The sequence below is a fragment of the Rhineura floridana genome, chromosome 11 (assembly GCF_030035675.1).
Source record: "Rhineura floridana isolate rRhiFlo1 chromosome 11, rRhiFlo1.hap2, whole genome shotgun sequence".
NCBI lineage: Eukaryota > Metazoa > Chordata > Lepidosauria > Squamata > Rhineuridae > Rhineura > Rhineura floridana.
The window spans coordinates 40,484,368-40,597,313 of NC_084490.1; the positions used below are offsets into that span (position 1 = coordinate 40,484,368).

The 112,946-nt window shown below is 42.1% G+C and overlaps 2 protein-coding genes and 1 long non-coding RNA gene across 7 annotated transcripts; 2 read left to right on the top strand and 1 right to left on the bottom strand.

The window, feature by feature from the left end:
• Positions 1–381: 381 nt before the first annotated feature.
• DDX42 (DEAD-box helicase 42) lies at positions 382–47,656 on the bottom strand. 3 transcript variants are annotated; one of them, XM_061588290.1, is made up of 19 exons: positions 47,621–47,656; positions 36,780–36,836; positions 23,914–24,150; positions 21,555–21,705; positions 20,750–20,811; positions 20,211–20,247; positions 16,787–16,936; positions 16,284–16,388; positions 15,082–15,201; positions 13,880–14,056; positions 12,172–12,300; positions 11,415–11,514; positions 10,057–10,104; positions 8,485–8,582; positions 8,013–8,289; positions 6,211–6,437; positions 4,234–4,344; positions 3,973–4,071; positions 382–3,050 (listed from the first exon to the last, which is right to left on the bottom strand). In XM_061588290.1, exons 3-19 carry the CDS (start codon positions 24,132–24,134, stop codon positions 2,313–2,315), a joined length of 2,850 nt encoding a protein of 949 aa, XP_061444274.1. In that variant the 5' UTR covers positions 24,135–24,150; positions 36,780–36,836; positions 47,621–47,656; the 3' UTR covers positions 382–2,312. The 3 variants fall into 3 exon arrangements, with proteins under 3 accessions (XP_061444274.1, XP_061444273.1, XP_061444275.1); XM_061588289.1 differs by lacking the exon at positions 47,621–47,656 and adding an exon at positions 37,023–37,197; XM_061588291.1 differs by lacking the exons at positions 20,211–20,247; positions 21,555–21,705; positions 23,914–24,150; positions 36,780–36,836; positions 47,621–47,656.
• Positions 47,657–48,274: 618 nt separating this feature from the next.
• CCDC47 (coiled-coil domain containing 47) lies at positions 48,275–87,482 on the top strand. 2 transcript variants are annotated; one of them, XM_061589543.1, is made up of 13 exons: positions 48,275–48,381; positions 54,229–54,491; positions 55,989–56,096; positions 57,577–57,751; positions 59,391–59,512; positions 62,452–62,517; positions 63,601–63,702; positions 64,783–64,893; positions 70,075–70,160; positions 70,938–70,996; positions 72,477–72,586; positions 73,705–73,872; positions 85,200–87,482. In XM_061589543.1, exons 2-13 carry the CDS (start codon positions 54,234–54,236, stop codon positions 85,278–85,280), a joined length of 1,446 nt encoding a protein of 481 aa, XP_061445527.1. In that variant the 5' UTR covers positions 48,275–48,381; positions 54,229–54,233; the 3' UTR covers positions 85,281–87,482. The 2 variants fall into 2 exon arrangements, with proteins under 2 accessions (XP_061445527.1, XP_061445526.1); XM_061589542.1 differs by lacking the exon at positions 48,275–48,381 and adding an exon at positions 48,388–48,595.
• A 9,899-nt stretch (positions 87,483–97,381) lies between these two features.
• Positions 97,382–112,370, top strand: LOC133367015 (uncharacterized). Of its 2 annotated transcripts, none has more exons than XR_009758498.1 (3): positions 97,382–97,660; positions 109,893–110,109; positions 112,080–112,370. It is a non-coding gene; the product is annotated as an uncharacterized LOC133367015 (long non-coding RNA). The 2 variants fall into 2 exon arrangements; XR_009758497.1 differs by having other exon boundaries at positions 112,083–112,369.
• Positions 112,371–112,946: the final 576 nt, after the last annotated feature.

Here is a 112,946-nt window from a genome sequence, read left to right on the forward strand (position 1 = left end):
ATACCTGTCCAAGGGAATTATGGAATCACTTTCTCATTACGGATGAAACTACACATTACCAGCCAACTTACATTTTGAAACACACAGCTGTTGTGTTGCCACTACAAAATGATGCTGGGAGAGGTAATTTGCAGGGGAAAAGCAACTGGTAGGAAGAGGTGTGCTTAACCTTGCAATGTAACTGACTTGAGCAAATTTGGCAAGTAGTATGTTGCAGAAGGTAGCAAAAAAAACCCCACCCTCTCAGGTTTCCTAGCCAATCTGATGTGAGAAAAAAAAAACCCTTCCTGACCCCAGTTAGAGCAATCGGATCACAAATCCCATTTATGAGTAAAAGAAAAAGGCCAAAATAAACAGGCACATCCCAAGCAATTCTCCTTGTAATAAAACATTTACTAGAAGAGAAAGCAGAAAGTAAAGGGAACGGCATGTTACAGAATCCTGACAGTTTCAGATATTTCTTCATAAAAATGATAAGCAAGAACTGAGATATTTCCAGCAAACGAGTTTTTTCTACCACTCTGGCAAAAAGGGAGGGAGGGAAAGAATCTGAGTAAAGAACCCAAGAACACGCTGTTAAAAAAACAAAAACAAAACAATTTTTACATTTGCTTCTTTCCATATGTGGCACAACAGTCATTTTGGAAAAAGGAGCACATTGTTTCACATAAGTCCAACTTTAACATAGCTGTATATACACTTCTTCAACAGCTAGTCCCAAACTTACAAGGTTTGAAATCTTCCTGGTTCAGCCCCCAAATCACAATAACCTGATGCTATATATGAAAGATCTCCCTCCCCCCGAAACCTGTTTTACCCTGGGGGATGGGTGGGAAACAGCTTCTGGAATATTCACAAAGCAATCTGCACAAGTTCACACCCAAATGGACACTGTTGAAAGAATCTATTTTCACTGTACTTGCTTCATAGTCCTGTGGATGGACTATCCCTGTGGCTCCATCTTTTCTATCCTCTTCAGGCTTAATGTAGCTTCTATTGCCCATACACACGTTCAGAGACCAACATGAGTAGAAAATGGATCATCCTTGGAGACGGAGAAGCTTTGATCTCAGCAGCCTGAGATTCTGCTAGTCTCTATCAAGCAGTTTTCCCACAGCATTCCAAGTCTTTGCTCCCTCAAGCAAGTATTCAGAACACAGAAGATGGCAGGTTGTGTAAAAATGTAGATTTGAGTGAGAAAGGTTACCATTCTGTCCCCATAAGTGTGTGTGTATCATACTATTCTTTGCTCCAGCAAAACTCATTATATCTGGCTTAAGTATGGAGGAGAAAGTGGCAAATCTGCAGGCTGTACCACTAACATATTTACAACCATCTCCCTCCTACTCCTAGGAATAGAATGTCAAGCTCTCTCTACTAGCTATTAGCATGCTGAAACTACCAAGTCAGTAGGAGGGATGAAGTGATTTAACCTTTGGCCTGTCCTCTCTGCCTTAACTGTGGACAACTGACAAAAAAAAGAGAGGAAAGGATGAAGAAGGAATCAAGCCTGAGAATCTGCTCACAAATCCCAAAGTAAGGATTTAAGCTACTCAGCCCTGATGAATCAGATGAAAAGAGATTAGCTGAAGAAATGATGTGTCATAATGAAACATTATGCTTTCCATGCAAGGCCTGAGATTCTGTGTAGATGGGCAAGTTCAACTGTGAGCTCTCTCTCCACTTCTGGGTCAGAGCCCATCATTCCTCCCACATCTGTCACTTGCAATAGCCAGCTGCACCCTAGTCCAGACTACCAGGTTTTCATACGATACTCTGCATGTCTTATTTACTGCTGGATACATGCAAAAACATATAATCAGGAACTTGGAAATCAGATGGCACAGATGGTCACTATAACTAGTAAATAAAGGTGCAAAAGCATAGTGACAATGGGGATGAAGAGAGGGATACTTGATAGGACTGATGGGGCAAGCAGGTAACCTATTGGGCTAGTTTACAAGTCCACATTGATTTGAACAAAACAAACCTTCAAAGCCTCTTTCTCGAAACATTCCGTTAAAAAAGAAACTCACTCAAAGATGAATTGTTGTTGCTAAATGGGAAATCAGTCTTTTGAAGTCCCTCAAGGTGGATGGATGTCTAAAAGTCAGAGCATAGAGAAGTTCCAAGAAAGGGAATGCTTTCCTTTTGATCAAAGCACAACATTGACGTGCCATTAAAGTGAAGCTATCTGCAGATACAACAGCCAAGGCTTGGTTGGGATTGTTGCTGTTCACTGTTAAGCTTCTGAGTAGCCACACTGGTAGAGAGACCCTCTTTAGAGTGACAGAGAGGGAGACCTTGGGCTCTTAGCTGTCCCATCGACTCTTCTTGCGTTTTGGAGGTTCGGGAATGGCAAAGCCATCTGTCTTGCTGGTGTCCCTGCTGTTGCCATCTGTCTTGCTGGTGTCCCTGCCGTTGCCATCTGTCTTGCCGTTGCCATCTGTCTTGCCGTTGCCATCTGTCTTGCCGTTGCCATCTTTCCTGCTCTCTGTGTTCTTATTCTCGCTGTTTCTGCTTTCGCTGCTGTTCCGGCTGTCCCCATTGTTCCGGCTGTCCCCATGGCGGCTACTGCTGCTCCCACCACCAGAATGTCGGCTTTCACTGTGACGATGGCTGTCCCCGTGGCGGTTTTCACCATGGCGATAGCCTTCCCCATGGCGCTGGCCCTCACTATGGCGACCACTCCCATCCCCATGGCGCTGGCCATCACTGTGGCGACTGCTGCCCCGACTGTCGCTGTACCTTTCTCTGCCTCCACTGCCACCTTCTCTGTTGCTGGTATTCACACTGTTGTACCCCTGAATTCCAGTACCTGGGAAGTTGGAGACGCTGTTTAAGTTTCCACCACTTGTGAAGCCTGGAATACCCTTTGCTACACCTGGTGTGCCCATGGGACTGTCGGGTCTCGCTGAATTCTGCTGTGCTGAATTACTTGGCACGGAGTTCAAGCTGCCAGCACTTGTCCACCCGCTGGCACCTGCTGAAGAGCTGCCTGTCTTCTGGTTGCTAAAGCTGGCAGCAACAAAATGGCTCTTATATTGGGACTACAAGAGAAAAAAAAAGAAAAACTATAGCCAATACAAGGATCCCCAAGCAACATGTGCCTCTTTTTTTGCCTCTCTTCTCAGTTATATCAGACATGATCCAGTGACTGAAGACTGGGTGGGATGGGCTTTTGGGTAGTGGCTGTACCTTATTACTTAGAGATTTCCTTCCATTCAGGGAGAACCCAGTTGCATTTTTGATGTGGAAAGGGAATTTCTAGGTCAGAATGGTAATGCCATAATGAGTTTCTAATGCTTAGACTTTGATTGTAATGTATAGCTTGGCTTAGTTGCTGGAACCATCAGGCTGATTTTACTGAACTAATCTTTGCCTTTAGGTATCTCTGGCACTATACATTCCCTCTTTGCCCATTCATTTGTATGGCAGAGGATTGCTTTGCAATGCCCAAAGGAGCAATTTGTGGCTAAATGTTGCCCAATAAAAAACTTGCATGCTGCATAATTTGTGCTAGGCACAAGGGAAATGCAGTTTGCTTGCTGCGTAACTGTCATTCTGAGAGCAGAGCTACTGCCACCCAACAGCTTCTTTTCCTTCTGAGTTGGTTTAATGAGTTTATGGTGGGCTACCAAAAATGGAGGGGGGGGGGAAGTGGGCTGGGAGGAAGATGCATCACCTCCCCAAGTTCTTCTCTCTAGTTACAGTCATGATAATGTGGATGTGAGCTGGCCTACAAAGAAGCTCAACTTAACTGGGGAGGGGAAAAGAAAAGGGGTGGGCCTTCCAGCTATCAAAATCTAGCTTGAGGATCATTCTCCAGATATGATATAATCCGGAACAAATATGTACAGCTGAGTTTCAGACACAATGGCCACCCTTGGCTAGTGGTGGAAAAGTGGCAGCAGCATAAATGTCCAGTAGAAAGGGGAGAGAATCAGTAGCAGGGCAGTTTGTCATACCAACCTGGAATGCTGCCTTCATTGCAGACAATCTGTCTCCCATTGCTCCTGAGGATGGCTTATATGCCTCATAGTTGATCATTATACTGTTACTCCCACGGTCCTGTGACACAAAGATGCTGGCAGTTAGCACTGCTAAACTCAGGCTACAGCCCTATACATACTTACCAGAAACTAGGTCTAATTGAAATAAATGGAGCTTATTTCTGAGTAGACATGTATAGGATTGTTAGTATATATTAGTATTCTGAATCTCAATGCTTACCACACTCTCTGATCCTAGGCCAGGGCGCTCACGGTACCCCAAGCCACCGCCACCAATATTTAACTTCTTGCCCTTCCCTCCCTTGAAACGTGATTTCCGGAACCAAGCATTCTGGTTTGAGAGATTGAGAGATTGAGAGAGAGAGAGAGAGAGAGAGAGAGAGAGAGAGAGAGAGAGAGAGAGAGAGAGAGAGAGAGAGAGAGAGAGAGAGAGAGAGAGAGGATAGTAATATTAATAAGAGATGTAGGTTTGCAATATATGAACAACTGTTTATAGCTTGGTTCAGCTATTTTAGACAACAGAATTCTTGCCATAAGTGTAGAAACAATGCCAAAAATAAAGTGTACAAGCAGGTGAGAACAGAGGAGCCACCATAATTCTGCACTATTCTTGCCAAATAAAGCAGCGGGCAGGGGGACAGGACCCAGAGGAAGCCATTTTAACGATATATTCCCAGAGACAAAATATCACATCTGTACAAAAACTAGCTCCTCATTTTAAGTTACTTCTTTGCAAATGCTTCCAAGTTTGACTTGTCAGAATCAGACCAAAAGCTTTGTCCCAAACAGCTAATAATTTATACAGCTCTATCAACCAGCAAAGTGCTCTACTGTGCACCACATAATTCAGATAAATAGTTCTTAATGATCCATTACAGATGGGAAAATTTGACTGCATGAGAGAAATTTGTCCATGGCAGCGGTAAAACCTGAACCCAAATTTCTTAGGTTTCAATATAAACTTTTGTCTACTGGACAGTACTGGCTAATGTCCAGATATTCTTTACTAGACTCCTCCCTACCTCAAACAGTGAAAATACAGTGAAGTTTAAAGTTAAAAACCTCCATTAAAAGGTGTATATTTATTTATTTAATTTGTATCCCGCCCTTCCTCCCAGCAGGAGCCCACGGTGGCAAACAAAGCACTAAAACACTTTTAAAACATTATAAAAACAGACCTTATAATACATTAAAACAAAACAGCATTAAAAACATTTTTAAAAAAAACAACTTTAAAAAAGGGTTAAAAACATTTTTAAAAACATATTAAACAATTCTGACACAGATGCAGACTGGGATAGGTCTCAACTTAAAAGGCTTGTTGAAAGAGGAAAGTCTTCCTCTATATGTGCGTGTGTTTATTTATTTATTTATTATTAGATTTATATCCTACTTTTCCTCCCAGTAGGAGCCCAGGGCAGCAAACAAAAGCACTTAAAACACTTTAAAACATCATAAAAACAGACTTTAAAATATATTTAAACATCTTTAAAAACATTAAAAACAGCTTAAAAACATATTTAAAAAAGAAAAAGTTTAAAAACAATACTAACACAGACGCAGACTGGGATAAGGTCTCAACTTAGAAGGCTTGTTGAAAGAGGTCTTCAGTAGGCACCAACAAGATAACAGAGATGGCACCTGTCTAATACTGAAGGGGAGGAAATTCCACAGGGTAGGTGCAGCCACACTAAACCATTTCCTATGTTGTGCGGAATGGACCTCCTGATAAGATGGTATCTGCAGGAGGCCCTTACCTGCAGAATGCAGTGATCGACTGGGTATATAAGGGGTAAGACGGTTTTTCAGGTATCCTGGTCCCAAGCTCTATAGGGCTTTGTACACCAAAACTAGAACCTTGGACTTAGTCCAGTAGCTAATAGGTAGCCAGTGCAATTCTTTCAGCAGCAATACTCTGCCCCAGTGAGCAGTCTCGCCGCTGTATTTTGCACCAGCTGCAGCTTCCGGACCAAGCTCAAGGGTAGCCCCATACAGCGCATTACAGTAATCCAGCCTGGAGGTTGACAGTGCATGGACAACAGTGGTCAGGATGTCCCAGTCCAGAAACGGCCACAGCTGTCTTACTAGCTGAAGTGTTCTATGTTATGGAATTTGAGGTGGCTCATAATTACACACGGACACATATGTTTCAAGCTGAGGAAAGATAACAGGGCTTCTTTGAGTTTGCTAAAGTTACCTGCATGGCCAAGTCTAAGAGTTCTTTTGAAACATGCTGATTGGCCCCTTCCAAATTCCGAACAAGATCTCCAGCAAAGTTGCTATCCTTATGAGTCAGCAGGGTGTAGGCCACACCCTTCTCTCCTGCTCTCCCAGTACGACCAATTCGGTGGGTGTGGGTGTCAATATCGCGGGCCACATCATAGTTGATCACAGTCTTAATGGAAGGAATATCCAGACCACGAGCTGGGCACAGAACATGATGAATCATGTGTCAGGGTTTAAGACAGTTTCACAGCAATTCTCATATACTATAAATGCATGTCCATACAAAGCATTCTGCTGATATCACCTCTTCTCAACCCAGATTACATTTACTCTACTCAAAATTCTTTTCCACTCCATCACCTTCAATTCTGGGAAGACATCAGTTTGCTTTCCACTATAATCATGTTATCCAGCCACTTGGCCTGTGCTTTGACTGTATTTTGATGCCAAAAAGACAAATGTATTCTTCCTGGGTTGGAAATAACCTTGGTTGAACTGAACTCTAATTATGCTAAGAAGAATTTTAGCTTCTTCTAAAGGGGAAATATTCAATGAGGATTTAGAATGAAATCAGTGAGATAATAAAGGACAAGGAAGCAAATAGAAGCAAAGGAATTACAAACTGGAGGATGGGTGGATTCAAATGTGACAACTTTTAGCAGTTTCATACATGCTGAATTGTTATGATCTCAACCAAAGAAGCCTAGAAAATACAGTTGTGAGGGACTGACAACCAATTTTCTAACTAATTTTCGCTTCTGAAGATCCTTGGAGAGGGGCACAATGATAGAATGTAACCAGCTTTAAATCAATTTAAGTTAGGGTTGAAACATTTAATCAATTGTTTAATCAATTTTTTAAAAAGACTAAAAAAGGTGCATCCAATAAGTCAGGCCACAATTTAAAAAAAGTAATGACTTGGCTTTCAAAGAACCATAAACAGAAAGAGACAATAACAGTGCTGTAAAATCTTGTGCAAGCCAGTGAAAAATGTCTCAGTGCCATGCCACAATATATTGAGGGTTGTGTTACAATATAAGAAATATGCTGAATTAAGGAAGATATAGGTTATAGTATTAACTCTAGTGGTTTACTAAAAGATGTTGAGAAAGAGCTTGTGCAAACAAAAGAATGTGTCTGGATTTTGAGTCATTTTCCCAAGTGGGAAACGTTAAGAACATAAGAAGAGCCTGCTGGATCAGGCCAATGGCCCTTCTAGTCCACCATCCTGTTCTCACAGTGGCTAATCAGATACCTATGAGAAGCCTGAAAGCAGCCCTTTTGTGGGCAGAAAAGTATTTCCACTAGCAGAAGGGAACCTTTGGAGACAAGCCATTATTTTCAATACAAGTACTTAGAAGAACTTTTGGTGGCAATTTCCCCATCTGTCTTTCACATAAGAAGAAATGCCTCTTCTAACATGATGCATGCTGTGTCGTGTGCAAAGAAAGTATGCTTTTTGCTTCAGAACGATTGCTTTTACTTGTATGAGATTGATTTTTTAAAAAAATTGACTAAAACTCATACAGCTAATCAACTAAGATTTCTTTAATTGGGTGACAGCCTATTTTCAATATGCAGCACAGGTAAGCCATGTCTATCCAGCAAGAGGAGTACAACATTCTCTGTACCACAACAGATATAAATTTAATAAATAAATAATAAATATAAAGAACATCGGGAAGAAAAAAAAGAGTAGCATGTGAGAGGAACAGGAGGTCAAGAATATGGTTCAGGAAATGGCTCCCAGATCTTTTGCACTGGAATCCTTACCTGCCACATCAGTAGCAACCAGAACTGGGAAAGTCCCCTTCTTGAAATCTGAGATGACCTTGTTCCTTTCACTCTGGTCCATGTCACCGTGTAGCAGCCCCAGGCTGTGCCCCTCTTGTTTAAGGTTGTTGGCCAGTTCCTCTGCATTTGCCTTCTTGGTAACAAACAGGAGGACACTTCCCGAAGAGGTGAATTCCACTAGGCGACTGGTCAGCCAGTTCCACTTATTGGGGCCAGAGGAGAAGATCTCCACAATTTGAGTGATATCTTCATTTGCCTATTGTCAGGGGAGTCACAGTAGTAGTAAACAAGAGGCAAAATGAAAACATCAGAACAAGAGCAGAGACAGGGAAGAAGCACAGAGAATCCTTATGTCATGCACACACATGATTTCCCTCTCTGCTCAAGTCCTGGTCAAAAAAAAAAAAAGAAAAAAAAAGAAATGTTTTTCAGAAGATAATATTAATATTACCTCTCCGATGTCTCCCTGCACCACTCGAATAGGATCAATCAGAATGTCTCTGGCCAGTTTCTCGATCTTCTTCCGGAAAGTTGCACTGAACAGTAGAGCTGTTAAGCCAGGAACACAGTGCTTAATTTATATTTATTTATTTATTTCCCGCTCTTCCTCCCAGCAGGAGCCCAGGGCAGCAAATAAAAGCACTAAAAACACTACAAAACATCATAAAAACAGACTTTAAAATACATTAAAACAAAACATCTTAAAAAATATATTTTAAAAAAACTTTTCAAATCTTTTTTTTCTTTAAAAAGGTTAAAAACATTTTAAAAAAAGGTTTAAAAACATATTAAAAAGCAATTCCAACACAGACGCAGACTGGAATAAGGTCTCAACTTAAAAGGCTTGTTGAAAGAGGAAGGTCTTCACTAGGTGCTGAAAAGATAACAGAAATGGCACCTGTCTAATATTTAAGGGGAGGGAATTCCACATGGTAGGTGCAGCTACACTAAAGGTCCGTTTCCTATGTTGTGCAGAACGGACCTCCTGATTAGATGGTATCTGCAGGAGGCCCTCACCTGCAGAGCACAGTGATCAACTGGGTAATAAGGGATAAGATGGTCTTTCAGGTATCCTGGTCCCAAGCTGTATAGGGCTTTGTACACCAAAATTAGAACCTTGAACTTGGCCCGGTAGCAAATGGGCAGCCAGTGCAATTCTTTCAGCAGCGGGGTTACATGTTGGTGATACCCTGCCCCGGTGAGCAGTTTCGCTGCCGCATTTTGCACCAGCTGCAACTTCCGGACCAACCTCAAGGGCAGCCCCACATAGAGCATATTACAGTAATCCAGCCATACAATAAGTCACCCCATCCCCCAGCTATGCCCAGAATGTAGATATACTGGAATCAAAGACATTCTCCTCTCAAATCAGCACGCAGTTACAGAAAAATAGTTTTAATTTCTTGCATGTTATACCGTCTCAGTGTCTAAGTAAGGCATCAGAAACATCATGCAGCATCGCTCTACCAGCAATCCTTTGTTCAAATTAAGCAACAACAACACAGATGATATTTTCTGATCAAGCTATGAGACTGACCAAATGGAGATGTTAACTTACCCCACTTGCCATGCACCCTTATTTATGATATTGTGCATACAACAGTACCATAAGAACACACTGTGGCGAGGAGTGGGGCCAAAACTGCCATCGTAAACAGCAGAGAGGTATGTGGCGGCAACAGTGGGGGAAAGAAACAAAGAGGCAATGGCTTATCAAGCCTGAAAACTACCTATATATGAATAAGGTTTTAGAACACAGCAAAGTATGGGAAAGGTGAAAAATGTGAAGGGGAGGTGAGGAGGAAAGATAGGGGGTTGTTCTTGTTTAACCTGAACAAAACGTTTGCAAAGGCATTTAATATAGCACTTAACTTCTTTCAGGTGTAAATTTAGGCAACGGAAATAATTTCTGGGATTCAAATTAAACCCCGCAGAAAATGCTAACTGCATCTTTCTAAGGATAAACACTTGCTCATACAATACATATTTCTAGGTATTTCATATTCAAGAAGCCCACACTCACTCTGCCTTTCAGGACGTACATGGCTGGCAATCGATCGGACTTGATATTCTGGATGAAGAGAAAACAGGGTCAGTGAAAGTCCAGTTTTTGTATGCTGAAAAGCAGCTGCATTGAGATTTATAAACATCCAGCCGCATGAATAGTGTATGACAAATAGTTAAAATGAAATGTTTTGGATCTCTATATTCTAGGACAATTCTTATTTCATAAAATGCAGAAGCACAAGCTCAATTTCAGAAGGTCTTGAATGAGATGTTGATACATTTCAACATGAGGCTCAGGGTGCATTTTTTAAAAAGCACGCTAATTTAAATTAATTAATGAAAGAGCAAATATTTATCTGAATTTGTTTTTCAACAATGTTTATTTTTATAGCCATTCTGGTTCTGGTTTATTATTGTAATAAAAACATTCTATATTCCAGGAAAAAAGAAGAAGAAAGAATATGGCCTTTGCCATCTTAATGGGAGGTTTTGGAAATAAGCAAATATTTTTATATTTAAATAAAACTTTCACAAGCCACTGATTATTCCACTTCAAAAATAAGGAATCAGTGAATAACCTCTGTGAATACATACACACGTATGTGCCATTGTGTCTTAAGACACTCTTGGCATAACCAAGAGATGGAAAGGATAACTTGTCCAGGAGTGCCCAGCTTGCCCTTCATATAGATGATGTGGCTGCAGAACCAGGCGCTCCATGCCACTTCCACTATGAGCCATGCTCCACCTCATGCGATGGGCACTGAGCAAATTAAAGAGCTAAACACTAAAAAAAACCCAACCACTCTCTCTGGCCACAAAATGCTTGCTTAAACAAAAGGGTATTTTGGAAGATATTTCTGCCTGAGCTTTGACAGACTTCTGAAGAAAGGAAAGTTCCAAAGGCTGGGAGCGGTCACTGAAACCCATCCTTGTATGGGCTTTCATAGTGCCATCTGGAGCACACCATCACCACTAAGAATTCATTCTCAGCTAACCACAGAGATCATGACAAGACACATAACACAGCTTGATACCAATGTTGAACAGTTATAACAGGCTTTTTTATTTTTACTTCCCAAACTTGTACTATTCTTCACTGGGTCAAGCCACTTTTTTTTCTATTTGTCATATTCCCTCATGTAAAAGCCTTCAGTTTGCTCTGCCACCCTCATTTATTATCCAAAATATCCTGTACTTTTCTGTAACATTGTTGCTGCCAAGCACATAGCATAAGAAAGGTATCTGTCTTTACATTCTTTCACTAATGGATTTCCACAGCACACAGCTATCCTAGAGGATGTTGAGATGCTGGGGAACATGGACCACATCTGTGACATGTCCACACCGTCTCCAGTATTACTGGGTACATACCAAAACCCATGTCAAACATTCTGTCGGCTTCATCAAACACAAGGTAAGTGACCCTCTGAAGGTTGGTTGCTTTCTTCTTCACATGATCAATCAAGCGGCCCTGATTGGAAATATTTAACACCAGCAAGCTTGTCAGAAATGCCAGTATCAGTATCATTCAAACTATGTCACAGTAATTTCTTGGTCACAGAGATTAAACATGGAAAAATTTAAGTGGGCTCTACTGCTCCTACTTTCCTTGTTATTGATTGTGCTCCTTTTTGAGGAACAGGATCCTTTTCTGAGAGTTCCATGATGGCCAATACTAGCTGGCCAAAAGAGTCAAGGAAACATCTGAAAGTAGTCTTTGAGGGAAGACTCCCAGCCAGAGTCCAGTGAGAGGAAACTGGTTGCGTCAACATCTGACAAACCCCTCAGAAGCTGCCAATTGCCAAAGCTCCAAGGTCCCCATCCTCATTTTCCTTCTTCTTGCCCTTTGGAATTCTATTCCAGTTTAGACTGGAATTCTGAATCCAGTAAGAGAAAAAATGAGGAAAGGTCAAGTGAGTCACAAACCTGAGGGGGGAAAAATCACAGGACATTCCCTTCTCTTTCTAAAAAAAAGAAAAATTGATCCCATATCCCTTATGGCAGCCTTCTGCAACCTGGGAATGTTTTAGAATACAACTTCCATCAGTCTCACCCAGCAATATCTGGAGGGCACCAGGGTGGGGGAAGCTACCTTATGGCAACACAAGCACCCTGATGAAATACTCACTGGAGTGCAGACGATGATTTCTGCCCCTTCCTGCAGAGCCTTGGCCTGCTCCCACATGCTTCCTCCACCATACACTGCTACAGAGCGTAGGTTGTAGGCCTTCCCAAAGCGCTTGCATTCTGCATGGATCTAAAGGCACAGCAGTTCACAGAACATTGATAACGCAGTAATGAAAAAATCAGAAGGAAGATTCCATTATGTCAAGCAAACAGCAAAATCTATACACTTTGTAGCTCATACAAATAATCTCTGTATACACATGCCGTTGTCTCTTGGACATTCTTGGCATTTACACTGAGTCAATTTCTTCATATTTGTTAATTTAATTCTTTTTTTCAGTGACTGAATTCTCTTCTACATCCACCCATCTATCTTTGTACCTGCTGCTCACTTCTAGATTTGATCAGACTGGCCTCACATCTCTCTCCTTTTCTTTATCTTCTCTCTCTCTTCTGCTGGTCACCTTTTCCATCTATTGCAAATTAGTTTGCTAAAATAATCACTCCACATCACAGAAAAGGCAGAATTTCACATTTCTGGTGATTAAATGTTCAGGGAAGATTTCTAACATTCCTGTTTTTATTAGGAGGGCACTGTACCAAGGCATCTATAGGACATATTATTGTGATTGGAGGTAGAGCCACCCACCATCAGATAGCGAAAAGGAAAAAAGTAACATTCCACTTTGCAGTGGAACCCGTTAATGACAAAACAAAGGAAGCAGAGACAAAGAGCATTCTGACTGTTCCCACACCCACTTGCAGCAGAAATATGAAGTCCTGACTAGTTACAACCAGGTGCCTTTAAAATATTGACCTTAACACCCAGAGGTCAGTAAAAGTGGTGAATAGAGTTCCTCCTTTTTTATGCATCTGAGTCACCTTTATAAGAGCCTCAGAAGTCCTCTTTCAACACATATAGGCTCCAAAATGGGTCCCTGGGACTTAGAAAGGCAAGGTATTTGAAGTCCTGCACCGCTGTATCTCATCACAACTTATCTCAAACCAAGAGTGCCTTCATTAGTTTGGCAAGCTGGAATGCCATGCTCTCACAGACAGAAATCTTTTTTGTGATTGCACCATACTTCTGAGGCTTCCTTTTCCCTGGAGACTTACCAAATAACTTTCAGAAGCTTTCTACCTGAGCTGCTGTTTGGTGACCAAAGTACACAAGATGGATTTTGTCAGAAAAATGCATTTTTCTTTACCAAATCACCATTTTCAAATACTAAATTTTAACTGGCTATTTTTATGTTAAAAAGGTAAAGGTGTCCCCGCACTTATAGTGTGAGTCGTTTCTGACTCTTAGGGTGACGTCTTGTGACGTTTACTAGGCAGACCGTATATATGGGGTGGGATTGCCAGTTCCATCCCCGGCCTTTCTTTACCGCCCAGCATATGCCGGGTACTCATTTTACCGACCACGGATGGATGGAAGGCTGAGTGGACCTCAACCCCTTTTACCGGAGATTCGACTTCCTCCTTCTGTTGGAATTGAACTCTGGCTGTGAGCAGAGCTTCGGCTGCGTTACCGCCACTTACCACTCTGCGCCACATATTAATACTCTCCTCAAGCATCAGAGTACAAATCCTAATTAAAAGAGTAAATAGGACCACACACAGAATAACCTTCTCAGACAAATTGTCTGTGCCAGGCCAGAGTTTCCTTTTTCCCTTTTCCTTCCATGAAGCTCCAAACATGTATCTACCTGCTGGCACAGCTCTCTGGTTGGACACACAATCACTGCGATGGGACCATCCCCTGGCTCCAGCTCCTTCTGATCCATGATATGAATCAACATGGGCCAAATGAAGGCTGCAGTTTTCCCACTGCCTGTCTTTGCAATACCAATCATATCTCTGCCACTCAGCGCCACTGGAACACCCTGAAGGAAAGAAGTCCACCCACATGTTTTAAACCCAACAGTTCTCCAAGACAGAGCAAGTGACTCTCAGCTCAGGGTACAATTTTGAATATAATAAAAAGTGGGGTTGTTGTGGACTTCAGCAGTTGTACAAAATGTTTGAAAAGCTTTTTTAGCACACCTGAACCATTTCATACTCCACTTACTCCTCAACAATTATAGGGTCAGTTACCCTGTGGTGTTTTATCTCCTCTCCAGTTTTCAAAGTTTGCGTTGAACTTACTAAGCTATTAAGGATCCAATTTATCCCTATTGAAATGAACAAATACCTAAGGTAACTGGGGTCTGTTCTATCCCCAGCTTCACCTCAAAATAGGGTAGGGAAAATAATTTAGCATTTTGCCTGTAGCATAAATTATATTTTTGTATTACACCACTTCAAAGAGCACTTGAACAGATTTTACTGTTGTTGTTGTAAAGATGATTTTGGTACTTTCAATGTGAAAAACCACCACCACCTCCTCCTCCCATTACAAAGTACTGCAGGGATTTCCTAAACCACAGGAGTAAATTTTACCTTAGGAGGTAAATTTTGCTCCAAGCTGGCTTTATCTTGACACTGAAGTTAACATTATGAAGCAAACTTGCAATACTGAATTCTTATGTGTAATTTGTTTGGGAGTGGAGATCCCTACAGACTACTGAAGTACATTGTACTCCTTCCATTATTATGAGCCCAGTATTTCACCTAGGTATGTTAAATTTCTGTTTTGCTTTCTCTTGTTTTCTCCAAACATTTTGTACTGTGAAAATTTTGCTGCAGCTGGGATTTTTACATATGAGAATGCAAATCAGTTTTAATGGCTAGTTATTACTGCTTTACTTTTAAACCATTAGCTTGCTAATCAATTTAAATTGTCAACTGACTGTAAACAATCAATTTACAGACTGTTAACATTATGACATCTGCCCCTGCTAAACATACAAAAGAAAGAACACCGTTTATACTTGGTGGGATTTCTGCCACACTGATATGCAGGACTTACCTGGCATTGGATAGGGGTGGGTTGAGTGTATTCTGATTTCCTAATCTGATGTGTAAGTTGCTCATCAAAACCAAGATGAGCAAAACTGCTTCCTGGCCTTGGAGGAGCAGCACCAGAGACCTAGGAAAAGAGATATCAATTAAATACCATGACTAACATTTCAGAAGAAATTACACATTTTGAGAGAAATTATTTAATTCACATGCTGATGTAGAGCTGTATGAAAGGGCAGTCCATCCAGTTCCTATCCTTGATATGCTTTATGCGCTACATACACCCTATATGATTATACCGCCCACCCCTACTGATTATAACTTTCCTTGTGTTGAACTGAATGTCCTATTCAAAGTTCAGTGGTGGCAGATGCACTTAAAAAGCATGATGAAGGGAATGTCATCAGAAGCCCATATTCATGTAAGTGCTTGAAGCACATACCTCTGATACCAGAGATACACCAGTGAGTTTCTGTGAATGGACCAACGGCGCAGGAAGCCTCTCCGTATGTATTATGTTTCTTCACATGCAAGTCAGATGTTAAATGGAACAAGTGGCCAGCATACTGAGAAGTGTCTCCATCAGAGATAGTGGCCAGTGAGCAAGGAGAATCCCAAGGAGGGGACTGAGAGCCTCAAAGAGCACCAGAAGTCCTCTCATCTACCAGTCCTCAACAGGATAGGCTGAAGGGAGAAGTGTCCTCCCAGCTAATAAGTACTGTAACATGGCAGTTTGAAAGTGACCAACTGCCAAAGCCTGGTAACAGTTTATATTTGCTAACCACCACGCCTTTCCCCTTTGCCTGCAAGTTTTCTATGGTATGTCTCTTTACTTGATCAAAAGTTTCTGGTGCAACAGCTAAGAACTTCTTAACAGGAAAAAATGGCTCTTGGAAGCTTGACTTCTTTAACTCAGATTATATTTATTAAATTACACACTTGGCTTGCAACAACACTAAACTCTGCTTCTACAAACTATGAGGAAAAGGGAAGTAGTAGAGAAAAAAGTCAGAAAACTAGTTGCTTTCACTTCTCATAATATTCAATAGGGGTTACATAAAAAGATATCCCTTTAGGCCTCTCTATGTGTTACACACAAACCATTCCCCTTAAAGAGACAACAAACAGTTTCAACAGTTTCCTTCTCTGTCAAGACCCACTGTTTGAATAAGAACTAGCCTCCAAAGGAGGACTCTGTTTCCATCTTACCCGGAGATTTAGCTTGTGGCGTAGCTCCACCACTTGTTGTGGAGTGAGGCTAGTGATTTCTTCATGCTCATCATAGAAGTTTTTCTCAAACGGTGGGTATTCAATCTGCAGGCCAATTACTCACAGTTAGTCAGGGATACCACCTTATCAATTAAAAACTGGCTGCTGTCTCTGTCTAAGCTAGTGTGATGTCATGGAACATTCATGAATATTCTTGTTCAGTCAATAGTTGTCAGCATGGCCTTTGACAAATGTGCAACTTCTGTGACTCAATCAAAGCAGCACATTGGCAGGGAGGGGGAGAGAGGACTTTGACGTAAAAATCCTGTATATTTGTTTGGGCTTCTAGCTTCCAGTTTTGGAGGCTCAATGCAATGGACTAAAACAGCACTGGAGTACATATGATGAACGTGTCTTCCTTCGACCTTGTATTCAGTGTGCTATTATTAACTTTCAGCTGAACTTAGCACTGATGGTATATTACCAATGAAAAATCGCCTCACCTCTGAATGATCAATAGGAGGAAGAGGGTCAATGATTTTTTTGGATGGTGCTATTGGATTGCCATCGCTATCATACTCCAAGTTATCTTCCTCCTCTTCTGGAACCACACCAGCATTGGGGTTTTCTGCCATGTAACGGAAGTAAGCTTCCTGCAGCAAAACAGAAAAGTGCAACTGCATACAAGTGCCAAAGGGGATGAAATGCTATTGCTTTAAATTTATTACTAGCCACATTTAGATGGTCACTTACTTTAATGCCTACCTACAAAGGACAAATAGTCTCGTCTATTTTAATAGTGCTTTTTCTATCACTGTAATTGGTGAAACCGTAATAAAAAAATGGAAAACTGGTTGTTATATCTGGCTTTTCCAGCAAATTGCGAAGTTCAGAATACAACAGTCAGCATGCAACAGTCAGAAGAACTGAGCCAGCTACTCCAAAATGTTTTCACCTATGCTGAAATGACTGACCTTCAGTGCTTAATTTCTAAAATAGGGTGCTGGGGCTTAAACTTGCCTGGACATTGCAATCATCTCCCTCTATACATTTCCTCTTAACCCCAGATGTGTATGCAGGAATGACTGTGGTTACTCAGAAGTGAGAGAAAAGTGTTCTGCACATGCTCATATTTTCTCCTCTTTGTTTTTATTTCACATTTAATCCTGCTGGCCTTAAGGCAGGCTTGTAAACAGCTTCTTAGTCAGAAGTCTGTGGCAAGTTAAGAGTTGTCTCCAGGGAACCAAACAGGGAAAAATCTTACATATGCAAGAATGTAGGCTTTTCTTTTACATTGTCAATGTGCTATAAGAGACTAACAAATGTGGCCAGGCAGAATGACTAGTAACTTCGGTGGACTGCAGTTGTACTTTCTCCTACCAAAGGTTGCCATTCTCCACCCCCCTCCAGCTGAAGAGATTATTATGAAAGAGTTGTGTCTGTTTTAAGAGATGTTTTCATTAACGGGGAGTATGAATAAGATGCAAGATGAAATCTGCTAGCAAATAACATCCAGAGTGCTGAAGCTTAAAGTCCCAATGATCTTTCAGCTCTAAAATAATTCTGCCTGGGTGAAGAAATCTGGTTAATTCAACAATGTGTATATTTCTACTTCAGTTTATAGTGATTTACTTTATCTACTTGGTCTTCTGTCTAGAAGAAAGATATGATTAATGTTGCATATATCTACTTCCTTGAACATCTCACAAAGAATCATCTCAAAGAAAGTTCTAACAATTATGTACTCCCTTACAAGACATGATAGCCTTTTTGAAACCATTTGATGTATTACTCTAATAGAGAATACCCAATATTCTCAACTTTGAAGATTCAGAAAATTAGACAAAACCTTTCCTTCTTTTTAAAAGTCAAAATCACATTCAAGAGAAAGTCTCTCAAAAAAGGCACCATCAAGAGCTTTCCCCCCCAATATGTAAATTTAACTGGTTAAAAAACCACACTTAAGTACTAACACAGTATTACTACATTTTTATCTTGCTCTTCCTCCAAGGATCTCAGAGAAGTATACATGGATTCCACCCCCTCCATTTTATAAAAATGTGATGGATAGGTCACAGTTGATTGGAAAATTAAAAAAGGCCTAAATAAATTACATCAGGTTGGGCGGGGGAATAGCCAAGGACACTCTGAGAGCTTCATGACTAAACTGAGATGTGAACCCAGATCTCTCCATTCTCATTCCAACATTCTATCCACTAACCACACTGACTCTTAGTGTAATGGTTTTGCTTCCTTGTGCAATATTAGAACAGTAGGACTGTCTGAGAATCTAGCCAAGAAGAAGGGTATTAATTTGGTAGGTACATGATATTCTGCAACAATAGGGTTGGGGGAGAGTAGACAAAACAGAAAGAAAGAAAAGCAAAGAAAGGCAGGAGGTCATGACTTCACTGACAAATGAACAATATTTCTATTTGCAGAGATTTCTGCTGCACTGTAAATTTAAGCAAGCCCTCTCTCCCCCATCCAGTGGGACACATTCAGGGCTACATAATTTCCCAGCTATATCTCATGCATATTCTTCATGTTAAGAAGCATATTACATCCTCCTCAAAGTTAATATAAATACCTGTGAAAGCAACAGCACAGTGCACTGAATTTCCTCACTGATGAGATCTCAAAATAGCAGTTTCAATGTTACTTTAAGTCATGAAAAATGTTCCTCTAACTACATGGCTCTACAGCTGAGTAATATTTTTCTTCTCAATTAAAACTGAAGGTATGCTTCAGTCTTACACAAGGCTTCTTTTTCAAGTGTGCTAGTGTAAAAATTGCTTACCTTAAGAAGAGTCCACCTCTTGTGCATTTTTGTATGCTCTGACTGCGTGGAGGTAAGTTCAGAGCAGAGACTCATGCAGAGATGCAATAGGCAGCCTCCACTGGGGTAATGGTGATGAGTTGGTAATTATGTGTCACTGTACCATGATGTTAAAATCTGAGTGGTTAACTTGTGGTCCTTCAGATACTTGTCAAATACAGCTCCCACTAGCCCCATGCATTGGGCCCAATGGTCAGGGATGATGGGAGTTGCAGTCCAGCAACAACTGCAGGACCACAGGTTAGTCACCCTGGGTTAAGTGCTCCAATCATGCTTGATGCAGAAACAGGCAGAATTACTCGCTATGGAGGCTGATTAGGAGGTGGCAAAATCAGGGCAGTAACTCATGCAGAAATAGAATGGGCAGATGCTCTGAGCGCTCAGGACATATTGCTATCTTTCATGGCACATTAGACATTCTTTCAGAGCACACTAGTGTGCTCCAGCACATAGTTCAGGAATTACTGGTCTGAAAGTTCCAGAATTTGAACAACAGGTATGATTTTACACAACCACAGTACAGCTATTTGTCTTCGCTGGTGTTAAGCAATATGAGATTCAAAGAATCACAAGTAGAAGCCTCTCTGATGTGACAAGTTTAAAAAATATGCAAGCAGCATATTGTGAACTGAACAATGACTTCTGCTTATACTTTTTCAGCTGTTGTTCATATAGTCCGTAGCAGTACCTTTCAACCTTTTTAGACCAGGACCCACCTTTATACCAAAACCTGTAGAGGCCCCACTTTTCATTTTTTTTGGTATTATGCCTGTCTTTCTGCTTCTTTCTCCCTTTTTTTCGTATCACTCCATGTCCCCTTTCCAGACTTCCGCTTTTTATCTTTTAATTTTTCAAAGCCTAAAGAAATCATTGGTTGTGCTCCTTAGGTTGGCCCATAACCCAGTTTTGGATCCCAACTCATTAGTTTGACTAATGGCCCAATGTACTTAGAAAGAACAAACTCCACTCCCCCCAGTCTTCTCAGCAAACAAAAATGGTTCTGGTTTCTTTCAAAGGGTATCAGAAGTGTGTGTTTGCACTCATTGATTACTGTTTTTAATAGATAAAAAGTTGCGTAGAAAACTCACTTGATCATCTTCCTCTTCAATATCATCGCGAATACCCCTGGAAAAATAAGCAGAGAAACAAAACTTCCCTGCAAATGTTCCACATACCCAGCTCCATACATTCAGTCTGATTAGTGTCAATATAACTCAACGCTGACAACATTCAGCAGCAACAAAACAACAACAGCAAACATCTTATAACAATTCCAACCCACCAGGACTGGCCAAATTATGAAGAGTAACCTTGATTGAATTCATTTCAGATCTACCAAGTGTGACAGAAGAGCTGTTCGTAGAACTTTATAGCTGAACACGATGAAGGAGGTGAGTTTAGCTCCCCGCTCCAAGGAAAAGTCTTCTATACACCAGTCCCTTAGAAATCTACCCTCATAAATTCAGAGCAATACCTTTAGGGAGGTTCAGGAAGAGTTAAAGGTCTTAGCATGCCAAAATCTTCAAATATTATCCCAGCAGAAATTATGTAAGATGACCCCATGCTTCAATATTCTTGTCAGTCTCTCATTTATTTCAATGGGGCTATGATACTAGAAATAACTTACTTTGTATTTTTTCTTTCCTTGTCTTTATCTTCTAATCTCTTCATGTCTCTAGCAGCTTGATCCTAATGAGTCACAAAAGAAATGTAAATTTGCTATGCAGCACATTTCCCATAAAATTCGTATTATGCTGGAGCTCATAGTGCCATGTGCAAAAGGATACAGCAACCAGTAAATGAGGGATACCAACTGCCAGGAGGGAAAAGATATCTGACGATAGCTCTCTTCATTTTCTTAGGCATATACCCATCACATTATTTGAAAAGTTTTTCAGTGCAGACCATTATATCTCAAGCAAAAACTTAATTCAATTGTAGCAATAGTAGTTAGAACCCCTTCCCTGTTTGTTGTGAGCAGGACTTTGCCTTGTGGTTCTCAGACTGAACTGAGAGTGCATGAAGCAAGGCATTTCCTGTTGTGATGTCATCACTGCTGGATTCCTTCCTCAGAGGCACCCGCTTGGTTTCACTTCTCCACTGTTTTTGGAGGCCTTTAAAGACTTTGAAGGTCCAAAAGGTGCCAACTGCTGTTGCTACTTTGTTCTATTTTAACTGATTGTCTTTAATTTTGCTTTTATGTTTGCTTCTGGGGTAACAGCTGGATTTTATGGATTCTTGCATTGGTTTTCTATAGACTACCCCAGAAACCTTAGAAGACAGATTTAAAATGTTTTCAATTAATAAACACAACTGATAAAAATTTTGTCCCCTCTCTTCAGAGGTGCTGACTAAAGTGTAAGCTGCTCTCCTCAGTCACATTTCTGGTGCATATCAGAGCCACTCAATCTCAGCCATGCAGAAGGTCTCACCTCCACTTCTGCCATGAAAGCCTCCAATGGGTCATCTTCACTGTCCGAGTCAAGTGGTTTGGAATGGAACTGCTGCCGAGTGGGAGAGTTCTCAGCAGGAATGTATGGTAAGTCAACATTATTGGAATCTTCCTCCTCCTCCTCGAAGTACCTGATAATTCATACAGAGTAAGAGAGAAGCTGACACTGGGAAGAACCACGTCAACACACAGCCAGGCTTATAAGAAGGGAAAATGATTTGTCATTGCACTGTAAATTGTAAAATATTGATTTCAGAGCATTATATTTGACAAAATTTAGAGGACTGTTTTTTTAAAGTAGATTTTTATTTGGGGTGGGGGCCCCAGAATAAGTGACACAGTTTTCACAATAAGTGCAGAATCTATATATGGTTTTAGATCCAAGAGCAAAAAAACAAATGGTTCTTTGCAACACAGGGAATGACAACGTGCCTTGTGCTGGGAAGGACTGGGTGAGACCATACAAGGCCCCTACAATACATAAGAAAAACACACAATCCAACAGGGGTGGAATGTACAGAAATGCAAGTTGGGGAAATACAGGAGAAAGTCAAGGGCTCAAGAGTGCCAAATGATATGAAGTTACATCAGGTAATGATGATCACTATACTACCTGCAACTATGGGAAGAGGAGACATTTTTGTTTTGGTGAGCATAAAGGCTTGCTACCTGCAAAAATCAGGGGAGCTGAAGCATGGAAAGCTCCAGAAGGCCAAAATGAAAATAACAAATACAGCTGCAAAGGGAGATGGGTAAGCAGTGGTGAAAGACCTCAGGGATGTAAGCACACACTGGGTTAATGGGGAGGATGACATGTAATGGAGAGTGGACAGGAACTGGAAACTGCATCTGAGAGAGAGAGCTGCATGTACCCAGCAATTCACAAGAGAGAACAAAAACATTCTTGTGCATAAGAACACGTGTGGAACAGAGACAGACAGGTATGGAAAAACCTGTCAATTTCAGTTCTTTGTTTCTGAATCTTAAATCCAGTTCTGCACATTTTTCTTCAGAAATTTGCTATTTTAAAAAATCCTCATGAAAATTGTTCAGCTTTTTAGTGAGAATTTCTCCCAATAAACATTTTTGTATCAGTTTTGACTATATACAATTTTGCAAGCAATTTCTCCTAATATAATGCACTAATATTTATTTTTATGCACACTTTCCCATACTGTGTGCATATTTGTAAACATTATTCTGTTGGAGAACTGCATCACAAAATTCAGATATGTGCAAATTTCAAAGGACTGTGTTTCCATTCTCATACTGTTTTGGAGAGTGAGAATTTGTTAAGATTCAGCTTTAAATATGAACTGAATCAAATTTCTCACCATCTCTAGAGACAGATGAGAGAGAGAGGCTAAGCATCTGCAGCAGTGTGCTTTTTGTTAGGAAATTGGGACCTGTTCCTCCTCTACTCTTAAAATTAAGGAGTTACAGTATGTGTCACTGAACACGTGCAGAGTGTCTTTCCTTCCAAATATGAATGAGCGACTTCAGCTTGAACCCTCCCTTCACACTTACAAACAAGGAGCAGGGCAAGCAAGATGACAGCATATCTCCCAAATGGATAAGCCCCAACACCTCTATCAGACACATTTTCTCCTATCTTTCGCAACGAACTGATAAACATTTTTTTCACAACTCTCCCTCCTTTTTCCCCCTTATCACATATGCAAGGCACATACTTAGAATTAAGGAATGAGGTGTCTGAGCACATGCTCAACTTAGGAATTCTGGTTTTCAATACCAGAATTAAACCTACCACAGTTCTTCCACTCCACAAAACCCACCCTCCTGTACACTAAACTTTCCTTGCTGCTCTAGTCTCAGGCTGAGGGGTGCAGACTGGGACTACAAAGACTCTTTAGCACCAGCTGTTGAGTTCCAGGAAGAAGATGTGGCTGGGGGATGGCAGCAAAATAGACAGTTTTGCAGAAATAGCTTTGCACATGGACTGAGGCAAGGAAAAGAAACTAAACTCAATATTGAGCACCCAGAGATGAGACACAGCTTGAAATGGTCCCCTCCTCCATTAATCAGATATTCAGCGTTCCCAGAAAGGGAAGCCTTGTTTATGCCACTGAGAAGACTCCATTTCCAAAAGATCCACTGCAGGTTTTCTGGCAGCCTAATATAGATGCTGTAATGCAACCAGACTCTGGCCAGACCTGCCCTTGAGATCTTGGCTGTGAAATGGCTTATGCTATCAACTGGTGCACGTCTTTTCACATACTGTCAGGTATTATTGCCATGTTCATCTTATTAAGATCTCCACATAACACTTTGGGAAGCACATCTAATGGGTATACATGGGCAAAAAGTAGGCAGCTTACGCATTTTCCTCATCAAAGTTTGCTCGCTTTGATCCAATCTTGTAAAAAGAAGGCAGCTGAGGGGGTGGTGTCTTTCCAAACCCAGCTGAAGAACCAGGGACTCCAAAAGCACTATGGGACTGTTGAGGGAGTTTTGGCTCTTCTTTTTTCCCAGTGGATATTGAGAAGCCACCAAAACCAAAGCCCCTCTTCGTGCCGGGGCCACCTTTGTTCCAATTCATGGTGCTGGCAACCTGTCTGATGAAGATGAAATTACATACTAAGTATAAAATCTCTGCCCATTTCAAAGATAGGCAAAACAAGTCTTTATATAAACAAAACTTCATAGGCAACCAACACAGAATTAGATAGCAAAATCTGATTTAGAAAGACAAATAGTTCACAAATAGATTTTTTTTTTAAATTATGCCATTCAAAAATGTTCATCATGGCAGTTGAAAGATACTATAGTGTTTCCCAGAAGCACCTACTTTTAAAAGATGAAAATTGATAACGATTTGCAAGTATACAAATAAAACCCAAGATTACTCCAGTGCAGATATTTCATCAGACTGCCACTGTTAACGGCTTACTATCAAGTTCTGTTCAATTCATTTTTATTGTTTAATCATTACAATTCTCCAAAAAAAGATAAGATCTAAAGTCAGAGTAAATAACCATAAATACATTTAAATGTCTGTAATACAATTAATTGCGATCTGCATAATAATATCTGTATGGCTGACACCAATAAAATGTGGCAACTTTATGCATTAGATGTTTTGTTTTTAGAGATGAATCTTCTGAGAAAAATATTTTTCTTTAAAATGTCAGCAACACATTTTTCCATTAAAGCCTGGGACAATCAAAGTGTGAGCAAGAGCCTCTATTTAATTAGGCCTAGGCTTTCTATCATGAACATTTACCCCTGCTCACTTTCCAAAATGGCTAATCTTAAACCAAAAGTAAAAAAAAACTTATACAAAAAAGCTTCTCAGGACATTTTACTATCCTAAGCCAAATTCCAATCTATCTCAGGGCAGTAAAATGACCCAGAACAAATTCATGCATGCATGTTCGAAGACAGACACTTAACAGAGCAATTCAACCCTCCAATTCATTGTACTGGAGGGGGTATGAATGGGGCAGATGTGTCACCCCACCCAATCCTGTTGGTCACTGCTGTTGGGGGAATTCTACTGTTAAGCAGCATCCCAATGCATCTGCCCAAACAGCAGATGGGAGGAAACTACTGTTGGCAGCATCTCTGTCAGTGATATCCAGCAGAAACCTCCTAAATGGGGCTTTTCAGGCAAGATTGTGGTCCCTGGGTTGGCACAAGATCTGCTGGCTCTGCTAGCCTGCTGCTGTCATGTGATGGCAATAGGCCCAATCTGGGTCTCTTTGTTGTGCCAGACTGGGAGGTGGCATGGCTAACAGGTATTCTTCCCTGCCTCCCTTCTGCCTTGGCCAGCATGAGTGGCAGAACTGTGGTAGCAGCAGTGGCTATGTTGTTCTATCAGGCCCTGCCACTGACAGCCAGGGGTTTGGATTGACCCCTACGCTTGCTCCCTTGGACCAATTTTTTTATGAAAAAAAATTTTTTTACATCAATACTTGGTATTGGATGAGACAAAAACACCATCTCCATGACAAAAACCAAGAGACTTCTTGGGGTATTTTATAACTTAGGCTCTTTTTGGTTTTCAGAAAGATAACATCTACTTCATTGGATCAGTTTATTGTTTGGGGAAGGGTCATAGCTCAGTGGTAGAGCATCTGCTTTGCATACAAAAGGTCCCAGATTTGATTTCCAGCATCTCCAGTCAGGGCTAGGAGAGACTCCCTGTCTAAAATCCTGGATGGCTGCTGCCAGTCAGTTTAGACCATACTGAACTAGATGGACTAAGAATGTGACTTAGTACAGGGCAGCTTCCCATGTTCCTTTGTTATTTTTTTACCCCAAAATTTATTATTTTGGCTAGGACTAAAAAGCACCCCAAGCGCAATAATCAGTTGACTTTTTTCTTCAGGAATCAAACTATAAGCCTCAAGCTGCTGAAATCTGAGGACATTGTTTAATACTATGCATGACAATATCGTAGAAGCAGTACACAGTAGGTCTATTTTTGTATAAATTCTGCAAGGAAAAATGCAGCCCATGTAGGATTCTGTTCTACAACTGTTAAAGATATTTTTTGCTCTTTTAAGTTCTGCAATGTATGCACACATTCATGTCTAACATATATTTTTGCAGTGGAGATATGAATTGTGTTGACATATGCACTTTGTTTATTTATTTATTATTAGATTTATGTCCTGCCCTTCCTCCCAGTAGGAGCCCATATGCAGTTGTGAAAATCAGGTGTGTAAGGACTGCAGTCATACAGTCCTCCTGAAAAAGCTAAGGGGGAGGGAGAACAAAAAAGAAGACATCCTGTATTTGCAGGTATAAAAACAGGAAACAACAGCCCTATTGGGAGATGGAGAATAAAATGATGAACAGAAGCAGCAAGATACAGTAGGGCCCCGCTTCTCAGCGCTCTGCTTTTTGGTGTTCCGCTAATATGGCGCACGCAGGGCGATCAGCTGGAGGGGGGGCTGATCTCGCTGGAGGAGGGGAAAATCAGCCGTAGAGCACTCCAGCTGATCTCCTTCTCTTCTGGCATGATCAGACTCCCCCGCTCTAGCTGATTGCAACGGAGGAGGGAAAGATCAGCTGTAGTGCGCTACAGCTGATCTTTTCCTCCTCCAGAAGATCAGTGGGTTAGGTTCCAGACCCCTGTGCTACAACTGATCCGCTTTTCGGTGGTTTTCACTTTTCGGCGGGGGTCTGGAACCTAACCTGCTGTATGAGCGGGGCCCTACTGTACCTTACTTTGTAAATATGCATGATTATTGTTTGCATGGCCCCTTCAATTTACATGTGCTGCATGCTCCTTTTGCTCCTTTGTTTTTAAATTCAAAATGCCCTGTTCTTTCTCTAGAGATCAATGCAGCTACTTGGAGTAGGCTGCGACTTCAAGGACACCCAATGAATTTCTTAGCCTAGCCGGCAAGGCCAGCACCAAGCATGAACAGGCCCTCAGGCACCAACGCTCTCCCATGCAGCCGCTGTGGCCTTAAATAGGCCCAGCCACCCCACCTCCCTTGTTGTCACATCAGTGCGCTACTACTTAAGTCTGTGCTGGCTGAATTGGGAGGGTGTTGTCTGGGAAGGTGGACCTCCCACTCCACGATCTGTGCCAGCATCAAGTCGCAGACCATAATTTACAGCACATGTCAACCCCTTACCCCAGAGTGCAAATCATGCCCTACAACCCAATGCTGGGGCATATCACAGAGTTCCACAACACAGGGGCCCTTCTGAGCTGCAGGGGCTTGTGGGCCTATGCCTGACCTAGCTGCCTATTGGCGCCGGGCCTGCTGACAGGAAAACTCAGTCTGATAGATCCATGTCCACTAGTTAGCAAATTTACAGTAGGGCCCCACTTATACGGCAGGTTAGGTTCCAGACCCCCGCCGGAAAGCGAAAACCGCTGAAAAGCGGATCAACTGTAGCTCGGGGGTCTGGAACCTAACCTACTGATCGCACCAGAGGAGGAGAAAATTAGATCTTCCCCTCCTTGGGTACAATCAGCTCGAGCAGGAGTCTGATCGTGCCAGAAGAGGAGAAGATCAGCTGTAGCAGACTACAACTGATCTTCCCCTCCTCTGCGATCAGCTGGAGTGCAGGAGTCTGACCGCCCCAGAGGAGAAGATCAGCTGTAGCGCTACAGCTGATCTTCCCCTCCTCCACAGTGAACAGCTCAAGCGGGGGAGTCTGATCGCGCCAGAAGAGAAGTTCAGCTGTAGCGCTACAGCTGATCTTCCCCTACTCCGGCACGATCAGCTGGAGTGCATGGAGCTCCAGTTCCCCCTCTAGCTGATCGCCCCCCGCTGACGCCGTACTAGCGGAACGCTGAGAAGCGGGGTCCTACTGTACTTTGCTTTTGTGCTCTTGGCTTGTTTGTTTTTAAAGTGGCTGTGAACTGGCTCATTTGCACAACACACCTACTGCAATGGCCTGTGGCCTGAACTGTGTAGGCTGCTCTGTGGAGGTTTGTAGGGTGGATAACTCTTGATTGGGGTGGATTATATGTCTTCTTTGGTGCCTTGCAGACCTGTTCCTCTATAAAATTATTGTCAATTTCACCAACACACCAGTGAAGTTGTGGAAAAGAAACAATAACAACACTAAAAGTTACATCTGGAAGACCTGCATTCAACTCCCAATTCAGCCACAGGAATCAATGCATTAGGTGCTTGGCTTGAAAAGCAGACTGAGCCCATATTTACGCAACTGTAAATTCCACTGTGTTCAACGGGCTTACTCCCAAGAAAGCCTACACAACATTGCTTCCCCAAGTACATAAATAAAATAGCCTTAGCCATGTTGTAATCTCTGTCAACTGTCCTCTTGTCCTTTAAATCCAAAGTAATATATATACTGCTGTGAAGAAGGAACACTGCCTTTGCCTTTCAATCCTGCCAGTAGACTGGCATGTAAGGGGTAAGTAAAAGGTAGATTTGGACCTATTGATAAACTGCTTGATGGTTACACTAGGTTGGCAAGAGTTTTTGACTTGCAACTGTTTTACATAGTAACAACAAAAAGGATTCCCCCAAAACCAAGCTGCTAGAATCTGTGATGCAGAGTTAACTCAGCTGTAGATTTGTATTTGTATGCTAGTGTTACATTCATAACCTGTCTTTCCTTCATGCAGCTCCTATCTCTCCCACACACAAGCAAGGAAGGGTGAGAGGGCAACTGAGGGCCTAACTAGACATTATGGGGAGGGGGATGAGCCACATCTCCCTAGTGACTTCTAGGAAATTTGTGATACGACACCCTGTCCCCCCACAAAGTGCAGCCAATTGGATGAGGAGGTGTAGGGAACGCTTATCAAATTTGCAGATGATTCAAAATTGGGAGGGATAGCTAATATCCTGGAGGACACAAACAAAATTCAAAGTGATCTTGACAGGCTGGAGCATTGGCCTGAAAACAACAGAATGACATTTAAGATGGGTAAGTGCAAAGTTCTACATCTAGGAAAAAGAAACCAAGTGCACAATTATAAGATGAGGGATACTTGGCTCTGCAATGCTTCATGTGAGAAGGATCTTGGAATTGTTGTTGATCACAAGCTGAGTATGTGCCAACAGTGTGATGTGGCTGCAAAAAAGGCAAAATCAACTTTAGGCTGCATTAACAGAAGTATCACGTGGAGTACTAGTTCCTCTCTATTTGGCACTGGTGAGGTCTCATTAGGTACTGCGTCCAGTTCTGGACACGGCACTTGAAGAAGGATGTAGACAAACTGGAACAAGTTAAGAGGACGAGGATGATCAGGGGACTGGAAACAAAGGCCTGTAAGAAAAGATTGAAAGAACTGGACATGTTTAGCCTTGAGAAGAAAAGACTGAGGGGAGATATGATAGCACTCTTCAAGTACATGAAAGGTTGTCATACACAGGAGGGCCGGGATCTCTTCTTGATCATCCCAGTGTGCAGGACACAGAATAATGGGCTCAAGTTACAGGAAGCCAGATTTCAACTGAACATTCGGAAAAACTCCCTAACTGTTAGTGCAGTACTACAATTGGCAAAAGTCAAATGTACAAAATACAATGGTTAGGCTCTGTACTCATGGAAGGAACAAGATCACTTGCCCAAAATATTAAATGCCTAGAATTTCCAGAGGGGCTGGTAGTTATTGGGCAGAACAATGTTTCTCAATGAGATGGAAAATAAGGGCGCAATATGGCAAAAGCATGTCTTTTATTAATTCCTATAGGAGAATAAAATCCCCTTGGTGAATTCTGACTTTTATACAGTGTGTATCCAAAATGCAACACGAGATAGTGCTGGAAGATGAGACCCCCCAGGTCAGAAGGCACTCACCAAGCTACTGAGGAAGAACAAAGGACAGATGCTCTTGGAGGTCGCTGATTCATAGGGTCGCCATAAGTCGTAGTCGACTTGGAGGCACATAACAACAACATGCATATGGATATGGATATTGTTTATGTATTTTGCTTTGTAAATTAATTTGATATGCTTTTATTGTACCTTCTGTATTGTATTGTAAATCGCTTTGAGATCTTTTAGATAGTAAGCCGTCTATAAATGGAAATAATAATAATACAATTTAAAGTAAAAAAAATGATTTAAATTTAAAAAACCCATTTTAAAAAAAATCATTGGTTTTTATCAACCCTGCCATCAGGTTTAAAAAAAAAAAACTATCAGATTTTTAAGCACATAGGAGATTTGGCACATAAGATTTTGCAGTTCTTTTATCAGAAAGGCAAAAAAATTCCCACACCTGGCTGCAGGAACTCCTAGAGTTACTATAAAAGAGAGAAAAATATGAACTATTTTCATCAGTATTTCCCTAGCCCAATGCTATATATAAAAAAATACTTGTTCTCTCCTGATGCACATTATATCTCTCACACACATGCACATCTTTCCCCATCAAGATAAAGAACCCATGCCACAACCTTAGAGACCAACTTTTCAACATTGCTTGTAAACCCCCCTTTTATTTATACACCATTCATCAACAAATATTCCCTGAGCAGCTTACAAACCTGACAATAATAAAAGTACAATACATAAGATCAACAATGAAAGACAGCAAAATAAAAATCTTTCAATGTGACAGAGACAGCTATGAACAGCTTACAAAACAGTATCATTTCGAGACCATTCCTAGGAAGCAAAAAGGCGATTGTGGTGCGAATTCAGAATCCTGTAAATTTCCAAGGAACGCAAAATGGTGGAAGACATTCGCCCCAGTTAGACCAGGCCGGGTGGGGGAGGCGGCGACCACATACGCTGTCTATCCCTTGAAAGAATGAAGCTGCCCGGCGGTTTTTTATTTGCTTAAGAATTAGCCACAAGGCTGGGAGGACGACAAAAGCAGTCTACCCTTCAAGAAGAGGGCCAGGTGGGCTCCTATTACCCCTCTTATTAATGCCCCCCCCCTCCAATATTGACCTTAAGTTTGAGTGTACACACGGTGTGTGTGTGATATATTTACCCTTCTGTTGAAACAGGAGCAAAGGGCTGCTTCAAATAGCGTTAAGACCCCCTCCCCTCGCTCCCGTTGTGAAAAGGAATTACTCTTTCAAGGTAAATGTCTTAAGGCGGCTGTTCTCCCTCCATGAGCCCTTCAGACCCCAGCCCAGAGTACCTGAAACCAGTGTTGTTACTACGACGTTCCCGAGGCCCACCTCGCTTTCCTGCTGAGCTTAACGCTCGTGTTTTCCCTTTCCACCTCTCGTAAGGTACGCAAATTGTGTAAACCTGCGCATGGGCCTTAACCTGAAGGCGAAAGAAAGGCGGGAGAGGAAGCGAGAAGGGATGATAACTTTGTAGAACTTTGCCCTGTCGCCGTTTGGTTTCTCGGGGGAAAGAAGTTCCGCGCAATGCCCTCGCTCCGGAACTGGCGACAGGGACTGCAGATGCGAATGCAACCTCTGTGGCTTGATGTGCTTATGAACATTACTGAAAGGGGAAGGAGTGGTTGGCTTAATATAAACACGTTTCTTATGTCTTCCAGTACCATGGTTGGAACAGTTTTTCGGTTTTGGGATAGTACTCTACACATGCTCTGCTGTGTGCGATATATGTTGCACAGTTGAGTTCTGCTAATGAAAAACAAGCTGTAGCTCAACTAAGGTTGCAGCTCTATTCTATACTTTGAAGCCCTGTTAAACTGGATGGGGGTTACATTTGAGTAGGCATATATAAGATTGCACTGTAAGCTTCTTCACACACACACACCATGATAATTTTGTTTTATTTTGTGAGTGTGGACAAGTGATGGCTACTAGCTGTAATTGCTGTGTATCATCTCCATTGTGGAGGTGGTATGTTTTACAGCAGCAGCTGGAAATCACAAGTGAGGAGCGTGTCTTGCTTGTGTGCTTCCCACATAGACATCTGGTTGGCTCAGTGGTGGCTCCATGTGAATGAAGCAGTGGAATTCTCTCCGGCATTCACTGAAAGTTCAGACTAAAACCCAGAATGGATTCCACTGCCCCACTATGGAGCCACCTCCCACCACTGGGTTGGCCACTGTGAGAACAGGATGCAGGACAAGCTAGACCTTTTTCTATAAAATAAGGAAGAACCATATGCCCTCAAGAGGTCCATAGAACATAGTAAGTCTCCCTTGTTGTGCAGACAAATTCTAGACGGGTAGCCTTATCAGTCTGCTACAGAAAAAAAAAATACTCAGCTCTGTGGCACCATAAACAGATTTATTGTTATTTTGATGCAAGATGATGTGGACTGGTGCTCCCCACAGGGCTTGTTTTTAAAAAAGGCACATTTATGCTTCCAAATTACACAGAATTCTTCCAAAGGCTCAGGTATCTACCAAAACAGCAAAGACTTTGGGGCACTTTGAAGATTAACATACCGTATATTCTGGCGTATAAGACGACTTTTTAACCCTGGAAAATCTTCTCCAAAGTCGGGGGTCGTCTTATACGTCGGGGGTCGTCTTATTAGGGTTGCCATATTGCCCGGATAGCCGGGTTTTACCCGGATTCTAAGCATGCCACCCGGCGCCCGGCTAGCCCCTTAGGTGGCCCGGATTCTCAGCTTTCATTTAAAAAAAAAATTAAGTTTCTAGGTGGTGCGGTTCTCGAGATATATATAAAAACGTCAGGCACCCCCCCCCCAGTTAAATCTTTTTTTAAACTACTGTATAGCACTTCGTAGCTTTAACCCCGCCCGTTCAGGATTTCAGCCAATCAGTGAAGTGTTTGTTTGGTGGCAGTGTCTGCAAAACTTCATTGCGAGGCCAGAAAATGGTGGTTTCCCCTCCTGTTTATCTGAAAATCTCATAAATTGGGTAGGTATATACATTTCAGTTTTTCCCCCTGTTGTGTGTAGGAGTCAGATCCTGGGCAGTGTTTTGAAAACCTTCCCAATAGTTGCTTTTGGGGGTAAAAACAGTGCTAATCCCATATGTCCAGAGTAAATCCTATTGAATTCAGTAGGAATTACTTTTGAGTAGACATGATTATGAATGTGCTGAAAATCAATGGGACTTTGGAGTGAATGTAAAAAAGAATTGTGTTTGTGTTCTCTTTCTGCCCCCCCCCCCAGTCCTATTTTAAAGCAAGTAGGCAGGGCTTACTTAGGTATTGCAGTTTTTATTCTGTAGGAAACTAATACTGATTTTTAAAAAACTAATACTGATTTTTCTGCAATGACCAATTGGTTTGACAATAAACTATTATATGGGCTGTATGTATTTATACATCTGCAGTGTGTGCGTGTGTGTATGGAGTCTTTCCAACACCCCTGTGAGGTAGGGTTGGAAACCAAGGCAGCTCACAACAAGAAATAAAGCCATTTAAAATCCAATAACCATAAAAACAAGTATAAACAGTTGCAAAACAGTGTAAAGTGGCATGATTCGGAATTTTGGGTTATGTGAATGAAGTTGCTTATCACTTGAGGTTGCATTTCTGTCCCTGTTTGAGTAAGCCCCACTGAATACGCTGGGACTTGCTTCTGAATAAATAAATTTAGGATTGCACTATAAATATCTTTACAGTTTGTGTAAATAATAAATATATTTGATAGTTATGCTTATATAAATATTTCTTCATTTATCATATTTTTGGTTTTTGGTTAGGAATCCTGACTGGTTGTCAGATGCTTAGTTTTTTGCCTTATAGGAATCTTGTTGTGGTTGGTATGGTATTACATTTAGGAAAGTGTTACTGCCTTCTGTGTTTTTTTTTCCTATTTGCATTTCACTTATCTTTAACCTCACTCCATTACAGCCATAGAAGCAACAGCAGCATATGCAAGATAATTAACTCCCATTAGTGATAAGAACAAGAATTTATAATTATTATTTCAATTAAAACAAGAGGCTTATCAATACTTTGAAGAGGACCAGATATTTATTTTCTTTCTGAGCCCAGGACTGGGTCTTTCATGATGCCTGGTGTGTGTGTGTGGGGGGGGGAGTAGGAGAGTAGTCGATAAGACAGACATCCTGGCATTGATAATCGAATTAGCAAGGTATGTGTGGGGTTGTTGTACACTTCCAGGCTCAGTTTCATTTTGAGTATGGAGATGGAACCTGTGTAGATGTGGTTATCAAAGGGAGAAGAAATTTTGAGTTAAGCAAAGCTCTGCTTTTATAAAACCTAAGAAACATACTGTACTTTGAATGTCTGAGTGCCTGCACCAGTGGAATACTGGAGGAACTTGTAAAACTTGCTGCAACACTATTTAGAACTGAGCATGTGGTGTGAAAGACTCCTTTTCCTGACATTTTGGCTTGTTTTTCTCTGATTGTGTATTTTTATTGTTTTTACTATATTTGTAAGCTGTGCTGAGCTCTGTTTTTAACAGCAAAAGGGCAGGATATAAATTCTCTTAATCAATCAATAAATACTCCATAGTGTTGGAAACTAGAGTCTAGGCATTTAATGTTGCTTTAAAAAAAAAGATTTCTCACATCTTTCCCCAGTTTTTGGTGGTAATTCCTAGACACAAAAACAAAACAACTGGACAATCCAAATATTAATATTTATAAGTTTATAAGTGACAGTTTTCCTGCTAAGTACCTGCATGTCATAAGCAGGGGTAGTCTTATACGGCGAGTATATCCCAAACTCTATATTTTAACTGGAAAAGTTGGGGGTCGTCTTATACGCCCAGTCATCTTATACGCCGGAATATACAGTATTTATTATGGCATAAGCTTTCATCTGAAAGCCAGCACCCTGCTGAAGCTAAGCAGGATCAGGTCTGGTCAGTGCCAGAAAGGGAGACTGCCTGGGAAGCATATATAAGCTGTCTTGGGTTTCTATCAAGAAAAGAAAGGAGGGGTATAAATGTAATAAATAAATAAAATAGTCCACAAAAGCTTATACCATAATAAATGTGTTAATCTTTAAGGTACCACAAGACTCTTTGTTGCTTTTCCTCCAAGAGCTAACAATACTACCCCTCTGGAAATAGCAAAATAAAAAATAAAAAATGCTGCTGTAAGACTAACCTGGCAAATCTCTTCCTTTAAAAAAAACAAAAAACCCTGCATGGTTTCAGATATATCTGGAGGCCTGCAATATATGTATGTTTTCCCTCTCCTGAACACAGTTGCACTATGGCTCATTCTGTACCCCGTTTATTTTCTTCTTTTCTGATTAATACTCAGGTCAGAACAACAATTAGAAGCAAGTTTTGTCACTGGATCTATGTTACCACCCTTATCCATCATGCAAGTAAGGTTGTGTAACCACCATACATTTAAAGCACATGACATCCCCCAAATAATCCTAGAAACTGTGGTCTGTTAAGGGTGCTGGGATCTGTAACCAGATTAACCACAGGTCCCAAGATTCTTTGGGAAAGTCATGTGCTTTAAATGCACTTTAATGTATGGTGTGTAGGATGTTCTTGTCAGCTTTTCTATAGTTATACCACATGCGCATACTACAATGACAGTCATAGGCTTGTATTCTTATCTCTGATGTCCATAGCCATGTTAGGGCATCAGCATAGCACATGAATATGCAGATTTAAACATCTTTACATTGACATTTCCCATTTCTGAAGAAAAGACTTCCAGTTAGTTTTGATACCATTGTTTTCCTTTCCAGCTAGCAGGATAAAGGTGAGAGCTGCTGTTAGAAGACATAAAATCTAGAACTACTCTAGAAATGCAGAATACCTGTGATTGCTGCTCAGTATGATGCTTTCTAATACATACAACATCAGCAGGTGATGCTTTTTCTAGCTTTATTAGTGTTGGGAAGTAATTTAAAAATAAAAATAAAAATGTGCTGCTCCTGCAAATAGTTTGTAGTAGTAATCCCAATATTCTTGTGGTGTGGGGCAATATGTGTGCTCTGGTGGCTTAGAAAGAGTGGTTTATGGTAGCCCTAAAATATAATCCACTATTACTGATCTCGAGCTTAACTCAGAAGTGGAACATCTGCTTTGCATGCAGAAGGCCCTTGGTTTTATCCCTGGCATTTCCAAGTAGGACTGTGAAAGTCTCTAATCTGAAACACTGGAGAGCTATTGTTAGTCACTGAAGATCATGCTAAGCTAGATGGGCCAAGACAGATGCTAGTGTTCATATACTGCAGGGCAGGGCTGAGAGACGGTAAATTATGATACTATACCTTACTGCATAGCCTACTCTTGATATTGCAGGCTGGAGGTGGAGCTGTGGAAAGATTGTTAATGCCAACCTTGCAATACTGTGCAGTGTTATTATCCTGATGTGTTGAGGCAGAGAAAGTCGTTTAAAAAACCCTGCAATGTAGTCTAGTATTATTCCCACATAGTGGGAGGAGGGGATGGTAGCTGTGTGCCATGCAATAGTCCGCAATACAGTCTTCTACTCTTAGTCTCATATTGCAGGGGTGAGTACTGAGAGAGTGGCTTATGACATTAGCTTGTAATGTAGTCTATCATTGATGTTGCAGGTTGGAGGTGAGGCTGAGTGGTTAATGTCAACCCTGCAATATAGTGTAGTAATATCCCCATTTTGCAGGGGATACTGCAATGTTGTCCAGTGTTATTGTCATATTGTGGTGCTGTGGGACTGACGCTGAAAGAGCAGTTTGTAACAACTCTGCAGTGTAGTTTCTGTAGTCAGTGTTATGTACTTAGAAATATCCACGTTTAAACGGTAATGATAGTGATTGGATTTCAGTAAATTTGCCATTTAAAAGTATCACTGAAAGGTACTGAGCAACTACAAATTAGAGTGGTCATAAGCTGCCGAGCCTGACTGTGTCCCCCACCGCACCCCACCCCACGTTAGACTTCCAAGAATATCACCTACCTATTAACCTTTGGTCAGGGCCAATGGATGTGGCTGGAGACAGAGAGATCAGGTCGCCTAGTAAAGAAAAAAAAAGGAAAAAAATCAGGTCCAAATCAGGCTTCTAGAGCCGTGCTAGGCCTCAGCCCCGCCCCCTTCTCTTCCTTCACATCCAACGACCCTGAAGGAGGAGCGGCCTGGGATCTCTGTTAGCCGTTTTTGCTTTCTTTTCCTTCTCGGTTTTATTATTTTCTCTCTACTTACCTGCCACGTCTTCAGACACTTGGTGGGTTTTTTCTTTTTTTAAAAAAATTATTATTTGCTCCCTTCCACCCGGTTACTACGGAGGGAAAAGCCGTGGGGTGCGGCGTTAGTGGCTAAGGCGACTGTGACGTGATGTCATCACGCTCAGTAGGGGCAGCCTTTCCGCACATGAAAGGGCCTTTCGTACTCTGCCGGCGCTGCAGTGACGTTCTACAGCTGTAAACAGCTCAGCCAGTAGGCGCAGAACATAGAGATAGAAACTTGTAGAGTAACTTATGGCACCCCCCCCAATTATGTAATAATAATAATGATACGTCTGTACAGTTTCCTGTTTGATTTGGTCTCCTTTTCATACAGTAGAGATACACAAGTGCAACTTGAAAGTTAATAAAGCACAACAAAGCTACATTCAGTTGAACACTGCCTTGGCAGTGGTTTGATAAAGGTGGGAATTTAATTAGATTTGCTTTTACTGCAAGCTATGGTGTGGGGAATATTTTTTGCTAGAACTGCAAAACAGCCGGTCTAAGTAACAGTCAGATCCAGGAAATAAAAAAACACGATTTTAAATTTGCATGATTTTTATATGGGACACCCACAAAACTGCTATCAAATCACAGATCCATGGGCTGAACTGTAGAAGGGTTTTCTCTACAAATGTCCCCTTTGTGTAATTTTAAAACAAAGACCCTAAAAAGGAAGGAGGCAAGTTTTTCAGAAAAAAACTTGTAATTAAATATGCAGTAAGTTTATGAACCAGATCATAGTAATACCAAACAAGTGCAGATGGTAGCTTTTGTAAAAATGATAGCCAGTGTGGTGTAGTGGTTAAGGTGCTGGACTATGACCTGGGAGACCAGGGTTTGAATCCCCACACAGCCATGAAGCTCACTGGGTGACCTTGGGCCAGTCACTGCCTCTCAGATTTAGCGGGACACAATGGTAAACCACCTCTGAATACTGCTTACCATGAAGACCCTATTCATAGGGTCACCATAAATTGGGATCGACTTGAAGGCAGTCTATTTCCATTTTGTAAAAATCAGGTGGATTTCAAAGGATCCATTTTTTATTTCCTGAATCCAACTTTTACTGTCTTTCCAAAACAGTCACTGAGAGAAAGTGATCAGGTGTGTATGTGCGCTTTTTAATTCTCACTGCACCATTTTGAAGTCCCATTTAACAATCTGGTTATTGTACATACAGGTAGCCATGGTATATTAGATATTTTAAATACATAACAGTGGCTAAGGAAACTACATTGCAGAGTTGTTGTAAACTACCCTCGCAGCTTCAGTTCTACTGCACCAAAATATAGCAATAACACTGGACAACATTGCAGGGGTGTTGTAAACGTCTCACCTCAGACCCCTGCAAAATGGGGATACTACTATATACTGCAGGGTTGGCATTAACCACTCAGCCTCACCTCCAACCCGCAACATCAATAGTAGACTATGTTACAAGTTAATGTCATAAGCCATTCTCTCAGTACTCACCCCTGCAGTAAGAGGCTAAAGGGAGTAGACTGTATTGCAGGGCTATTGTATGACACTCTCAGCCACCATCCCCTCCCCCCAATATATGGGAACAATGCTATACTACAATGCAGGGTTTTTTAAACGACTTTCTCTGCCTCAACCCATCAGGATAATAACACTGCACTGTATTGCAAGGTTGGTATTAACAATCTTTCCACAGCTCCACCTCCAGCCTGCAATATCAAGAGTAGGCTATGCAATAAAGTATAGTATCATAATTTACCGTCTCTCAGCCCTGCCCTGCAGTATATGAACACTAGCATCTGTCTTGGCCCATCTAGCTTAGCATGGGTTCCGGCTCTGACGAAGCAGGGTGAGATTCTTTCTGCGTCTTGGACTTTTTACTCCCTTTTACTCCCTTTTAACAAATAACCTCCAACTAGTAATAATAGCTTATTATCATCATGCTCTTAACATTATAGACGCTAATCAAGCTGTTAGATGTTTACAGCTTACTGCTGGTAATGTCCTTGAAAACTCTGGAAACCGCAGAAACTATCAGCTAGATTAACAACAAACAATCTCACTGCAAACACTACTGAACGTCTTGAGCCAGATGGTGTTAACTAGGAAAGAGAGGAAAACTTTAGAATTTCCTCCCCCATTAGAGAGCCTACCTAATAAAAAAGGAAAAAAGGGAAAAAAGAGAAGACGAGATCCTCAACAGTCGGAATTGCCGTTAACATCTGGGCAGATTGAAAGCCCACTTAAAGATATCAAAGGGCAGCTGAAAATAACGAACTTTTTTTTCCCCACTAACACATCAATGTGATGAATGGGATTCTCGACAAGCTGCCTCTACCCCACTGGAGTGGTCCCTCCCTATAAAGGCTTTCCAACATAGCCTTAGGAATGATCCCCAGGAGATGGACCTGGCTACTGAATTAACATTGGCAGGTTACCAAAATCTACCTCACCTCCCATCTTCAAAAAGTCCCGACAATCAGGGGGCAGTGCAAGTCCAACAAGAAGCTTTATTGGATAATCATCTTCCTGAGTCTTCTAACTTGCTTTTTAGATCCTCCCTGGAGCAAAACACTCAAACGTTTGAGCCCCCAGTGGTGAGTCTTAATACAGAAAATTCCTTGACTGAAACAAGAAAATCTGCTCAGGTTGAAGGCGTTTATGCACACCTGTCTAGAGATGAGTCTTTATTCGGTCTGATTTCTATGCTGGCGACAGATTTGGAGCATATTAAAACCTTCCTAACTGAATGCAACCTCCTTCTATCAACTCTAGTTGCCTTACATCGCAATATTCAAACTCTGCAACCAACCTATACTCAGACTCTTCCGACAATCCCTTCAAAAACTTCTAAAACTCTCAACCAAAAGAAAAGATGTAACAAGAAAAAAAGACCTCCGATCATTCAACAAAAAAAGTCAAAAAATATAAAGTCCTCCAAGTATACCCCGAAATCCAGGATGAACTTTAAAAGACTCTTTCATTTATTGGACAATATAACAAAGGAGGGAGATAAAAAGACCAGCTCGATAAAAGGAAATAATACAAAGAAGGGAAATACCACAGTAGCCACCGATGCTGGAATATCCTCCTCTTTTCCTCGACCTACTGCCAAGGAAATTAATACAACTCACCTTATGAGCCCTATAAGAAATATTCCTTTCCAGGACCCGTGGCAGGATGTACTTGTGGGTATACATCCATCACAAAACTCACAATCCTTAGCATTAACGAATAAGTGGAATCTAATACTGAAAAGATGTAAATTGGTATTCGGAAATTTTCCAAAACCGTGGGGTCATATTTTTCCATCACATAGGAAACAACATTTTATTGACACCATAAATAAAGCTTTGGCATTCCCCTTAGTCCCAGGTCAAATACAACACGTGGAATATCTTTACTATAATAATATCAAAGCTCGTGCGGTGGTCACTTTTTGTTCCCTGGATGTAACGAAACAGGTGTGGTTACATAAGGACTCTTTGGCTAGGGCGGGTATTTTTATTTCAAGACTCTTTGAAAATTCAGCCCCTCCTATGAGTCTAGCCCCCTCCATCTCATACAGAACTGATTATCCCTCTTTTGCTAAATAACAAACCTTTGATAGAGCTAGACTCTCAAGACCACTTAAGAAGAGACCCTCCTGTAGTCCATGAACTCCTGGATCCGATGATTACTTTCAGTAATAATCCTAATCCTAAATCTGGTTTAACAATTACTAAGCCCTTTATTAATATGAACAACCCATTGTGTTGTCAGAATTCGAATAGGACCCCTTTTTTCACTTCAGAGGATGACTACATTTTAAGTCCCCCCCCTTGTGTCAGGTCCACTCATCGGCTGGAGATGAAAATTGCCATGAACCCTGGAAGCTAGATTTGCCACTGGAGGAGGAACAAGTTCTATTGCAGTCCTTCAATCTTCTGCCAGCCCCCGAAAGGAACAAAATCATTGACAGATTTCTGCAACTTATTTTGAGACTCTCTACTTCTCATGAACAATTAGTCAGAGACTTTCCTCCCGACAAAGTCAAACCCAAGAGGAGAATACTGATTCAAACTTCCCTCTTCCAAAAGTCCAGCCTGCCTACCAAATGAGGTCAATTCCTCAATTATCGATCAACCTTCCTACAGTCCCGCCGAGGACGTCTCCAACTACATCAAGCCGGAATCGTCATAGTAACCTCCGCCTTGATTCGGAAGTAATGAACTCCAACTGACAGTTGCAGCTTTTGTCATGGAATATAATGGGCTGGTTTAACAAATTTGCAGAGCACGATCCCTCTCTCTTCCTCCAGCAATTTAAGATTATATGCCTGCAGGAAACCTGGACGACATCAGATTCTCTAGTCTTTTTAAATGGTTATCGAGTTTTCACTCTTCCAGCGGCCAAAGTCAATAATAAAGGGAGAGGTAGTGGGGGTCTTTGTATTTTTGTTTCTGTTGATCTCCCGGTTGATATACAGATTCTCAATCCAAACTGTGGTCACTATATTCAAGGCATTCGATTACATGGCCCCATTTTGGGGGATCTTATTGTTATAAATGTTTATTTTCCCCCTCATATGGCCAAAAGGTTAGATTCGGGTTGTGTCTGGGATCATCTCTCGGAATACATAACATCGCTAGAACTTCGATTCCCCTCTCATAGAATTATACTATGTGGGGATTTCAATGCTAGACTGGGTTCCGGTCTTGTAGAAGGGCCTGAATCTAATCATGGTCAATTATTACTACCTGCTCAAATGGCCAGGGTCTCCCAAGATAAGGTTATTAACAAACAAGGTAGGAGACTTATTGAGCTCTCCCATAAACACCTCTTGGATTGCCTACATGGTTCAGTTATTGACCAATCAAATAGAGCATATACTTACCTCTCCTCTAGGGGAGCCAGTGTGATAGACTACACACTGGTTTCAAGTACTTTAACTAAAGAGGTATGTAGATTCAACGTCTTAGATAGAATTGATAGTGACCATTTTCCTACCTCGACGACTTTGAATTTGCGCTCCCCCCTCCCTTCTCCCGTACTCCCTGATATGGATGGTCTCCAAATTGCAGACCGTAGAATACGATGGACCCCAAACTTACAAACGGAACTAATGCAATTATTAAACGACAGTACCTTGCATTCTATATTAATTATGAGATTGATGCACTTAATGCATATCAGAATATTATCTCTTTCTTTAAACCCTTGCTGTCTCGGAAGAATTCTTCTAAGTCTGCTCGATTAAGATCTAAGAGGTGGTATGATTATGAATGCAAAGCAGCTAAGAGAGTATTAGTAAATTATGCCCGCAGATCTAGAAGGGGATCATCTGCATTCTGTCATGAACATCTAGCACATCTTCGTTCTTCACACAGATCCATGTTGAGGCAAAAAAAGGACAGGTTTGCGAGAGCTCAATGGGAACGACTCAGTCAAGTGCTACATGAGGGTAATGAACGATTATTTTGGGATTTGGTTGCTGGTGGTACGGGTGCGAACAGGTACCCTATTAACAACCAAATTTCTGCCAGGATATGGTATGAACACTTCTCTAAACTTTATGCAGCCCCATCTATAAGTTCTGTGCTTCAGCCTATTAAAGAGTTAGATTTGCCCCCCTGGCCCCTGGTTACAAAAACCCAAATTAAGTCCCTCATCTCCTCGTTAAAAAGGGGTAAGGCGCCAGGGGGTGATATTATTATTATTATTATTGTCTTTATTTATACCCCGCCATTTTTCCAAAACTGGAACTCATGGTGATATGATCCCAGCTGAACTTTTTATCAACTTTCCAGATTGGTGGGCCCCCATTCTGGCTAATCTGTTTACTCAGATTAATGAAACGGGCATTATGCCCGAGGGATGGAAACAAAGCACTGTCATCCCCATTTTTAAAAAAGGAGAGAGACAAGATCCTAATAATTATCGGCCCATTAGTTTACTTAACGTAGGTGCCAAATTATATAGCAAATTTCTCCTGCTCGAGTTAGAGGAGTGGGAAGCGGGCAACCTACTCATTCACCCAGAACAAGCGGGTTTTCGGAAAGGGCAGAGTACTATCGATCATTGCGCCACTCTACATTTTATAGCTAGGCAGTCAATAATAGGCCCCACAAAACATCTTTATGCCGCCTTTATTGATCTGGCGGCAGCTTTTGACTCTATCGACAGAGACCGTCTATGGGCCAAGCTTGCTAACACCAATATAGACAAACGTCTATTACACCTAATCAGAGAAATCTACTCTGATAATTTCCTTCGAATTAGAATGGGTAACAATTTGTCAGATCCAGTTATGGCAAATAAGGGTGTAAAGCAGGGTTGCCCTTTGGCTCCGGCTTTATTTAATCTGTATCTAAATGACATAGTTGTTGAACTGATGGGACCAAAATTTTTTCCACCTTCAATAGGTGGGAGAAAACTCTCAATCCTATTATATGCGGATGACATGATTCTCATGTCTCTTACTCCCATAGGCCTAAGGAGGCTTTTGTCCAAGCTGGACGATTTCTGTAAAAAAGAATCACTACAGATCAATTACCATAAAACAAAGACAATGGTCTTCGGGAAAAGATCTATTAAACATAGATGGGCCATAGGAGAACATCCAATAGCCCAGTGTCGCTTGTTTAAGTATTTAGGGATTTTATTCCAAGATTCTCTCTCTTGGAAAGAACATATTGCGGCCGTTAAACTTACAGCTTTAAAATCCCTTGGGATGATTCTTAGATTTTATAGAACTGAGGGGGGTCACCTGATTGCTCCCGCCCTAAAAATATTCCAGAATAAAGTTCTTTCACAGATTACATATGGGGCTGCCATTTGGGGTTGGTCGATCCCTCTTTTCTCCACATTAGAAGCGGTCCAAAATAACTTTTTAAGACGGCTCTTGAGTTTACCTCCTGGCACTCCTTCAGCATTGATGAGAGCAGAAGTGGGCTTACTCCCTGTTAGCGCCCGTATACATGAAACTCTGCTGATATACTGGTCCTCCCTAACTAACGCAACTTCTATGATACTAGTCAAGGCGTGCCATGAAATTGCTGTTAAGGATAGGTTTTGGAGCTCAAAACTTCGAGCGATTCAGCTCCATTATCATATCTCTAATCAGTCAAATTTACTACTAGATAAGTCTGAACTTCGTAAACAGATACAAAACCACTGTATATGGATGGATAACCTGACAATTTTGAATTCCAACTTTTCGTCATGGTTTGGGGTATATAAAAAAGACCACTCCATTGCAAATTATCTCTTACTCCCCCTTCCGGTCCATTTACGACATGCCTTCACATCTCTGAGATTTCAGACGATGCCAAATGCCTTTATGTTTGGCCGTTACCTTCAGATTCCGAGAGATCAGAGGAAATGTGTATGCTGCTCCCAAAAGGTGGAAGATCTCTTGCATTACATATTGGATTGCCCCATTTATGCTCAACCAAGATCCCAGTTTCTTAATCCCCTTCCCAATTTCCAAGGGCCTGACCGGGCATCCCAAACTATTTTTTATCTTTTGTCTGATATGGACTATAGGGTTACTTACAGGGTGGCTCACTTTGCCCTTGCGGCTCAAAAAATGAGGGCTAAATATATTATTGACCAAGGTTTTTAAATCTTATATAGGCTCTATCGAAGAACGTATATTTAGTTTTATTATAGTTATATTGACTAAAGCTTTTAAATCTTGTATAGGCTCTCTCACTGAATGTTTTTCTTTCCTCCTTTTAACTTTTGTTTTAATTGGTCTTACATGATTTTATACTTTGTTATTATATATGTATGTTGTGATGGCCTATGGCCTGGCAATAAATTCTTAGAACACTCTAGCTTAGCATGATCTTCAGTGACTAACAATAGCTCTCCAGGGTTTCAGATAAGAGACTTTCACAGCCAGGACCTTCTGCATCCAAAGCAGGTGTTCCACTTCTGAGTTAAGCTCGAGATCAGTAATAGTGGATTATATTTTAGGGCTACCATAAACCACTCTTTCTAAGCCACCAGAGCACACATATTGCCCCACACCACAAGAATATTGGGATTACAACTACAAACTATTTGCAGGAGCAGCACATTTTTATTTTTATTTTTAAATTACTTCCCAACACTAATAAAGCTAGAAAAAGCATCACCTGCTGATGTTGTATGTATTAGGAAGCATCATACTGAGCAGCAATCACAGGTATTCTGCATTTCTAGAGTAGTTCTAGATTTTATGTCTCCTAACAGCAGCTCTCACCTTTATCCTGCTAGCTGGAAAGGAAAACAACGGTATCAAAACTAACTGGAAGTCTTTTCTTCAGAAATGGGAAATGTCAATGTAAAGATGTTTAAATCTGCATATTCATGTGCTATGCTGATGCCCTAACATGGCTATGGACATCAGAGATAAGAATACAAGCCTATGACTGTCATTGTAGTATGCGCATGTGGTATAACTATAGAAAAGCTGACAAGAACATCCTACACACCATACATTAAAGTGCATTTAAAGCACATGGCTTTCCCAAAGAATCTTTGGACCTGTGGTTAATCTGGTTACAGATCCCAGCACCCTTATCTGGTTACAGATCCCAGCACCCTTAACAAACCACAGTTCCTAGGATTATTTGTGGGATGTCATGTGCTTTAAATGTATGGTGTCTACGCAACCTTACTTGCATGATGGATAAGGGTGACAAAACTTGCTTCTAATTGTTGTTCTCACCTGAGTATTAATCAGAAAAATAGAAAATAAACGGGGTACAGAATCAGCCATAGTGCAACTGTGATCCTCTCTGTAGTGTTTAGGGGAAAAAAGTCATAGACATATTGTAGGCCTCCAGATATATCTGAATGCATTCTTTTTTTTTTAAGGGGTAGGTTTGCCAGGTTATTAACAGTCTTATGGCAGTATTCTTTTGTGCTATTTCCAGAGGAGTAGCAGTGTTAGCTCTTGGAGCATAACCAACAACGTGTGTAATCCACCTGCTATTTATGCTGGAATGAGGGGACCTGTTCCTGAGGTCCCAATCCAGGCGAAGATTGCTTTGAGAAAAAGGTCGGTATGAGAAAATAATTACAATGGAAGTCAGTAAAGAGTGCTTACTTCCCAATAGGGTTTTTTTGTGACAGCCGGGGTTTTATTTGCGGTCCCTGCCAGGACAGAATGCCAAAGAGAATTCCACTGCTCCACTCACATGGAGCAGAAACCCCTCATCCTCGCTCAGCCGTGGTGGCACTGTGACCATACCAGCTCATCTGGGGATTCGCTGAGGAAGACCAGCCTGGTAGAAGGGGAGCTGGGGAAGCTGGCATAAGGCCCGAAACACGGGCATTTCAGCAACATGTTGGAGGAGGGGACAAGGGGGGACTTAGGCCACCTGTGCTCAGAGTGCTCCTGCAGATCCCAATCCAAGCCAAAGTTACGCTGAGAAAAAACACAATCTAAGAAAATAATTACAATGGCAGTCAATGGAGAGCAGTAACTCCTTGGAGGGGTACTGATGAGAGCCAGAGTTTATTTTCTGGTCCCTGCATGCAGCTCCCAGCTGAGCCCGTGTTCAGCTGGCCTGGAGGCTCCTGAATGGCAACTGGATGCCATGGAACTTCCTGCCGGTTGCTCTTCTGCCAGCACCCCTTCCGCTGCCTTCTAATGAGTTGGATTGCTCTGAAAGAGTTTTGTGGCACCTTAAAGACTAACACATTTATTATGACATAAACTTTTATGGACTAGAGTTCACTCATCAGATGAAAGCATATGCCATAATAAATCTGTTAAGTCTTTCAGGTGCCACAAGATTCTTTGCTGTTTTGGTAGATACCTGAGCCTTTAGAAGAGTTCTGTGTAATTTGGATGCATAAATGTGTCTTTTTAAAAAACCAAAAAACCTGTTTCACAAAAACAATAAATCTGTTAATGGTGCCACAGAGCTGAGTATTTTTTTTTCCTGTAGCAGACTGATAAGGCTACTCCTCTAGAATTTGTCTGCACAACAAGGGAGACTTACTATGTTCTATGGACTTCTTGAGGGCATATGGTCTTTCCTTATTTTATAGAAAAAGGTCTATCTTGTCCTGCATCCTGTTCTCACAGTGCCAACCCAGTGGTGGCTGATGGCTGCATAGTGGGTCAGTGGAATCCATTCTGGGTTTTAGTCTGAACTTTCAAGGAATGCCAGAGAGAATTCCACTGCTCCACTCACATGGAGCCACTACTGGGCCAACCAGATGTCTATGTGGGAAGCACACAAGCAAGGCATACTCCTTACTTGTGATTTCCAGCTGCTGCTGTAAGAGACATACCACCTCCACAATGGAGACAATACACAGCAATTACAGCTAGTGGCCATTACTTGTCCGCACTCGCAAAATAAAACAAAATTATCATGGTGTGTGTGAGTGTGTGAAGAAGCTTACAGTGCAATCTTATATATGCCTACTCAAAACCAACCTTCACCCAGTTCAACAGGGCTTCAAAGTATAAATAGAGCCAGGGCCGGATTATCCATTAGGTTTAGTAGACTGAAGCCTCGGGGCTCAGAGCTCTTGGGGGCCCCTGCATAAGCTAAAAAAAAATATCGCGGGACAATAAACCGCCCGCCATCCCTCTCCTTCACTTACCTTTCTCTCCACTGTTTTTTGCGGTTTGCCATCAATCAAGATGGCGGCCGAGGTTTCCCTAAGGGGCTGAAGCCTCTGCCGCTATCTTGGTTGATGGCAGCAATGCACGCATATAGGACGCATGCATGCCATCAACCAAGATGGCGACAGAGGCTTCAGTCCCTTAGGGAAACCTCAGCCGCCATCTTGTTTGATGGCAAACCTGAGCGAAAAAAAGCGAAAAGGTAGGGAGAAGGGCCCCCAAACAGCAATCAGCCTAAGGGCCCTGCTCAGCTTAATCCGGCCCTGAATAGAACTACAGCCTGTTTTTCATTGGCAGAAGAACTCAACCAGGCAACATACGATATATCGCACACAGTAAAGCATGTGTACAGTACTATCCCAAAACCGAAAAACTGTCCCAAGGTACTGGAAGAGATAAGACACGAGTTTATTCTAAGCTAACTATTCCTCCCCTTTCCCTAGTGAGAATAACTTTATAAAGCCACAGAGGTTGCATTTGCAGCCCCTGTCGCCGGTTCCGGAGCGAGCGACATTGCGGGGAACATCTTTCCCCCGAGAAACCAAACGGCAACGGAGCAAAGGCTTACAAAGTTCTCCTCATCCCTTCTCGCTCCCCCTCTCGCCTTTATTTGGCCTTCAGGCTGTTAAGGGTTAATTTCTTTAACAGTACAAGGCGCATGCGCAGGTTTACACAATTCGCGTACCTTACGAGGGGAGGAAGGGGAAAATACGAGCGTTAAGTTCAGCCGGAAAGCAAGGTGGGCCTCGGGAACGTCGTAGTAATAACAACGCTGGTCTCAGTTACTCTGGGCTGGGGTCTGAAGGGCTCAAAGAGGGAGAACAGCCGCCTTTAAGACATTTACCTTGAAAGACAGATAGTAATATATTTTTTCTCCACAACGGGAGCGAAGGGTTGTGGTGGGGGTCTTAACGCTATTTGAAGCAGCCCTTTGCTCCTGTTTCAACGGAATGGTAAATATATCACACACATACCGTGTGTACGCTCAAACTTAAGGTCGATATTGGAGGGGGGCGTTAGTAAGAGGGGTAATGGGAGCCCACCCTGCCCTCTTCTTGAAGGATAGACTGCTTTTGTCGTCCTCCCAGGCCTGTGGCTAGTTCTTAAGCAAATAAAAAACCGCCGGGCAGCTTCATTCCTGCAAGGGACAGACAGCGTATGTTGTCGCCGCCTCCCCCCCCCCCCTCGGCTAACTGGGGCGAATGTCTTCCACCATTTCGCGGTCCTTGGAAATTTACAGGCTTCTGAATTCGCACCATAATCGCCTTTTTCTTTCCTAGGAATGGTCTCGAAATGAAACTGTTTTGTAAGCTGTTCATAGCTGTCTCTGGTGGTTTTTTTTGCTCTCTTTTATTGTCGATCTTATGTATTGTATTTTTGTTGTCAGGTTTGTAAGCTGCCCAGGGAATATTGATGGAAGGCTATATAAATAAAAGGGGGGTTTAAAAGTAATGCTGAAAGGTTGACCTTTAAGGTTGTGGTACAAGTTCTTTATCTTGATGGGGGAAAGGTGTGCATGTATGTGAGATATATGCACATCTGGAGAGAACACATTTTTACATGTATAATATTGGGCTAGGGAAATACTGATGAAAATAGTTCATATTTTTCTCTCTTTTATAGTAACTCTAGGAGTTCCTGCAGCCAGGTGTGTGGGAATTTTTTTGCCTTTCTGATAAAAGAAATGCAAAATCCTGTGCCAAACTTCTTATGCGCTTAGAAATTTGATGTGGTTTTCTTGAAACTTCAGTTGGGGTTTTTTCTAGCTGAGGGAATGCTTAATGTAGGTTAGTTACCCACTAAAACTGTTTTAACTACCTGTCATATTCAGGTTTGGAATTAAAAAGTGATAAAAACGTCAGATTGTTTCCTTGTGGATGCTTAGAGTTTGAGTGAGGAGAGTGCTTTATAAATGTGAGGATAGAGACAAGTTGTTGGGGAGAGGTGGGGAGGTTCATTCAGTTGAACTTGAGTAAAAGGGTATAGCTCTAAATGGAACCTGGGTAGACTTTAAGCATGGGGGAATCGAGTGGTGAGTTTTTTATAACTAGAATCTAGTGGTTCATCAACTGGAATCATACGTGAAACAGTGGCTGAGATTAGCCAGTTACTCACTGCTCCCCTGGAGCTATACAACTACATATACAAGTGAGGGAGTCAGACTGGTGTAGTGACTAGAGCAGCCTTCCCCAACCTGGTGCCCTCCAGATATTTGAACTGCAACTCCTATCATCCCTAACCCCATTGCCCATGTTGCTGGGGGCTGATGAGATGGGGTCCAAAACATCTGGAGAGCATCAGGTTGGGGAAGGTGGGGCAGGGAGATCCAAATTCAGATTGCCACTTGCCCATTATGTTCACTGGTTGGCCTTGGGCCCATCTCCCTCTCTCTCAATATAACCTACTTCTTAGGGTTGTTGTGAGGATAAAATGAGTATGAGCTGCTTAAAGGAAGGGCAGATTATGAGTGTAACACTTGGTGGCCCATTGGACTAATTACGTTTTCTTCTTAACCTCTCTCACTGGGTGATCGTGAGCAAAAGAGAGAGACTGGAGTTTGACTGCATTTTTAGTTTGAAGACTGCTGTTGTTCTGCACACTTGGGGCAGTTTGGCATTCAGGGAGAGTATGCCAAAAGCAAGATAACAGCCAGTTCTCCTTCAGTCGTCCTTTATTTCCTAAGCCTGCTTGCTTATAAAATGTAGCTGATGGGGTATGCAGGGAAATGCTGTGGTTGCTACTGCTAATTTTAGATTTCATAACCTAGATTGTGTTCCTTTTAAGGAGCTACTCCTTGTAACTGTGGAATAGGGAATGGTTCGATGTTGCATATGGTAACTACAGACGAGAGGCATTGACAATGTCAGTCCCATAATATAAGCCAACAAAGGCCTGAGATCCCAGTGGTACTGTGATGTGGGATTTGCAGATGAGTGGAATTCCTTTTTTATCAATTGCTGCCTAAGGCAGCTATCTTGCTGCAGTAGCAAATGAATTCCTGGTGTCATGTAATAATTTACTAATGAGGGTGAGAATAGTTAGGTGAGTTATTAATAATGACAGTTGCTTGTACAATAGGTGTACTGTATTGTAACCTAGGCATGGCTTCTGTAAAGCGGTGTCCTAGAACTGCAGACTTATAGGATTCTTTTAGAGTGCCAGGAAGTATGTAGGCACGCATTGGCCTGGTTCACGCATAATGCTCAGCCACGGCTTACTAAACTATGGTTTATTAAACCATGGCTTAGCATTGTATGCTAGCCATGCCTAGTGGCTTATGTATGGCTTATTTACTGTCAGCAAACCACAATCTGAAGGCATAGTTGGTTGTTGGCTTACAAATCTTGATTTATCTATGGCTTGGCATTATGCTTAAACCTAGCACCCTTCCTTAACTGTGGGTTGTTTTGGCCACCCCAATCCCATACTCACAAAGCGACAAAGGCACTAGGCATGAGCAGCTGGAAAACAAAGCAAACTTTGGAGAAATAAACCATGCTTTGTCCTATCACCTATGTGTCCACTTACGGTTAACTTGTGATTTATTAACAATTATAGCTTAGCCTTATGTGTAGACCAGGCCATTCTCTGAAGGACATTTTTAACTTAGACGTTTGAAAAACATTGATAAAGTCCATTTCTCTTAAGTAAACCTTTTCTTCATGTGGGTGGGTTTATAATGAGTGCTTTTAGAAAGCTATCTGATCAGTGCAATGGCAACAAAACCAGGCAAATGTCATATTAGGGATTTTGTAAACCACTTAAAGGTCTGTACGTTCAAGTGGAATATAAATTTTGTTAAACAAATAATTAGGAAAGGGCTTGACAATAAGCCTGCAAGCATCATAATGCCAGTATATACATCTAAGAGGTTGTTCCTTTTGGTGTACCTGTGTGTAGTTTTGGTCTCTGCTTCTCAAAAAGGCTACTGTAAGCACCTTCTCTGTCAGAAGAGACTAAAATGTTGGGGCTTATAATTCATGAAAAGCAGAAAGATCTCTAAGGTGGAGGGAGTGATAGGGATTGATGTTCTAATATAAAGAATACATAAAGAGTGGTCTAGATTTCAAAATCACCCAGTGAAAATCATTATAATAATAATAAAATTTTATTTGTGAGTCGCCTATCTGGCTGAATGAACGGCCACTCTAGGCGACGTACATGTACATGATAAAATACAATAAAAACCAATGAAAACCACCAACAATAATTAATATCCCAATATTAAAAGCAACCCACCCCAGAGATCCCATAGGCCTGCCTGAACAGCCAGGTCTTCAAGGCCCGGCGGAAACCTATCAGGGAAGGGGCATGGCGAAGGTCAAAAGGAAGGGAATTCCAGAGGGTGGGGGCCACAATTGAAAATGTCCGCTCTCTGGTCCGCACCAGCCTCGCTATCTTAACTGGTGGGACCGAGAGAAGGTCTTGTGTGGCTGATCTCGTCAGGCGGCATAATTGGTGGTGCTGGTGGCGCTCCTTCAGATAAACTGGGCTGAAACCGTATAGGGCTTTGAAGGTCAATACCAACACCTTAAACAACTGGTAGCCAGTGTAGATCTACTAACACCGGAGTGATATGATCATGGCGACGGCTGTTCTTAATCAAGCGTGCCGCTGCATTCTGTATCAGTTGTAATTTCTGGACCATTTTCAAGGGTAACCCCACGTAGAGCGCATTACAGTAGTCTAAGCGAGAGGAGACCAGGGCATGTATCACCCGTGGGAGCAGATGGGCAGGAAGGTAGGGTTGCAGTCTCCTTATCAGATGTAATTGATACCAAGCTGCCCGGCTCACTGCCGAGATCCGAGCCTCCATGGACAGCTGGGAGTCAAGAATGACCCCGAGGCTGCGGACCTGGTCTTTTAGGGGCAATTTTACCCCATTGAACACCAGGTCTATGTCCCCCAGCCTGCCCCTGTCTCCCACGAGCAACACCTCGGTCTTGTCAGGATTTAGCTTCAGCCTATTCCTTCCCATCCATCCACTTACGGATTCCAGGCATTTGGAAATGGTGTCCACAGCCAACTCTGGTGAGGACTTAAACGAGAGATAGAGCTGAGTGTCATCCGCATATTGGTGACACCGCAGCCCGAATCTCCTGATGATGGCCCCCAGCGGCTTTACATAGATGTTGAATAGCATGGGGGAGAGGATAGAGCCCTGTGGCACTCCACAATTGAGAGGCCAAGGGTCTGAAACCTCATCCCCTAATGCCACCCATTGGTGCCTGTCTGAGAGATAGGAACGGAACCACCGTAAAACAGTGCCCCCTATTCCTAATCCCTCTAGGCGATCTAAAAGGATACCGTGATCAACGGTATCGAAAGCCGCTGAGAGATCCAGGAGGATGAGGAAGGTGGATTCTCCCCTATCCAGCGCCCTCCTCATATCATCCACCAGGGCGACCAAGGCTGTTTCAGTTCCATGTCCAGTCCTGAAGCCCGATTGGAATGGATCTAGATAATCTGCTTCATCCAAGTGTGTTTGTAACTGTTTGACAATTTGACAGTAAATTCAAGATGTACAGAAGAAATTGCCAAAACATTACCATCTATGTACAAGAAGAGCAGTATCAGCAGGCTTAGTGGAGTCACATGGTTTGCAGAAATGCAAAAAATCTAGGAGGGGGAATCTTAAGAGGGCACCCTCCCCAAAAAGTAATGCAACAAGAACTGAGCATACTGAGAGGACACAGAATACTGATTGACTTTTGGAGGAGAGGGGAAGGAAGGCTGGAGGATGCAGTGCTGTGGCTGGAAACGTGAACAGGAGCACTTCACACTGCAACATTTTGTTGGAGGTTGCACGTCTTAGTTGTGAAAATTAAATGGAATCACCAGGCAGTATATTTCTGAATAGTAGATGTTTGGAACAAACAAAAGGGAAGGGTTGTTAACTTCACGCTTTGATTGTGGGCTCCCAGAGTCATTTTGCTGGTCACTTTTGGGAAAAAAGGTGCAGAAGTATATGGATGCTCTCAAGGCTGCTCTTACATGATATAGGCTACAGTCCTGTACCCATTTACCTGAGAGTGTGACCCATTGAACTCAGGTATAGGATTGTACTATCAGAGGCTAAAAGGAGGGTAGCCCAAAACACTGATTGGCAGAGTGACTGGTTTCCCTAGGGTAACAGAAACAAGGAGAACAAACTCGAGCCTTGTGTCCTGTTGTACTCAGGAAGAGGCTTTGCCCCCCCCCTCGTAGTGGCCTCTTCCCTGTTTTTACACCTAAGTCATTGAGAAGTATGGTGCAATAGCACTACTGTGAAGCCTTAACAAAACCTGGGATGTGGCTTTTTGCTCTCGGAACTTCATGTCTGTCTGTGACTGTTTCTCTGACATGTGGATGTGTCCTACATTTTCTAAAGAAACATAGCATAGAAGTGTTGAAACATGACTACCAGCTATTTATGAATCTGCTACAAATCTGCAGCTACAACTGCAGACTAATACATTTTCCAAGGTCTGTCTACAGCTGACAGTGAGTTGCCAACTTCTGCACTGCTATTCTAGGAGGGCGAAAAAATGTTTTGTATTCCAAGTCTGAAGATTTTGGTGACTTTACTCTTATTTGCTTTTTCCAGCAACAATGAGAAGTGTGTACTTCTTTTTGGCTGCTCTCTTTATCCCATGGGGTCTTGTGTGGGCAAAGTTTGATGAATTTGATGATGGAGATGACATTGCGGAATATGATGATAATGACTTTGCTGAGTTTGAAGATGTGATTGATGATCCTGCTACCGAATCTCCCCAGCGAATCGTCACGACAGAAGATGATGAGGATGAGGCCACTGTTGAGCTTGAAGGTCAAGATGAAAATCTTGACTTTGAGGATGCTGATGCGCAGGTAATGCCTGATGGAGGGCCTGGTCTAGTCTTAGTCATTCTTGGTGTGAGGGAGGGTTGCTGATGGAGGAGTTACTAGTGAAGCCAGATTTTATGTATGTATTAGGTTTTATATAGTATTTAATTATTAAATTTCTATACTGCTTTTCATGAACGCTTCCAAAGTGGTGTACAAATATAAAAAGCTTAAAATGCAAAAGACCAAATAACAACAAAATCACTATAGAAAACAGTAACATTAAGCAAATGGTCAACTCCAAGGTTCCTTGGACAAGAGAAGTTTTGAATTGGCTTCTAAAAAACAGCAGAGGGGCCATATGAACTTGTTGAGGGAGGGCATCCCAAAATACTGGGGCCCTAATGGTAACATCCCTGCTGTAGATAAGCAGTGTGTACTGCACATACTTAGGGGCTGTCTGTGGCATTACATTTGACAAGCACTCTCTCATTACTTGGCGTGGCCTTTGCAGCAAGCTTTCCTATGCCTTACAAAGCAATCTTATGCATGTCTACTTGGAAGTAAGTTCTACTGAGTTCAGTTGTGTAAATGGATGTAGGCTTGCAGCCTAAAGACTGCAAATAAGCACGATCTTTCTGCATATGGATTGAATTTGTCAGGTCAGAATATCATATAGGCTGTATTAAAGCAGCACTTCCTAGCATTCAGATGTGTTCTTGGCATCTCCGTTCTATTGAAGTCTCATCCTTGTTAACTTGATTTATCCTGCACTGTACCTCAGCTCCTATGCTTGTGCCTGTCATCTCCTATTTCATCCACATGATGGAATAGGCTGTTGCTTGTGAAAGTTCATACTGAGTGAGCAGGTGAGTGAAGCAGGCAAGCGAGGTGGAGCAGGGTAGCCTAGGTGACCCATGGAGGAATAGTCAGGACAGGGCAGCTTCCCTTGGCTGGCCACCTTCCTCTTCTGCTTCCTCCCTTCTTGTGGGAGAAGATCTAAAGGGAGTGGAGGAGGCTTGGCAACCGGGAGGGGGTTGGAGAGGAGGCGGCTTGGCAACCGGGGGGGGGCAGGAAGAGAGGAGGAGGCTTGACTGTTTATGGGGAGAGGAGACAGCTTGGTGATCTGTGGTGGAAGGAGGAGAGGCAGCGGCTTGGCAATCTGTAAGAAGGAAGAGCAGGATTGGCAACTGGGGGGGGAAGAGGCTTTGCCAGGTATAAGGGGAGGGGAAGTTTGGCTAGGCCTGGGGGCAGTGGGGGGTTGGCAAAAGGGATGGGGTAGGGGATGGGGTGGGCAAGCCAAGTGAGCAGGAGTGTCAGCCCCTAGTAAACTTAAATACCAGTTTGTCAGGGACTCGATGGGCTACAACTTCGGAGCCTTATGTGAGCTGTCTGAGCTTTCCAAATAATAAATGACATAATCCAATGTAAATCCTACAGTTTAAGGCTATATCCAGTGGTAGTTCTAGCAATAAATGTAGATACACTCAGAATAGAAGCCTGCTATATTGAAACAACAGATTTTCTGTCGTCTTATTGTAGGAAGGTGATACAGAGAGTGAGCCTTATGATGATGAAGAGTTTGAAGGCTATAAGGAGAAGCCTGATGCATCTCCCGGCAAAAGTAGAGATCCTATAACCATTGTTGATGTAAGTACATGTTATAAGAGTTTTACATGTAGGCCTTAATTATAGTGCCCTAACCTAAATCAATATAATTAAGCCTCTTTGGGTTGTATCCAACTAAATAATACTTGGAATAAATCCCATTGAAATCAGCGGACTTGGGTAATGTAGATCCATAGATTTTAGTGAGTCTTGTTTGAGTATGACTTAGTTGGGGTACAACCAAAAATTGCCGCCCTGGGCTCCTATTGGGAGGAAGGGCGGGATATAAATCTAATAAATAAATAAAATAAATAATTAAAAACCTTTTCTGAACTGAGCTTTCTAGCGTTTGCTATGCCCTACCCCATTTCCACTGACAGTATACAGATTTTCCTGGTGTAAGATCCTGTGTGAAGTTAGCTGCCTATCCAAAGTGATATTGTATTATTTCAAAGAAGCTGTACTGTTGGTCAACATTCTGTCATTCTCCTCTAGTAACTGGAATCTTTTGAATATGGGTGTCATTGCAGCAACTTACTTGGCCCACGGGTAATACACAGGGTTTGTGTTGTGCACAGGGTGAATAAATGTCATTAAATTGTAGGGTTGAATGGGAGCAAAACTTTCCCATAAGGTAGGGCTGTCCCCAGCCTGCCCCTTACAGCTCAATCTACATAGTCCAAAAAGAGTATTAAGAAGTTATAATAATCTGAACCATTTCATGCATGGAATGATTCTCTGCTTCTCCATCAAGCTAGCACTTTCCTCCCTTCTCTCAAACCATTGCTTCAACCAAATCTTCCTAGAACACTTGTGACCATATTTCTTCTACAATATGTGCTGTGTATTGCCTCTCCTATGCTACTCTTGCAATATTTTGTCATCTTCATCATGCCCACATTTCTTACGTTGGGTCATTGTAGTACAGTGTGTTGTCTGTTTAGCCATGGAGAAGACCCAGGTTCAAAGCCTCTTCTTAGCTATAAAACTCATTGAGTAACCTGTGGTAAGTAAAAATAACTCTACATCAGTTATTGTTTAGAATGAGATAATGAAATTAGAGATCAAATATATTTTCCATTGTAAATTGTTTTCTGATGCTCATAAATGAAATAATAAAAATGAAATGAGAAGAAAGCACTCTGTGTGCTGAAAGATGTTATAGAAACAAGAAGTCGCCTTATCCCAAGACAAACAGTTTGTCCATCTAGCTCACTACTGTCTACCCTGACTGGCAGTGACTCTTGAGGATTTCAGACAGGAGTCTTTCCCAAGCCTTTCTAGAAATGCTGGGGATTCGACTCGTGACCTTTTGCATGTAAAGTATGTATTCTACCAGTGAGCCACAGTCCAGCACTGATTCAGTATTCCCTCTATGTCTAGAATTTAGTAACTGGTAGTTAGTAAATGAATTAACAATCATGGTGTATTATATCTTGTAACCAAAATTCATGTTGAGAAGCAGATTCCACTCCCCTGCCCCAAATGAAATAGTTTTAACACTGTCCAAATTCAACTACAGGTCCCTGCTCACCTCCAAAATAGCTGGGAGAGTTACTACATGGAAATCTTAATGGTGACGGGTCTCCTTGCTTATATCATGAACTACATAATTGGGAAGAATAAGAACAACCGTCTGGCCCAGGCCTGGTTCAATAGTCACCGGGAGCTGCTAGAAAGTAACTTTGCCCTTGTTGGTAAGTTGCTTAACACCTTGCTAAAGCCTGTTCTCTAGCTAGCTTCCTACTCCTTGCCCACATTATCAACATTACAGAAGAGGTGCTGAAGATTCATAAAGTTGGTGTGGATCAGAGTGTAGTTCAGTTAGGAAGGTAGCACTGGAGAAGGAGAGAATAAATTACAAGTACGCAAAATCAGTTAAGTTCTTCAGTTTCTTTCAAAAGTTTTCAGTTGCATAACCTGAGAGATCAAATGGGTGGGAGGTGAGGATCAGTTGGAGCTGGCATTAGAGGGGTGAAGGTTGGTGAGAGTGGGGGAAGCGAGTGAAGAGTTTAACAAGTAAACACTGATGGTGTAAACTGCACAATCTTGAGAGGCCAGAATTAAGAGAAGGCCAGGGGAGCAAGGTGGCATTGCTCTCAAGAAACCCATTGCAGTGTTGGATGTAGATCATGGAAGGAGCAAGAGACAGACCAGGGTAAATGTGGGAAGAGTATAGGGTTGAAAGAGATACGGTGATGGTCAGCTTAGAGGATCCTATTGCAGAGAGGTAAGAGACAGAGCACTTCTTACAGAAGGTAAGATCACAAGTTGGGGATCACTCCAAAAGGGAATGCCTTAGGAGGGTGTTAGGGAGTAAAAACAGAATATCATGTTGGCAAGGAGCAAAGTGGCAATGTTAGAGTAAGTGGGTCAGCTAATAATTGGGGTGGAATAGCATGGTATAGCACATCAGGTGTGGGGCAGGTAGAATCCTGGCTGCAGAAAGCAGGATTGAGCAGATGTGCTGGAAATTCAATATTGCTTGGTTAAAGAGTTCCAGCTGGGAATCGAAGGTGGCATCAGGTGAATAATTACCATGTTATCATATTATTATTACCCACCAAGCCCTTGGCCCGTTGGAGTTGGGACATAAAGATCTGGCCCAGCAGGCAAAAATGGTCCCCCACCCCCAATATAGCTTATAGGTGCAGAGAGTTCTGCAAAATCAACTTGGCAAATTGAGAGGTAGAAGGATGAGGAGGGTGTCTGGGTTATTAGAGACAGAATTTGGCCCCCAGAGCATATAGGAGGAGAGACCTGCTAGGGAGAAGGCATCGATGGTGCAAAATTAGCTGAAAACACATTTATCATTGGACATAGCCCCCTCCACCTCAAGGGCTTGATTGGTTATAATGTGGTAACTATTCTCCTTGCTACTATAAGCCAGTTTGTACACCTTGTATTGCTTCAGGAAGATGTACTTTCAGGCTTTTCAGAATCGAGGGGCGGACACATGCACACCTCTGCATGCTCAAGTAGACTTGGTGTGGTACATAGATGGTGCACTTCAGATATGATCAAATTTCAAAGATTGTGGTAGAAAGTAGGAGAGGAGGTGATCTCTTGCATATGCTGGTGCAGGTCATTTAAAGCTTTCTAGGTCATCGCCATCATGTTGAAGTGACTGAAAAGCAACAGGGAGGCAGAGCAGACCCTGGAGTATTGGTGTAATGTGTTGCAGACATCCCGCCCCCATTGGAAATCGAGCTGCAGCATTTTGCACCCCCTGAAGTCTCTGAGCTGTCAAAAGCAGCCTTTTATAAAGGTATATTGCAGTATAATCTACGTATACAGTAATAAATGCTTGTTAATTAGCATATGCTTTCTTTTAAGGGGATGATGGCACAAATAAAGAACCCACAAGTACGGGCAAGCTGAACCAAGAGAATGAACATATTTATAACCTGTGGTGCTCTGGCAGGGTGTGTTGCGAGGGCATGCTTATCCAGCTCAAGGTATGAGAGGGGGGCGTCTTGAAGTGTTGTATGCTTTATATATCTGAATGAATATATCTAAATATTTAGGCAACATGCTCTCTTCTGTATTGGAGTTCTGCCATTTTAGAAAAAGATGCTTAACCTACAAATTTTATGTCTAATTTCCTTTGGAAATGTGTGCATATATTCATTTTGGACCCCCCACTTGCCCAAAGCTTACAATAAAACATGACAAAATACATTAAACTAAACTAAAAAGAGCATCTTTATGAATGCAGCATCCAAATGAACGGATAACAAAAGTTGTTTTTAAAAATCAAAAGCCTTGGAAAATAGAGTAGGTTTTGCCTGGTGTTGGAAAAAACATCAGAGTGGGTGCCAGATGAGCCCCTCTGGGGAGGGCATTCCAAAGCATGGTGCCACTACTGAAAAGGTCTGCTCCCTAGTAGCCATCTGCCTGACTTCAGATGGCTGAGGAACCTGGAAAAGGGCCTCTGATGAGAGTCTTAAAGTGTGAACAGGTACCTTAGCCCCAAGCTGTGAATAGCTTTAAGGGTCAAGACCAGAACTTACCTGGATTAATCCTCTATTTATTAGCTCTCATCCAATCCATTACCATGCTCAAGCACTGTTTAGCACTTCAACTGCCTCCCCTGCATTAGATGAAAAAGAGAAATAGCACTGTTATCTGCATATTGATCTTGGCTGGCCTGTGACCGAAATAATAATAATAATAATAATAATAATAATAATAATAATAATAATAGACCTGGAAATTGACTTTTGAGCAAGTCAGTTACTCCAGTATAATATGTTCATAATACCCGGTCCCGTTTAGCAGTCTTCAGCCATATTCTGAACTAACTGCAGTTTCCCAATTGTCTTTAGAGGCAGCTCCATGTATAACACATGGCACTGGTCTAACCTGGAAATCACCACAGCATGGATAATTGAGGCCAACTATCTCTGATGTAGGGACACAGCTGGCAAACTGGCTTAAACTAGTACAGTATGTTTTTTAATATAACATTTTAACTATACATACTGTTGTCAGTTAAAAAATATATAAACATTGTATGAAGTAGATTGTCTCCGTGCTCATTGGTAAAAAGGCATTCTGTGCCATGAAGGAAGTCTGTACCTCTCACTGACAGATAGTGCAAGGAGCTGCAAATCTGTTCTATCATAGGGAGGGCAGCCATGTTCAAGCAGGGTAAATACCGCTCACTCAGACAGATAAACTATCTTACAACAGTAGGTCTATCTTACCTGGATTAATCCTCTATTTATTAGCTCTCATCCAATCCATTACCATGCTCAAGCACTGTTTAGCACTTCAACTGCCTCCCCTGCATTAGATGAAAAAGAGAAATGGCACTGTTATCTGCATATTGATCTTGGCTGGCCTGTGACCGAAATAAATTCATTCATTCTGCATATTGATGGCACCTCATCCCATATCTCCAAATGACTTCACGCAGTAGTTTCATATAGATGTTAAAAGGCAGGGAAGACAAGTGGAGCCCCATAGCATAAATGCCAACAAATCAAGCAGCAGCACCTTCTGGAATCAACTATCCAGGTGGTATTTCATTACCTTGATCAGGCCTAGAATTAACAAAACAAAACAAAAACATGTACAGTGGCAATAGTGTTTGCGCTTGGTTTTTTTCCTTGTGCAGAGAGCAGGAATAGGAGCAGGTAGAGGTAGATACAGAAAGTTCTGAAGCAGACTGGAACCATCAGCTCAGCCCCACCTTTTCCCAAGGAAGAAAATGGGAGTGTGTAAATGAAAGGCTCCATCCTGTTAGGTTCTCTATAGAATCACTGTTCATCTGCCTTCTTGCTCTTCCTCTACCCCCTGGCTGGCCTTTCCACTGTGAGAGGGCAGGACCTAGCAAGATGGAACTCCTCTCTTCTTGTGGAAAAAGGCAGGCTAGTGTCAAAGTCCCCAGGCAAACACTTTCATTCTGGCTCTTGCTAAGGTTGTGGAATGCCCTCCCTTTGGCCCCATCACTGTATCGTTATGTACATTTTGAGGTCAGGTCAAGACACACCATTTTTACACCATCCTTTGGGAGATGGAGGATGAAAGAACAACATCCCTTATATTGCAGTGTAGATGTTGTTTCTGACTGCTGTTGATTTAGTTTAATTATGATCTAGCAATGTTCATATATTACATGGTTTACTTGTTATGTTAAACTGTATGTAACCTGCTATGGGGCCATATGGTGAAGGGTGGGCTTATACACGAGTAACTCACCCAGTGAGTCAGAGCTGCAGCAATGGCCTCCCAGCGGAAGCGTCACTACCACTTACAAGGATGCAGCGAGGTGGTAGTGATGTCAGAGTTGTGCAGGCACACTGGCAGAAAAGCAGTATCGGCTCCGCTGGTGCACCTGTGCAGCTCAAACCTTGCCCTTCCTCCTCCCGGTAAGCAGCAGTAATACTTCTGTCAGGAGACTATTGGTGGGAGAGCTGCTCCTGGCACTATAAATGCATGTCAATAAATGTGTGGAGAGCACAAGTTATCCCAGAATGTGGTCATGAATTGCACAGTGCAGCAACTTTGCTGAAGGTAAGCATCTCTTGGGCTGGTCATGGCCTGGATTGGAGAAGTTAGCAATAACTTCAGCTTGGAAACTCTGTGTGCCACCTTAAATTCTGTAATGGAAGAAAAGCAGGATATAAATGTAATATAAAATAACTAATAAACACCAAACCCATAGATTGTAATCAGGAGCTGCAGTAGAGCTTCCTCGCACTTCTAGAGTGGGTATTCTTTATGTGATTAACACTTGTAAGGCAGGAAATGCCATTGTACTCCTTAACCAAGTTCATATCAATAAGTTCTGATAGGCTGAGGTGGTGGGCGGTCATTGTACCTTCAAGAATATGCTGTCCTCTGCTAAGTCTCAAGCAGGGTTTCACCATGGTCAAATGCTGTGTTTCAGTTTCTAAAGAGACAAGACTTGCTGAACGTTCTTGCTCGTATGATGAGGCCATCCTGTGACCAAGTGGTAAGTGTTAGTTCTGTGACTTCAGAGAGCTTTAGTTGATGAAACTGTATATGGCTAGCTTACTATACCCAGAGATGCTTATATTCAGTGCTTCCACAATCAGGTTGAGAATATATGTTGTTAATGAAAGCCCCCCCGCCCCAAGTTTCTAGCCCTTGTAGCTGTGAAGGTAGATTTCTTAATTTAGATGACTGCTGAAATCTCTGTGGTCAGAGGGAGTCTGAACAGGACTTTGGAGTAGGGATGCAGTCATAGCATGGGGCTCTATTGCTCTGCATAAAGCAGTTGCCTGTCTCCATGGCTATCAGAAGCAGGGTAAGTTAAGCAAAAATAATTTTACACACATTTTATGATTTATTCCGACTGCATAGTTCTGTTTCTTTGTATAGAGTTACCAAGAATTGCTCTTCTTGCATGCTGCAGATGAGAGTGTGTATCAGTGCCAGCCACTAATAATACTCTCTGTCATGTATTCCTAACCCAGAGTTACTCAGAGTGCTTCAAGATGCATCTTTCAATTACTGTCCAAAACAGGAATAACTACAGGCATGCAATGAGAGGTTGCCCTGCCAATTCCTTCCATTTCCCTGCCGTTGTAGGGGACTCCTACAGGACTGTTGTTCCTTTACTAGGAATGTTCTTTACAGCAGAGTTAAATGAAGCAATGCTTCGTTTGCCTGGTGGGTTAAAAAAAGACTGCATTTCAGTGCAATTCAGTTAACTCTTAATGTGGTTTGAACAAAGCAACTGTCCCTCCTAGGGTGATAAAGTATGTATTAAATTGTTCCAGCAATTGTATAACTGGCTAGAGGGGGACTAATATATGCTCACCTAGCATTGTGTTATGAAGGGGAAGTAGTCGTTTTTATGCCCCTCCAGTAATTATATTTTACTCATGATTATCCCAGGGCTCCTATCCAAGCTGATCCTTGTCTTGGCTAATGGCAGTTTGTGATGCCTGAGTCTGTTTGTGCTCTGGCAATGGCATGGAGTCCGGGCCTCCATTTGTTCTTTCCTGTTTCTCGTATTAATGTCCCTTGTTGTGCAAGCCCAGGTGTGACTAGCATTCTATCTGTTGCTCAGCAAATAAAAGTTACTATGAATGATGATGACATGGATAACTACGTGTTTGCTGTTGGGACAAGGAAAGCCTTGGTGCGGCTTCAGAAGGAAATGCAGGACCTGGTATGTACTGGAGCATTGGGAGGGAACCAAAACATGTCACTTAACTTAAAAATGCATATAACATGAAACAAAAATGGCAACATTTCCAGAATTGTCTTAACTGTACATTTCGTTAAGCCACCTGTTTTATAGCATAGTGTGTTCATAAGAACCCTAACTGTGCCCAGTCGTTGCATTCACTGAACATAACTCAGCAAGGTGGGATGGTACTGATGTACTGCCAAACCATGATTTGATGTTGCGTGAAAAAGCCGGGAAGGGCCCTCTGGCTCATGTTTTGTCCTCCCCTCATACACTGCAATTCCCTCCCTCCCTGATTGTGGCAGTCCATATTTTTGTGCCACCTGAATGGACAAACTATGGTTAGTGCTTGCTCTGCAAACCAAAAATTTGAAAACCACGGTGTGATTCTGTTTCTGCCTTAAACCAGGGAGGGAAGGAATTGCAGCGTATGTGATGAGCATATGTACCAACCTCAATCTGTCATTAGAATTCAAAAAACGCCTCTAGTGCCTATAAAATTCCTCAAGATTCAGCCCCAATGCCAGTTATAAAAAAGATATACAGTTGGATGATTTGGAGCATTTTTGTTTTTATAGTTTACCTAAATCTATAAATTTATAGTTTTATGTCTTTAACGTGCCATAACCTACCCTGAGGCAAGAGGGAGGTCATGGTGGTTCTTGTTTTTTTAAAAAACTAACTTAGATCAAAATCAAATTGTTGTGCATGTGTGTGTGTGCGCTTTCTTTCTTGGGTTCAGTAATGGGATGTTATAAGCCACTTGCCTCTATGTTGTTAGTGGTTTGAAATGTATAGTAAGCAAACGTAAAGTGCATGTAACACAAACTACTTTTTCAGAAGTAGCAATGCATGGAGGCAGCAAACATCTGACTGTGATCAGCCACACAAAAAGTCATCAGGGGCACATGGCAGTCTTTCAATTGAGCAGGGCCTCAGTTCTAGCTCTTGGAAACTTAAATCAGTTTCTAAGTTTTAATTAGGTTGAGTGGACAACTTTTAATTAAGGGGTGGTAGACAGAGCATGCTTGTAATCGTGTGGCAATTTCTTTTTAACAGAGTGAGTTCTGCAGTGATAAGCCCAAGACTGGGGTGAAGTATGGGCTCCCAGAGTCACTGGCTATTCTGTCAGAGATGGGTGAGGTCACAGAGGGAATGATGGATACCAAGGTAATGTCTAAAAAAGACAAGAGAAAACTTTTAGTTTGTAGTTTGTGTGAGCTATAACAGAGCACTCTAATGCCTAAGCCTTGCCTTCTGAGGTCCTCATCTACAATACTGTATCCTGGAATCACCCTGTTCATCTGTTCATTATGTTGTTTCAGAAGAGATACTTCCATCTTGGGCAGCTCTAAAAAATGGAGCATTGAGCACTGAGGGAAGTCACTAATGTTCCCAAGTGCAATTAGATTGATACTGTGCTTGATAATTTGAGGTTGCCATGGTGCAGTGGGCCAGAGTGGGGCACCCAGATTCCAAACACTAGTTCTTGAATAAACCATACTGGATAGTTCTGGGCAAATAGGCATCTTTCAATTAGGGATGGGTGGATCAGGATCTGCTTTCCAGTCATGTCTGTTTCTTTCACGTATGTTTGTCAGCCTGTTCCCTCCGATTTCTGCATTAACCTGTAGGTTTGTTTAAAAATCTGCACTAAAATGTTTATTTTAATGTATGCATTTCTAAACATGTTTTATGTTAAAATAGGCAATGTTATTGCATTTCGGTATTTCTTGTGAGCTGACAACTATGTTGCAAAATTCAAAGTGCAAAATCTCAAGGATAATTACATTCCAATCCACATATTGGTACTGGAGGTGTGGATAGGCAGAACAATCCAAGTCATCGGAAACTGGCAGAAGGGGTGCCGACAGAGGAGGAACTGGCAAGAAAGTCCGTGGCATCCTGTTGCCATTCAGGAGCCTCTGAGCTGGCTGAACACAGGCTCAGCCGGGAGCTGTGTGTGGGGACTGGAAAGTAAAAACCAGCTCTCATGAATATCCCTATGAGGGAGTAAGCGCTGTCCATAGACTTCCATTGTAATTATTTTTTTAGACCAACCTTTTTCTCAGTGTACCTTAGTCCTGAATCAGGACCTGCAGGAGCACTCCAAACGGGAGTTGGATGTTGTGTAAGTCTCCCCCGCCGGTCCCTCCTCTGACACGCCCCTGGAACACCCCTTTTTTGGGCCTTAGACCAGCTTCTACCAGCACCCCTTCCGCCTGGCTGGGCTTCCGCGGCGGACCCCTGGCTGAACTGGCAGGGTCTCAGCTCCACCCTGGCTGAACCAGCTCAGCTGGGGGTCCACCACATTCAACTCCCCTCAGCTCATCATAAATACAAGTTGGATTGTGTTAAGTCAGTTTGAATAGGACTTCACAGACACTGAATTCCTCAGGCATCCTTTCAGATCAGGGTGTCTCACAAGATGATTGTAGTAAAAAAGAATTGTAAATCGCTTTTACACAGTAAAATCTTCATAAGTAATTACTAATAGCTGTTTTAATTTTTTATTCTTATGTATAAAGTAACATAGTATACATTAAATATACACTTAATTTCAAACACTAACAAATTGGTGGATGATTTAAAATTAATATATCAGATAATATTCTTACACGTATATGTATATTACATATAAATTTCTTTGTATATGTGCATGTAGAGAATGTTTCTAGTTGAACAAAAATAAATATTTAGAGATCCCAACTCATTTAACTCAAGCTGATTCCTTACACTGAAATAAAACATTCTCTACGTTTATTTCCATATCTCTCCTAGTTACACAGATTTATTGCATCTTGTATTTTCTCTTTCCAATAAGCTATAAATAAGCTCAATTTTTCAATTAATTTGTTGTCCTTCTGTCTCCCTTCCTTTAGCCTTATTATATTTGTTGATTTTATAATTTGTGCTAAATCCCAGACCTTTGTTAGCCAAGTTTCTAATTTGTGGGTTGCAGCCAGAAGATGGATGGTCATTGTTTGGTGGACTTCCTAAAAACCATCTCTTTCACATGGCCAAATAATATTAAGGGATCTCTTGGTAAATCATGATCTATACTTTCTTTTATTTCTGTAAAAATTTGATTCCAATATGCTTTGATTTGGGGGCATAATCATATAATAGAAGAATGTCTTCTGCTAGGGATTGACGTTTCCATAATGTGCTGTTTGAGTTGGGATTTACTTTGTTGTTGAGTACCATCTTGTCAATAGTAGAAACTTTCAAGTCCATCCATAACACAATATTTGGCATCTTACATTCACTTCCATATTTTGTCAGGGATATTTTTTGTAAGATCCATTCCCCATCTTTCTTGATAATTTCTAACTGCTTCCAACTGCAAAATTATTTTATGTTTTTCCTAATAGTGATTTTCCTTTAATATAGATTAGATTTTCAGAATGAGTTGTCTGAGTGATCTGTATCTCCTTATGAGTAACAATATTTCTAACTTGAAGATATTGCAGAAATATAACTTGTCTTTAATCCATCTCTTTTTTACTTTGATAGTATGTTTTGATCATTTTTCCACTGTTTTCTAAGTTTGACTACTTCTCCTGTATTTGCATATTTCCTAATTGTTCCTTTTTTTCAAATTCTTTGTTATAATACAGAGCTGTAAGTAGTGAAAGACCTGGACTTCGTTTACTTTTATGTTTTTTCCATAAAGCGAAAGTTTTGTGATGCATACAATGCTATGTTGTTCCAGTGTTGTTACTGGATTTTGTACCCTTTCTTCCAAAGTTGACAGCATAGCCGCATAGTAGTAATAGTAATGGTTAATACAAGGATAAAGAGAGCCCTCCAAGTGATGTTAGCTAATACACTGACTCTGGGTTTCTTTCCTTGTGAAATAAAATTTAGCAGTAGCTTCTGCCATCTTGTATGTTGTTATCTTTAGAGGCATATTCACAAATAAAAATTGGATTTGGAGTAAGATATTCATTTTAATTACTGAAAATCCATCCATCCATTTATAGCTTTATATATCGTATTACAGCATGTCTTTTGGACATTTCAGCCTGGATGCTTCATCGACGCCTGAAACTTAATATGGCGAAGACAGAATTGTTCATCTTTCCTCTAAACCCTCTTTGCAGTATACATTTTCCGTCGCTGTTAACAACGTCCCTCTCCTGTGGAGGAAGCATGCAGTCTTGGTTTTACTTTGGACTTTTCTCTTTCTTTTGTTTCCTACATTAAGGCTGTGGAAAAGTCTTAGTTTTTTTCTCTATACTGTTGCTAGAATCAGACCTTTCTTTTGTCTTCTCTGCAAAGACGTTAGTTCATGGTTTAGTTATTTTTCGCCTTGACTATTGCAATCTTCTTTTGACTGCTATGAACTCATATCATACCCTTGGTTTCTATTCAACATTCTGCCACCAAGGTCATTTATTTGGCCCGTCATTTTGACCATGTTACTTCACTGTTGGAAGTCCCTTCACTGGCTCCCATTTTATTTCAGGATTCAGTACAAGCTTCTTGTTTTAACATTTAAAGCTTTAAACGATCTGGCTCCTCATCTCTCAGTTCTTATTTCTCATTATTATATTATGTTATTATAGCCCTGCTTGGGATCTCCGCTCCTCAAACTCTGTGCTTCTTACCTGTCCCAAGGTTGTTTGCTCCTTAGCTCTACTTCACCTGTTTTTTCTTGCTACTCTGTATTCCTGAAATTGTCTCCTGGAGCACTTGTGGACTGCTCCCTCAATTTCAGCTTTTAAGTCTTCTTTAAAAACCTTCCTTTTTTCCAAAGCATTTGGAATTTCAGCTTAGGGGTTTTTCCCTTCTATAATTTGAATACCTAGAGTATGTGTACTTAAAGTCCTCGCTTTGTCCTTTATTTGTTTCCCTCCCTTCCTTTGTTGTCCTCATTTTATTTTATTTAGGTTATATGCCTTTTTGAGCAGGAACTTGTTTTTATTGTTTGTTTCATGTACAGTGCCATACGCATCTGACAACGCTATATAAATAAATGACAAAAATAATAATAGTTTTACATTTGTCTGTTTTCTTTAAGTTGTTCTCTACTTCTTGTAGTAGCTTACTATGATTTGAACTGAGTCAGTTCTACATTGTAATTGGGCAGATACCAAGGTGTCTCACCAGGATCCATTTGTTCACTATTTCATCTTTGTTCTTTTTTGATAGGTTAAACCAAAACCATTTTGATTTATTCTTGTTGATCTTATACCCAGATATTTGGCTAAACTATTCAGATTTTTATCCATACCCCAAAATATTTTTCTGGTTTTCTGAGAATTAAAGCCACTTTGGCAGCCTAGAGAACAGCCTTCAGCTGTTCTGAACCCAAATTTAAGACTTCTTATCTCTGCATTGGAATGTATAACTTTGGCTAAGGTTTCAGTGAATATATTTAACAATAAGGATGATAGAAGACATCCCTGTCTGTTACCTCTTAAATGTTTAAAATTCTCAGTTTTAGTCTCATTCAAGGATCATAGCCACTGGGTTTGTGTATATTAATTTTATCCATTTGATAAATTCCATTTTAAAGCCCGACATAACTTCGCGTATAGTACAGCAGACTTTGAGTGGGGAGACATGGAATTTCAAACTATTCATCCATAGTACCCATAAGAGAAAACATCAGAATGTACAATTTTACTGACAGTAAGCCTGACAGTCTATCTAGCCCAGGAATGGGGAACCTGTTGTTCTTCAGCTGTTGTTGGACTTACAACTCTTATTATCCTTGACTATTGGCCTTTCTGGTTAGGGCTGATGAGAGCTGGAGTCCAACAACATCTGATGGACTACAGGCCTCCCATCCTTGATCTAGCCCAGCATACCCTGGGAGTGGTGGCTAGCTAAATATTCCAGGGCAGACTCACAAGCAGGACATAAAGTGAGATGGTCATCCCTTTTTGTTTATCACAACAATTGAATAAGTCAGACGATGGCCTGCCTCCTGAAGGTTGATGATCAATAACTTGTTCCATCTCTCCACCTTAACTTTCTTTTCCACCCTGTCTCATGTGTAGAAAGGTAACATTGATATACTTGCAAGTTTTGATATTTTACTTACTGAATTCACTGCCATTCATTGGCATCTGCTTCTGTGGTTTTTAAAAAAGAGACAGATTCATGGAGGATAAATCTAAGTGGAACCTCCAAGTCCATAGGTAGTATACCTCTGATCATGAGCTACTAAGAACAAAGGAGTATCTGACTCTCCATTTTTGTTAACAAATGTTTGACCTGATCTAGCAGGCTGATCTTGTGTTTATTGCACCATTTTGCACATAATTAATGGGGAGTATTTAGTTTATTCAATGATGTATGCAAATGATGCTCCTTCAGTATCCCATTTTTTTCTTCTAGATGATCCATTTCCTCACACATTACGCTGACAAGATTGAGTCTGTCCATTTTTCAGACCAGTTTTCCGGTCCAAAACTTATGCAAGAGTAAGTATGACATGGGCAATACTGTGGTTTTAAATTGGTGTTGCACTGAAGTTTGTGAAGGGTGAAGAGGAAGGAAGAGGAAAAAAATTGTAGATGAATTCCCTTGTTATCCAGACAGGGGTATCTATAGAATGCTGTCCCTCGATCCATGATGGCCATGAGCTGGGGATTCCAAGGTGGCTGGTCACAGAGGCAAAGTCTTTGCCTGGAGCTTAAAGATGGCACCAGGCATGCATCCCTGGGAAAAGCATTCCACAGTTGGCGGTAGCACCACTGAAAAGGTCCTTGCTTGTATTGCCACCCTCCAAACCTCCCGTGGAGGGGGCATATGAAGAAGGACCTCAAAGAAAATTGCAGGGTCTGGGTTGATTCATATGAAGACCCCTGGATACACTCATGCTTCCCTTTGAACAATAAAGGATATCTAAAATGCTTTCTCTTGAATGCCTTAACACTCTGCAGTGGAGGCAAAAGAGACTATTGCCGAATCACATTTTTCCCACCAGCTTTTCCAGTGGGGTTTATTGTGGGAAGTATAATCACAAACATCCTGCAGGAAAGTATTCCCAGGACAATCTAAACTCTTGCAGAAATTGCTGCAATAGTTTAAAATGCTCCAGATTGGGCTTTAATGCAGAATGCATGCAAACACCCCCCCAAAAAAGGAGCCCACTATGTGAGAGCTTTTGGTGGCTTTAGATACTGCTGTGGTACCATTATTTGCTGCATTTTAATATCCTCCTTCCACTGATGCTTTTTGTTGTTGTTGTCTGCTAGGGAAGGTCAGCCTTTGAAACTGCCTGAAACTAAAAAGACGCTATTGTTTACTTTTAACGGTAAGTAACACTTCTGCTTTCAAACTGCTTTTCTCGAGGATGTAAAATACTGCACTTAAGACGGTATTTCACAACCAGAGTGTAATTTGTAATGTGTTCTGGGTAGGAGTCAGTTTTGCTTTCACTAATAGTTCTTCTTGTTATAATGGGGTGCAGGGGGCTCACAATAGTGCAGTGTCCCACAATTAGTTGCATGTTTGCGCTTGCATACCAATGCTGGTGAAGCATGAAAAATAATGGGGTCCTAGAGATCTTTTGGCAGGAGGATGTATGTTAATTGCTAAATACTAGAAAAATCCAAAGTTGCTGTCAGTCAATTAATTGTGCAAGAAAATCGGATTATGACTATCCGCATTTCTAAAAGTATGGGTGAGTCAAGATAATGCAGTTAGTCCATTTAGGGCATGGTGTTTTGGAATAGCAAACAAATATCCCAGGCAAACACAAGTGTGGATTTTTTATTTTATTTATTTATTTATTACATTTATATACCGCCCCATAGCCAAAACTCTCTGGGCGGTTTACAGCAATTAAAAACATTAAAAACAAATATACAAATTTTAAAACACAAACAACAATTTAATCACACAATTTAAAAAAAACAATTTTGGTCAAAATTGTGAATGTTGTCAACTTTGTGAATGTTGTTGCTAAAATATGGTTTGTTATTTTTGTTCATCAGTCAGTGTTTTTAATGCATTTATATATCTTGTGTGGTTGTCTGTATTCTACCTGTATATTTAAAAAAGAGCAAATTCTAGCCTGCCAAACTCTTCCATGCAGATGGCATCACTTGAAGAATCATTGCATGGACTGTGATGTTAGGATCTGTCCTTTGTTGTTTTCCCATGTGTTATGGGCTTCTACATTATTATTTAGGGCTGCAATGCTTGAAAATTGGTTAGATTAATCAGTTCAAAACTTAATTAAAAGGGTCCCCTGATTAAATGGACAACAAATTTTTAAGAAACTATTTTTAATATAAGCTTACTGAAAAGTTGCTGATGTTAGCCACCATCTTTTAGGAAGCAGTCCACCTTCTCTCTCCTGTAGGGAATGCCTCATTTGAGATGGTGTCTACAGCAATATGCATGTGCACTATCTAAAACAGAGGTAGCTGACCTTTGGCCTTCTGTGTGTTGTTAGGCTCCAGCTTCCATCAGCCCCTTTCAGCATGGCCAGTGGTCAGGAATGATGGGAGCTGTAGTCCAGCAACATCTGGATGGCCACAGCGTAGCCACCCCTGATAAAAAGAAAAGTATGCTTTTTGCTTCAGGACTATTTTTTCTTATATGCAAATGTAATCAATTAATCTCTTAAGGTGCACATGATTAAAGAAATCTTATAATTTGATTAATCATTTGCCTATTTAAACTTTGTCCTAAAAGCTGAGCATTGCATGAAGACTTCCATTTAGCTGTATCTGAATCTTGTTTCTTAAATGTCCTTAATCTGAAGAAAGTGTTGCTTTGCTTTATAGTTCCTGGATCAGGCAACACCTCCCCAAAAGATATGGAAGCTCTGCTGCCTCTGATGAACATGGTTATTTATTCCATTGACAAAGCAAAAAAATTCCGTCTGAATAGAGAAGTAAGTCATGTGTTAGTCAATGTGTGGGCTTCTTATTAAAGTACATGATAAAATCTATCATAGTTCTATTCCTGTCTCCCCTTTCCTCACAGACACAATCCCCTCTGCTCTGCACAAACTTTGGCATATGTAAGAGTGTGCTCTTGGGGGACTCGCATTGTTTGTGACAGGGCATGGTGTAGGTGGAGAGGGAAGACATATATTGTAGTCATGTGGATCAGAGGTGGGGACATGAATTCCACCAGTGAGCCAGATCATGATCTCCTCCAAACTCTGTGGGCCATTTTGGCAGATGGGTGAGGCTGCCTACCTGTCAATCACCTGACACCAGGTGCAGTATTCTCCTTTGTTCATAGAGTTTTATGTAGGCAAAGGAAGTAGTGTTTGCAGCAGCTGTCAGCTGGTCTGTGGCTGCAGGCTCCATTTTGTTTGCCTGTGCAGTTTGATTTGCACAGGCAAAGGAAGCGTTTCCCTGTGGGGCTAGCTGTAAATGGCAATCAGCTGATCGGTGCTCACAGCAAGCCCTGCTTTGCCTAGGGCTTGACTCCACTAGCAAGTTCCTAGTTTCTCTTGCCAAGGAACAATCAGGAGTACACTTTAATACTTGTGATTGTTCCTTTGTAGCCACATATATGATGTTAAGTATAGGGCAGGTGAGCATGGATTGTAGATGCGGGCCACGTTACGGCCCTTGCTGGACCTAATCTGGCCTGCAGGCCAGAGGTTCCCCAGAGTTGCTTTAGATGTTGAGGGTGCAGGCTATGTTGAGCTGTAAGTTAAACTAGCATGTTAACATATCCTTGGAAGAGCACAGAGAGCCAGTTTCAGTGCTGGCAAATTGGTGTGATATTCCTGGCCTTCAGACTTTTTAGGAGGAGTAGAGCCACTATGCCCTCAAAGAGTCATTAAGGGCATCTCACATAAACATGTTAAGAGTAGTCTGGTGTAACTCTGTAATTCAGCCACTTTTGACCAGTTCAGGACTACTTTTTGCCACATGCGAGTATCCAAATGTTTTTATCTCTCGTGTTGAGCTCATTGCAACATTGCCTGATGTACTAAGTGTTTACCCATTGTAACTGTGATTTGTTTGTGTCTCTCCCTTTCTTTGGGGCAAGGGCAAACAAAAAGCAGATAAGAATAGGGCACGTGTAGAAGAGAATTTTCTGAAATTGACTCATGTGCAAAGACAAGAGGCTGCTCAGTCTCGCAGGGAGGAGAAGAAGCGAGCCGAGAAAGAGAGAATCATGAATGAGGAAGATCCAGAGAAGCAGCGTCGCTTGGAGGTAAAATACGTGTTTGAAACAAGCTCATTGTACTAGGGCATAGTGAAAATCAAGCTCTTACCAAAGGTATCAGGCTTGCTGAACCTGGCGTGCTGAAGAGCACACCAGTTTCTGAGATCTCTGGAGCAGTAAAACGAGCACTATAAGTGTTGGATGCACAGTTGCATCCATTGATGACGTGTTGCCCTTCTGTTTGGCATAGTTTATAGTTTGGTAACTGGGAGGATGCACTGATTTCTGCTTGCATTTTCATGCAGAAATAGCGGATAAGATGTATGTAAAATAGAGATTAATCCATGGAAAGTAGTCAGTAGAGACAAGCTTTTAAGTGAGAGATTCTTAGAATGCAAGTCGTGCTGTCCATGAGGCTGTGTGGAATGTGCAATAGCATCTCTAACCCCGGTCCAGAACCTGATCTGATTGTGTCAAGCCTCTGAACACAAACACTTAGTGGTTGTTATGTTTTATAGGGCAGCAATCTCTTTCTCTGGCCTTTTTAGACTCTGTTGTGGGGGGGCATATACTCATGCAGAATCCCTTTTTGTTTTGATCTGCCTGTTCCCAGGCTGAAGGTCTTTCCTGAGTGGTCTCCTTGTGTGAGCAGTGTAAAGTGGGTGTCCTGAACTCATTTGCCTCTTTTACACAAGAGGACCTGTGCTTTTGTGTGTGTGTATCGGTTCCATGTTATCCTGCTCACATGAGTAGATGTCTTGGTGTTAGCAGTCTTTTACCTTCTTGGCCACAGACATAACATCGGAACCAACTCTGAGAGGAATGAAAACATTCTAGGAATCTTGAGTTATTTACTTGGCTTGGGGAGGCCAACTGCAAATATAGATGGTTTTATTTATTACATTTCTGCCCCAGCTGTAATCTAAAGCAAGGGTGGGAAACCTTTTTGGCCTAGCAGGTCAGATCTTGATCTTCCCCCACCTCTGTGGGCCAACTTTGACAGGTGGGCAGGACCATCCACCTGTCGATCATCTGTCATTGACAGATGATGAGCAGAGGGTTCAGTCCTCTTGGCTTCAGGATTATGCTTTGCCAGCACCTTCATCACAGGGAACATGCTGCAGGGAACACCCAACAGAACTGAAATCCTGTCCATCAGTTGATACCAGCCAGTGACATCCACTGATGGACAGGTGGGTGTGGTTTGGGGAAAACAGCCTCATGATCCAACTTGGACTTCCTAGCGGGCTAAGATTGGCCAGTGATCCAGAGGTTCCCTATCCCGATCTCATTGGCGATCACTCGTGGCTGAGTAAGATTGTCTTCCAGGGTAAGGTCTTGAACAGTGGGTCCGTAAGTAACTGTGGAGGCCAATTCTGGATCCACACAGCCTCCCACAGTGAGGACATAGGTTTCCAGATAGAAGATAGTCACGAGGAGGATTTGCTTGATGTGCCTTCCGCTTAGCTCGTTTGTCCCTTTCGCCCTGTACTCGAGCTTCTTCAAAGTCCATAGCACCTTTGATAATGGCCGACCTCCAATTGGGATGCTCATAGGCCAAGGCTTCCCAGTTCTCGATGCTCATGTTACATTTTTTAAGATTCGCTTTGAGAACATCTTTAAACCTCTTTTGCTGTCCACCAATATTCCGTTTTCCATTCTTAAGTTGGGAGTAAAGTAGCTGCTTTGGAAGACGGTGATCAGGCATTCAAACAACATGGCCGGTCCAGCGAAGTTGATGTTGGAGGATCATTGTTTCAACACTGGTGGTCTTTGCTTCTTCTAATACGCTAACATTAGTCTGCCTATCTTCCCAAGTAATTTGCAGAATATTCCGGAGGCAGTGTTGGTGGAATCTTTCAAGAAATTGGGAGTGGCGTTTATAGATGGTCCATGTTTCACAGGCATACAGTAAGGTCGGTAGTACAATGGCTTTGTAAATAAGCATTTGGTCTCCCTGCGAATATCCCGATCCTCAAACACTCTACGCTTCATTCGGGAGAATGCGGCACTTGCAGAGCTCAGAGAATGCTGAATTTCAGCGTCGCTGTCAGCTTTTACAGAGAGATGGCTGCCAAGATAAGAAAAGTGATCGACATTCTCCAGCGTTGCACCATTAAGCTGGATTGATGGCGCTTCAGAGGGATTGGTTCGCACTTGCTGATGAAGCACTTTGGGTTTTTTGAGCGAGAGGCCAAGCTTTTCATATGCTTCTGCAAAGACATTTAGGATAGTTTCGAGATCTTCCTCTGAATGTGCGGAGACTACATTATCATTGACATATTGAAGTTCTATGACGGATGTTGTAATTACCTTACTTTTTGCTTTCAGCCTACTGAGATTAAAAAGCTTTCCATCTGTTTGATATGTGATTTCCACGCCAGTGGGGAGTTTCCCCTCAACAAGGTGTAGAATTGTTGATGAAAATAGCAAATAAGGTCAGAGCAATGCCACATCCCTGTTTGACACCTGATTCCACTTTGAATGGATCACTTTGAGAGCCATTGTTATCCAAAATTGTTGCCGTCATGTTGTCATGGAGGAGTCGCAAAATATTCACAAATATATCAGGGCATCCAATTTTCAGAAGGATGGTCCAGAGAGCAATTCGATTTACAGTATCAAAGGCCTTAGTCAGATTAATAAACGCCATATACAGAGGTCGGTTTTGCTCCCTGCATTTTTCTTGAAGCTGTCGTGCAGTGAAGATCGTGTCCACTGTCCCCCTGGAAGGACGGAAACCATTCTGGGATTCAGGGAGGATGTCTTCTGAGATAGGTAGGAGGCGATTTGTGAGGATCCTTGGAAGGATTTTACCTGCGGTAGCTAGAAAATAGATACCTCGGTAGTTTCCACAATCTGTTCTATCACCCTTCTTGAAAAGAGTGATAATTATGGCATCCCTAAAGTCTTCTGGGATCTCCTCCCTCATCCGATTTTTTTGATGAGCTTATGAAGTTGTTGTGTAAGTTCAGGCCCACCTTCTTTAAAGACTTCAGCAGGAATCCCATCAGGTCTACTAGCTTTGTTACTCTTCACTTGATTAATGGCTTTACTGACTTCATCCAAGTTAGAGATGAGCTTGCAGTATCCCCTAATTTGTTGTTGTGGGATTTGCGAGAAGACCTTCTCAGCCACAATAGAGTTACAATTAAGGAGGTCGTGGTAATGCTCTTTCCAACGCAGTGCAATAGACACTTGGTCCTTTAGAAGTTTGGTACCATCTATTGAACGTAAAGGATTTGTACCATAATTTGTTGGTCCATAGATGGCTTTTGTGGCATTAAAAAAGCCCCATGCATCATGAGCATCTGCAAAATGCTGGATTTCTTGAGCTTTCTTTATCCACCAGGCATTCTTAAGTTCTCTAGTTCTTCTTTGGACCTCAGCCTTTGCACTGGCATAGATTTTTTTCTTAGCAGCACAGTTAATGTCTTTTTGCCATATCTGGAAGGCTTTCCTTGTTTTGTCAATGATGTGTTCAATCTCACTATCATTCTCATCAAACCAGTCCTGATGTTTCTTAGTTTGGTATCCAATAGTTTGTTCACATGCTGCAATAATGGAAGTCTTCAGTTTAATCCAGTGTTCCTCAATGTTTTCAGGGAGTTCCGTAGGTAGATGTTTCTTGAGAGTTGTTTGAAAGCAGGCTCGCTTAATAGGATCTTGAAGGGCGTGGATGTTCATTTTACGCCTTGATTTTCTTCCTTGGAGCCTACGTTGAGGAACAATATTAATGGCCATAGCGGATCTAATTAATCGGTGATCTATCCAGCAGTCATTGGCATTCGTCATGGCCAAAGTGAGGAGTACATCACTACGATCTCTGGCACGGACAATTACGTAATCCTGGAGATGCCAGTGCTTCGACTGAGGGTGCTTCCATGATGTTTTAAATTTATTTTTCTGACGAAAGAGTGTGTTTTTAATAATAAGATTATGCTCTGCACATTTAGTCAGAAGTAGAATGCCATTCAGGTTGCTATTGCCAACTCCTTCTTTCCCAATTGTTTCTGGCCATAAATCAAAATCACGCCCAACTCTTGCATTGAAATCGCCCAGGAGGATAATTTTATCCTTGGGTATCTCTGATAAGATGATGTCCAGCTGAGTATAAAAATTTTCCTTGATGTCTTCATCAGCATCTAATGTTGGTGCATAAGCACTTAGAATAGTTGCCTGCCTGTTTTTGGCGAGTTTTAATCGGAGAGTTGAGAGTCATACATTAATGCCAGTAGGAACTTCTGACAAGAGCATCACAAGATCATTTTTAATAGCAAAGCCTACTCCATGTATTCATCATTCTTCTTCAGGCAGTCCTTTCCAGAAGAAGGTGTAACCTCCTTTTTCTTCCTTCAGTTGTCCCTCTCCTGCTCTTCGAGTTTCTTGGAGTGCTGCTATGCCGATATTAAAACGTCTCAACTCCCTCGCGATGATGGCAGTCCTGCGTTCAGGGCGTTCACTATCTGTATTGTCCAGCAATGTCCATATATTCCACATTCGAAAGTTCATTTGTCTTTTGCTACCGCTAAGTGGTGACCCCACTGGATGCAGTAATCCAGGCAGGGAGAGATTAGGCAGGCTATGTTTAGGGCACCTTTTCTAGCCCCCTCCCCATACGAGGTGAGCAGAGTGGATCCTGAATAGGACTGCTCAGTTGTGGATATAGCTGCTGAACTACTCAACTGCCTCAGTCCTTGAGCCAGAATGACTGAGTCTGTATCCACTGCCCATGTGCCGGTCCATGACTAGGATCTTCCGGATTTCACAGTCCTGCCCCCGTTGCCATTTGCCGATCGCCATGAAACTTTTGTTTTGTTTTGGTTGGAAGACACCCATGCATGAATTTGTTTTATGTGGGGAGATCAGTGCATGACTATCAACACACAATCTTGACAGAAAAAGGCTTTGATCCAATGGCATGGATACCATGATGATTGAAAGTCTTTCATCTGCTGCAGCCTTCATTTGCCTGCACAGCCATTGTAACATACACATTGTTATCCTCTGCCTGTTCTGCCGTTGATGACTTTCTTGGATCGTTCTTTGTCTGGTTCCTCTCCCTTGACCTTACCGCCATGGGTGACCCTGCTGGGAGTACATGACTCCCGACTGCATCGCTCACAGGGTTCATTGGAACACTCAAGCCCACTCACCACTGCAAGGTGACGATCCAGCGAGGGGATCCTGATCTAAAGCTGTCTGAGTGGCATCTTAGCTTCACAACAACCATGTTAGATAGGTTTGGCTGACAGAAAATGACTTGTCCAAGGCAATCCTGTGAGATTCATGGCAGGTTAAAATGTTTTAGCCATTGCGTCACTGGATATTTGACTCTTAAAAGGCCTCTCCTTGAGGCCTTTCCAGGTAGTGATTAAAACACAAAATCCTAGAATGGAGAGGGCAGAGCTAAAGTTCACTTTCTTAGGTGGAAATTCACTTTCTTAGGCATGGCCTCTTACTCCCCAAGTTTTATCTTCTTTCCTAGGACACAAAAGCATTTCAGAAGCCAATACTTGTTTTTTGTGGAAGTGCTCCAAGCCCTATGACCTCTTGTATGCCTTTCTGCCATTTTTCTATTTATTCTCTATTGCATTTAAATACCACCTTTCCTCCAAGGAGCTCCAAGTGTTGTACATAGTTCTCTCCTCTCCATTTTTTCCTCATAACTGCCCTGTGAGATAGGTTAGGCTGAGAGACAGCCTGAGAGAGGCCAAGGCTAACCCATTGAGCTTCATGGCTGAGTAGGGATTCAAAACCTGGTCTCCCAGGTCATAGTCACAGCCATCTAACCCAGCCTTTCCCAACCTTTGGGTCCCCAGATGATGCTGGACTACAGCTTCCGTCAGCCCCAGCCAGTATGGCCAATGGTCAGGAATTATGGGAACTCTAGTCCAGCAACATCTGGGGATCCAAAGATTGGGAAGGCTGCTCTGACCATTACACCACAGAGATCTGAAACTGGATCATATTGAAAACCTTCCTGGTTTTCTCATCTGGTAGCACTTGTGGTTGAGGAACAATGGGCACTTCCTACAGATCCAGATCTGCTTTGCCAAGGTCATCTCCTGCACCATCTCAGTTATTCCAGCTGCCTATCTGAAGGGTAGGCCATGATCACTGTTGGGTACCATTTCTATTATTTTGACTCTTCAGTCCTTGCACAAGGCATCTACAGGCTGAGCCTGCAACACTAGGTAGAAGACTGCCATCTATGGAAATCCTTGTTTTACATGCAGTTTGTGGACATCCTGTTTCTCCTCCATATTGAGTTGAGCTCTGATCTCTGTCCCAATATCTCAAAGAGAGAGATGCCAGCTTTTTCAGGCCCTCTTGAGGGTTTGGGTGATTACGTGACCTCATTGCACTCTCTGATCTGGAGGTTTTTCAAAGCCACTTGACTGATTTCTCCTCTGTTGGTCCATCGGGTCCCTGTGTGGGATCTTAGCATTCCACCAGTGCTTCCTCATTCTTGCCCCTTAGTTATATATGCTTTAAGGTTCTTGGAGTTGTATTCTTATAATATCTCTCAAGATTCTTTTCTGGTGCCAGTAACTTTTGCATGCTGAAAGTTAGAGCTGGGAGCTCTGTCAGTAAAGACGGAGCACTGTATTTTTCAGAACAACAGGGTTGTGTGATGGCCAGCCTCCTCATTTATCCTCCAAGACCAGTTTGGCCTTCTGAAAAGCTCAACAGCTGGTACTGCATTTCTTATTGTTTGTGGCTTTCTAACCCCATGGAGGAAAGAGTGACATAGTTTCAGTGTTTTATGGCTTGCACCAAACTTATATGTTGGCACATAGCCCTTTTGTCCATCCTTAGCTACTCTGTCTAGGTGGCTTTGGATCCATTGGTCTGGTTTATTCCTTGCTCAGCTTCACAATGCCAAATGCAATATTTAGTCCATTCTATTAAAGATGCAGCAGCTTTAGTTCTGTAGTTCTTTGGGAGAGAGCCCTCTTAGGAGAGATCTGTAGGACACTCACCTGGGCTTCAGACTGCACTTTCACAAGACGTTATAAAGACAGAAACCTTTGCCTTGGCCATGGCTGCCTTTGGGAGAACCATTCTGCAGAGACCTCCAGCAGTAGGAATTGATAACTACCATTGTATTTTGCCTTGTTGTTGTTGTTGTTTTTATGTGCCTTTCAAGTTGATTACGACTTATGGCGACCCTATGAATCAGCGACCTCCAACAGCATCTGTCATGAATCGCCCTGTTCAGATCTTGTAAGTTCAGATCTGTGGCTTCCTTTATGGAATCAATCTACCTCTTGTTTGGCCTTCCTGTTTTTCTGCTCCCCTCTGTTTTTCCCAGCATTATTGTCTTTTCTAGTGAATCATGTCTTTTTGTTATATGTCCAAAGTATGATAAGCTCAGTTTCGTCATTTTAGCTTCTAGTGACAGTTCTGGTTTAATTTGTTCTAACACCCAATTATTTGTCTTTTTCGCAGTCCATGGTATCTGCAAAGCTCTCCTCCAACACCACATTTCAAATTAATTGATTTTTCTCTTATCCGCTATCCAACTTTTACATCCATGTACAGAGATCGGGAATACCATGGTCTCAATCATCTTGATTTTGAGTGTTGAGTGATACATCTTTGCATCTGAGGACCTTCTCTAGTTCTCTCATAGCTGCCCTCCCCAGTCCTAGCCGTTTCCTGATTTCTTGACTATTGTCTCCATTTTGGTTAATGACTGTGCCAAGGTATTGATAATCCTTGAGAAGTTCAATGTCCTCGTTGTCTGTGGGCTGTTTAGTTTTCCATATTTGTCGACAAATTTTTGTCAAAATTTGGACAGATTCAGTCTCAGTAGCTTGTAGCAACACTATTGGTATGGATAACGAGCCAGATGGGCGACTAATAAATCTAATAAATAAATTAAATAAATAAATTGGTATGCCATCTGTTCCTGATGATTTGTTTCTTCCAAGTATTTTAAGAGCAGCTTTCACCTCACATTCTAAAATTTCTGGTTCTTCATCATACGGTTCCTCCATGAATGAATCTGTCATCCTTGCATCTCTTTTATAGAGTTCTTCAGTGTATTGGTTCCATCTTCCCTTTTTTTTTCATCTCAGTCAGTGTGTTCTCCTGTTGATTATTCATCCCTACCCTTGGTTTAAATTTCCCTTTAATTTCTCTAATTTTTTGGAGTAGGGTTCTTGTTCTACCCTTTTTGTTGTCCTCTTCTATTTCTATGCAATAACTATTGTAATAGTTCTCTTTGTCCTTATGTACTAGTCTCTGTATAGTTCCATTTAGGGTTCTAACGTTTTTATTTCCTTTTGCTTTTGCTTTCCTTCTCTCTTTAACCATTTTAAGAGTTTCTTCAGTCATCCATTGAGGTCTTTCTCTCTTTTTAACTAGAGGTACAGTAGGGCCCTACTCATATAGCAGGTTACGTTCCAGGTCCCCACCGAAAAGTGAAAACCACCGGAAAGTGGGGCCCTACTGTATTCCAGCCGCCGTGCTCCAGCTGACAGCAATTAGCTGTAGCGCGGGGAGCTCGTGTGCTACAGCTGATTGCTGTCAGCTGTTGCATGGCGACTGGAGCTCTCCGCTCTACAGCTGATTGCCCTGCTGGTGCTGCCTTATTACCAGAACTCTGAAAAGCGGGGCCATCCTGTATTGTCTTTTCGCATTCTTCCCTGGTGATGTCTCTGACATCACTCTATAGTTCTTCTGGTTCTCTGTCAAGTAAATTTAAAGCCTCAAATCTGTTCCTTGTTTGATCTTTATATTCTTCTGGGATGTTATTTAAATTGTATTTTGGTATTATGATTGCTTTGTTCTTCTCTAGCTTTACTCTGATTTTTGATATTACCAGTTCATGATCTGTACCGTAGTCTGCTCCTGGTCTTGCTTTTGCAGAATGGAACTTCTCCATCATCTGCTACCAATTATATAATCAATTTGATTCCTATATTGACCATTTGGTGATGTCCATGTATACAGTCGTCTTTTCAGTTGCTCAAAAAATGTGTTTGCGAGTAACAAATTATTGGCTTCACAGAATTCGATAAGTCTTTCTCCTGCCTCATTTCTATCTCCTAAGCCCCATTTTCCCACAGTTTCTAGTTCTTCTCTGTTCTCTACTTTTGCATTTCAGTCCCCCATGATTATCAGCGGGTCTTGTTTTGATGTATGATAAGTTTCTTCCTGTACTTCTATGTAAAGTGTCTCCAATTCCTCTTCTTCTGCATTTGCCGTTGGAGCGTGGACTTGGATGATGGTTATGTTAATACATTTCCTGTTTAATCTCATTGACATAACTCACTCAGACCTTGCACTTATAGCTCTTAATTGTTTTTGCTACATCACTTTTCACTATTAAAGCAGCCCTGTTTCTTCGTAATTTCTCATTCCTGCATAAAATATTTTGTAGTTGCCTGATTGAAAATGTTCTATTCCCATCCATTTTAATTTATTCACAGCAGGTATTGTAATGTTGATACATTCCATTTCTTGCTTGACAATTTCTAACTTTCCCTGATTCATGCTTCTCACGTTCCATGTTCCAATTGTGTGCATCGTACAACTAGAGATGTAAAATTTCCAGAAATTTTGAAGCCTTGGAAAAAACCTTTTTTCCTGTTTTTTTCAGAAAAAATGGAAATTTTTGGAAAAATGGAAAAAATGCAATATTAGCACTTTTTACAGATTGAAAATCAATGTTCCTTCAGGAACATAATATGTAATTGTATACAAGTTGGTTTGGCATAAAATTATCACATTTGGTATATTAAAAGTATGTTTTATTCAAACAATTATTACAAATTGAATTTTCTTTTTAAATTTTTTACTTTTTTTGTAACAAATGAATCTACAAGCTCCTGAACTGGAAGCAACAGCTGAACTGGAATGAACCTCTTTCGTTTTGCCAGTTTATGAGGAGCAGGCAAAAAACAATTAAAAAAAACAGAAGAAACCATCAACATTAATAACAAATTATTGATGTCTCTGCTAGTCCTCCATAGTGAAGCAGACATAAAGCATCCATTCCCATAAAAAGAATGGAGAAAAAGTGGGGGACCAAGATCCAATGTAACATTTTATTCATCATGCTAAAATAAAACATTCCCTAATTCATTTTTTCTTCATTTTTTTGGAAAAATCCAAAAAAGACTTTGGAAAAAAAGCATGTTTTTTCTGAATTTTTCCAGTTTTTTTCTGGGCCTTCACATCTCTACATACAACTCTGGACTCTCCTTTTGCATCTGTGCACATCAGCCTCTGGGCTTCCTTTTGGCTTTGACCCAGCTGTGTCATTAGTCACAGCGCTACTTGTACTTGTCCTTTGTTTTTCACAGTAGCTTGTTGAGTGCCTTCTGACCTGGGGGTCTCATCTTCCAGCACTATCTCCTGTTGTATTTTGGATACTCTGTTCATAGGGTTTTCGTGGTAAGAGGTATTCAGAGGTGGTTTATCATTGCCTTCCTCTGAGTTTGGATGCATCTTAGTCTGGTGTCTCAGCTTTGACCATTCTGCCTTGGGTGCCCCTGCTAGGAGTTTAGCCTCTTGGTCTTGGTCAGTGTTGAAGAAGCTGAGAGCAATGCCGTCAGGAGTCTAGACCAAGAGGCTAGACTCCTAGCAGGGGCACTCAAGACAGAATGGTCAAAGTTGAGACACCAGACTGAGATGTATTCAGACTCGGAGGAAGGCAATGGTAAACCGCCTTTGAATACGTCTTACCACGAAAACCCTATGAACAGAGTATCCAAAATGTAACAGGAGATAGTGCTGGTCCCCTCTAGGATGCACACCTTAACGTGGTGAGGGGGTTTGAGAGTGTTGTATTTGGCCTAGGGGGTAGTAATTCCCTGTGTTGGATGCCCTCCTGTCTATGATGAGAAAAAAGGAAATTCTTAGTTGGTACCTTTATTTTTTTGTAGACAGGAGAGCATTCTGCCCAGTTCCTTCCAATGTCAGGGGAGTCAGTTCTCTGTTCCGGTTCTGTTGTAGGTTGGGCTACTGACACTTGTGCACTTTCAGCTGTTGTGTGGTTTACCTGGTCATATTCTCTTACTGATTGGCTATTGCAGTGTTTTGGCTTTCAGCCAGCCCGGGCATTAAATGAGATGTCTACCTCCTTAGGAAGTCACTTTTTTCCTCCCCTTTCAATCCCTTCCTCTCTATAAGAACAGAAAATCACTAAGAAACAGTTTAATTTTTCCCAGCAACAACTGCAGTAGCTTGTGGGTGAGCCAAGCATCTCCCTAACAATCAAGTCACAATTGGGTATTATCTGGAAAGAGCCATTAACCTATACATCTAACTTTATTTCCTTTATACTCTTGATTTTGCATTTTTGTTTTGCAAACAAAACACACAATCTGATAATCTCTCACAACTTGTCTTCCCAACAGGAGGCTGCTTTGCGGCGTGAACAGAAGAAACTTGAGAAGAAACAAATGAAAATGAAGCAAATCAAAGTGAAAGCCATGTGAAAAACAAAGTTGCAAGAAACCTCTTTCTTGGTGCCAACCGTAGAATTATAATTTGCTTCCTACAATGAATGAATTATATTCCTGACCTTAATCATTGCCCATTAAGACCTACTTTTGACACTAACCTTTGTTGCTCATGGGATTATGTTCAAAGCACTTTTGTAAATGTGTATATGTGTTAAAGTTGTTAGAACACCAAGGAGCTTTTCTTGGGTCAGTCATAGGATTGTTCCTGGAAGCACTACATGGGTAATCAGTTCTGATTTAACCTTTACACATGTGTGCATGTACTTGATTGCTTCAAAAGTAGTCCCACAAATCCCAACGTTACATATTGGGCAGCAACAAGAGAGACGTCCTTTTGCATTGGCACTCCCAGCAGGTGGGATACAATCCTGAAGCCACTTCAGTCTCCTTTGGTCAGTGGGGCTGCTAATAAATATTTTTGGGGTTGCAGCCACTGTTACGGTTTTATGTAACATTCAGATGTGTATATAGAGGGCTTTGCAATCGTCTTCCACGTTGTTGGATTGTTTATTTGCCCCTACTTGCTTTGGTTAGTATTGTAGAAAGTTGCAATCCTCCTTGGGATCCTTTGACTTCTCATTTCTTTAAAATTATATATATATATGAGAAACTTCCTAGAATGTGCCAGCAATGCATAAGCACTTTGATACTATTTTGGGGGATGGGAGCAAAATAAAGACTTATAATGGCCTAAATTAAAAACTACAACCAACCCTCACAGTAGGAAAAAAAGTACTCCTTCCATGATTGGTGCAACCAGCACAGTTTAGATATCAAGCAATTAAGCACAAATCACAAATGCTTCAGATAATTCATGTTTTAAAAACAATTGTACTGTGTGCATGGTTTTGAGAGAGGAGGGGGAGTTTCCCTCTTTCACATCTCTTGTAGAAAGCTGCTAAGTGAGTGTTATTTAAAGGCTTACAGTTTTTCAAATCACTTAGTCTAGAATTATTCCAGGGGAAAAAGCTGTTGAGTGTAGTTTGGGGTGAGCAGATTGATTTCCAATCTGTGGACTACTAATTGAAAATGCTACAATAAGCTGCATGTAGATAAGTGTTTCTGTTAAAACTTCACAGGATCTGAAAATATGTGCATGTTATTGTTGATGTATAAGCAAGCAAGCAATTTGGAAATGACAGGTGCAAGAGAATTGCCCTTGCTCACTGATAGATGTTGATTTCTTTTTAAAAAAATATGTCTAGTTTAAAATAATGTCCATCCAATCTGTTAAATTGCCCTGACACAGAATTTGGGGCACATCAGTCGGTGTGCTTCATACTGCTGCATGAAGTTCTCTGTGGGATCAAATGTGGTACCTCATGCATCGCCCCATTACTGAAAGCCATGCCCACACAGCAGGCTTGTGTGTATCTGGTTCCTGCACGTGGATTTGCTGTGCCCATTTCCACATATGGATGGTGTTTGCTGGTTCTGGCTGAGTTCACATGTTGAGTTTCTTTCCTTCTCTAGAAAGACACCTAGGTGTGTTTAGCAGCTTTTTCTAGATTTCAGTGTGTTCCTCTATTTGTGTGTTAACTTCTCCAATATTTCTACTTTTTGTTTCTGTGGCTACTGACTATATAAAAATTTGGCAAGGAGCTAGGGACTAACTAATTGTGCAATTATTCCTCCAGCAAGGTAGAATACTGTTTAGATGAGTGTATCTCTTGTTTCTGTTAAAGGTTATTTATGGAGGAATTGGTGTGTGCTGGGGAAACTGGGAACTGGAGTTTCTCATACTTTGCAGTCTTATGGAATTGGTGCATTTTATAAATGCTTGTCTAGCTGGCATTTGATCATTTATATGTAATGGGCACTTTCTGCAGTGGGTTTAATGGGGAGAAACTTGAGGGTTAAACTTGTTTCTTAATGTATTTTCTTGATACGCTTTTACCTGCAAATATATTTGATGCAATAACATTGAGCTGCTCTTTTAAACGGCATGTGCTAAAATACATTTGTCAGAGCATAGAAATGCACAGGTTCTTTCTGAATGCAAAACCCTGCAACCTGAAAAAGACATTTGAATTTAGTAATTTTTATAACTATCACTTATGGTACTTTACAGCAGAAATGGTAATCCTATGTGGGATTCAAACTATTTTGTCACTATATGTAGGAAGTAAAATTGAATAAAATATTGTTTCACAGAGGTTCTCTTTTTAAAGGAAATGTTTAAGTGTCTTGCTGTGTATTCCTTTTATTGGAATAAGAGGATGGGAAGTGTTGAACTTTCATAAAACAGGGCAATAGAAGCGACATTTGTAAGAAATACTTAAAGAGGAAAAAACAAAATTAAACTCAGTTCAACTCTTTCTTTTTTTGAGGGGGGAGGCTTTATTGAGTTTTTGCTGTAGTTTCATTTCAGAGTTTGTTCCCGAATTGTCCTTCCTCTGTGAAAGACCTTGTATTGTGATGTGAAAGCCAACAAATATCAGACAGCAGGGATGAAGCAGGCAGATACCCTTTCTCTTTGTGCTAGAGTGGGATGGAGCGGAGATTACTGAGGCATACTGTATTGTGCCATGTACCTATCTTCCTTCTTACATGTGAATATTGGAACTTTCTTGGAAGGTTGTAACAGGCAGAGTGTGTATGTGTGTTAAGATTTTACAAACTGCATCAACCAAATACAGAGTTCAAGGAGACAAACAGAGAAATGTAAACTACAAAAACTATACAAAACATAACCAACAACAGAGAAGAATAAAACCATTCAACTTTCATATATTTATTCATGTATTTAGCAGGGAGAGAACAGAGTGGGTAGGCAGGGAAGGGTTAGATTAAAAGATCTTTCTGCTCAGTTAAGGGAGGTCATGGGTTTTGTGGAAGTGAACTGTGGTTCATCACTTAGGAATTTATAAATGTTTGAGGAATGACAGTGTGGTGTAGTGGTTAAGAGTATTGAACTAGGACTAGGGAGACCACTCACAGTGTGATCTTTGAGCCAATTGTGTACACTCAGCCTACCCAACCTCTCAATATTGTTGAAGGGTGGGAATAAGACCATTAAAAATATAAAGGAGGAGAAGAGCATTGTTGCACCTTTTTGTTTTTTGCAAAGACCCTGGCAAAGAGAGGGGTTGAATGGAATGGTGCCATTTTTGTAATAGGTGAATGCTCTGGGAGTACTATTGCCTCAGGAGCTGCCTAATGTACTCGTACCTCTTGATCTATGAAAGGGAGAGAGATGTCTGGAATGAAGGAGGGGAGCCAGTCTGCTGAAAAGAACTGTGTGCCCCTTCCTAGCAATATGTGCACTGTAGAAGAGGGGAAAGTCTTGGTAAGGGAGGTTTGCCCAGTGGGGGGATTAAAATAGTGACATTCACTGCCTTTCAATCTACATTACATGGGAAGATCTGTGGTTTCACACAAAAGGACAGCAAAAGATTTGGGTGGACTACAAGCAAAGCTCCTATGTGGCTGGGGGAAGCAGCTAATTTCCACCAGCACCTCAGAAGAACAGGAACGGGATGGGTGGTGGTGGTAGAACTTGTAGCTTCAAAAATATGGACATGCTGGCAATTGGTGCTTGAATGGCGCTCTACCAAACGTAGCCTTGCCAGTTGTCATAATGCTAGATTATGGAAATGGACTGCCTTCAAGTCGATCCCGACTTATGGGGACCCTATCAATAGGGTTTTCATGGTAAGCAGTATTCAGAGGGGATTTACCATTGCCTTCCTCTGAGGCTAGTCCTTCCCAGCTGGCTAGGGCCAACTCAGCTTGCCACAGCTGCACAAGCCAGCCCCTTCCTTGTACGCAACTGCCAACTGGGGGGCAACTGGGCTCCTTGGGACTATGCAGCTTGCCCACAGGTGGCAGGGCACGTAACCCCTGAGCCACTCACTGTGGGGTGATCTTTAGCTGGCCCTTGACACCCAGGAAACATGAGCGGGGATTTGAACTTGCAGACTCTGAACTCCCAGCCAGGCTTTCCTCCCCACTGTGCTATACAGCTGTTCAATGGTAGATTATAATTGACCTCAAATTTGTCATCAGCTCTCTTACTGTATTGCTACAGTTAGTGGCCTCTTGGACATACTTTTCATTGTGTGTGCTAGGTGCTGTGTGAGTGTCTCATGTCCCTTGAGCCCTTAATTCCAGGTGAACCTTGATGTCTCCAAGCTGATATGAGTGAACTGGGGGAGGCGCCCCATCCTCTGAGGCACTGCAATCTCTTCTTGGGCTTTTATTCTCTAGAGAACCATACTGATTCTTGCCCCAAACGCAGAGCTTGTCATGATGCCTGAAAAATATTGACTGTTAAATGTCACTAATGTAGAGAATTAATCACTCTCACTTGCTTCATTAGGTCTTGGGCTCACCGGCCACCTGTTAACTTTTTTTGCAAATAATTTGCAGCCTTGTGCCTGGTTTTGCTTGGGAATTCTAAGAAACCCCCAAAGCAGTGCAGTTTTGAAAGGTTCAGTTCACCATCTTGATTCAAAATGGTGTCCATTGTATCCAAACATAGATGAAAAAGTGCTCCTTGATCTTAGAAACCATCATGCAAAGTTTGGTTAGGGTATCTTAAGAGGTGCCCATGCAGCTTTTCAAAATATAAGTAGTAGATTTTACTGACTCAAGAGTGGTGGAAATAAATATGTTTGATTTCTGCTGGTCATTGGCCTTAAGAAAGGAACAGTAGTTGTTATTGGGCTCTGATCCTCTTTGCAAAGACTCCTACTGCTGCATTGTGGATAAGCTATATGAGTGGATATTTCATACTTTGGAATATGTGGCTGCAATATCATGGGTGCATAAGGTGGTGAGTTCTGTATTAGCATCCTTTTTATTCTTGTTCTGTGATGTTTACATCCAAATAAATACTTATTCTTTTAACATCCAGTCTATGACCTGTCCCAAAGAATTACCATTCTGGATTCCCAGTTGTATTAGCTTCATTCCCAAGTTTCTGGGTAGGTTTGTTTACTCATCCTTGGGAATTGAGAGTAAGCTACAACTATGATATTGTTGTTTTGATTTATTACCCACACCTTACCCTAAAGTCCCAGAGTGGGTTACAACAACTTGAAATACAACATTAAAAGCAGTTCATTACAAATTACAATCACAATAATAGGATGGGTTGTAAAAATATACATCTCAAATGTCAAAGGTCACCATAAAGAGATGCATCTTCAGCATATTATGAAAACTATAGGGAAGGTGGCAGATATATCTCTGGAGAGTTCCACAACTTAAGGGCTGTCACAGAGAATGCCTTCTCCAAGGCCACAATCCCATGAGCTTCTGAGGGTTCCTTCTGTTGATCTGGACACCTGAGAGGATCTGTAGGGAAGGAGGCAGTCTTTCAGATATTTGGGACCTAAGTCATTTAGAGTTTTAAACACTTAACATGAGCACCTTGAATTGGACCTGGAAATGAATTGGCAACCAATGTAGGTGTTTTACAACAGAGGTTATGAGTTCTAAATGGAACCCCAGCCAGCAATCTGGCTGCTGATGGTAAACCTAAAGACCCATGGGTGGAACCAGAGGGGCTGGGGACGGAAGCACCCACCCTGAAGGTAAGTGACATCATTTTTTCTTCTAGAAATCTAAGGTGAAGGACAATGCTTAATCCTCAGTAATTGAGTTCTGAGGGGGCACCCCCCATTTTTTTCTACCTTTGGAAAGAACTCCCATGAGGTAATCCTGGTCAGCAGTACTATGTGTTGAGTGCACTTCCCATGATAGCAAAATCTCCTCTTCCAGTGGGCCCAATAAGAAAATGGTAAACTCCCAACATTATTTAGGTAGAAGGAAGCAGCTGGTCATGCCTCCCTTTCACTCCCAGTTAGGCCTGATCTACACATGCAGCAGAATTGAGTGTGTGTGTGCAGGTTGGTGAATGTCACCTTTTTATTTTCAGTGGTCCCTTTATAAGGAACTGCCTTTGATGGGGATGTGATCAGAAACTTGAAAGGACTACCACAAAGGAGACGAATCAACAATGGTTTCCTCACATTTTTTAAATGGGATTTCTTGTTCTTCATTTTATTTTTATTTTTATTCAGCCATCATACAGTCAGGCATTGAAGGCAGGATCTACTCACTCAGTTCTTATGTATAAGAAAAAGAATCATGTATTGGCTAGAGTGTTGGTCTTAGGGTTGTGAGAATCCTAAGTTTTGAATCTCGACAATTCATATTGAATTTGGGGGGTACAGGGAAAAAACTCTTCAAATGTCAAAATTGACATGAGGCATTATAAATAGTGCCCAGATATCTAAATTGCTGACTTTCCCTTCAATTTGCATGGGAGAAACAATAGGACAAAATTGAGCCCACATCTGCATATTTTGAAGAAGACCCTTAAATGTGAATGTGTGTGCATGGTTTTCATTTTTCTCCTTGTACATTTTAACTGGTTTCCTAAACAGAACAAGACAAACATGCAAGGTCTGGCATCTCTTCTACACACCCCTTTAAAATTATGTGCTCATATTTTCCTTTTGACCTTAATTCTCAGTTCACCTTACACTGCTTCGGTATGCTACATTGTCCTTCTGCCCCCCCCCCCGGTGTTTACCTCTGTATTTCTTCTTTAGCACCATTCTTTTTGCCATTCCCACACCAGACTTGGTTGACACAGGGCATGCTCATAAGCATGAAGTAATAGGTGACTTTTTAAGTGGCCTGATCCTATGCAGAGTTTAGGAGTGCTAGTCCATTAATTTATGCGGGCCTTGAGTCTGCTGACTTTTGCATAGGATTGGGATGGAGAAGAGAGGAGGAAAAAGTTTTATTTTTATTCCCTAGACAGCTTTATAATCAGCTGCTTTGTCTCTGGTTTTGAACTCTTGTCTTATGAGTAACTAAATGTTTAATTTCCATGCTTTGCAGTAGCCTTAATTTTCCATGTATTTAAGACTTTTTGCCACTATATCATTTGTAGAACATACCCACCTATGCCCCTATTCTGTTAACTGCTTACTTTGGGATAGCATTAACACAGGTGTTTAATTCAAAATTTGTGCCTGAAAATAGTCTTAACATTTGGACAGTATATGTATTAAGTGGTTTTGATTGTGTTTCGAATAGTTAATTTGACTAGGAAATATCTTTATTGGTTTATCTGGAGTACAGTATGTTCTGAAGATTATATTTTGCTGGGATGCCTTGGCTCTGTAGTTGTTTCTAGAAATTTAGATAATCTTCTGGCCCAAGCTGCTTTACAACGTGATCCTATCTATGCATGTTTATTCAGAAGTGTTCAACTTTGATAAACCCCTACTGGGCAAAGTAGGGCTGTAGCCTTCATTACACATCCTCATCATCTTCTTGTAGTCTTTTAAATATTATGTAGACTGTAAAAAGTTATACAAGAGAAACGGCATACCACTTGTATAGGTTTAGCTTCTGTTAATTGTTGAGCACAGATGCCCACATATTCTTCCCTCCATACCTTTCTTTCTCCCTCCTACCCCATTTTCTTCTTTGTCTATTTTAAATTGAAAGCTTCTTGAGGGCAGCAATCAACTTTTCCCTGTATAACATGAACAGCCATGGGCTCTAATTGTTTCCTTTCCCGTAACACAGCCCAAAGCAATTTAGCAATAAAAATAGTTAAAAACATCAACAATAAAAGCATATATCAAACTATTTAACAATTGTCACAACTCTGTTCTTTTCTGGCTATTCCAGTTTCTTGTGGCATTAATACACTATATAGCTGCAGGTATCTTTTATGGTATGAGAGTTCTGGTATCTCCAGGTAGGGACAGGAATGTCCCCTGCCTCAAACCCTGAAGGACTGCTGCCTGACAATACAAAGCTAGATAGCCCAAAAATCTGATTTAGTGTAAGGCAGCTTTCTATGTTCCTGTGTCTCTGCTTTCTGGTATCTGTTCCTGATAAATCACTGTCCCTCTGTTTTGGCTTTTGGGGATGCCTTGTTAAAATTATGTAAGGTGCAATGCTAACATTGTCATTTGTCAGGGCTTGATCCTTTCCTTAAAACTCTTGGACATAAATCTGTACATCATCACTAAGCACTGTACCACCTTTCATCTCTCACTCTGGGTATATTTTGAGTTAGTGGTAGCATACTGTATAACAACTGTCGTTTTCCCCCTACAGTACTTTTAACTATGAAAGAACAAACAGTGTCTTGACTTCTTAAATCAGTGGAGGTCAAGCTATGTGTGACAACGGCAGGGCTGGTGTTGGCATCTGCCATCCTTGGTCACAGGCTACGACAAACAAGTGGCTCTGCAGGGCCCAACCCTGATGCCAGCCCTGGCCCCCTGCATAGTGGTTGGATTTGTCTGGGAGTCATCTGACATATAAAATGTTTCACAGTGCTATAGTGTGGGCACTGTGGTGATGTGAGAAACTTGAAATGGGAGAAGGGGCCCTTTCTCAAAGTCCCTTCAAACCTGGAGCTGGCTTTGTATAATGGTGTGTGTGTGTGTCTGTCTCAGGCAATGGTTGCTATTATGGATACAGGGTAGAGCAAGACAGCTGCCTCGAGTGGTATCAGGGTTCAGCCTTGCCCAGACCTGGAACCTCCTTGGAAGAGGGCTAGTGAAAGAAGGAACCCCCTAGCAGACTGCCAGTGACCTTATGGAGCAGTCGAATCCAGATAGCCCTACCTGAGGACCAGAGGTCTCTTCACCAATTACTTGAGTTCCTAGCAGGGCTGGATTAAGACACGCTGGGGCCCTAAGCCACGCCAAGATTCAGAGGCCACATACCGTTAAAAAACAGAAGAAAAGTGTGGGAAAGTGGTGAGGATGGGATTAGTGAAAGTGATGCCTGGTGTGGAATGGGACTTTAAAATGTGTTGGTAGGCTAGTTCCCATTGTCTCCTCTTGAGGTCTGAGGTGAGTTTGGGCACCCTGTGGTTGATGCAAATAGTCCAGCTGCCCTTGAAGGGAAGTTGATGGGACTGGGTGTGGACTGGGATGGGGGGAGGCCAGGGTTCAGATTTTGGGTGGTAGATTTGATATGAAATGTCGTTTAAACCAAAGCACTTTCATTTTTAATAAAACTTCTTGAGGCCCTAACCCATGGCTTACTTGGATAGTTCCTAAATCCAGCTCTGGTTCCTGACTGACATTTGGAACATCACCCCACACTGGGGCCACAGGAGCAGAGAAGACGGGAAGCCAGGCAGGTGCTTCAGGGCTGCGGGTGAAGTGCCCAGCTAGCTGCAGGTGAGATGGCTGGGGAGGAGGGGAAGCGTGTGTAAGCATCTGCCTGGCAGAGAGCCAGAAAGAAGTGATGTTTCCCTGCTCCTACTATAAGCTTGTCAGGCTGAGCTGCTTCACTTGTTGCAACACCTCCTCAATGGACAACAGGCAGGTGAATGATTTGGGGGGTCATGAGAGGGCAACCGATTGTTAGCTGTTTGTTTCTTTTGCATTTTTAATAGCAAGGAGAGGAGAGGGAGTCATTTGTGGGCTTGTCTGCTTCAGGTGCGGATATAATTTATTTTATTTATTTATTTATTTTTATTTAATTAAGCTTATATACCGCCCGACTAGCAACAGCTCTCTGGGCGGTGAACATTAAAAATACAATAAAAATAACACAATACAGTATATCACAATACAAAACTGTACAAAAAACTGTACAGTCTAAAATCAAAATATAATAGTTTAGAATTAACAGGAATTAAAATGCCTCAGAGAAGAGAAAGGTTTTAACCTGGCGCCGAAAAGATGATAGTGTCGGCGCCAGGCGCACCTCCTCGGGAAGACCATTCCATAGTTCGGGGGCCACCACTGAGAAGGCCCTAGATCTTGTCCCCACTCTCCGGGCTTCCCTATGAGTCGGAACCCGGAGGAGGGCCTTCGTAGTAGACCGTAGTGTACGGGCCGGTTCATATCGGGAGAGGCGTTCCGACAGATATCGTGGTCCCGCGCTGTATAAGGCTTTATAGGTAAGTACCAACACTTTGAATCTGGCCCGGAAGCATATTGGAAGCCAGTGCAAACGGGCTAGCACAGGTGTTATATGCTCAGACCGCTTAGTTCTTGTTAGCAGTCTGGCCGCCGCATTTTGCACTAGCTGTAGCTTCCGAATCGTCTTCAAAGGTAGCCCTACATAAAGCGCATTGCAGTAGTCCAGACGCGAGGTTACCATAGCATGTACCACTGATGTGAGGTCCTCCTTACTCAGATAGGGACGTAGCTGGGCTACCAACCGAAGTTGGTAGAACGCATTCCGGGCCACCGAGGCTACATGAGCCTCAAGTGTGAGGGAAGAGTCTAAGATGACTCCCAGACTACGCACCTGTTCCTTTAGGGGGAGTGTAACCCCATCCAGGACAGGGTATATATCCACCATCCGATCAGAGAAACCATCCACCAACAGCATCTCAGTCTTGTCAGGATTGAGTCTCAGTTTGTTAGTTCTCATCCAGTCCATTGTTGCAGCCAGGCAACGGTTCAGCACGTCGACTGCCTCACCTGAAGAAGATGTAAAGGAGAAGTAGAGCTGCGTGTCATCAGCATACTGATGACAACGCACTCCAAAACTCCTGATGACCGCCCCCAGCGGCTTCATATAAATGTTAAAAAGCATGGGAGACAGAACCGAACCCTGCGGGACCCCACATTGGAGAACCCACGGTGTCGAGCAATGTTCCCCAAGCACTATCTTCTGGAGACGACCCGCTAAGTAGGGGCGGAACCACTGCCAAGCAGTGCCTCCAACTCCCAACTCCACAAGCCTCTCCAGAAGGATACCATGGTTGATGGTATCAAAAGCCGCTGAGAGGTCAAGGAGAATCAACAGAGTTACACTCCCTCTGTCTCTCTCCCGACATAGGTCATCAAACAGGGCGACCAAGGCAGTCTCAGTGCCAAAACCAGGCCTGAACCCCGATTGAAATGGATCTAGATAATCGGTTTCATCCAATAGCGCCTGGAGCTGGTCAGCAACCACACGTTCCAGGATCTTGCCCAGGAACGGAACATTGGCTACTGGTCTGTAGCTGCTGAAATCCTCTGGGTCCAAGGAAGGTTTTTTCAGGAGTGGTCTCACTGCTGCCTCTTTCAGACAGCCAGGGACCACTCCCTCTCGTAAAGAGGCATTAATCACTTCCTTGGCCCAGCCAACTGTTCCTTCCTTGCTAGTTTTAATTAGCCAAGAGGGGCAAGGATCCAGTACCGAAGTGGTCGCACAAACCTGTCCAAGCACCTTGTCCACGTCCTCGAACTGAACCAACTGAAACTCATCCAACAAAACATGACAAGACTGTGCTCCGGATACCTCAGTAGGATTAACTGCTATTAAATAGGAGTCTAAGGCCCGGCGAATGCATGAGATCTTATGCTGGAAGTGTTCAGCAAATTTATTACATCGAGCTACCGATGTATCTGCCGTATCTTGTAGGCCTGGATGGAGTAGGCCACGAACCACTTTAAAAAGCTCCCGTGGGCGTGAGACAGATGACTGAATAGTGGCGGCGAAATGTTTTTTTGCCGCCCTCACCGCTCCTACATAGAGCTTAGTAGAAGCACGAACCAGCTCATAATTGCATTCATCGGGAGTTCGTCTCCAGCTCCGCTCAAGCCGCCTCCTGTCTTGTTTCATCGCTCTCAGCTCCAGAGTATACCAAGGAGCTGTATGAGCTCTACATAGGAGAGGGCGCGCAGAAGCGATCGATCGTGTCAACAGCCCGGGTCATCTCTGTATTCCACAGATCGGCCAGGGCTTCGACAGGAGCACCAGTCTTATCAGCCGGAAAACCCCCCAGAGCCTGACTGTTCTTGAACACTGTGGACCCTGATGGGTGGGGGAGGCGTCTTGGGCCGGTCTTATAGCATGACCCACATTTCATCTGATAAAATTGCTGGAAGGTATGCTTAGTATCCCTACTATGCAGTAGGAGGAAAGGGCTGAGAGAAGGTTGGGGAAACTCTCCTCCTCCCTTCTTTTCTAAGTTTCTTGCGAACGGCTGCCTGAGCTTGTTCCACCGGGCCCTTTAACACCAAGCAGGACAAAGCCCCTCCCACTCCTTAAGCCTTGCCCCCACGCGGACTAAGCAAACTAGGGAGCAAGGCTATTTATAGAGCAAAGGGGCCGTCACGTGACGGCGAATGACGTCACTGAATGTTGTTGTTAGTGTTTGGTGGTGGCGGTGGAGGGCAAGCAAAGCCAGCGGCAAAGATGGAGGAGAAGAGGAAAAGGAGGAGGTGGTTGTGGTTATGAAGGGCTGCAGTGGCAGGGACAGCCGGTTATAGTTTCCCTTTGAGGGGTGGGAGGGAAGAGGGAGAGAGATACATCTGGGACAGGCTGGGCCCAGTAATTGCAGCTTTCCATCCTGCACGAACATCTGCAAGAAAAAGCAGCAGCAGCAACGCGCCATTTTCCCGATCTTCTGGCAGGTAAAGGAAAGACCGGGATGGCTGAGGGGTTCCCGGTGCATTTTCTCTCTTTCCCGCACTCCCTTCTGCCAATGCCTTCGCGGGCAAAGGAGAAGGGCTATGGAGCTGCAGAAGCGAGCGGGGGGGGGGACTGGGCGAGAGGTTGTGAAGCGCTGAGGTCTGAAGCGAGGCGCTTTCGGGGGTGGTGCAGGGAACGCGGCGAAGGATCTTCCCGCCGCGCTAAAGTTGTGACTGAAAGAAACTACCCGAGCCCGACGAGAAGCGGATAGGAACCAGAAAGGCTGGCGTGTTCTGTGTGTGTCTGTAAGCATGTGGGGTGGCCAGCAGAACGCTGGTCGAAGCCATGCTAAATGTGTGTGGCACCCGGTCCAGGGTGGAGTTGGGGTGTTTTCTCCATAGGCCACTCCCTCTGCCTCCCGCTCTGTCATTGAAAACTATGGTGTGTGTGTGTCTATGTGTGGGGTTAGCGACAGAGGAAAAATCATAAGCCTGTAACGACCGCAGATTTTTCAACCCTGGTGCCCGGCGTGCGTGTCCTATTTTCGCATGAGCGAGGACTTTCAAATGAAGGACTGAGAGACAAGAAGGTGAGGTGTGAGGCCTCATTCAGAACACAGATTAATCGTGTGTGTCAGTATTCTCCCTCCTTTCTTGAGGAGAATGTTTTCATGTTGGACCTCCCTCCTTCTCGACCCCCTAATCAAATTAATCATTCTTCCAATTTCTTTTTCGGTTTCAGCATCTTGTTCCTCATCTAGCTGTTTTGTGTGTGTGTGGGTCTATCCCCAAACTGCCTTATGAAGCTTAAGTTTGGTTGCCAAAGCAACTGCAAGCAAGATTAAAAAAATAAATAAAATCAAGCCCTCACCCCGCTCTCAGGCTTACATCTTAGCAAACTAATTTAACTTCACACCCACCCCACCCCTCACTGTGTTTGGGGATGGGGTGGGTTCTCTTGCTGCCAATTCTCTTAATATTTGTTGCAGTAGTAAAGGCTTTGGTGATGCGGTGATTGAGTGTGCAAAGAAAAATGTGCTTGTTAAAAAAGCTAGAAGTATTCAGTCTCTGTGTGTGAGAGACAGGCAGAATGTGTGGGATTTCAAATAAAAGAAATCTCCATAGTGTCATTTGCTATTTTAACAATGGGTCCTTACTTGACATCATCTTCACAAAGCTTCTCTAGAACATAGAATCTGGGCTCTGGCTTCATCTGCAGCATGCTTTGCAAAGTACATTGTCAGTCAGTGAGGCTTGGATGAATGGGGTGCAGATAGCTTCCAGAAGCGATGCTGTGTTTTGTTGGTTGCAGCAAAAACAATAGTGTCTTGTAGCACCTTAAAGATTAGATCTAATATGGCATAAAATTTGATGGACTAGAGTGCACTTGATCTGATGCATGAAGTGTTATCCTCAGCTAGCAAGGGTGTGGGTATATATATATGTGTAGTACATGAGAAAAGGGAGGAAAAATGGGCCAAAATGGCAATGAAATGCAAAAAAGTACAGTCTGACAATTCTGTGCACAGCTGAAGATCAACATTTACAGCAGTAGCAGTTGGTAATAATAGAGAATGGGGGTACAGATAGTGAAGCTGCAGCTTTCCTACCTGGATTGCAAATGGGCCTAGGTTGTGCAGCTGATAAGTTTTTATGAGGAATCTTCTTTTTTAAAAGGTTAGATGCATGTTACTTTTATGTTTTTCATTCCACAGATGCTTGGGCAGAAAGTAATGGAAGCTAATTCGTAGACGATATGTCTGCGTGAAATTGAAATAATGTATGGACATCAGCATCGCACTCTGATACTGTAGGGGGCAGGCAGGATTGTGGGGTGACAGAGGAATGCCATAGACTGAAGGAACATCCATAGATCAAAGAGGGCAGTGAAACTACACTTCTAGCCAGATTTTAAGAGTAAAAAGCCATCACCCCCCCCAATTATTTGTAGGCTGGGTATTATACTGTTGTAACTGACAAGCTCAATTACTCTGGAGTGCATGCATGATTTGCCCCTAGTCCTAGCTCTCAGCTGGACTTTCCCTAACCTTTCAAAAGTGACACTAGCAAGCTTCAGTCACATGATTAAAAAGTTCTAAAGACCATTTTACATATTTTCTGAACTCTATTTAATGTCATGCCTTGGCCAATTATAGTCTCCCATCTGCATATTCCAGCTGCTTCCCAGCACTTACTAGAAGACGGTGTGTGTGTGGGGGGGAGAAGAGTGGCATGGGAAAATTTATGTTGAGACGAAACAAGCAGGAACTTGATTCCTGAGGCCAAAATCCTACTTAGCCTCATGCCATGTTATTCTTTCAGGTACAGGACTGTTTTGTTTGGAATGGAGCTGACAGACATGAGTTGCCTGCAGAATGTAATAGAGGGATTCATGTGACTTGCTTCGGCTCTGCGCAGGCTGTCTTTGCCTCTGGACCACTTGCTTGGAATTTGGTTTTAGTGGCTGATACTCTATCTGGCAAAATGTGCCTCTGCAGAATTTTCACTCAGTCAAATTGATGAGAGATCTTCTTGGGTTTCCAGATCTTTTTGGCATTCTCCTGTCCTCTCCCTTGAGCCATTTGGAGTTCCCTGTTCTGCAGGCACTTGGTGCAGTGCACCTGCTCTCTCTGTCTGTAGCGTATAGTGGTCTAGGTGGCATGAGTACCTCTGTTCCCCATTTGTGTGTCTAGTTTGCCCTGCATTTTCTGTGTTGTGCAGTAGTTAGAAGGATAAGCAGTCGGGTGGGAAATACCCGGCTCACTGTGAACTTGCTGAGTGACCTTAGGCAAATCACTATTTTTCAACCTCCCCCCTGCCACAAACCAACCACCTGTAATATGTAGAAAACAATATTGGTTGTTACAAAGCTGTTGAACAGGATTACTGAGATAATGTGTGACGTGCTTTGAGCCTTCAACAAGATGGTCTCTTGTTTTTTCCCCATGCCTGTCATCCAGTAGTCCTGGGATTCTACCCACCTGTTAATTGCCCCTTGCGTACACCCCAAAAGAACAATGGACAAAACGCTGTAGATCAGTGTTCTGTATGAAGCACTTTTGCTTCCAGAGGTGTGCACAGTGACTAGGGGAGATGTGAACTTTTTCCTTGATGTCTCATGCCTGCCACCCTCAATTCAAATTTGGAGTATGGCTTGATTGGGACGGACAGGAGGCAGGTAAGAAATCCTGTCACCTTTCCCATGTCCCAGTGAAGGCTGATTCCTACAATACTGGCACCTAACTCCAGAGACTGCTTGAAAGGTTCAGGTCTTGGCCTTAAACCTTGTAAGTAATATCAGAGTGCCTCTGAACCTATGGAGAGTGCTTTTGCCTCACTGCTGCGTAGTCACAATCAACTTGTAAGACCATAAGAAGCTGCTTCATACTGAATGAGTTCTTTGGGCATTCTGTATGGTCCACCAGTGGCCTATGGATCTTTCCCAAATTATCTGCCTCTCCATGCCTGCTTCTATTTCTTCTCTTGTGATACTCGGGTAGAGAGTGAGGTGTATATATTTGTAGCAGGTGTGCTGTGCCTTATAACTTTAAACAAATGTTAAATCCATACAGTTTTGCCAGCCAAGCTGTCCCTGCTTTTTCTGAGTTAAGATCTACTTGATGCATAGACTCAAACATTCTGATCTTGATTTACCAGGGCAGCATTCAAGAACCCTGTAGTAAAGTCCCTGTAATAAAGAGACAAAATAAAAGAAGCCCAGATGCATTTGTTAATTGAACACAGTGTTTTTGCGAAATAGTTGCGGTGTAAGAATAAATGAGTGCAATATGAGCATCAACCATAATTTGCTGATTCTTAGAAAGCAACATACAAAATTGCTACTGTTTTGCTATTATATAATATTTATTTGGTTCTGTAAATGTGTTAAATGGTGAGCAGAAGGTAGGTTGGGATCTAGCTATAGTCCTCTGGATGATTTGCAGAAGATTGGCAAGAGTTTCTAGTTTCCAATTGTTTTAACATCATTAAAAACAACTGTTTATTCTACTTAAATAAGGCTGTTGAAATAAAGAAAGCTAACCAGCAGTGGTCTTGTGTGTAAAAAGACTCAGAGTTCAGTTCTGTTCTGGTACAGAAAACAGATTCCTAGGCTCAGAATGTGCTTATGTGTGTCTTTTGCATCTGGCTGTGGTTGGTAGATCTTGGGGTTCTAGTGAAAAACAAATAGTTTTTACAAGCCTGAAGTCTGCTCATCCCCTGTTGAGATCCCTATTATTGGTTGGAGAGTTATAGTCAATAATCAATCTCTGTTTTTTGCAGGGATTGGCTGTGCGATTGAGTTCCATGTGGGGAGTTGCACAGCCGATCCAGCCGCGTCTCTACCTGTCCTGCACCTAACGTTGCTTATGATATGGGTTGGGGAAAACTGCCTTACAGGCCAAATTGGAACCCTGGCCTGTCTAAATTTGGCATGCAGGATGCAGGTTCCCCATCCCTGCCATATTAGATATTCAGAACAGCTGTGCAGGGAAAGAGGATAGGGGATTGTCAAACAAAGTAATGATGATGAAGTGGAGGTAGCAACAAAGTTGAAAGGAGAGGCTCAGTAGAACGAATAGTTACGGTGTGTTTTAAAAAATTTAAAATTACAAGTTTAAAATTTTAAAGTTCAAAATTACAATAATCAGCCAGGTTGCCTACTTAACAGGCACCTGCCCTTTAGAACTCCCTTCCATTACATAACAGATGGGTGCTGTATCCATTATCTTTTGGCACTTCCTCCAACAAGCCATTTAAGTGGAGATTTGTTTCCCAGTCTGTATCTAGACTTGAATTTTTAAAACTATGTTCCGTTGGTAAATTGCTTTGGGATGTTCTATGGAAAGTGATCTATAAATGAAATGAATATGAATAAAAATAAAAAGAATGTGTCTAGAACTGAGATTGAAATGGATCTAGAACATGATGGATAACTATGGCCCTCCAGAGGTCTAATTTTTGGTCTTGGTGACACATTAGCAAATTCCTGAGCTATCCTGTGATAAGACACGAACATTGAAATTGCCCAGGATGATTAGCCTGAATGTACTCAGAACCTTGACAAACAGAATTTGGATTATGTAGAATCCATCAGGAAAGTACATTTCAATCCAGAAAAGGATCCCTCCTGGCCAAAAATCTTTCTTCCTGAGAGGTGCTGAAATACCCAGGCTGAACTTAGTAGGGTAAGGATGGATTCCCAGCATCGTCCAGCCAGATAATACATACTTATTACTACATTTATATCCCATCTTTCCTCCAAGGAGCTCAAGATAGCTTATGTGGTTCTCCTCATTTTATCCTTGCAACAACCCTCTGTGGTAGGTTAGGTAGAGAGACAGTGGCTGGCCCAAGATAACTCAGTGAGGTGTCATGGCTGAGTGGGGATTTCAGCCTGGGTCTCCCAGGTCCTAACCCAATGAAGTAACTACTATACCACACTGTTTATTGACTAGTAACCTGGAATTAAATAACTTCAGCTAAAGATAATGGAGCACTGAGGGTTTTGATTTCTTTTTATGAATAAGGGAGATGGTGGCATGTATGAATATTTTACTTTATTTATTATTAATCTTTATCTTGTCCTTTCTCCCAAAAGGATCCCAGAGCGGCAAACAATAAAACATATTAACTTATAAAGCATCTTAAACACAATTCTAATATTGATGCAGACTGGGAAAGATCTCTACTCAAAAGGTTCGTTGGAAAAGGAGGGTCTCTAGTAGGTGACAAAAAGACAGCACCTATCTAATATTTTAAAAATGTAATTTATGGCGACCCTGTGAATAGGGTTTTCATGAGGCTGAGAGGCGGTGAATGGCCCAAGGTCACCCAGTGAGCTTCATGGCTATGTGGGGATTTAAATCCTAGTCTCCCAGGTCGTAGTCCAACACCTTAACCACTATACCACACTAGGGGAACAAATTCCAAAAGGTTGCTGCCACTAAAGGCCCGAATCGTATATTGAGTGAAATGGATCTTATCAGATGGTATTTGCAGGAGGCCCTTAACTGCAGTGACTGGCTGGGTATATAAGGGGTGAAACTATCTTTCAGGTGTCCTGGTCCCAAGCTGTATTGGAAATATGGGAAAGGAGCCAGAGAAGAGGACCAAAGTGTTGATGTGGCAAGACAGTAACAGGAGAGATGGCAGCCAGAGTCACGATGGAAAAGATCAAGAAAACAAGTGGGACATTAGATGAAGAAAACTGGGAGGCCTTCTTAAGGCCACTGAGGAGAGGATCATGGAAGTAGAGGTGGTGATCTATGTTTTCCTCCAGAAGTTGAAGAGTAATGTGTTTCTCGCATTGCATTTGAGCAGAAGTGCCTTTTACAAACATATTTTGCCTCTCGCCACTCACACTTATTCCAGGGTTTGGTACCCAATACAGTTAGTCAGGATCTGCTCCTGCTGGTAGCAGTAATGGTCAGTTTGTCCAGATAAAGAAGAGATGTTATCATTGCAGATGCAGGCTACAGAGTTGCTGCTTGCATACCAAAGCACTGAATAGCCAAAGAAAGCCATGTGAACCCCAAGCAGGATCCCCCTCACTTTTCTCCACGTGAGGAGTTTTAAAATGAAACATGCAACAGACAAGCCGGGTTTCTCACAATGATGCGAGTTCTGATGAATTCCCCTTCAGTCTCAGAACTGGAAGAATTCCACATCATGCCAAGACTAATTACGCTGAGAATCAAAAGCAATGTAGAGTTCCCATTTCCCTTGCAAAGACATAAGTGCAACATTAGGCTGTTTATAAACAAAAGGATTATAGGAATTACTACAGATGAGAAGTGACCCTTCACACCCCTGAAATCTCTACACCCAACCAAACCTCTTACATTTCAAAAGGGTTTAGGTTAAAGCAGAACTACAGATTTGCCAGTTTACCAAAATTATGGGCTAAACACTTGCAAAAAATGGTGAGGTAAAGGGATGAGAAGTGGATAACTCCCCCCCAACTGCTATTTCCACACAAATGCATGCAACTGTTTAGTTTATTTTTTTAATGAAAAGCCACTTTAGGCGAGAGTGATTGAAAGCCAGATCAGATGTGATGTGAGACATCTTCAACCAGGATAGTACATGTGCTGTATATTTTGTCCCTGAGAAAAGAGAAGCAGGAAGGAGGGTCTCTTAAGAGGAAAAAGCTGTGCCTCTCCCCCAAATGTTTCCTGCTATTCTCAATCACCTCCTCCCAAAGCAGGGAGGAACCACCGTTCACTGGCAGAGCACATGCTTTGCACGCAGAAGGTCCTGGGTTTCATCCCTGGCATCTCCACGTAGCAAGAGATGGGCAAGATCTCTGCCCAAGACCTTGAAGAACCACTACTAGTCGCAATACTGAGCTACATGGACAAATAGTCTGACCTGGTATAATGCTGCACAACACAGCTTCCCATGGGGGGGAAGAACTGTCAGGCTACCATTATATGTGCTTGCATGTAACATGTAGCTTAGCCCTGAGGTCCTCTCTAGCAGCAGCCTAATGACATACATTTACCTAGAGAGAATATAGCTGTTGTCTCTTGTGCCTTAGGGATTTAGAGTTTTACAATTCAGCTCTGATCTATGTTACCCCTGGTGAGAACAATGGAGATTTATGCCTCATTTGTCTCTTTGACCTATCTGAACAGAGTTGGGGCTGTGGGCTTGGAGTTTGAATTCAGCTTTCCCTCTGTTGGGAACAGCAGAATTGCATCTTGGTCTGTTATAATCCTCATCCAGTCCAGTCAGGACTGGCAGGTTGTTGGGAATTTTTAACAATAAGCAAAAGCATTGAAATGGTGCCAGGTTTCCTTGGTGAGGGTATTCCTGGTTACTACTGCTGTGTATTTAACTGTGTTGTGGTAGCTGGTTTGAAGAGCATTGCTATTGGTCTGATTTGCTGATGTGTGCTTTGCAAAACAAAGACCAAGCAATAGTGCACCACATGTGCTCACCAATGACCATCGCATCTATTAATTTGGCAAGTATAACACAGGAAAAAGGCAGATCATCCCCATGGTGGCACTTGGCTCTGGAGGTCCTGAGAAAGCTACAAAATTCTTGCTACTGTCCAGGCGGCTCTGAAGCTCAGCCCAATGTCTGAGACACAAGCTTGACCCGCTTTCAGCTCTAGGGACGTATCTTGTCTCTGATGTCATACACTGGCAACTGGATGGCTAGGAAGGATGGACAAAATCTGAACACCCCCCACTTCCTCTGAACAAGCTGAGGAGGCAGCAGAGCTGCATTTAAAGTGAAGGTAGTGGTGGTGGTGGACAATCTAGAGCCCTCGTCATTCTCAGTCCTTCTCTCAACTTGACTACAACAAATAAGAGTCTTGGTGCTCCATTGTCTTTAGCTTAATGGTTTAATTCCAGGAGTAGTAGTGCGTGAGGGGTGGGGAGGAAATGAACAACTGTTTTTCCCTCCACTGCCTCAAAAGGATTTGAGTTACTGTCCATTTCTAACAGGCCTTATATCCTTTCTGAAAACTAGTGGGGTATAGATCCTGTTGCTCAAGGCAGTGGGGCAGCACAGGTCTGTTACTTCTGTCCACAAATCTGTACAGGCCATGCAATACACACTTCTCAAATCCTTATGCTGCCTTCCCATCTCCTTCTGCATGCAGCACAAAACGCCTGTACTTACCTTTAAAGTTTTCTACAGTCTTGCCCTATTCTGTCTTTGTCCTTGTTTACTGATTCTACCCTCCCAGTGACCTCTGCTCCACCTGTTCTCCACTGTCCAAAATATCCATTTTACTGTTGTTTACAATTTTCTTGGCCTGCTTGAAAAATGAAGAATTTTGTAATAAACTTACCAAATTTTATTTTAATCATTTGAATGGTCAGGGGAAATCGCCTTTGAATGCTCTGTTGAATATTTTTATGTTTTTAACATCCTTGTAAACAGGTGTGGAAACTAAGCTGGGGTTTGAACCTGAAACAGCCAGTACTGTCTTGAGTGTGCTCATGAACTTTGATTGCATTAACTCTGCCTGTAGAACAGATACCATATTACATTTCATACCTTTCCTCTTCCCCTTGAAACCATCTGTGAAAGTTGACCTGGTGTTCAAAAGTAAAATATAGAATTGTGTATTTGTGTACCAAATTTCCTTCCAATATCTCGATGTCAAACTCTTGGATTAAGCCATGGCCTGGGGACCTGTGGCCCTCCAGGTGTTGCTAGACTACAACTCCCATCATCCCAGACCGCTTGCCATGTTGTTTGGGCATGATGAGAGTTTGACTCACAAGATGTTGCTGGACTCCAAGGTTTCCTGGCCCTGGGTTAAACCAAAGAGTTCACTTTGCTCACCTAATAGGTAAAAGAAAGTTCCCATTAATAAAGTACTAGCAAACCATATTATTCAAGAGGTCTCCTTTGCTCCTCCCCATCTTAAGAGTAGAGAGGGGAGAGTTTGTTTGACATGAAATGTAGGATTTATTTATTTAGCAATATATATGTACTATTTAACACAAAAAGTTAAAATAGCACTAAAAAAATTAAAAACGATAGGCATAATCAGATGACTAAAATATAAATCAATATATTCTAAAAACAAATGTTCATAATTATGTTCTTAAAAAATGCACTTCATATGTACCCCAACTCTCAATTTCCAAGTCATATAATTTATGCTGCAATATATCATCATTTTTCCTCCTCCCTTTGACAACTGCTGCAGGAGTTGAGGCAGCAGTGACCCCAGAAAAATATATGGGAGGGGGACACATACGTGTGTTTTGTGGAGGAAACTTTATTTCTGAAATAAAATATATTTCACACATATGCTCCCATCCTAAATGGGGGGGGCAGGTGTGTAATTGCCTGTTGGATTCTTCCTCCCCTTGACCCCCTCTGGCACCACCTATGTGTTGGGTAGGTCTTCAGACTTTTCAAAGTATAGAATTCTATCATAAATTACTTTGTGAATACTCAATCTTCCAATAAGATATTGAACGGTGCGTTGTATTTTTCTTGTTGCTGCTTGGTGAAGGAGTCAGGCAATGCAGTGGTTCATAATAGAAATGAATAAAGTTGTCCTAGATATGCATGTCAGTTTTCACTTGGACGCATCACTTGGAGATACCACATTGCTTTGTATTTTGCATTTTCTTCTGCAAATGTGTGTAAGATGGACTGGTATTTCAACCTGATATGTGGAATGGTGCTGGAATATGTCAAACCGAACTTTCATCTGGGTAGCTCAGTGTTCAGTGCAGTTGTCATGCTACAAACCTGACAAACAAAAAATGGAATGCTAAACTGGAGAATTAAAACAAAGGTCTCAATTTCTCCCAGGTCTCCAATAGTGGTGCATGAAGCAGAGTTGCTGCCATGCTGGTATCCGCTGGGGTGGTGATGGCTTTTGTCAGTGGATGGCAGTCAGGACTAAAGGCTCAGTTGAGCAGCCAGAGGCAGTAGCAGCAGGCAGTGCCCTAGGAACTGAGGCTCAATTTCTAGGTTGCTGATGATAGCAGTGGTTTCAGTGGGTCCTGCTGCCCACTCTGGGGTTACTCTGCTAGCCAGCTCCTGTGTGTGTGTATGTGTGTGAGAGAGTCTGATTCTGTATGGGACTTCTCCAGAAATTCTTCTTACTGTGCATTCATTATGATTTCTGCTCATGATGGCATCGGGGCAGTTATATGCAATCTTGCTTTCATTACTATTTGTGCCTGCAGAAGTGTTGGGCTAGATATACTGCTTCATTTCCAATTGGGGCATGTCCTATAACTTCCTACTGAGGCAATGTAACTTTTTATACCACAAATGCTCTGGGGTTCTCTTTGTCCCTCTTTTATTGCACTACAGCACAAGTTTTGCCCTTGTGGATGGCAATAATATGGTAACATTGGGAAAGCATTGCAGAACTAATAAAGTGGAATTATGTTTGGACAGTCCATTATAAATCAACTACTAATGACAGATTGCTGAATATACCCGAACCCTCCCTCCATTCTGGAGGGGCTGTATATTTCTTGTGTCTGTATGCATTATGGAGTGGGATAGTTTCTATGTATCACTGTATGTTTCCTGTCTGTATCATGATGTAAATGTTGTGTCTGTGCTAGAGGACTAGTGCAGGGACTCCCAAACTGTGGTCCATGCATCAGCAATAGTCCGTGAACTTCAATCAGATGGTCTGCTGTGTGTCTGCAGATTAGCGGTTGAAGATGGCATATCCATAACATTAAATAGGAATATTGATTTCTAATTGTATTTTAATTGCTTCTTTTATTTCTTAAATTGTATTTTACTATATTACAATTTGAATTGAGTCTTAGCAATTTTCAAGTAGGGAAAAAGTTTGGGAACCACTGGGCTAGTGTAAAAACATACTAACAGTAAAGATGCTTACATGCGTGTTTGTTACTTCTTTTCTCTGTCCTTGGAACTGATGTTAACCTTGGTGTTTTCCAGTCTCTAAAATGGGTAAAAGTTTTCTATATACTTAAACGTTTGACTCTTTGCTACAGTTATGTCACCTGACCTGCAATGTCTATGCTTGAGTCACTCCCCCCCCGCTGTACTGTTGAAAACACAAATTAAAACAGAGCAAGAAAAAGTGTGTAAATCTGCAAATTAAATTAATCAGTTCCTTCACGAAGTACATTAAAGAATTGCCACAGTCCATTGCAAGGCCAATGCAACTGAGTAAATCTCTAACCTCTGTCTTTCTAGATCAACTCTCCTGGCATCAAGATGGAGGCATCTATCCAGACCTTAAGTTGTTTTCTTGAGCTATCATCTCTGCATGTGATAATTTCTGGCATGGATTGATTAACCTATGGAGTGGTCTCAACTGGTTAGTGAATCCATGGCAGAAAGCTCAAATATATACAGAGCAGATAGGTTACCAAGTCGACATGTGCAGTATATGGTCAAAGTATTAATCAACTTGTGGTCCCTTGGACAAATGCAGTATGATGGGGTGTGTGCCTGTAGTCTGGGGGTTCCCATGGCATGGGTGAAAGAGGATATGAAGAGAGCAGCTGTGGAAGTGGGGCTCTAGAGCAGAACAGCATGGGGTAGGGTAACCACACCTTCCTTCTCACAGAGCCTCTTCTGCTCAAATATGATGCTGATTGGAACAGAAATTGGCTATGTCATAGTAGGCCGATTCTATATACTCTTCATAATGCTGACCCTTTGCAGAACAGCTTGGTTTTGTTCAGCCGTCTCCTTCTTTTGAGGAGAGTTTTTCTCTTACTGATGTGGTGTTCTTTTTCTTTTGCCCTAGGGTTCCCTAGAAGGATTTCCCCTTTTGCCACAAGGGATGTCTCAGCAGTGTTGGCAGAACGGCATCTGACTATCTCCGCCGTCAGCCCCCACCCCCTACGTGAACGCTCCTGTAGGCCTAACGTAGCTCTGCAGACAGCTGTTTTCTCCTTTTTCCTGATCTTTCATTGATCAGCCACCTACCAACAAGGACAACATGAACTCCAAGAATGAGTCCGGTAGGCAAGGCAGGGGTTATGGGAGAAGTGGGGTGGTAGTGGTTGTATGCTGCCACCTTCTTGGCATTGGCCAGATTGGACCAGAGAAGAGTATGGAATTTGCCTGTTGGGACTTTGTAACTGTATGCTTGATAGGTGCTTGGAGTAGGTGGTGATGAAGGTGCAGGGTGCTTCCATTTCCAGTATAGAGGGCATCTTTGCTACATAACACCTGCTCATTTAAAATAAGTGGAATGCTTGGGTCCCCTGTACCCTGCTCATTTGCTGGAAAGGTTTCCAGAGTGGCTTCCAGGATCCATAAAAGCAGCACAGTCCCTGCCCTCCAGCCTAAAAAAGGCATGAGAAGAGGAAAACAAGCAAACTCAGGCACCAAATTCTTGATGTTACAAGGTTGGAATGAGATAGAAGCAAGCTGCTCACAGTTTAGGCACAGGCTTTTATCCAAGCCCCTGAGAAATAGTCTGGTGAGCAGACCTTCCTGAAAGTGGGGCAACCTTTGGCCCATGAACCAGATTAGGCCCAACAGAGGATCTAATTTGGCCTATAAGGTCATTTCCCCCAAGCCACATCCACCTATTCCATACCTAGTGTTGTATGACATCAGGTGTGGGGCAGGTAAAGTTGTGACAGCAAAGGAACAGTCAGGAGCCTTAAAGTGCATTCCCAATTGTTCCTTGGCAAGGGGGCTTGCTGCCAAAAGTGGGGGCTTGCTGTCAGGAACAAGCACTCACTGGGATCAGCTGCATTAGAGAGTTCCCAATGGGGTCTCCCTAGTGCAGCAGATCCCTGCTGAAAGCAGTGCTTGCACTCAGTGGTACAAGCCTTGTAGGGCAGGCTTTACAGCCTGGCTTGAATTCTTTCTTTTAAAGTGGGGTCGTGTGACATTATGGTGATTGATGGGTAAGTGGCCCCATCCCCTGTTATAATCACCTGTGGGGGAGATGAGGATTTGGCCCACATTTCCATGGCATCCCTCAGCAGGAGCTGAGCCATCCAGCAGTTCTTACTTGTGTCATTCTTCCTCAAAGGAGAATATACCCATTCATTCCTGTATGGTAGACCAAGGGTAGCCAATATATTGCCCTCCAGATGTTGTTGGGATTCCAAATCCCATTAGCCTCAGCTGGTATGGCTACTGGTCAGGAATGATGGAAGTTGTAGTCCAGCATCATCTGAACAGCACTATGTTGGCTGCTTCTGAGGTAGACAATAACAGCATAAATCCAGGGACCCTAGTGGGATGGGGGCTAACTCTAGATCTGGTGACCTCAGTGTCTGGATAGGAGGAACATGTTTTGCTTCCTCTCAACAGTGTCCCAAACTGGTCCACTTTGTCCCTTAGGACTCAATGGGAGCCCTTGAGGACTTTGCCAGCTCCTGTCTGCATATCCCCAATCGTGGTTCTATTTCCTAAGGAAGGTTCTTGCATCAGCCTTTTGCAGCAGCAGCGTACTTCACTTTCGTACTGTCTGCATTTCCACTGCAGTGAGGAGTAGCTATTCCAGTTCTTCTCTGCTTTGTCCTCAGGATCAGAACACTGGCTGTCCAATAGTCCTGTGCAATAAGCAAGGGTTGGGGGAATGATTTGGAAGACAGAAAGGCCACATTGTCCCAACTATCTCTGACTTGGAGGACAGAAAGTTACACCCACATGGTGATATCCAATTTTGGCAGCCCACTAGTGAAACAGGCATTCCGCTAGCGGGAGCCTCATTCTTAGCATAGCACAGCAGCCAAATCCAGTGGATGTCTTGTACATGTAAAAGATGTTGTGCAACCTCTAGCACAACTGCAGTGTTCTATATGATAATTTAAAGATGGGTTGTAAACTGCTTAGAGATTCCTTTGGAAATGTGAAGCAGCATAGAAATGATTTAAATAAATAAAAAAACCTCTGATATTCTTATTATACTGGGTGACTGTTAATTGATTGATTGATTGATTGATTTATATCTTGCCCTTCCTCCCAGCAGGATCCCAGGGCAGGACTAGCTTGTGTACCTCTGCTTGTGCTACCACTTATGCAACAAACTCAATACTACTTTGTGCTATTTCCATTGTGTCTTAAGTATTCCATTAGAAATAGCAATATGCAACTGATGTATCTTCTAGGAGTAATTCAACAGCAATCTCTTGCTGGTCAAATGTTATTAATTATCATTGTCATCATTGCCTTCTACACATGTGTCTCAAGGTGATGAACAATAAAGCCTGTTAAACAACATGGAAAGCAGGAGATTAATTTGTCTGCCTGTTCTCCTTTGGCACGAAGGGTAATTAATGTAATTAATAAATACATAAAGAAACCCAACAATACAGAGTAGACATCCATGGTAGTGACTTACTCATCCTGCTGGGAAAGCCCTTCGGAACAAAAAATGTCTTCAATTATTTCTGGAAAGTGCAGATAGTGGGCACCTGTCTAATCTTGACAAGAATGCTATTCCACAGGAGAGGGGGAGTCATGCTGAAAGCCTTACTCAGAGTTACTGTGGAGTGGGCTTCTGAAATCTTTGGAACTTGCAGGAGAAGCTCTCCCACAGACTGCAGTGTCCTACTGGGTATATAAGAGATAAGACAGTCTCTCAAATAACGTGGTCCTGAGCAGTATAGGGCCTTATATGATAGTACCAACACCTTGAACTTGGCCTGGTAGCAGATAGGCAGCCAGTGCAAATCCTACAAGCAAGGTGTTATATGTTGGCGATAGTTTGCCCCCACAGACAACCTAGCTGCTGTGTTTTGCATCAACCTCAAGAGTAGCCCCCCCTCCGAGTGCATTGCAGTAATCCTACCTTGCGGTTACCAATGCATGGACAACTGTGGTCAAGCTATCC

What these genes read in the sequence shown, in the direction of transcription:
- DDX42 (XM_061588290.1), bottom strand. Translation starts at nt 24,134, where the DNA reads ATGAATTGGAACAAAGGTGGCCCCGGCACGAAGAGGGGCTTTGGTTTT. An exon ending in AACTTTGATGAGGAAAATGC is followed by an intron (nt 21,706 to 23,913) that starts GTAAGCTGCCTA and finishes ATGAATTATCAG; the next exon opens with GTACTTCGAGGAGGAGGAGG. An exon ending in CTTTCATGGCAGAAGTGGAG is followed by an intron (nt 20,812 to 21,554) that starts GTGAGACCTTCT and finishes GTGACTCATTAG; the next exon opens with GATCAAGCTGCTAGAGACAT.
- CCDC47 (XM_061589543.1), top strand. Translation starts at nt 54,234, where the DNA reads ATGAGAAGTGTGTACTTCTTTTTGGCTGCTCTCTTTATCCCATGGGGT. An exon ending in GCATGCTTATCCAGCTCAAG is followed by an intron (nt 59,513 to 62,451) that starts GTATGAGAGGGG and finishes GCTGTGTTTCAG; the next exon opens with TTTCTAAAGAGACAAGACTT. An exon ending in GCTATTGTTTACTTTTAACG is followed by an intron (nt 70,997 to 72,476) that starts GTAAGTAACACT and finishes TTTGCTTTATAG; the next exon opens with TTCCTGGATCAGGCAACACC.